This window comes from Thalia democratica, chromosome 3, assembly GCF_965202585.1.
Source record: "Thalia democratica chromosome 3, ktThaDemo2.hap1.1, whole genome shotgun sequence".
Taxonomy (NCBI): domain Eukaryota; kingdom Metazoa; phylum Chordata; class Thaliacea; order Salpida; family Salpidae; genus Thalia; species Thalia democratica.
In genome coordinates this window covers 81242359-81386537 of record NC_139167.1, presented here as the reverse complement: position 1 = coordinate 81386537, position 144179 = coordinate 81242359, and the positions used below count along the sequence as shown (strand labels likewise).

Here is a 144179-nt window from a genome sequence, read left to right as displayed (position 1 = left end):
AAAAATATAGAAACGTAAAAGAATTGTAAAAAATTTCTTTTAAGTAAGTATATAGACTAGATTTGAATTTATAGGTTATTTAGTTTTTAACCTAAGAAAGTATTAAACACTGACACCAGTTAGCTTAATTTTATTAAAGTAATTTAAATTAAAAGTTTTTTTTTATTTAAGTTGACTTACAGAACGTGTGAATTTAAGTATTGACTTAAAGTATAATTGAAATAATCATTTATAGAAACGAATGTTTTTTTACTAATCTTAAAATCTATATATTTGTGTTAAAACTCATTTGAATTGTATAATAAGTATTCTGAAGTTGCTGTACATTACAAAATTAGGTCTTATATTTATATGTACTATTTATTTAACTACCGCCTTAAGGCATAATTACCATAATGGCTTCAAACCAAGTAGATCTCACATTTGATAATTTTCTAAATATAAAAATATTAAAACTATAATTTTTCTACCTCAAGGCATGTTAATTGAAATATAAAAAGAGTTTAAGGCCGTATTTAAACTTAGTTGAAAATAAGATTGTTAGAAGAGCAACCTTTTTACTTACAATTGCATTTTTTCAATATTTTTTTACTTTTTTCACTAAAATAAAAGTGTTAGTTTTATAAAACAACTGCTTCTAGTTCTTTAAAAAAACTATAAACTTATGTTTTAAATTTTTTATGTTTTTCTTGTTAGGAGATTTGATGGTTTACAAATTTTTCTAAACTTTGTTCAAATTAAAAGGTTACCGGTGAAATATTGGTTTACAGAGTGTGATTCAGATCATACTTTAAAGTTATCAGCTGCTTGTTTGTATTAAAGTATTGTCACATAAAAGTATATTTCCTTTTTCCATTAAATGTAAGTTAAACTACTTCATTGTTTCTATAATATTAAAGCTTGATATTTTAAACATTTTGAAAGTAGTTCAATTACTTACACTTACTTTCAAATGATGCAATTGTAAACTAGTTTTATTTTATTATGTGAAGTTTACCTATTGAACAATTTAGAGCCTTAAATACATTTTAGTTGTTTATAATAGATTTATAAAGTGATACTTTATTGAATTTTATGCATCGTCTGAACTAAAGAACAATTAATTGAATTACCTTTCAAGCTTATTTATCAATATTAATATTTATTCTAAAAAAGAGCTTTTAAGGTACTAAAAGACTACAGATCCTATTCGGTTGAAAAGTCGCTCTTTTAATAAAGTAATGTAAAAACTATTAGGTATTAAATAAAATTTTAGGTACGAAATATGCATTTAAGTATGGGGTTGTATTTTATATTTGATAAATAAGTATTAAAATGTTGTTTAACTTAAAATAAATATTTTACCGTAGTCTGCAATAACTATGTTATATCAGCTTATAATTGTGTTACTAAACATGTGTCTATTTAATTAGTAAACTAAGTGTTATGCTAAACAGTTTAGATTATTTTTATTATTTTTAGTGGCTTTAAATACAGTTTTCAAAGTATTGAAGTTATAAATATTGATACTCATTTATTACAATATCATTTCAAAAATAACTAGTTAGGACAGGTAAAAAAACTTTAAACCCAAAAATGTGTGTTGTTATTGGAATATGAGAAAAAATCTTTATAAGTGCTTACAATGATAATTTGTTAATTTTTGTTGTTGAAATATGAGAGAAAGTTCTTAACAAATAGTGCTTACTAAGCTAATTTGTTGATCATATATAAATACAAAACCTTTGGTTGCAATAAAAACACTTAAAGTGTTTTAAGTGTTACATCTAGATACCATTTAATAAGTTTGTATTTCTAGATAAATGAAATGCTGACATAAACACATGATTGATAAGTCCTGATAATGCTATTAAAGTATTAATGGTTAACATACTATATTTATTTAAAATAATTAAAAATATACATTTGTTTTAAATATTTATATATTTATATAAAAACTATAATTTAAACAGCTGTTTCACACATTGAAATGTAAAGTTTCATGTGATCGTCTATAAGTTACAGTTTATTACAACTGTTTTAAACCTTTAATATGTTTTAAATATATACAAGCATTCTGTATGTGAACATTAAAGCTTTTTAATTAGTGCTATTCTTTTATCTTGAGTTTTATTTATACTATGATACCTAAGTTGTTATCAATCTTCATGCATTATCTTATATATCAGTGTCAACTTCATTCTTACCACTACTATTGTTTTTTCTTTAATTATTGTTTTAATATCATTTGGAGTACTTTAGGGTTTACGGCTCTTTCAGGAACTGTGGTCAATAAGCTTTAATTAAAACTATTTTAAAGTGAATTTACGTGGAAAAGGCTTTCTTTCTTGACATGCTGTTTTTACTTAAACGTTATTATAGCTTTATAAATAGTCAACAAAGTATAACTAAATAGTCAGAAATTAAAATGTTTTGTTAACAAAGTCTATTGTTTTGTTTTTGTTTGTATTTTCTATAAAAAATGCATGTTTAAAAATTTTTTGCTAGGTAAAGAAATAGTCAGATTTAAAAGTATCTTCTTTTGATTATTGCACATATTTGATTGACTTATACTTTTGCCAATTTTATAGAATTTTGGTAAAAAGTACTAAACATGGTTTTCTATTTATAGTAAGATAGAACATTTGTGCTTTTGTTTAAGTTGTTTATGATTTTGCGCTGTTTTTTACGTGAGTTTATGTTACTGTTCAAATTCTCAAAACACGCGAGCATAAAAGAAGTTAGTTAACTAGAATAATTATAAAAATAAACTTGGCTTATTTTTGATTAGAAATATTTTTAAAATCTTTTAAACTTCTAAAAAATATATAAGCGTAAAAAAAATTCTTTAAAATTATAATATTATAATAGTTATAATTATAATATAGTTTGAAGTTTACTTTCCAGCCCTAACAATATATTTTTAAGTTATTATAAACAATGCTTATACAATTTCGTTTTAATTTAGTTTTTTTTTTTTGGGTTATTGCTATAGGGCATTATTTTCACTATGGCTCGAAGTGTTAAGCCAAACATTTTATATTTTTTATCATTGCTTAAGTATAAACATATTTAAGCTTAAACTACTTAGTCTCCAGTCATCTTAACTGAAAATAAGAAAAGGATTAAGGTTGTATTTCTACTGAGTTTATTACAATATTGCAAGGGGAGAAACCTTTTTCCTAAAATTTTTTTTTTCCAATATTTTTTTACTTAATAAAAATGAAAGTGTTATAAAAATAGTATTAGTCTTTAAATATCCATAAACTTGTGTTTTAAATTTTAGATGTTTTTTTCTTAAGGAGATTTCATTGTTATAAATGTTTGGCTAAATTATGTTCAAGGTGTATTATTTACCGATGAAAAGATAGTTATAACGTCTGATTCAGTATCAGATTTTAAACTTTTAGCTGATTGGTTGTACTATAGTTTCGTAAAATAAAAGTACAACAACTTGTTAATTCAATTTGTGTTAAGCTACTTAACTTTTTGTTCTTCGTATCCATCGTATACGATTGTGATAATTTGAATTTTTTAAAGGTAGTTCAATTATTTACGGTCAGTTTCAGATGCTGCAATTGTAAGATAGTTTTATTTTATGATGTTAAACTTACTCATTGAAAAATTTAGAGTTTTAAATATATTTTAGTTGTTTATGATAAACTTATTGAGTGATTATTCATTGAAAACTAAACAATATAATAAAGTTATCTAACTCTTTTTTATGCATCACCTGGTTTCAAGCTTACATAATTGGATTATCTTTTAAAGCTCAAATTTCAAAGTATTTTATTTATTATGAGAAAAACGATTTTGGCTTACTAAAATATTAATAGGCCTACTAACTTAAAATAAATCATTTTCACTGAAAACCTGTTGGTTGTAGTTATGTCTTGTAAAAATTATCAGTTGTCAAACTAAATTTTAGCTGTACATTGTAACTTAAAACGTGAGGTTTTGTTTAAATTTATACTTATGTATCAAAATGTAGCTTAAGCTAATTGTTATTTAATATTGTTTTGTACCCTAGTTGACAATAACTATGTTGTATCAAAAGTATTATTAACTAACTAAATATCTGGTTATCATACTAGTAAACCAAGTATCATACTACCTTATACATAATAGTTTATATTACAGTTTTTTTAGTAGAGGTTTCAAATATATTTTAAAGGTTTCAAAACTGAAATTATTTATGCTTAGTTGTTAGTATATTGCTTGAAAAAGTAGTTAGAAAATTAAAATAAAACCTTAAAATCCAAAAATGTGAGTTGCTTTGGATTATGCGACAAAACTTCTCAGTAGATAATGCTTACAAAGCATTTATTCATTCTATTTTTATGTAAAACCTAGTGTTGTAATAAAAAAAACTTTAGTGTTTCAAGTTTTATTTTAGAGATCGTTTTATAAGCTTTTATTTATTTATAAATGAATGATGCCATAGCGAAATTAATAAACTCTGAGTCCTTTCTAAAACGACCATGATGTTTTTACTGGTATATTTTAAGATATTAACAAAATGGTAGTTTATAAATAAATTATAAGAATTTTATTATGTTTTTCAACAGTTGTTATTTTATAATTTTGCTTAACATTAGGTTTAATAAAATAAAAAAAATTAATTATTTTATTTTTCTATGTTTTTATACAACAACTTCAATTTCATAGTTGCATTAATGTTTACTTTATTTTGATTACTTTTATTTCAATAACATTTGGGACATTTTGGGCTTACAGCTAATTTTGGAACTGTGGTCAATGAGTTTTAGTTACACAATTTTGTACTAAATTTGAGTAAAAAAGGCTTTTTTTTGACACTCTTTTTTACTCAAATGCATTATTTGCTTCATAAATAACAAACAAAGTCTAACTTACGAATTATAAATAGATGATTACAAAGTTTTTTTTGTATTTTTTGTAGAAACTACTAATTTGACAAGGTTTAATAGGTAAATAAAAAGTCATACCTATAAAGCACGTATTTTTGATGACTACACTTGTATGAGTTTAAGTTTTATACTTTTACCAGTTGTTCAAAACTTTAATTTAAAAAAAATTTTCAATTAAAATAAAAAGATTACGTTTGTTATTTTTGTTTAGTATTTTTAATTTAGACTTTCCAAAAATATTTTAATAAGAAAAACATTGTTTTTAACCTCAAAAAAGATACGTAAATAAAAGAGTTTTCTTATTAGAAAAATTATTCATGATGAATCTTAACAGTCATTAATTTTGTTTATATTTTATGAAAATCTCTTTTTATACCTTCAACTTCTAATAAGAAAATTGATATAAGCGTAAATAGAAAGGTCTATTCAATTATCATATTCTAAATAATGCTTAGATAAAATTTACTTTTCAGTTTTTACAAACTAAAAAGTATTCATCTATTATACTAGTATATTTTTTGAAGTTTTATAAATGCGATTTTTTGATTCAAGCACTTTTGCGTTTTGCTTTACAGGAAGGACTTTAAAAAAATTGTGAGCTAAAATACTTTTTGCAACAGAACTTTAGGTAACCAAACATTTACAGAAAGTTATGTCAGGTTACAACAATTCAAGAAATCGTAGGTCACGAGGTAATAAAAGGTCAAGACCACAAAGTCGTACGAGATTTAGGTCACCGAGTTATAAAAGATCTAAATTACTTATTAGAAGTGTCGATCATGGGTCAAATCTGTATAAAAGTAAAGCACGGCAATTCGGAGATATGTTAGTTTTTCTAATTTTTTATTTTACACTGGGTTTTAGTTCATATCTTGCTATAATATAATTTTATTGATACAAGTTATTAAATTCAAAGTAAAAAACTGTCAAAGACTTTTAAAAGACTCCTTAACTATCATATTATCACTTTTTAATTATAACTTTTATTAACATTATTAATGACTAATACTACCGAGTACTTAATTAATAAACCAAATGAATAATGTTCAAAACCTAATTTTCAAATACATTGCAAATGTAGTATAAAAAGTTAAAAAATATCTAGAATTCCAAATGCAAACAGAGGAATAAAGCCAAGCTACGACAAGAGATCAAAGAATCGTATGAGGTTTGTTTAAAAAATAAACAACTATTGCTACTTGTTAATTAGCTAAATTGTATGGATCTAAGTTTTTTAGTACTTTAATGAAAATAAAAGAAAGCTTAAAGCTTCTACATATAGTTTAACTAGACTTTTTGTAATGTTGTAAGTAGTATTCTGCTTAATTTTAGACAGTTTAATTCATTAAGAACACATAGATAGTTTCATTTATACCTTTGTGATAAGCAAATTATTAGAAGAAAATTAAAATAAAGTCGTTCATAAGACATAGCCTACAGCTGAGAGTTCAAAACTTTGTAAAACTGGGTATCTTTAGTGAAAATAATTATTAAAATTGCCTCCTTAATAATAATATAATTTTTCATTTTATGAAGTAAAGAAACATAACTACCGTTTAATTTCAAAAAGAGCAAAACATATTTTGAGATAGAATTACTTAAATATCGGGAAAAAAACTTCAAACAAAACAAAACTATTCACAGATCAAATTCTTCTCAAAGCAGTTCAAGGGGTCGCAAGTCAAAATACCAAACTAACTCAAGATCCAAGTACCGCAGAAAATCGAGATCAAGAAGCCGTAAGAGGTCGAGAAGCCATAGTAGATCGAGATCAAGAAACTATGGTAGATTGAGATCAAGAAAAAACAGTAGATCGGGATCAAGAATCAGTAAGAGGTCGAACAGACAAAGTAGATCTAGATCAAGAAACAATGGTAGATCGAGATTAAGAAGCTATGGTAGTTCGAGATCAAGAAGCCATAGTAGTTCGAGATCAAGAAGAAACGGTAGATCGAGGTCAAGAAACAATAGAAGATCGAGATCAAGAAGCTATAGTAGTTCGAGATCAAGAAACAATAGCAGATCTAGATCAAGAAACTATAGGAGATCGAGATCAAGAAGCCATAGTAGGTCAAGATCAAGAAACAATAGCAGATCTAGATCAAGAAACTATAGGAGATCGAGATCAAGAAGCCATAGTAGGTCAAGATCAAGAAGCTATGGTAGATCGAGATTAAGAAGCTATGGTAGATCGAGATCAAGAAGCTATGGTAGATCGAGATCAAGAAGCTATTGTAGATCGAGATCAAGAAGCTATAGTATTTTGAGATCAAGAAGCTATGGTAGATCGAGATCAAGAAGCTATAGTATTTTGAGATCAAGAAGCCATAGTAGTTCGAGATCAAGAAGCTATGGTAGATCGAGATCAAGAAGCTATAGTATTTTGAGATCAAGAAGCTATGGGAGATCGAGATCAAGAAGCTATGGTAGATCGAGATCAAGAAACAATAGCAGATCTAGATCAAGAAGTTATGGTAGATCGAGATCAAGAAGCTATGGTAGATCGAGATTAAGAAGCTATGGTAGTGCAAAACGTAATAGATATTCGTAAGTTTTTTGGCTTTACAAAGTTTTTGTTTTTATTATATCATGTTTAAAATATAACTGGCATGTAAATTGCAATATATTATTAATTGTTTTATATTATTAAGAAATAACTAGTGGTTTTATTTTTATTCTAATGTAAAGTTATTTTTCCCTAGCAAAATAACAAGTATCATGTTTAAGACACCAATGTTAGGTGGCCATTTTAATAAACCTTTTATTTAGAAACAAAGCTAAGTAAAACAGTTTTAAAACGAATACAACGTAAACAAAACTCAATATTTTCTTTGTTGTCAAACTATAATAGTAGTCAAACAAAACCATTTACAGAACATACTCTCCTAAAATCTACTCAAGAGATCGCAAGCCAATAAAACGTACCAGCTCAAGATCAAGGAAACACAACAGGTCAAAATCAAGAAGCTGCAGTAGGTACAGCTGTCACAGCACTTCAAGATTAAGAAACACTGGAGTTTCGTAAGTGCTTTGGTTTTACAAGTTGTTTTTATATACTTTTTTTTAAGGTTTTTGATAACTTTATATTTTAGTTTTAATATATTCAATATTTCTTAAAACCACATAAAAGGCGAAAATAAGTTTTAACTAGTAGAATATTATTTTTAGTTTTCAAGATTATTTAGTTTAGACGTTACTTTGTATGTAATTTTTTTCAATACACACTTGATATTTTTTTGAAATAATAAAAACTATTTATTAACATGAACGAGTCTAATCTTAAACTTTACATATATTGTACAGCACACAAGTTACAGGTCAGTTTCTTAAATTTAATTCCCAAAGGCAATTAACGGGGAGAACAAATTGTCACAATTAGTCAGAGGAATAGTTTTATTCAATGACGTAGTTAAATTGTTCTGTAAAGCACTTAAAAATAACGTTTAAAATAATTGTCAATAAAATAAAATTTGTCTTTAATTTCAGATCTCGAGCAATATTAAGTAGAATTGCTGAACACTTTCCTATTAACCCTCAACCTGCAGTGAATGGTTTGTTTAAACAATTTGACTATTTTAACTAACCTATTCAAACTATTAATTATTTTTAACTGTTTTTTACTGCTAGTTTAAAAACCGACGTGTAAAAAAATAAATTAAAATACCAGTTCTTGTCGTATATGTCAATATTTGAAATCTTAAACAGTTTTTTTATGCAGTTGTTAAAATTATACTTAAAACAAACCTCATTACCAAATAAAATCAATGAAATTGTTTTAAAAACTTATAAGTTAATGTTTTTTTAATTAAAAATGTTGTTTTTACTTAAAAAAATTTATTTGTTACAAAACTTAAAAACACATTAATTTATTTTAAAGCACATTCTAATATATTTGACATTGAATATACAGATTTGTTTCAGTACAACATTTTTATCTCTAGTATATATACATATATATATAAACGAAATTTGTTTCCTTTATTTAAAAAATTTTTCGTTTGCAGCTAACCTCAGAACGATAAGAGAAAATGAAAACGGCAGGTAAGACTAAATTTTCATTTACTAAAAATTAATTTATATTTCAATTCTATTATACTAATTTTAGCAAATTTTATTATAAATAAACAATCGAACTATATAAGCCATTAATAATGCTTTGTTGTAACTGATATTAAAACAATATTCTCAGTGAAAGTTGTCTGAAACAAATTAGTGACTACGCGCTGAGTAAACGGCAAATTAGCATCAAAATGGTGAACCAATTGGAAATGCGTCAAAATGTTAGAGATATTATAAAAAAAAAATACGAGCACATCATTCCTGATGAGCACGTTGAACTGCAGGATTCTAATGGAAGTCAATACAGAATCATCTTCTTAACCCTGCCAACTAAAGAACAGGTTTATTTCTAATTATTTTAAGACCGGAATGTTAGGGCACATACACTAAAAAGAGGAAGACATGAAAAAAAAGTAGGCTAAACTACTCTTTAGTTTAAAAAACTTAATAGTAACAGATTTTAAGCATACAAAAATATTTCATAACTATAAGATTTAATACATTTTCTGTTTACAATTGTCATCTAAAAGATCGTACCTTAAAAACAAACTATGAAAACTTTCATAGTATACTTTATGTTTTACATATTTTCTTCTTAAATCAAGCTATTAAGTACTAAAGTACAAGCAATTAAATTACAACAGGTTGTCAAAATTCTCCAAGACAGAAACGAGAAACATTTCAAGAGTTTCCGAGCCGACAACACGGGTTGGATAATCGATCTTCCCAACTCCAGCTTCGTAAACAAGCAGGTGGCCTCGGTGGCAGAAATTCTCGACAGCGTCACGTACGAAGACAAGTCCTGTCTGTTGTACCTGAGGAAGGGTCATTACAACATCAGCCGCTACCAGATAAAGAAGGCTTTAGAAGAAAGGTTTAGAGATCCTTTTCGAAAAAACTTCGAACGTCTGAACTTTTTAATGAAAACTTCAAAGTTGTTGTATGAGGTTCCAGGAATGCGTGAGCGGGTGAAAATTAAGTTCATATTTGTAAAAGTGACCTTTAAGTCGGCTGAATATGCGAAAGTTTTTCATAAGCTACCTAGACTGGAGACATTTGAAGTTGCTGGACCTATAGGAATGTGCATTAAAGATTAATAAACGACTTTTTAAAAACTTTTCAGACTTTAATTTCAATAATTAGTCGTTTCAAAAGTCACTTTTTCATAATGATGTCCTGGACAAGACTCTAAACTGTATCTAAGCTGTGTTCGATTCGATAATCGAAAGGTTTTTTCGTACACCAGGTCCTAGAATTAATTGTTTTGAGCGTTTTTTTGTCGTTCAATAAACAATGTACAAAAAATATACATTTTGATGTTTAAAAACTTTTCAATAATGTTTTATGAATTACACAACTGAAAAAAAAGTTGTTTCTTCAAGTATTGTAAATAGTTATGTGGTAAAAATAAAACAACCAACACTGTTTATTTTTTACACTTTCATAAGTTGATAACGTTTCCTGATTTAGAAAGTTAAAAGTATATAAACGAAGACTAATAATAAATTACAATAAGCTTGCGCTACCATCGTAGTTTTCAAAAATACAAATTTGTAAATACAAAAAAGCATTAGAACTATAAAAGCATTACACTTTGACTTATAACTTTTTTCACTTTATTAGGGTATGTGATCGAGCAGTTTTTTAAGATAATATTTTTTAGTCTGCATGCAATAAAAACAAGTTTAGGTTTGTATCAATTTTTGTGAATAAATACCAAATTAAGTTCAAAAAATACGCTGATCTTGTTAGTTTAAGAACTTATGAATTTTAAAAAGTTTGTTTTAGAACAGGGGTCGGCAGGCAGTTGGTGCTCACGGGCCAAATTTCAAGTTTCCAAATTATTCGCGGGTCGCAGTTTTAGTTTACGTGACATTTGAATAATCTATTGATTTTAGTTTTAGTCACATATAAAAAAAGTTTTAATTCTATTCAATTTATTAATTTAATGATATTTAGCTACACATAAAATGCCTATTTTTATTATAAATATTTATTAGAGTAAAATTTACATTTACAAATGTACCTAAGTCTTATTTAACTGTGTACTTTTTTAACATAGTTAATGCTCTAATATTCTAATAAAGTACCTTATTAGTAATTAATTAGCTTTTAACATGATTTCCACTTTAAAAAAGTGCAAAAACTTGCAATTAATTATTCTTAGATACCTAACTATAATATCATCAGTATAAAAAGTACACAATGTATAAGTAGACCAAAAAAATATTACAATTAGTAAACTACACTACAGTCTTAAAAACTATTCTGAAATTTCGAAGATTTATTTAAAGTGTTTGAAATATAAGTTTACCAAAGTTTCTTTTTTATGTCTTAACAGGTTTAACCTGGTTTGAATTTTTTAAACTAGACTGTGTGTTTGGCAACCCTTTTTAAGATCAATTTACATAATAAAGAAATAACGAAGTTTATTAACAGTGAAATAAATATACAGCAAAAATAATACCATAAGTCAGCTTAAATGGACAATTACGTTTCTTAAACACTTTAAAAAAAATTTAAGCATTTAATAAAGTAAAAAAGTTAATTTATTATTGAACATTATAGCAATTTTTTATCTGCAATAATGTTGTTGTACTTAAAGAGTAAATGTGAAATATAAGACGAGCTATAAAAAGTAAAAAAAAAACGTTAGTTAGCAGTTATTGCGTGAAACAAAAAAAAAACAAATAGCTGTAGTCAGTTTCAACAAAACAAATGATTATATTTAGTAACTACAGACTGATCAGAAAAAAACTGTTAATGTAAGTTATAAAGTAGCAAAAATAATTACTAAAAAGAAGATACCTTTTTGAATTAAAAACTTTTTTAAGAATTTATGTTGGCGGTAGTAAAATATTTTGTTTATTTCTTCAATGACAACAACAAATTGTGTTTAGTAAATCTTTGAAGATTATAAAGCAGCATAAATCAAATAAGAACTTTAAACAATCTGTTAAGATAAGAGAACTTGTACAACAAATATTGCTCATCTGAATATTTTTATTAGAGTTGTTTTTACTGACTTTGATTTTTTAGAAAAGTTTGTAGGTTTAGTTCCAATGCACAACAATAGGTAAAGGCGTTTTAAAAGCAAAGATGCAATGTACTTGCATAAAGTTTTTGAAAGTATAATTTTCTGCTTCTTTTTTTAGTATAAAATTAAACTACATATAATAAAAAAAACTGTCTTTAGTAATATAGCAATACTAAATAGATACTGTTAGACTACTTTTACTGTGTTTAAAAAAAATATCTATATAGTAAATTTTTTGTGTCAAATCGAAATTTCATTACTTTACACGTAAAAATTGTTAAAAATTTTAATTTTTTCAACAAGTTCTCAAATTCAAGGTTTTTCGAGAATTTTTAAGCATAAATTTTCAAACTCCAAGCTTTTCCGGGTATCAAGTTTTTTAGCAACACTAATTGTTCACACCTATATGTATACAATTATTTTAATAACATTTCAAATTTTATCAGCTGCAAGACTAAAGTTTAACATACACTATAATTCAAACTAACACTCTTAATTTAACAAAACATAAATTAAATTTGCCGCTCATAAAGCAAAAAAGCCAACCTAAATGAACAAAAACTAGTCTAATATTTTAGTATACAAATATTTATTCAAAACAAAAACTGAAAAATGACTAAATTGAATTGAGATATGAAATCTACAGATAGTCATAGTTTAAGTGTGTGGCAATGTTTAGTTTTTTTTATTTTTCTTGAATTTGAACTATTTTGATTAACAATTTACAAACCTTATAAACTTACCATTCCTAAATTTAGTTTGTATTAAATAGGTAGTTCAAAAAAACAGTAACTGTGTATATTAAAGCATAAAAATTAACTTGGTTTGTCAAAAAACATTGTTTGAAAGATGAAAATGCATACCTGTCAAAAAATATTTTAATTTATATCACGTTTTAAATGTGTCTTTGCACACCTAGATACTACATGTATAAAAATTTTAGAAAATTATGAGTTAAGTAAACTTAATCTAATTTAAGTAATAAAAAAACGTGGTTTAAAATGGGAACTGCTAATTTCCTAACCGCATTCATTTCCCACCTGATGAAATCCGAAAACCGCTCACCAACTAAAGGTTAGGGGTAACAGTGATAGTACAACACAAATTAATAATAAATAAAACTAAATAAAATTATTAGAAAATAAAGGAATAAACAAAGAAATCTAAAAATATTTTCAAGTGGGAATTGTGCGCGGGTGGGATTTGATCGGGTAAGAAATGATCCTAGTGGGAATTGTCAGTATGCCGATTAAAATATGAGCATCTTTGTACATTTGTGTGCATAGGAATTAATTAAAAGTGCTAAAAAAAACTTATAAAAAAAATCAAAATGTGTGAAAATCAAAATAAAATAAACCTTTATTCTTACCAGTCTGTTATTTCAAATGTTTATGTGCACACTCAAATATAACTTTTAGTAATAAAACATCTACAAAAGAAACTTAGTTTTTAAAATCATGTAAAAAATACCTAAACTTGCTGTTGTAAGAAAAAAGTTATGATGAAACTGAGAAAAAACATAGTGGAATGCTAATCTGTCTTTTTTACATTTTTAAGCTGATACTGTAAAGTTTTTTAATTGTTTTAAAATGTTAGACAGCGAATAAAAACGAAATTAATAAAATTAAACAAAAACCAAAATAAATTTAACTTAAAATCTTTTTTTTTGTTTAGCGGGCCATATTTACATGCTCGCGGGCCACAAAATTTTCTTCTGCGGGCCGCATTCCATTCAAAAAATAAACGTGCTCGCGGGCCGCAGATTTACCCTTCGAGGGCTGCATTTGGCCCGCGGGCCGCAGTTTGCCGACCCCTGTTTTAGAAGAATGTTTTAAATTGTATTAGAATAATGTTTTTAACTTTTCGTGTTGGCGGCTTAATTTTAATTTAATTTAATATCTAGTTAGTTTTAGTTGAACTTAAAAAGTATTTTTGGTAATGGATGCATATGTTTTGTCTTTCGCTTTTTCTTGTTTAGTGTTATGTTATTGTCTGATTTATCAATTACTATTTTTTCGAAGTTACTCTCTGAAGAGCCTAATTATGTGTATGTATAAGTTAGCTAATTTTGTTTTGTTAGACAACAGCGTTTTAAATGATTATAATTAGACAGTCGGTTGATAATCATCACATTAAAGTTTTACGCGTATTACTTATGAAAAAAACTTTAGAAAATTTATATTTAACTCTCTAGCGCTGAAAGTACGAAGCAGACTGTTTTAAGTAGCAAAGAATTCTAAAATGCTTCATTCAAATGCTAAAATATAATACTTTATGGTCATCAAATACGTTTTTTTTTATGATTTTTTGGATTAAGCGTCATATTGGATACTGCAATAAAATAATGTTGCTCATTATTTAGTATACTTTACTCAATATTATACACTTCGATCCAAACTTTTTTCAGGCAAAATAAAGTTTTGAACTTAGTAGTTCAACGGATTTTAACTTATACTGCGTCAAATTTTGATTGGACATTACATACAAACAAAACCTGAAGCCTGCAAAAAAAAATAAAGTGCATATATTTTTTTATTGTAAATTGAATTTCTAAAACGAACAACTGACATTTAAAGCAAACTTACTAATTATCAGTATTTTAGATTGTTATAATTTAGCTCAGATAATATATTTTTTGAGCAGAAGCATACTGTTTGTAAATCCAACAGCGTTACAATTCCGTACGAAAAATACTCGAGCGAAACTGGTTCAAAAGAAACAAACGTAAGTTAAGTGTTTAACTGTCATATCAGTGTTAGCATTTTGACAACCTTGGTTTAAAGTAAAGTTTCCTTCATGCAAATACAGTGTAAGGCAAGCTGTTTCGTATACTATAGTTTCTTATACACTTAAATTTTCCAGCGTCTAGTTTTGACTAACTGAGTTGAGAAATAACCAAAAAAGTTAGAAACAATAGTGTATACATATATATATTTATACTATTTGTCTCTCCTTAGTGGAAACATATTTAAACGAAAATGACGGAACGGATTGATTTAAACTTGATAAGCTCAAAACATATTTGTTCAAGTCGCGTAGTGTGTTAGGTTGAGTTTGGTTAGGGGTAAGGTTATAAATAAAAAAAGCTTCGAAAGTTTTAATGACTCAGCTTTTGTTCATTAATTTTCAGCTCAAACTGACTTATAAATATACAAAATATACATTATTTAGATAAAGCTTGTTTGTTATCTATTACAAAAATTGTTTATTAGTAATTCAAAGTCTAAAATAGACTTTAGTTAATCTTTATTGATAACACTGCAAGTAAAGAATTAGTTTCTATAGAGAAAAGCAAGAAGATTTAAATAAACCAACTTTTTCTACATCAATTTAATCAACTAGAATTGTCATTTATATACTTTAAATGTAAGCTGCTTTTATTTTTGTTTAATTTAATGAAATAAAGCTCATAATATTTAGTCATATTTTGTATGTTTACTTTTGCAAAAGCACTCATCAAATTCGTTCACACATTTTTTATTACAATTACTTCTACTTACACACCGTCAAGCAACTAGGTGTAAAATTAACTGCAGCTGAAATTAAGTAAAAACATTTCATTTACAATATTAGTTTACTCAAGGTTTTTAATAAAGCAATAGTACTTAAAAGCAAAACGTGACTAGAATTGCTGTTTGATGCCACTTTTGTTGAGGCGTTTTTAACTATATTAAAGTGTGGGCAGCATTGACTAATAAAACTTGTTTGCTGCCGAGTAGAGTTATTGTCTTGTGATCGTGTTTGTCTTTTTTTTATCGAAAAAAGTGTTCACTTAAATTATTCATATGAATTACAAAAACTAAAAGCTATTTTATTTTCATCATCAACTTGAGGCAAAAGATCATGAGTCTCGAAATTTTCTTTTTAGGTTTTCAGGGTTCAGCACTTTAGACTATTTCTTATTTGTAAAAAATAGCAAGAAGTACTTTGAAATACTCAAAAGCCAATAAAAAACAATTTTCCTTAAATTTAAAAATGTTTAGTTTTCTTTGCTTTTACCTCTATATTTTGCCTTTCAAATTTTTAAAGAATTATTTTTGATTTTAGAAAATGATTATTATGTATATAGTTCTACTGCACAAGTAGAATTTAGTTTATTTTTTGATCTTGGTTTGCATTATTAGTCCTTTTGAACTTTCAAATTATATAAAACTATTTAAAAGTTTATGCTAAGTAGATTTGAATGACTACAAATAATAAAGATTTTTGTTCAGCTGTTTAAAAGGTTATCTTTTCTAATTGCTGAAATTAGTTATAATTTTTAAAATTAAAGAAAATTCATACTTTTAGAATAATCTTCTTGAGTGCTTTACGTATCATTGCAACTTTTTAATTTTAGTTTTGAGAATTATTTTGAAGATAATAAAATAAAGACAAATTTTAGCATTTTACTTAATAAAAGTTAAATTAAGTGTTAGCTGTCTTTGTTGTTGTCTTATTTTGTAATAAAATTAATCATGTTTAGTTATTGTTATCGTTTTTTTTTGTGTAATAACACTAGTCATATTTAGTCATTGTTATCTAGCTGCTTTTATTTTCATTTGCTGCAAGTTATACACAGTTAAGTAACTACAACTAAATTTTAGCAAAAAAGTTTATTTTGAAGACTAGCTAATTCAAGTAAAAATACTAGTGAAATCTTATTCAACCTGCATTACATTTGTTAAGTTATTTTATTAAACTCTTTTTTTAATAACTTATTATGAACAGCTAATATCTTATATCAAGAAACTGTTTTACAATTACAAAAGATTAGCACAGTATGGTAGGTATAGTAATTAGCTAGTGTCATTTTGAACTAACTATTTCAAATAACTTTAAAAAGAATCTTTGATTGATTTTGTATTTTATTTTCCGGTTTGGGAACTGACACTTTTAGTACCTTGCTTTCTATCAACAGTTTATTTTTAACCAAAATAAACGCCAGCATGCGGATGATTCAAAGCCGGAAAAAGTTGAAGACAGCCGTGTGCGTGATGTTGGTCTTGCAGTTCAGCGTTGTTGCCGAGGAAATGCTCACGTGCAAGGTTGGCAGCATATTAGGGGATGGAGACGCTTCTTTCAGTCAACCTTGTCCAGCCAATTTTTCGTGCTTGCGTGTTGAAATTGACGAAATCGAAGCCACAAACGGAGATAAAGGTCAGTTCAGTTCTCAGTTGTCCTTTTAAAATTTTTACGAGTTTCATGAAAACTTTTCGACGTAATACTGCATGTGCAATGTTCAACCTCAAGTTCACAATTGTGTTTTGAAACATTTGTTCATTCACGTGTGTTATAAATAAAAAGTGAGTAAAATCGGCCAAAAGTTGTAATATTTTACATTCATGTTTGAATAAAATTATTTTTTTTTGTAAAAGAAACTGGCTTATACAATGTTAGAACTAATAAGCACACTTGACATTGTTTCGATAAAAATATTGATTCACATATTAAAATAAAGAAGATAAAACCATTACGAACACGTCACGTAAACCATCCTTCCATATAAAAGTAAATGCTTATCGTATCATATGTTCAAAAAAGTTTTTGTAATAATTTTAAAAACTCTGCAGAAAAAAACTATGTGGGAGTGTTATGTCAAGATGACTGTAGAACCAAGTTTGAGAAAGCTTCCCAAGATCAATTAAAGAATGAAACTTTCAAAGCCATTTCCGCTATAGATCGTATTTTTAAAAACGATATGACGTAAGTTTAACGTAGTTTTAAAGCACACTAGTTGGACTTAATTGTAAATTTTTACACTTTTTAATAATAAGAAAAAAAATTAACAACAAATACCATTAAAATCAAATTATTTGAATTAAAGTAACGAATATAATTTTTTTTTAATTACCTACGTAACAAGTATATAGCACTCTCTAAAGTTTTTTGAGACAATTAAATGTATTTTTCTCTTCTTAAGTTCGCAAACTAACAGTAGAACACTTTTATGTTTAACTCTACTTTTAGTTTCTAAATAAGAGTAGAGAAGTTTGAGTTAAACTATAACAAAAAACTTTAGAGAGTGTTATTTACCTGTCATGTATCTTATTAGAAGCAAAGACTTATGTTTGAAGTTCATCTAAAAAAAAAACAAACTAAAAATCTTTAAAATCGCTTATTAAACTCTACTCGTTTTTTTTAACAGAGGAGTAAAGGCAAGATGCTGCAACTATGACAACTGCAATTCTCAGCCAATACCGAAGCCGGAAATGAGCGGTGGCAGCAAAGCTTCTTTTAGTTTGTTGTTTGTCTTTGTTGCGGCTTTCTATAACCAGCTTTGATGCGTGGGCCAAATTAAAATTCGTTTTTTTTTTTGCTGCTTAACAAAGTTAAGTAACTTAGTTAAGCTTCTTTTTTTTTTTGAATTATTAAAAAACCTTAACGAGAAAGTTTGACTAAAAGCTTTCATTTAGATGAAAAAATTAAAAATTTTAAATTTCAAATTTTTTAATTTTTTTTATTTATGAAGTAATTCCATTTTGAAGAGTTTACCGAGTTTTAAAAATATTTTCTAAGTTTCATTAAGTTGGTTATTTTTAATTTTTCAACTTGTTTTGTTTCAACGTAAAAGTTAAAAGTAAATAAAATGCTTACTTGTTTGTGATTTTTGTTAAAAAAATTAAAAAAAAGTAATAGATAAAGTAACTAAAACAAAATATGGAAAAGTTAGTTATACATAATAACAATCAGTTATAATAATATTAAACGACGTGAATTATGAGAGAAAACAAAAATAGTTTTAATCTACCTAAAGTAAAGCTTGTTAAGTATATTTTGTTATTTAGATTGTCATAGATTATCAAGTTTAGTTTAAAGTGATGTAACAGTAAAACGTAACGCTTTAGTAAAATGCTTACCGTTGAATTACGAGTTGTTGTAGTTTTACCCCATGGCAAGTATGGTACCTGCTACTTAAAGTTTAACCTCATACGCTTGTAATGAAAAACTGTATCACAGTTCATTAAACAGTTAGTAAAAGTATATTAAATAACTCAAATCAGCTTTTTTTTAAAGTTTAAATACCAATTTAATGTTACTAAAATGAATGAAGTTTTGTAACAAAACTGTTTTGTTTGATAATATGTTAAAAACTATCTTCATGTTTATTTGATAAACTGAATAGTTTGTACTATTTACCTTTTGCATTTCAAAGTACATGGAATTTTGACTTATTATGACGTATGCTGTGACAAAAGGAAACACTGACGTCAAAATTATTCATTGTAAAAATATCAATTATATTTTAATAATTTTTTATTTGCAGTAAATGTATTATTTTTAAAGTTATGCATACCAAAAGTTTTGAAGTAAAATATTATGAAATAAGACTAAATTTAATAAGTTTATAACCAAGGTACATTGAGTAGTTTTAAAAGTAAGGAACTTTTTCAAAAAAGGTGTAGTGTTATTGTTTAATGCTTTATAAAGTTAAATCTTGTAAAATAAAAAATTTAATAAAAAGTTAATAACTGTTTAATATCCGTTTGTTACTCATACATATTCCGTTTGGTTTTGTAAGCTATAAAAAAATAAAATCATTTGTTTAATTTACATTAAGTTATCTAATACATTGTTAATGTTAAAAAGTTATTCTCACAATTTTAAACCGTGTTATACCACCCTTTAAAATAAAACACTTTTCTAAATTATGTTCAAAGTTTTGTACGTTTTTATCTTATTAAAAGTTATAAATATTATCTGTTTGAAAATTTGAAAAGCGTTTTAATGCAACTATTTTTAAGAATGTTACTCACATCTTAATAAATGTAAGCTTTTCTGCTCAAATTTTAGTAGACATTAGCGTGTAGGTCTATACGGTGTGCATCTATAAACGATAAAGTAGTGTACATAGAAACTATTCCAATCTGCACAGAAAATTCATTTAATTTTAAGAAACGGGTATTTTGCATTTTAAATAAAATATTCCAATATTTTTAAAGCACTTTATTCTAATGAGCATATTCAAAGTAAGTGGTTTCAATTAAGCCAGAAACTTGAAAAAAGCGACTAAAGACGGGTTATTCACAAAGCAATGAAACTTGTGTTGTTTAGGTTCTAGTTTGTTTACACCCAACATACTATTTGCGGACTGGATCCGACCTTCACCATAGTTTTAAAAGCTGTTTAACATTAACAAACAAACTTAAATAATAACATAAAAACATGATACAACTTAAATTTTGAGTTAACTTTGCTTGTAATGTCATGATTATATTGTTATAATTTGTTGGATAGAAAAACCCAAAGTTCAAATTACAAAAATTAAAATAAAACTTTGCATTAACAAATCAGCCCGCTAAAGTCTACGTTTAATAAATCCGGCCCGTTATGTATAAACGGCTGCAGCATCTAATCCAGGGGTCGGCAAACTGCGGCACGCGGGCCAAATGCGGCCCTTGAAGGATAAATCTGCGGCCCGCGAGCACTTTTTTTTTGAATGGAATGCGGCCGTCGAAAGAAAATGTTGCAGCCCGCGAGCATGTAAATGTGGCCCGCTGAGAAAAAGTATACTTTAAGATTTTTTTGTTAATTGGTGTAATTTGTTTAATCTCGTTTTAGCCCCTGTATAACATTTTAAAGGAACTAAAAAACTTTATTACTTTAGCTTAAAAATGTTAAAAAGACAGATTAGCACTCCATCAGGGTTTTTTCTCAGTTTTATAATAACTTTCTTCTTACTACTGCAAGTTATTATCTGAAAAAACAGTTCTAAAAGTGCTTGGTTTTAGTAAGTTACTTATATAATATGTATTTAGTAAATAAACTACATGCAAATGTTCTCCATTTTGTACGAAAGTAATGAACAGTAATTAACTACTATGTCATTTATTTACAGTTTAGGTATTTTTTTCAAGTATTTTATTCATAGGTCTATTTTTCAGATATTTTTTTACTAAATGTTATATATTAGAGAGTATAAAAATATTTAAAAATACATAGTTTTAAGAAATATAGTTAATTTTTTTTTGATTTTGACACGTTTGAATTTTTTAGAAGTTTTCTGTGCACTTTCATATTTCAAACCACTTTTTATTAAATTACTAAGTTAGATTAAGTTTATTATATGCATAACTTTCTAAGATTGTTGTTTCTACATGTAATATATAGTTGTGTACAACCACATCATAAACAATATATAAGTCATAAATTAAAATAGTTTTTTCCTGGTGTATATTTTTATTTTACAAAAATTTTTTTTGCAAATTAAGTTAACTTTTATGCGTTGCATACTGATATACACAGTTGCTGTTTCTTGGAAATAGCTATTTAACACAAACTAGATATGGGTATGGTAAATTTAATAAGTTTGTATATTGTTAATCAAAATAGTTCAATTATCAAGCAAATAAACGACTAAACATTGCAAAACACTTAGACTATGACTATCTATGACTATTTGAAGACTACAAATCTCAAACCAATTTAGTAATTTTTTCAGTTTTGGATTGAATTGCCTTTTTATACTAAAGAATCAGGCTAGTTTTTTGTCATTTAAGCTGGCTTTTTTGCTTATAAGAGTGGCAAATTAAACTAATGGTGTATGTTTTGTTCGATCTACAGTGTTCGTTTTCATTATAATATATGTTAAACTTAAAATCTTGCGGGTGATATTATTTGAAATATTAATTAATTAATTGTATACACATAAGTTTGAACAATCAGTGTCGCTAAAAAACTTGAAACCCGGAAAAGCTTTGAATTAGACAATTTAGTCTTTAAAATATCTAGAAATACATTGAATTTGAGAATTTTTTGAAAAAACTTTGAATTTTAAACGTTTTATACATGTAAAGTAGTGAAATTTCGTTTTGAAACATAAAATCTACCATACAAATATTTTTTTATTAAAAAACACATTTAAAGTAACTTAACAGTATTTTTAAATTTTGTTATGTTATTTATGTTTATTTTATACTGATAATAGAAGCAAAAAATTGTGCTTTTAAAAACTGTACATTGGTGCATCGCACCTTTGCTTTTAAAACATCTTTGTCTATTGTTGTGCTTTGCATTGAACTAAACCTAGAAAACTTTCTAAAATATTAAAGTTTGTAAAAACACCTTTAGTAGAACGTAGGTATTTTAGTATAATCTAAAATTAAATGAAAAATTTTATTGTATCAGTTCTCTCATCTTAACAGAATTATTTAAGTCTTTATTTGTTTTATGCGGCTTTATAATCTTAAGACATTTCCTAAACACAACTTCTGGTTGTCATTAAAGAAATAACAAAAGTATTTTGCTACAGTCAACACAAGATTTTTTTAAAAGTTTAACATTTTAAAGTGTAACTTCTTTTTAATAGTTAATTTTGCTACTTTATAATTTGCCTTAAAAAATTTTACTGATAAGTAAATAGTTACTGAAAATAATCATGTGCTTTGTTGGAACTGACTTAAGCGACTTTTTTTTCTCCGAAAACTCATAATTAATGTTTAAAATTCTTGTAGCTAGCCTTATATTTCACATTTTTTCTTTTTAAATGCAATATTTTTACTGCAGATAAAGATTGATATAATGCTTAATAATTTTTTTATACTTTATTAATAGCTTAATAGAATTTTATATTTTTGTTAAAAATATTAAAGTAACTTAATTGTCCATTTAAGCTGACTTATAATGATCTTTTTAGCAATCTTTTTAACTTACTGTTAATCAACTTTGTTATTTCTTTATTTTCTGAATTTTATCTTAAATAGCGTTGCCAAACACACAGGCTAGTTTAAAAATTTGAAAAACTCAGACTATTTTAAACCTATTCAAGATAATTTTAACAACCCAGGTGTCTGTTAAGCATCTATTTTAAACTTTTTGAATAAATCTTCGAAATCTCAGAGTAGTTTTATATCTGTAGTGTAGCTCACTAATGTTTTTTTTTTTTTTGTCTTTTTAAATATTGTGTATTTCTTTAATGATGATATTTTAGTTAGGTATTTAACCTAGATTAGAAACAGATTTTTAAATTTTTTAATTTTAATAAATTTAAGCTGCTTTGATATAACTCAGACATTTTTTGCTTTTAATGTGGCAACCATGAACATAACTAACTAATTACTAATAATGTATTTTATTTAAGTATTTGACCATTAATTATGTTAAAGAATTTGTTTTAGCTTTTCTATAAAAAATAGGTATTAGTTTTATTTAGTTAAATAACTACTACTTTTTTATAAAACTGAAAACGATAAAACTTAGACGCAAAAAAATATTTTCAAATGTTAATACTTTTAAAATATGAAAAAGTGGTTGATAGTATAAAAACTGTATAAAAGTGTCCCAAGAATGTTTTCCAAGCTCAGTTATTATAGATAGTTAGTTTGTAAGTAAGATAAAAAAAACATTAAGTTTAGGTTATAAAGTGTTTAAGAAAGTTAGTATTTTATTAAAACTTAAGTATATTATTCAATATTATATGTTTTGGTTAAAAAAAAAACAAATAGAGAGATCTCAACTGCTGGAGGAGACGTAATATATTTATTCTTTCGAAAATTTATTTTGCAAACTAAGTTTCGGTCAAAGACCTCGTCAGTGCTTAAATAAATCTAAAAAAAGATATGTGACAGTCATGGAAAATGGCATTTAAACAATTAAATTAAAAACAAATTGTTACTGAAAATTTTAACTTAAGAAACTAAACAAATCAAACTTTAATATTAAGACTGAGTTTTAGTAGACGTTACCACATCAACAGCAATAAAATTCCATGAAATTAAAGCTTCAAATCAGTCGATTCCGAAAATAAAATAGTTTACTCTGTGTTTAAGATTGACAGAGATACAAACAATGAAATTAAAAACAAGTAAAATACGTTTTATTATCATTTCTAACCCGTTCATTTCTAACCTGATAATTTTTAACCCGATCATTTCTAACCTGATCATTTCTAAGCCGTTTATTTTTAAGTCGATCGTTTATTACCTAATAAGTAAAGTTTTGTTGTTTTTTAGATTGTTTTAATCAGTATTTATAAAATAACTTATCTTAATTGATTAATCTGAACGAAATTTATCTTGTATTAGAATTTAGTTTACTTGATCTTAATAAAATTTAATGTTTATATAGCTTTAATTAAAATTAATTCTTAATAACTGTTTTGTTACTGTTTTCTTTATTTTGAAATGTTTCATCATGTCAACTTATCTCTAACATATCATGCTTAAATTGAACTTTTTATATCTGGTGCAGTAAGATTTACTAAACTACTTAATCAATTATTTACCTATTGCTTTGTTGAAATCTTCAAGTAAGCTGTTTTTAGTTCATTCAAGTTATACATTCTTGTCGATTAGGTAACTAGAATATATTTTAACACAAGTTTTTATATTAGACTTTTACAGTTGTATTATAAAGATTCAAAAATCTTCAGTACATAGATCTTTATTACAAAGCTATGATATGAGTCTAGCGCAAGCGTTAGACTATTAAATTCTTATTGCAGTTAACTTATTCAGCTTAGATCCAAGGTTTCCATATTAGTGTCAATTTACCTGTGTAGGAGTCTAATACGCACGATGACACTTTTTCACGGCGTCACTTTTGCACAGGTTGATTTTTTTTTGTTAACTTGATTTTTAACTATCACTTTAACCCCCAACCCTCGGTCGGTAACTTTTTTCTCTTTTTACTATTTTAATTTTTACTTTCACTATTAGCCCTAACCCTTACCCTCGGTCAGTAACTTTTTTACTAATTAATCTTTTTTTGCTTGTCATGTTTTACATTTTGTTTTATATAATTTATTTTTTATTTTATATAATAAATTTTGTTAGGTATATTTAATTTTAGTATCGCTGTTAACCCTAATTTTTACCTTCGCTCAGTACCTTTTTTTTTCCAACTTTATTTCGTTTTATATTTTTTATTCTCATGCAAGAGTGACGCCTCGTGCAAAAATGGCTTAGTGCATATTATACCCGTTCCTAATTTACCTTAATTAAAAACTAAACAAAGCATTTAATATCAAGTTAGTATTTTAAAACTAGTCAATTTACTTATTACTACAAAGTACTATGTTTAAAAACTTTAACAACACGAAATCATTAGAAAGATTTATTCAGTAACATCGAGAAAAACTGTCGTAATTTGATCTGCAAAACGAAAATTCAAGCAATCAACTCATTTAACTTCAGAGCAAAACGTAAAATAATTTAGTTAGTACTGCAATCATGATAAAGCACTTCAACAGAAACTGATATTCGAAACAAAATCAACACGATCAAATATTTGGTGCTTGTGGTAACATGTGTGTTCTGTATAATATGTACAAGTGGTGAAAGATGTCTATATATTTGAAAGTTTAGAAATGTTTTGTGCTTTCTTTCTGCAGTCAAGTATTGAAAGAATGGAAACTTATAATGTAGTGATAAGAGAAGTGTGATAAATGGTTTGGAACCATTACTAAATAATACTGGTTGGAACCATTACTAAATGGTACTGGTTGGAACCATTACTAAATGGTACTGGTTGAAACCATTACTAAATGGTACTGGTTGGAACCATTACTAAATGGTACTGGTTGGAACCATTACTAAATGGTACTGGTTGGAACCATTACTAAATGGTACTGGTTGGAACCATTACTAAATGGTACTGGTTGGAACCATTACTAAATGGTACTGGTTGAAACCATTACTAAATGGTACTGGTTGGAACCATTACTAAATAATACTGGTTGGAACCATTACTAAACAGTACTGGTTGGAACCATTACTAAATGGTACTGGTTGGAACCATTACTAAATGGTACTGGTTGGAACCATTACTAAATGGTACTGGTTGTTTAATGGTTGTTAACCATTTTAACCGAACATGGTGTTTTGCTGGTTGTTCTGGTTGTTCGTTTCCTCGAAAAACATGAAATCCTGTAAAAAACAAAAACTTTGTAAAAAAAAATAACCAAATTTTATAAAACTATTAAAATCAAAACTAAAATGACTTTTATTTGATGAAACAACATTTAACATTTTAATAAATTCGATTGTTAAGGAAATAATAAATGTATTACTGAAATTTTTATTTGCAGTTTCTGTTTAAAAACTTTTAACTAATCAAACTAATTTAACTTAATAAGAGAAATTTTGTGAAAATATTAAATTCAAAACTAAAAATTTTAAACTTTTTATTTTATTTATTAACTCAGTTGTCAAGCAAATAACTAAAATTTTCACAAAAAAAAATTTTTGCAGTTGCTAAACGAGTAAAACTCACTTAACTTAACGAGAGGTATTTAAACGTTCAGAAGCAACTTTTTAGTTGTTATTTAAATTATACTTTTTCCCAAGTGATTTTTAAGTCTTTTTGAAAAACAATTGTAAATTTAAAATACCACAAACTCATTTCAACTTTTCTAAAGAAAACAAATTAAGGTTAACAAGATGTAGAAAGTTTAACTTTTAATTAACCAAATAAACAACCAGTAAAAAATTTACAGACCAACTAAAAATCATTAAAAAACAAAAAAAATCATTAAAATTAACCAAGTATCGTCATACAAAATTTAAAATACTCTTTCAGCAGACCAACCAACTCGAAATTGAACTCTACATCAAATAAATATTTTTTTTGTAAAATTTATGCACATGTAAAATAAAACATTCTAACATAACCACAATACATTATTTAAAACAACTAATATATTAAAACATACTAACATAACCACAACACATTATTTAAATCAAACTAACGATGAGCAAGCAAGCGCCGAGGAGACAAGCCTTGGCCTTGACATCGAGGTCCATGGGAAACTGGATGCCGAAGTTGTCGGCGTCGGTGAACATTTCCTTCGCCAGACCGCTCCACTGTTTGCTTATCTTCCCTATCTCCTTGTCGTCCTTGCTTAGAACCTGAAATTTATTTTCTATCAGACAACTTTGCTAACGGCAAGGTTGCCACTCATTTTTTCAAAAGTTTTTCAAGGTTTTTCAAATTTCTTCCAGATTTTCAAAAGTACACATTTTCGGGTCTATTTTTAGTTTAAAGTTAAGTTTAAGGTAAGAAATTGTGTTGAATAATATTAAAACATTGAAAAGATGCTTTAATACTATTTTAAATGTGTTTTTAATAGAAATACTTTTGATGATGTAAAAAAAAGTTTGTTTATATGATAGATTCTTAGAGTCAAATCGAAATTTTACAACTTAACATGTTAAAATTGTTCAAAACTTCAGGTTTTTCAAGGTTTCCAGGAAAAGTGGCAACCCTGTAATGGCCTGCTAAGTAATACACTTTGTACACGCATTTTTATAATATGTTATTTAGTTTAAGATAAACGAAATTTTTTTTTTCTTTGTAGCTTAATACTTGCTTTGATTAATTAAGCTTTTAGCTTATTTGGTTATTAAAATTTCACTTAGAATTTTGTTCACGTGTTAAACTCATATTATTTATTTATATCTTAACGTTAATTCCTATTAAGAGTCTTTTTAGTGGTAAACAATATATCTCTGTTCAACATTACTAAGAGTAAAAAAAATACATTTTTTGTAATAATACATTTCTGTTCAACATTACTAAGAATAAGTGTGTTGTTTACGTGTATAAGTCATATAAAATATTTGCTTGTTTAACTCTTTTATCCCCCTGTCGTCTTACTAAGAGCTTTTTAGGTGATAAAAAATAAAAATGTAACTTTTTTATAGTTGTGTGAAAATGATGATATTTTATATGGGCACAATGGTTTGAGCACAAACTTTTGATACACTTTTTTATAAGAATTCTTGCACACACTGTTGTTATTGGTTTAAATACTTGGGTATTTACAAAAGATTAAACTTTTATTACTTTTTGTATTCTATTTTTAACATTTTATAAAAACATATTTCTTAAGTATTGATGTAAAATTTACACAACTCATACTTAAATCTTAAATGTGAAGCTACTAAATACAAAACTTCACTTTAACTTTTGTGTAAAACTACAACAAACCATCCAATTTATATTATTACGTTATATAAAAAATATTTGATGGGATTTTTTAGAATAAATATAAATAAGATATATAGATAGAAAACGTGTTTCTTTTCTTTAACTACGAATAAATTACAAATTTGTTTTATTTTTTCACTTCATGTCTTTAATTTTTATCTAACTCAAACAACTTGAAAAAATGAAAGTAATTGACAAATAAAAGTCTTTGTTTTAGTTGGTCAGTTAGATAGTTATACAGAACAATAAATTGTAGTAACCAATTTTCAAAGTTTAATAAATCTTAACTATCATTTAACACTAAAAAATGATCACTATTTTAAATTTATAAACTTTATAAAAAATCGTGTTTCAAATATTATACGACTATTTTGTATATTGTTGTTGTTTTAGCTTATTAAAGTCAATTAAAATTCAACTAACCAAAACCTAGTTTTATAGCAAATAACTTAATGTTTTTTTTAAAAAGTGATAATGTTTAGTATTCTGCTTGTATGAACGCAATTTTACAACAATGAAAGTTTTAGTAAAATCCGAAATTCTATTTATGTTGCCAATTCAAATAAAAACAACATTAACATAACAGTTTGTTTTTGTAAGGAGAGAAAATGCTTGACGTGAAGTTTAAACAAGCAACTTTGTTTGATTTTGTTCAAAAAAAAATTTCTGGTTACTGTTAAGTTGCAGTGGTAGCCAGTACAAGGGAGTTTTCAATCAAAAATATGTTAACGATTAACAATGGAACTATTGTGACGTCACAATACATTCCCAAACTTGAAGTGTTCAAGTGTTGCTTGAGACAAATATTTGTTCAATGCAAATCAATAATGGAAATAGAATTAAAATGAAAATAAATTGTGTTTAGGCTAATAGCACTTAATACTACTGATATAAGTAGTTATTTAAAAAAGATAATAATAAACATACTGTCTACATCATTGATTACTACAATTACTACCAAAAAACTTATAAACTAAACACAAAGATAATTTATATTTGCATACAAACAATTTTCTTACTTCCTTACTACTTAATTATACAATAAACAGTTTATAAATCGATTAACAAAACTACAAACTTTTGTAAATTAAAAATAAGTTTTTTAAGTAATAGAGTTACATAACACAAAAAAACTTTCCTAATAATTATGATCTTAATCTTAATCGTTTCTTACTTTATTTTGTGTCAAGAATCAGCCAATACAAGTAACAATTTACTGCATTTCATTACATGTTTTAATATGTTTTTCGCTTCTTAATATATATAAGAAAACATCTACCATTTTAACTAACACGAAATTTTAGTTTTTGTTACAAAATCTAAAAAAAAAAAACTGTGACAATACATTTTAACTAAATGCTGATTATTTTACAGAAAAAAGTTACATCGTAAAATTAAAACATTCAAGTAAGTAACTAATCAATTGTCAATAAAAAATTTTTAGCTATCTAATTATAAGTTATATTTCCACAGATAAAAAACATTTAAAATTTAAATAAATACTTACGCATTTTTTGTTTTTTAAATCATATTTACTATATAAGTATCAAAAATCAATAAGTAAAATAAAAAAAAAACTTTAAATTTACAGTAATTTCTAAGTTTTATTTAGTTAAAAAAAATAACCATTAATTATTATTTCCAATTGAAAAAATTCACGCAATAAGCAGAAAAATGTGTAAAAACAAATAAATATTATGTTTAAAATTGTAAGTTTTATAAAAAAAACAACTGTTTATTACTTAAAAACTAACAAAAAAATAAATAAAAACTAAAAACAAATATTAGCTCACGGTGTTAGCGTGTTAAAGCAAATAAGGAAACCGTTTATCAATAATTAATTATTTTGGAATTTTTAACAGCTGAAAAAAAAAATCAGTTTTTGCAATCTTTTTTAAGTATATTAAGTTTTGGAATTTAAATACTTTTTTAAATTAACTAACTTTAAAAAGTAAAAAAAAAGACTGGCATAACTAAAATAAATTATATTATTAATTACCAGTATGTTCTTCTATAAAAAACCTGTTTTTGTTTCTGTTTTCAACAAAAAACATAAAACCATAAAAACTAAAAGTTGAGACTAAATAACTAAATATTGGCAAATTTACTTTTTGACCGACTCAAAATTTAGTTTTCAGTTACCATTTTAGTGATCAATTTGAATTTGACTGTGTATGAGTACAACAAATTGAGGTGAATTTAGATTGATACATTTACAAAACATCCACTTATATAAGAAAACTTTTTACTAAAGTATTATAAGTAACTTAATTTAAAAATATAATTATTTAATACATATCTAGCATGATGAACTTAATATTAACTGATAAGTTTACAATATTAAACTAATTCACTTTTTACTGATTAGGAAGTTTATATAAACTTAGTATTTTGTATATAATTATTTATTAGGTTATTTTCAAATTAAAAAGAAAATATCTGACTTTTAATCAACATGACAGGGTTGCCAGATGTTTTTGGAAAATTTTCTCCAAGGTTTCAAAATTTCCTTTAGGTTTTTAAAAGTAAAAAACTTTGGGTCTGTTTATAGTTTAAAGTAAAGTTTAAGGTAAGAAACTGTATTAAATATTATAAAAAACATTGAAAAGATATTGTAAATACTGTGAAGCTACTTTAAATGTGTTTTTTAATAAAAAAAATTTTATGATGACAATTTTTTTTATCTTTATGATAAGTTTTTTGTGTCAAGTCTAAATTTTACTACTGAACAAAGTTTCCTTTAGGTTTTTAAAAGTAAAAAACTTTGGGTCTGTTTATAGTTTAAAGTAAAGTTTAAGGTAAGAAACTGTATTAAATAATATAAAAAACATTGAAAAGATATTGTAAATACTGTGAAGCTACTTTAAATATGTTTTTTAATAAAAAAAAATTTGATGATGACAATTTTTTTTATCTTTATGATAAGTTTTTTTGTGTCAAATCTAAATTTTACTACTGAACATGTTAAGTTGTTAAAAATTCCAGGATTTTTTAGTGATTTTTCAAAATTTCAGGTTTTCCAAGTTGTTTTTTCAAAATTCCTTAAACTCCAGGTTTTTAATCCTAAATTGACAAATTCCAGGTTTTTCCAGGTTTCCAGGCAACCCTGACACGAAGAAAAACTACATTTGAGTTTTGAGTATTTGCTTTTAATTTTTAATTATTTAATATAAGTAATGCAACATTTATATAAAACTAAATATGCTTCAATATCTATTTTTGATCATGACTCCGTGCAAGCATACTGTAAATTGACACGATAATCAAATTAAAGTTTGATGGTTGTTTTCTTTTGATAACATAAAACGATTTAGAACTATGAAAAATTTGAAAATAAATAAACTTTTTACCCACAAAAATGCAAGCCCAAAAATTGCTTATTGAAAAATTTTAAATGTAAAAAATTATTAGGTATACTAAAATAAACTAAGGAGTTAGTAAAAATAAAAAACATTGAGGATTTCAAATTTCTCTTCATAGTTTTAGGAAAATTTATTACAGCTATTGCAACAAAAGCCATACTTTTTATCAACTAGCTGAATTGAAATAACCTAGAAAACTCCTTATTTTAAACCGGACAATTCAGAAAAAATAAAATTGTAGTATTAAATTAACCAATCAAGCTAATACATGCCTACCACAACTATTTCATCACAAAATCTATGCTTTTCATTGACGATATGTTTTTAAAGAATATTGTGGCCTACAGCGAAAAATTGATTATCTACTCGAACACATGTAAATGAGACATGTACACATAATAGAATAAGTAGACTGATATACTCTCAATGCAAAAATCTAAATTCCTTTTATTTTTACAAAAAAGTGAATTTTTCTGTTTAAAAATACAAAAAACTGAAATTTTTAGTTATTTTAAACAAGCATTTGTTAAACAAATTTTCATGCGGTTGTACAAGTTAATAAAATACATTTAAAGTACATATATATATTTTAACTCAACATAAACTAATTTATAGAGTTTACGTTTTTGGTACAAATTAAAAACATCATACAAGCTTGGGAAAGTGTAAATTAAGGGTATAGGGAAGTTTAAAGCACTTTTTTAACATTTTGATCTTATTTTAAAGACTTTTACTTTAGCTAACAGTTGCATTTCAACGTATTTTATGCTGAAAACTATTTTTTGAGATATAAGAAGACAAAGTCGAATAGTTCAATAGTCCTTATATAATGAAAGGCGAAGTGAAAAAAGGTAAAAAAAAGGACTACTTCATTAAAAATGTATCTACTACCACAGTTTTTAAGCAGTCTTTCTCAAATTTACTCAGTTAATCATAATTTAGTAGTGAACAATCCTTTTGCAAGAATTATATATAATTTGAGTACTTTTTGTTTAATAAAATATACAAGGTTTTTTTTTGACACAAATTTTTAATTTGTATAATTTTTTAATTTTAATAACAGAAATTTTTCTCGTAATGCAAGAAAACTTCCTATAAATTTGGTTTCCTCAGTACAAAAATGAAGAAGATATACTTTTTTGTGAATTGGTTAGTATTATTGAAAATCGGCGATATAAAAATCTTCGTCTATATGTTTGTAAGAAAAAGTTATTATAGAAAATATAATATCTTATTTGAATTTATATGAAAAAATCTTTTGACTCCCATGTCCAAATACTTATCATTAAAAAATAATTGAAGACAAAAGTGTCACTTTAGCACGTACTAGTACTCATAAAATATTTTAAACCAAATATTTTTATAAAAAACATTTAATATAGTTATTTTTTTGTTTAGATAAAAGACTAAAATTAGAAACAAGCATAGTATGGAAAAAATTTACAATGCAAAACAAGTTTTTATTATAAACTAACAACACTTTTAACAAACAACTTTTTATAAAAACCATGCTTAACAAATACGTGAATGTGTGAGTCATTATGATAGCATAAGCTTCTAACAACGCTTCTATTATTAAAAAAAATTACTAAGTAATTTTAGTAGATTTAATAAAATATTTTGTATTTAATGCGCATACCTGATAAACCATTATATCAAAAATTTATTTATGTGCTAGTTTTAAATTATTTATCAAAAAGATTTGTAAGCATTTAGTTTAATAGAAAAAAAAAAGTGTCTGCTAAATTCTAAACCTTTTGTTTTAAAACTAATCAAAATAAATGTTTTATGTGTTAATTATTTCTCTTAAATAATATGCTAATCTATTGTTTGAATAATTTGGTTAGCTATTTCGAATGATAAACAGAAGCAACTAATAAAAATCATGAATATATGTTACTATACCAAAATAAATAATATCACACAGTATTAAATGTATCTTTTTATTATAATTAATAAATCAATATGTCAAAAAACAGCCCGATAATACTTTAAAAAAAAAATTTAAGGTGTACATTCAAAACTGATTGATAACCTACATTTGGAAACTAAAACTATTTAAAATCAAAGTAGTTAAGGCGTGGCAATTTGCTGCTTGAGTAATTATGTGGTAAATGAAAATTGTGTACATTGTTTAATTGGAATTTGTAGTATCTACTAATTATTACAAACAGTAGTTTTCTGCTTGATCATTATGCGTAATAATGAAATAGGTTGACTTATAATTTGTTTTAAAGAATTTATACATAACAAAACTAACATTCTTTTACCTTTATAGCTTAAACTTAAATAAAACTTAACTACCTGTGATGAAAGGTTTTAAAACTTGTTTAAAATTTATAAATTTTTTAAAACAACTTCATTAAAATAACATAACAAGTTGTATAGTAAAAGCAAATCATACTTATACGCAATTGAATTAGTCAGTACAACAATACAAAGTATTTATGTAAAAAACAATGTTACGTTATGTGAGCAAATAATGCTTTCAAAAATGCTTGAACGACAGTTAATACTTTTTAATCCACCAAAAGTATGTATGTACCACAAATTCATGATATATTTTGAAGTAGAATTATAATGACACATGAAAATTGGATATCGAATATTTTTAACCACAATAGAAGACTGTTTTATTTATTATCAAAGTTTAACTTTTGACTTGTTTTTTTTTTAATTATTTAGGCACATAATACATACTTAAACATTTTAATTTACTAAATACAACAAAATATTAAGTTAGTAAACTTTCAAATTCATTGTTTTAATTTGACTTTAAAAAATATAAACTTTACTTCCTTGACATTTCTATTTAAATAATTCTATATTTAAATGTTTACATTTAGTTCCTTGTAATACGTTGCAATTTTATCAAGTATTTAAATTATAAACTAAGTGGTCAGATATTATAATTTTACAACAAAAGTTTCCTTTACAGATTTTTTTATTTATTTTATGTTTTTTTAAAAACTAATTAAAAATTCTATACACATGATAATTGTTTTCAAAACAACTATAAATATTTTTAACTTCAATTATCTCGTTCAATACCTTTTATTACAAATACATCAAAAATAAAAACAAGTATTTTAAGTTTTAAACCAAAAAAATGCAAACAAATTTTAAAAAACTTTTTAGTAAAGAAAAATATGTACACTGTTCTAACTATTTTGACAAAACTTAAAAACTTAATACATACTGATAACTTGGAAAATTAACTTATTTTTATATTTACTTTGATCTCTTTTATTTAGCTGAAACTTAGGTTTACCTTTCTTCTTACATAACTTAGTTCAGTAGAGTTGGTATTGGAATGCTTAGCACTAAGTCCGTAGCTATATAAATTAAGGCAAATATTTTGAACTAACTTTAACAATCATATTATCTATTACAACAAAAACTAAGGGTAGTCAATGCTGATATCAAAAAAATTTGGATTTACTTAGCAGTTCCCATAACAGCATGAAATGTGTTTAATTTTCTGAAACAAGGTTCTTTGTAAGTTGTAATGGATTTTTTACTTGACTCGCATTAGTAGCATTCTTAATACAATCTACAAAAAATAACTCTGACATAAGCTCAGCGTAAACTTATACTTGAGTAAATTTAGGTTACAAATTACATTCAAACTTTTATAAAATATATATGTAATATACAAAACTAAAACATATACACGAGAATTTAATTTGTAAACAACAAATTACAAGAAATACATATTTTTCATAAATTTTTATACATTTAAAGTTTTTTGTTAACTTTTTTCCGCTATGTCTCTACAAACCAACATATAAAACCAAAAAAATCAAATTTATCACCACCAAATCGTGTTGCTAACAGAATAATGTTTCATCATACCAGAATGCGTTCATTTAACCAGAAAACATAAAAACAACGTGACAAATGTCATAAAACATAATGCCAGAGTAAAATGGTTTCTCTGTTTACACGACAATCTCACAAACCAAAACCTTACAATGTAACGCATTTTTAATATATCAATTTACAACTTTGATGAATTTTAAACAACACAATTTGAAATACTCGTGCTTTTATATATCAAACAAATCAAACCTTGAACTTCTCATCAATTTGAACGTCAAATACTTCTTAATTTATCTTTTATAACAACAAAACCTTGAACTCAAACTCTGAACTCCACTTATTATTGAAATATATTAAGCTTCAAGTTCGACAATTTTTAAATGATCATATATATTTCAAAATACTCATGTTTTCACCAACTAAACAAACACTGTTCAAACCTTGAACTCGACATCACCGAATCCGCACGTGCAGAACGGTCCGTCAATCTTGAGTATGGTGTGGTCGTCGTCGTCCTCTATTTCGAACTTGGGAAAGAACGGGTCCCATTTCTGCTTGATCTTGCCGATCTTGTTGCCCGGCGGCGAGGAGATCTCCATCTGTATTTGAAGATTATTGTAATTTACAGTTTATTTGTGATTTATTTTAGCGAAATGATTAATGCTTGTGCACCAATTTGTAGTTTCCAGCAAAAGGAATTTTTCGTATACGTAACATTTCGTATCCTTAATATTAATTTAAGTTGCTGTTTGTTACTGTTCTTTATTTTTCTGCCTTAGTTGTTGATTGGTAAAGCTTTGTGTTTCACAGTTTGTGTGAGTTATACTGGCAAACCAAATTTCTAGAATGGCGTAATGATATAAATAATTTTATCTTTTTATTAAAAATTGTATGAAAAACTAATACTTGTAATTTACAGTTTGTTTGTGGTTTCTATCAATATTAGCGAAACGTTTAATGTTTATGAATCAATTTTTTGTTTCAAGCAAGAGATCGCGTAACACTCCGTTTCATTTATTTTTATTAAAGTTGTTGTTTATTACTGTTCTTCATTTTTATGCATTGGTTGTTAATTTTTAAAATAATTTCTAAAGGAGTCATGCAGAAAAGAAGATGAACGTTTAAAAATATCTTTTTAATTGGTCTAGTGGCTTTAGTGATTTGAAGAAGGTCGCAAGAACCTATGATATTAGTTGTGAGTGTATGAATATAATTAGTAATTGTATGAAAGCAAAATTTACAATTATTTTTATGTTTTAGAAACAGCAGTCTTTAGTTGTGAAGTAGTTGTATCTACTTTGAGATATTCTAAAAACTACCTAATTCTAGGTTTAAAAAACCTAACTCTATTACTGTGCTTAAACAATTATATTGTAAATATATATATTGTAAATGTAATAACTTAATTGAAAATATAAACAAAAAATTGAAGAATTTTAAATTTTCATAAACTGTATTTTAAAACCAGGTAAATAAAGTTTATAAAATTTACTCAAAAAAGTACTTTATAACGGTAAATAAAAGCAAAAAAACTGAAAGCAAATGCGTAGGTAGTGCTATAATCACAAAGCTAGAAAAGCCGCTTAAACTTTTCATTGTACTTTTGATTAAATTTTCACGCATGTATTTTTCACACATGTATTTTTCAAACATTTATTAAAAAACTTGTTGTTAGCCTAGTTTTTGATTAAAAAAAGTGATCGTGCATAACCAACATGGTCAGTTTAGTTAAAGAAAATGAAAAGACATTATTGGAAACCAGCTAACAGTTTTATATGACATAAAAATAGTAAAAAAGTAAAACTTTTATTTCATAAAACTTCTAGTCAAGAAATGTACTAAAATGATTGATTTATTCCGATTTTGTGTGTCAAAATGCAATTTGCAACAATTTCAAAATCAACAAAAAGTTTAATATCTAAATTTCGTTTTAAATTCTAGAAACTATGTATTGTTTGTGAACAGTTGCTAAGTGCAAACTTTATTATTTTAAAATATATATCGTCAGCCACGCCTATTGTATTGTTTGTGAAAAGTATTACCCTTAGTACACACATTGAAAATTTTACAATTGTTAAGTTAGAAAAATCTTAATACTGTAAAATTATTGACTCAAAAGATAAGTATAATGTTTTTATAGACTTGTTATCAATTTAAGTAAATTTAAATTCATTCAATTTCTAAATATTTTGTTTAATAAATAATAAAATATCCTATTGTTTTCATATGCGGACATAAAATTAATGTTTTTTTAAACTTTTACAACAAGAAAAAACTGAACACAACAGTAAACAAAACAAGGAAATACAGGAAACTGTAAACACAAGAGAATTTACTCCCCAAATTTCACAATGAAAATTTTTTGATGTAAATAATTTATCTATTATGCATTTAAAATCGTACAATTGCCCAAGGCTGTCAAACTGTTCTTGTCATAAAATACCGTTGAACTAATACTTAAAACACCTTTACATTTATGTATTTTACTCAGAAAAAAGAACACAAAAGTTGGCACTTATTTGGTAGAAAGTCGCAGTTAAAAACAAGTTGACAAAACATTGTTAAAACAGCACATAAAATCAACAATAAAAGCTAAATAAATAAATAAATTGTTTGAACAGTTTACGATGTTCAAAGTATCATTGAAACAGTTCGACTTATAATAAAAAAAGTTCTAAATTTTAAATGTTATAAAATAAATTTGTTTCAACTTATTATAAAACATTAAGAATTAACATACTGAGAACTTCAATTGATAACAAAATAAGTTCTACTTTATCAACACAGTTTTAATAAAATGCTATTTTATAAAGCATGATTTTGTAAAAAGAAAATCCAGCACATATTATTTACGAAGCTTTTAGAGAAGCTTCTACAAAAGCTCTCATTGGACTAGTTTTATCTTTAATGATATAAAAACAAAACTTTTGATAAATAACTTTTTTACGGAAAACTTAAAAGCCCAGAAATCTATAAATTCATACTTGCACTTAACTTTATTAGGCCAGCATATTGATTTTGGATTGTGTAACTTAAAACATCACTTCTTTCAAAATTAAATCAATATAAAATGGGTTGGTATCACTTTAAGACGCTTAATAAAATTCGCATGAAATAGCTAATGTTAAAATAAAGCTAATTTGGTTTTGATCAAAGGATAGCTTAATTATTTCTAAAAATAATACCATGTAAAAATATTGACTGTTTAAAATATAATTTCACTAAAATCACATGTGATTAATAAATTGTTTTTTTTTTTGCACTAGCTTGAAAAAAAAATAAACTTCATCAAAATACATTTTAAACTATCAACCCAATAGTTGTAAGTAAAAATTTAATTTCTTTTACAACTAAATATAATAAAAGTAATTAAAACGTTTAAAGTGATGGTTCAAATATTATTGGTATTCAAATTTTGGTGGGCATAGTTAACTTTCAGATGTCAATTAAGTTAAAATATACTAACAGCTGCATTATAAACTTTACGCTAGTACATACTACCGTATGTAAGTATTTCTTAAGTCTATGTTACTGTTACATTATTTTGAAAAATTAAAAGTTTGTTCTTACACAAAAATAATATACTAAACATCGCCTGTTTTTAAAAAATTTTAGCAAGCATGGGAGTATACTTAGTTTTAGACAAAATAAATCGATTTTAAAATATTGGCCTGTAAGGTGCTAGTATAAACTAGAATTTCTAGGGTTTGTAATAAGGGCATGGAGTTTTAAAAAGGGGTGAGATTATGAAAAACAGTTTAGGACTTTACCACCCAAACAAACTTATTACATTTGAAAGAGTCTAACAAGTAACATTATAAAACTTGCATTAGTTGTAAAAAATCAACCTCTTGCAAACAGACACCTTTTGTAATAAGTATAAACTTACATAATTGTATTTTATTATAACACGCAATGCAACGAACCTCCTGCAAGCAGCACGGGAACCAGCACGAGGTGCACCTGAAAGGCCGTTCCAGATGAATGACTTCCTGCTGGTTGTTGTCCAGTATCTTCATGTCGAACGCTCTGATTGGCCCGCAGCACTGCCTGCGAACGTTTGATTGGTTATTTGCTAGTTGTGTTGCGGTGAGATTTAAAAAATTACGTGCAACATATTTTTGTAAAAATTCGAAAGAAGCTGAATACACATATGAAATGAGGAATGTACATTACATCAGTACACATATTTAACCTGGATAAAGTAAATAACATAACATGTTTCATATAAAGCTAGTCACACAAAACTTGATTGTTTTTAAGGATGTTGTTACAAAATTTAATATTTTATACCATTAACTAAAGTTTAATATAATTATTGTTGTACTACATTCGAAACAGAGAAGAAAATCATATTGAATAAAACCTGTGATTACATGTTTTTGTTCTTCAAAGATATAGCAACGAATATTTTAACTGAATATTTGTACCGAAGTTTAAGAAAAATTAAATAACAAGTTAAAATAAAGCTAGTTATAACAAAACTAAACAGTTTTTAGGGAGATCGTTACTTCATGTTGATCTTCATAGCATTCAGTTAATATTTTAATTTTATACAAATTTTATTGTAAAACATTTGAAAAAAGTAAGAATATGTATACTACTTTGTAGACTTGTTCTTAATAAATAATAATCTACTAAACTATATTTGAAAATAACTTGTAAACTTCAAAAGTAGATTTATAATTCTGATAAAATATATGATTTTTTTAAAAGTTTAAACTATTTACTTAAAAACGAATCATTGTAATTCTTGAGCAATTGAAGTTGACAGCTAAATGAATAAATTATATAAGTTATTTTATTTTATTAAACTAAAACTAGTACCTTTAAAACTGTTTTTATAAAACCATTTACAATTTCATTTTTAAAACTTGAGAATCATATTTTTTCAGTAACAAAATGTTTTTTTTTAATTTTATTATTTTTGTTTTAAAAGACATTTACAACTTAACCGTGTTTTAAAGAAAAAATATTATTCAACTAGAAAATATCATAAATTACTTTAATACTGATTAAACGTTCACTTCTTTATAGCAAAAAAATAAACTTAGTTTTGCAAGACAAAGAAACATTAATTTTACAGAATTATCATTTTATTTAATAGTTAACAAAACTCAACAAAAGTATTTTTTTTTCTCAAATTTCAGGTTTCTTTATCATAAGTTGTCAAACTCCAGGTTTTTCCAGGATTTTTGGCAACCCAGCTCACTTAGTATGAAGTGAAGTAAATATTACTAAGCACAAAATATCTATGTTTAACTTAACCATAAATTAAATAAAGATAACTGCCCATTAAAAGGTAATTGTTTAATTAAAATGTAATTTATAAAGTTAAAGTTGAAAGTAAGGGCCAAGATAAAATTTTTATCGGAAGTACAGAAGGTAGTTTCAAGGATAGATATGCTAACCATAAACATACTTTTAAAAATATAAATAAAAAACAAAGCACGCGTTTATCGGATTATGTCTGGAGATTTTTTCACAGGTACGGTAAAAGGCCGAACATGGAGTGGAGTATTGTTTCAAAAATCAAACATGCATCCAACGGAGTAAGTAGAATTTGCCCAACTTGCAATACAGAAAGAGCAGTAATTGCAGCAGAAGATAAAGACCTACTTCTGAATAAGCGGCAAGATTTATCGAATATTTGTCCCCACAACCGACGATTCTACTTTAAATAACTCTGTCTACTTTTGTACTAATTTATTTCGCAACACTCACATTACAATCACATACACTTGCAAGTTTAATACTTCATGTTTTTAAGCTCTATAAATTATTGACCAATTTGTTAAATTTATTATGACGTAACATTTCTGCACAACTCAATTTAATTTTCATTTTAAAAACTTGCCTATTCTCAGAGCTTTTTGAGGTTAGTGCCTACTTTCATTAATTTTGTATTTTGTGTAGACCATTTTATAATTTTATGTTTTTATCCAAAACTTTGTTTTTAAACCATAAAGTTCATTTATAGTTACTACCTACATAAACACTATACATAATTATACATGCCTTTTCTGCTTTTTTCTAATGTGTGTTAATATTTTATAGACTTCGTAGATCTGTTCTTAAATTTATTTGAGAGCAGTGAAACGCCGTTAGTTGAAATAAAGTTTTAGCACAAGAACATCTGTGGTATATATTCCGATAAGCTTAGCTTATCAGGATCTCCAGGATTTAACGCCTTTTAAAGTTACATCTTATGTTTAACTTAATGTAGTTCGTTATTTTAATTGAAAGTTTCGTTAAAAAAGGCAAACATACCTCGTGCAGCAGTCAGTGTCTTCAACAGCGAAGTAAACGTTCTGACCGAGAGAGTTCTTTATCTGGTACTTGTTGGCAGTTTCGAAACCCGTAAAAGCTGCGAATTGTGAGTTGGTCGGTGTTTTTAAAATTTAATTAATCATGGATTTAACGAATTAAAGGAAACTATTTGCTTATTCTTATTGCATTACATAGTAATCTAAAATTTTGTTTAAAAATTAAAAATGTGCGTTCGTAAATGCGTCAAAATCTTATTTAATTTATCAAAAAAGTAAGACTTTGACGTATTTTTATCCCATGTGTAGCTTAATTGTTAAAATGCATTAATTTTATCACTACAACAATAATATTATAATCTTAAAAATAAAATATCAAATAATCATCGTTTTTAATTTAGTACTTTTAACAAAGTAAAAGTTTTAATAAAAAATATATCAAATTAACTTTTATGTAAGAAACATTTTTCATTGACAGCTATTGATGTGAGTCATCAAAACTTGGCCTGAGTCATATACAAGTAAAGCTACTTTATAAACTAACATTAGTTAGCTTAACTTTATAAGCTAGGAATACTAATTAGTAAGTTAGTTTCTTAATTATAACTTTGTTGTCATAAAAGCACTAATATAGCTGTAACTGTCCACATGATTATTATTTTTACATGCTGTTTATACACTGTAGTTTAACTAACAACTAGGTTAAGTATTTTTTATAATAATAAACTAATAAATTGAAAATCTTCCATTGAATTGTATAAGAGTAAAAATAGTTGTTGCCTTGATGCTTTTAAATATAATAGTTTTACAGAATTTGATAAACGTACAAAAAAATTTTACAGCAGACTTGACACTTTTACATACTAAGCTTCATCTATATCAATTCTCAACAGTTGGCAAACTTCTAAAACTTAGTAAATAATTCATTTAATTTCACCTAGGTTACATAAACTTTGCCTTACTTTGGAACTCAAAACATCTAAGACATCAGTATCTGGTATAAAGAATTATAAATAAAACTGTTAAAATGTTACATATTTTCTTAATTTCAAATTGAAACTTTTAAATTGAAGGAGTTGTAAAACTGATGTTTGATATTAGGTTTATAAACTACTACTGTGTTTGATTGTAGCTGATCAAAAAAAAGTCTACTTTGACATGTAATTTTTACAAATTTATTCTTAAGGAGCTAATCTGTTAGAAGAAAAAAAAACACTAGTAAAACACTAATAAAAAAGACTTTTTATAGAGTTAAAGTGTATTCTATAAAAGGCAATGTGCTAAGTATTTATAAAAAATATAGTTGTTTTAATGTAATTTTTTAATTAATATACTTTTAATAAGTTAAAAAATTAATTAATGCATAAATAGAGGTGTAAACGAATGTATTTTTTATCTGAAATTGTTAATGGTTTATTAAAGTAAAGAAAATATAATTTAAAAAAAAATGTTACCTTCCAAAAGTTCAACTTTTTGCTGCACCAAGAGCTGATCAATCTGAAAAAAAAAAAACATTAATTTTAACAGTTGTTTGAATTAAACAAGTTTTTAAATAAAATAGCCTATTATTTTTTTAAAGCACTTATTTTTTTACATAAAATGATTTATTTAAATATGGTTGTAAAAATCAATGTTTGTTTTTACTTTGTATTTCAAAAATGTTTCTATCTTTAGCAATTTTATAGTTTGGATAAAAACTTACAAAGTGAAGTCAATTTAAATAAAAGAAATAATCCCCTTAATATTGATACTATAAAAAGAAATCAACTTGTAAATAGATTTGTTAAAGACTGTTTTAAATTATTAAAACTTTGTATTTAACAACTAAAGTTAAAATGGCTTAATATAAAAAGTTTAATCTATATCCTATGTCTAAACATCTTAATCTATGTACTTTTGACAAAATGATGTAAAGCAATTGTATCCTAATTTTAGAAGTTAATAAAATGGAATAGCAAATAAATAACTTTAATTTTTTATCAGTATCATATGATATTTTGAGAGGTTTATGTATAAACATTCATACACCCAACAAACAACTGAAAATAAGATGTAAACAGATAAGATATATGTATATATATATATATATATATATATATACAAAACTCTTCAAAAAACTTAAAGAACATAAGATAAGTAAATAAGTGTCCTTAAGTGTATTCTAGCAACAAGTTGGCTACCTGAGTGAGGTACTCAAGACCAGGTGGACAACCGGGTATGGTTGTCGGGGCCGGCATCCACTGGGCTTGTTGAGGGGCAGGCGCGTAACCCGGGGCTGGTTGGTAACCAGGTTGAGGCTGCGGGTAACCTGGAAACATAATTGATTGTTTCAAACTATTATTGTGTAAACAATTCTCAGTTATTGGAAACTATTACAAATTTACTGAAATAGAAAGTAAAAATATCAAAATTGTAGTAACAAAACACAGACCTTAAAATCAATCACCACAACTCATTATACTAAGTAATAACCTTAATATTATCTTAAACAACAAAAGTGAGATATTTTCTGTTAGTAACAACTCAACTTATTAAACTTTTATAATTTCAATATCTTTAATGTAAAAAGTTATTTATATAATTTTTCTTAATTTCAAAACCTTGTTGCGGTGGTGGGTATGCCCCTTGCGGCGGAGGATAAGCGCCTCCTGGTGGCGGTGGTGGGTACGCACCAGCCTGTTGTGGGGGAGGGTAATACCCCGGTTGTTGTGGTGGCGGGTAGTAACCAGCGGGTGGCGCCCCAGCAGCAGGTTGCATTGGAGGTGGTGCCCCAGCTTGAGGCGGTGGTGCTATAATTTTTTGTATAGTAATTATAAAAAATTCAAAATTACTTTGCTTTAATGACATTATCAAGTCAATATGAACATCTAAATGCTAGCTGGTTAATTAGGAGGAAAGTATTTTAATTTTTAGTTTTGATGGATTTTAAAACGTCACATTCAAATTTTGCTTATATACTTTTAACCTTCAAGTCCTGATGTATGTTATATAGAATATTTCATTTTTAAAACATTGAAATAGTGTTGCTTCTATATCACTATAAAGCTAATACAGAGTTATCATTCTTTGAGCCAAAAAAAAATGTACTGAGTTATTCTGAGTATACGGCAACCCTTTTAACATGAACATTTAAATGCCAGCTGGTTAAATAGGTGGGTTTTTTTTTTGGAGGATTTTAAAATGTATCATTTTAATTTTTTTTATACACTTGTAAACTTAAAATAATTCAAATTTAAAAGTAAGTTTTAATTCATTAGAAAACATACACAAAAAGTAACTTAAGTTTTTTGATTATAAAATGTATATTTATATAAACTATTTGCACTAATTTATTTTACTAGTTGATACATACAAAAAAAAAGCTTAACCTATCCATTATTTTTTTACTTAAATAACATGTTATGTTTTTTTTTTTTACTTTAAAAATTCTACCAAATATTGCTTTAGTATGTATTTTATTTAAACTTTGGATTTTCTTACACTAGTTTAGAAGTTTTTATGAAACAAAAAAATATATATATAACAACAAAAAATTTCATAAATCAAAAACTTACGTTTTTCAGCCATTCTTGCTCCAGATACAAGTAAGTTTATTCTACCTAAATGTAGTTAAATACACTGAAAATTGTTAAGTGTTTAAAATTTAATATTATTTTTTTACTAACTACTCAACTTTCAAATATATTAGTTTTCCTTCAGATTTAAAAACTTAACTATAACATTTACACAATTAATTAAAACAAAAAAGTTCAAACAATTTTTTTTATTAGAATTCCAGCTCAAAAAAAGTGTTCTGTCTGATTTAATTGCCATATCCAGTCAAAACTTCCCAAGATCTGAATCCAACCAGGTTAAAAAAAAAGTTAGTAAGTTATTTCCAGATCAGGGGGGATCCAGATATTGGAACTGTAGAACACTGGTTCAAAGATTTGTGGCTTTGACCAGACACAACAGACATAAATACCAACAAATTTGTACTTGACAAAATAAATAATTGTAAAAAAATATAAAACAAATACCTTACTTTACAAAACAAACATACACTACAGAAGCAGAATGTACAAATGATGACTCAGTTTATCAACAAAGTGATTACATAGTTGAGTAAATTTGTTTAGAATTAAATAATTGAGTGATTTCCTCAAACCAATTTTAGCACAATTAAATTATTTAAACTTAGTCAAACTTTAATTATTTAGTTTTGCTCAACTAGTTCATATTAAAACAAACTAAAAATTAAATACATAACTTAAGAAATCTATTTTTTATTAAGTTTTTATGAGTTTTTATGAAGTCCAATGCTAAAACATACTCTTGTAATCATACAAACTGATTTTTATTTAGTAATTGAGAAAACTGCTGGATCATAAAAATTATGAATGTAATAAATGCACTTTTAAATGAACTACTCTTGTATGTTGTTTTAAACTGAAAAAGTACAGTTTTAGCAAACTTGTTAACAACATTTTTCTAAAACTTAACATTTCAAAATATTTACTTATAGAACCAATACCAACTAATGGTTTTCTTAAAATATTTTTACTTCTTATGTATTCTTACTTATGTTATTAATTGTTTTTATAATGATGTATTTCCTAAAATCATTAAATCAGTTGTAATTTAAGTACACAGTACAACAAAATGTGTAAAATTATGTTTTTATACAAATACTACACAAAATTTTTAAATAGTAAAATGATAATGCTTTTTTTAGTAAACAAAGTATTCATGTACTAAGATGTGTTAAAATATGAAAAGAGCACACTTACTGATATTAAGTAAAACACTTATTTAATTATTAATCAAAACTACTTATTTATCTTTTTAAAATAGTATAATCTACAGTAACTTTCTTGAATATCTTAAACAAGTTTCTAATTAATACATCTTTGTAAACAAATTATAATAATTTGTGCGACAATATATATATATATATAAGAAACACACATAGATTTAGATTGTACTCAAAATTTTCTTCAAGCCATTTTTAATATTTCTGTTTATAATGCATTTGTCAACTATAGTTGTTTTTAAATATTTATTTAGAAAATATGTTGTAATTACTTTATTTTAATTAAACTGTGGAAAGGCTGACATTTAATTACTTGTACTACCTATGAACTCTATAGCTTTTAAATTTCTCCTTAAATGTTTAACAGGTGTTTTTTAACTACATTAAACAAGTTTTAAGTCTTCTAGAAGATAAATAATATAACTAAACATAAAACTAAAATGTTAGCACAATTACTACAACATGTATAATACAAAATTTTTACAGTACAAAGAATACTAAACATCAAAAAAAAGGTTTTACCTTTAAAAAAAACTTTTGTAACTGTACTCAAAGGGTACAACTGAACAAAGTTATACAACCACTTGAAAAATTATCAATACAGAAAGAAAATGGGTACAAAAAAACTAAAATTTTGACAATTTATTTCTTAATATAACAATTTTTTATTAAATAATCTTTTACTTAAGATAAGGCTAAAAAGTGTCAAAACTTACAAATGTACTGATTTAATTAGTAATTATGACATATTCTTTTTGTATACATTTCTTAATTTCTTGCCACTTTTAGATTAGACCTTCAGGTACAATTTTTATATTTTAAATTTTGAGTTACTTTTTGAGATGTGACCAATTAAAAAACTTTAAAAATAATTTGTTTTGTTGTGTAACAAAGAAAATGTTGCTACTCACCTTTTAAAAGTAGCTTAGTTATATACAATAAAAACATTAGTTTAGTTTCAAGTAAAAGTTTTAGCCTTTAGAAGGGTATCCATAGGTGTTTTTTGAATGTTTGAGTTTTTTTAATATTGTTCCAGACTTGAACTCCTTTCAGAACTTATTATTTTATGGATCAACTTATTTTCAAGTATAAGTTTTATCTTCTTTTCATTGTAAGTTTATGGCATTTACAGATGTAAAGATGCTTAACAGTTTATTTCAATGTATTCAATGAAATTATTATGTTACCTATTTTATTTAAACTCATATTAATTTTGTTTTAATTCAAGCAAGTATTATTCAAAAGTTTTTCAAAGGCTTATTTTCAGTATTATTAAATATGCCTGGCTCCGACGTAAATTTAATTTTGAATTCTCTGATTTTAAATGTAAGCTCTTAGGAATCTTTTTGTTAATGCATGTTATTGCATATATTTTTTAACAAATCATATTGGGCAAGTAACAGCTAGAAACAAAATATTAAAATTTTACCAAAAATATTCTACAAATAAGCTGTATGATAGCTCTAGTGTTCAGTAAATATATTAGATATTTACAGCTAATGTAGTCAGTTAGATAGAAATCAATAAATAACAGTCTTTAAAAATTTTATATGTTATTGTTTGCTCCTATTTGTTTTTTTTTTTCAAATCTTTAAACTGAAAAAATACCAACTTGAGGTTTAGTTGAAATATAATTTAATTTAAATGTTTTTTAGAAGCTTAAAAGATAACATAGAATCAATAACACAAATTTAATTCAAAAAATCCTTTTTTATTAAAAAATTTACTTATGTAACTTTTGAAAACCAAAAAATATGCAGTATTTATGCTTTTAGTTGTAACTAAAATTTCCAATGTTAAGCCCTTAAAAAATGTTCTACTACAGTAGAACTACTACAGTAAATATATAATAAATAAAGATGTTCTAATTAAATATTTTATTCACAACCAAATTTCAGTGATAATAACCTCTTCAAGTTAATTAAAATACTAGACAGCACATAACATATTTTGTCAGCAAAACCTGGTTGTAAATAAAATATTTGTAAATTAAATTATATTAATAAATATTGTAAATTAAAAGCAATTAAGTATATAAGTTTCTTAGTTATGATATATAAGTTTGATTTTATTTATTTATTTATAAAAAGTAATTTTTTAGCCTAAAATTATGATTAAATAACATATCAAATATATTATAATTTCAGCTTGATATGTGCTCACCTAAAGTTAACCATAACCAAGTATTTAATAAGCACATCTTTATTTAAATAAACTCTTTACATTTCAGTAAACTGAGCAATCTTTTTAAGTAAGACAAACAAATATATATTACAGTACAACAAAATAATAGTTATCACTCTCTACATTATTGGTTTTTGCTCTGTTAATAACCTTGTAAAACCCCCTTAAGCCTCAAAAACAAAATTATTTTAGTTTTCAAGATTTACAAGTAGTTTTACATAAAAATTGAGCTAAATACCTTTACATTTTATAATACCTAGATTCATTGAAACTACATTGATCTATTTTAAAATACTCCATGATTTTTATTATATATATTTGTGAACTAATAATCAACTTACTACGACTCTTTGGTGAACTTAGCGGATTGTTTTTTATTTGTGTAAAAATGATAACTTATTCTGGATGTTGAAAATTTGTTTGGTTATTTCTGTTGATTTTATGACAAAATGCTAAACATATAGTAGTGTAGCATTGGATTGTGGTAGTACTAACTTATTAGTACTCCCCATCATAATTAAATAATACCTTATTTAATTACTATCTAATAAATACTAAATTCTATTTGAGACTACTTAATATTTTTTTTAGATTTATTTAAGCACTGACTAGGTCTTTGACCGAAACTTAGTTTGTAAAATAAATTCTTGAAAGAATAAATTCATTATGGAATTCATTTCTAAGCAATATTTTTATGATTGATGAACTTTATTTACAGACTTCTAGCTACCATTCATTTTAACTATATAAATTTTACTTAAAATTCTTCAGTAATAGTGTAGTAAAACAACCAATAGTCGAACTTTTTTTCATACAAGACTTTGATAGCTTTTATAATTTATGGTACACATCTTAATTATTTTACAATAAGGTTTTTTAAATTAAGATTGACCATTTTCTTAAATAAGGTACTTTTTTTATCCTAAATTCAGTCTTTTCAACTTTATTTTTATTCAATCAGTCAAAACCATTTTTATCTTCAGGGGTCATAATCTATAAAAGGTAAAGCCTGTTTTACTTTTATAATGAATTCAAACTTATTTCCTGTTTTCCAAAGGAGAGCTTTTACTGAAATGCTTTAAGTTTTCTTTTGAAAATGCTTAAATAACTTATAAATTAGATTTTGCATTTTTTTTCATAAAGTAAAGTTAAACTTTACTTTAAAGGTATTCAATGTTAATAAATTAAGTTAAACTACACTTTGTTGGCCATAAAAAAATACGTTTAGCAAACTTTTTTATTCATTTTAGTTGTATTAAAACTGAAAACTTGATTATACTAAAACAGTTTCTCCAAATCTTTTATAATGAGTTTTATTTTTATATTTTCTACTTGAGTTAACTTTTAAAGTTTTGACCATGTCATTAATATGAAGACATTTCAAGTTTTTCTTTAAAACTTTAATTTTCTAAATATTGTTTATGTTTCTTTAATATTAATTTTTTTACTTAAGTTTTATGCTTAATTTTTAGTTCTTTTATAGTTGTTTTCCAACTTTTATAAATTAAATAATAGTGATTTAAATATTTTTTCTAATTAAGATAAAATTTTTAGATATGAAAGAGTTAAAGTTCTAATTTCTTAGAAATATCTTAAAGGAAATCATAATTATTTAATTTACATTATTATTCAAGTTATAAACAATTGTTACAGCTTTAGCTAGAATTTGAAATAAGTGGCTAATATTTTCATACAACAAGTTGGTTGTCATAATGTCAGTTTCATTTGAAGGAATAAAAACTTTTTTTTAAATTCTTATTTTTATAGAATGCTTTCTATAACTAATTTAAAAGAAAGGCCACTTAAAATGTTTCTAAATCAATTTATTTTCAATCAAAAAAATTATCAATAAAATTTATAAACTTTTATTTATATTTAACTTTACGAAGTTTATTACATAATAACAGTTGTAATGAAACTAACATTTAATTTTAGTATTTTAAAGCTTGTGAATAAATATGAAATTTTTTGTAACAATAAAAGCTTTTCCAAAACATTTTTCCTTATTTTCAAAACAAGCTTTTCCAAAACAATTTTTATAACTCTTAAAACGATTTTCTAAAACAAATAAAGGAGTTACATTTATTTCAGTGCTTATAAAACGGAATTTTACTTGCATTTACTTGCAGTAGCACTGTAGCAGTATCAGGTGTTTGGTAAAGCTCGAAATGTTGTATTATAAAATGTTTAAGTTCAAGTCTGAAATACTCCGTTTTCTTTAGTTTAAGAAACTTCTTGTTACTTGTGTTCAATTGTAGTTTTAGTTAGTGTGTCGTGTGACTATTTTATATTTGTAAATAAACTTTTTTGACTTTTAAGTATCTTAGATGTATTTATCTTATCTAAAAATATCTATCCCCATTTAATTACCCCTAGCAATTTCGATTGGTTACAATAGACACCACGTCGGGTACTTTTATCGAGACACAGTCACTTACTTCAAGTTTAAAGTATTTTATTCAAAACTAATTTATAAAAAACTAATGAACAAAAGAAAAAAGGTGTCCTTTTTGAAAAATCCAAGTCACTCGCCTGAATTGAGCTGTACAAAACTAAGTCCTTAAAACTTGTTTTAGTTAGTTTTTGGAAAATAAACTTCTTCATTTTGTTTGCTATCATTTCAATGTAAGTAATTCCTTTGATAAATAGCTATCACTTAATTTTAAAGAGTTCTGTTTAATATAATGAAGTTTTTTTTATAAGGTTAAAAGTATAAAAATGTTAAATTTTTCTAAAGAAACCACTTGAAATATACAGTTATATATATATTTTTTATTTTTATCACATAAAAACAGATTATAATCATTTAACTTTTTTTACTGTGTTATATTTGATTAAAATACAAATTTTTTTTAGCAATGATTTCAAATTAAAAACTAGGTAAAAACGTTTAAAAATAAACTGAGTTTTAGCTGTTTAAAATATAAACTCAAAGCTGTTTTTGATTACTAATAACTAAATGTAGTCATTAAAGCTTTTTGAATTAATTTAATTTAAAACTGCAATTCACTTAGCTTAGATGAAATTCCTTAAAAGCTTTGAAACACACTCAAGTTTTTTTAAAGTTTCAAAGATTGATTTAAACCAGGTTTCCGAAAAAGGGCGATATCGGCATTTTTTGAGCGTTTTCAATAAATAGGGTGGTAATAACTAACTAGTGAGGTTTAGAAAGATAGAATTTTTTTGGCATTTGCAGAATTTAAAAAAATGCCAAACTACGCCAGATTTTTAGAGTTTGTAAAAAGCAGTAGTAAAATTTAAGATAGTAATATTATGAGAAGTTTGAAACTTACACTAAGTATTTCGGAGTTTTTATAGAAGGGAGATTTTAATGTTCTGTAAATGTATTTGTATAGGTTTTGTATTGTAACAGGAATCAGGATATCAAATTGCATTTGTTAACTTTTTGAATTAAAGTTTTTTAAAAATTTTCAGTTAAATTTCGTGTCTATCTAAGCGTTTATGAGAAAGCTCGCAAGACTTTCGTGTTACACTGATGCAGGTCTAGATAAGGAGAAAATAAAGAGCTGACATGAGTTTATTAATTAAAGTTTACATTCCTATATTACATCCATATATATTAACTCTGAACAGTTGGAGTAGAAAAGCATTCTAGCCACAGCTTGCTGCAGTTAAATGTTGTTAAGAATAGACTTTAATATTGTTTTCTTGTGTTATATAAAGTATTTTTTTGGTATTGTCACTTTTTGAATGAATTTTTATTTATATTTTAAGTAGTTAAACTTTATTTTATTTTATAAACAATTTTTTTTTGTTAGATTAAATATTGGTAAAAGTTTTGACCACATAAAAGGAATTTTCTAAAATGTGATGTTTCTTATATATTTGTTAGTGTTTGCAATTGTTTTTTAATACAATAAGTTTATTGATGTTATGCCTAGTTTTACATAGAGTAGCCCTAAGTAACAATTAATAACAGCATTTAGTACATTCAGTTAAAACTTAACTATGGATTTTAGTGTGGTTGTACACTACATTAGAAACCTACATGGGGTCCTCGGGTAAAGAATAACTACTGTTTTAGGTAACAGTCACAAATAACCAAGACAGTATTTTACCCTGAAGAACTCTACTATTAACTATCTCGAAGGTAGTTTTTATCACATATTTATCTTAAAATATTATATTTTTGTAATTTTTATTATATATTGTACTTTATTGAATTGTAGATTTAGAGAATTTTTACAATAAAGCTTGCATTTAATTTTTAAAAAGCAATACTTACATTTACTATCTACATTATTTACATTCAAAAGCCTTTGAGTTTTTACTTATATCAGAATGAATAGAGGTTTTAAAGAACCAATAGACAATAGGGGTAATATTGAACAAAGTAGTATATTGGGTTTAGGTAAGAAGTAATAAGGTTATTAAACAAAATTTAAGTTTTTATAAGTGACAGAAAATTAGTGACATTGCTTAAATCAAAATGAGCCACAAACATTATTTACGTAATTTAAGTCCTGATAAATCACAGAAAGTTTGTGTCAATGTTTTAGTCAAAATAAACAACAAAGGGTATTGACACAATTTAATTCCTAATAAGTCACAAAAATTTGTGAAATAAGTCAAAATAAGTCACAAAGAGTTTTAGTACTATTTAAGTCCTTATAAATTACAGAATGTTGGTGACAATGTTAAAGTTAAAGCAAACCACCAAAAGCACAGAGACACAATTTAAGTCCTTAAGTCACAGAAAGTTGGTGACAATAAGTCAAAGTCACAAAGGATATTACCCCAGTTTTAGTCCACAAACTAACAATAGATCTGACAAAGCTTAGTGAAAAAAGTCAAAGAATATATGAAAAAATTTTTAGTCTACACAGTCAAAAAAGAACTGACAAATTTCAAGTCCACAAAGTCAAAGTAAAACTGACAAAGTTTATTCCACACACTAAGTAAATCTATCAAAATTTATCTTAAAAAGTCAAAACAGAGCTGACACAGTTTAGTCAACAAAGTAAAAGTAGAACTATACCAAGTCACAGTAGAACTGACAAAGTATTAGTATAAAAAAGCCATAAATAAAAAGTTTGTGATCAATTTTAAAGAACAGTGAGTCATGTTAAACTTCATGTAAGGCTCTTAAAACCATTATAGAAAAAGACAATATTTATTTTTTAATAAGGCAGAAAAAACCAGTAAAATTCTGAAATATATTAGGAATTTGTATCATAGGGATTTGTATAGGTATGACATTTAAGTGATATTTTTTTGTGTTTTTATAGTTTATCTTTTTTCAAATGCTGCAATCTTTATTGTAGGTTGTAATGTTTAACATTTTTCTTGAAATTTAAGTGAATTGTTAATGTTGTAGTAAACAAATAATAAACAGTGATTAACAAAACACAAGTTTAAAAACTCCATGACCATTTGTTAAAAAAGTGTTTATTATTTATTTAAATTTTCTTTGATAAAAAATATTTTTAGTTTTAAAGCATTTGAAATTTTAATATATGTATTCTTTTTTTTTTTTTTTAATTATGAAGGGAGGCTTTACCTTCAAACAAAAAGGCAAAGGAGAAGTAAAGTGAACATTGTCTTTCAAAATAAAAAGAAGAGGAAGTGTGACCTGATATCAATGTGCATTTGATAACTATTTAAGTTTTGAGAAAGTTTTAAGTTAAATTGTTTGTTCATCTAAACGTTTATGAGAAAGCTTGCAAGATTACGTGTTAACTGATGTAAGTTTATATAAGGAGAAAATAAAGAGCAGTCATGAGTTTACTGATGCAAGTTTACATTAAAATATTACAGCCATATTTATTAACAACAGTTGGAGCAGGAAGACATTCTAGCCACAGCTTGCTGCAGTTAACATGTTGTTCAAGTTGAGAACCTAATATTGTTTTCTTGTGTTATGTTAAGTACTTTTTTGGTAATGACACTTTTTGAAAGTATTTTTTATTTATGTTTTAAGTAGTTAAACCTTATTTTATAAATTAAAAAAAATTCTGTTAGATTAAATGGTGTGTAAAAGTTTTGACCACATCAAAAGTATTCTCTAAAGTGTGATGTTTTTTATATATTTCTTAGTGTTTGCAATTGTTTTTTAGTACAATTAGTTCATAATGTCATGCCTAGTTTTACATAGAGTAGCCCTAAAAATTAATTAATAACAATATTTAGTACATTTAGTTAAAACTTACTATGGTTTTTAGTGTGGTTGTACACTACATTAGAACCCTACATGTGGTCCTCGGGAAAGAATAACTATTATTTTAGGTAACAGTTAAATAAAACCAAGACAGCATTTTACCTTTAAGAATTTTACTATTAAACTATCTTTTTTTTGAAGGTAGTTTTTATCTCACATTATTATATTTTTGTCATTTTTATTATATAGTGTATTTTATTTAAATGTAGGTTAAGAAAAACTGTACAATAAAGCTTGCATTTAACTGTTAAGAAGCAATACTTACATTTACTATCTACCCATTCAAAAGCCTTTGAGTTTTTAACCTTACCAGAATGAATTGGGGTTTTGGAAAACCAATAGACAATAGGGGTAATACTAAACAAAGAAATATACGGGGTTTAGGTAAGATGTAATAAGGGTATTAAACAAAATTTAAGTTTCAATAAGTCACAGAAAGTTGGTGAGAATGCTGAAATCAAAGTCAGCCACAAACATTATTGACGTTATTTAAGTGCTGATAAATCACAGAGAGTTGGTGACAATGTTAAAGTCAAAGCAATCCACCAAAAATACAATGACACAATTTAAGTCCTTAAATAACAAAAGATCAGTGACAATAAGTCAAAGTCACAAAGGGTATAGTCCCAGTTTTAGTCCACAAAGTCACAATAGATCTGACAAAGTTTAGTCAAAAAAGTCAAAGTAGAACTGACAAAATTTAGTCTTATATGTAAAAGAAGATATGACAAAAATTTTAGTCTACAAAGTCAAAATAGAACTGAGAAAATTTAGTCCAAAAAGTCAAAGTAAGTCTGACAAAGTATATTCCACAAGTCAAAAAAGATCTATCAAAATTTAGTTCAAAAAGTCAAAATAGAACTGACAAATTCTAAGTCCACAAAGTAAAAGTAGAACTATAAAAATTTGGTCCACCAAGTCACAGTAAAACTGACAAAGTATTAGTATGAATAAGTCATAAATAAAAAGTTAGTGATCAATTTTAAGGAACAGTGAGTCATATTAAACTTCATGTAAGGCTCTTAAAACCACAATAGAAAAAGACAACATTTATTTTTAAATAATGCAAAAAAAAAACAAGTAAAATTCTAAAAAAATTAAAAAACTGTATCATAGGGTTTTGTACAGGCATGACATTTGAGTGATTATTTTTGAGTTTTTATAGTTTATCTGTTTCCAAATGCTGCAATCTTTATTGTAGGTTGTAATGATTAAGTTTTTTTTTGATATTTAAGTGCATTTTCATAGTTTTAGTAAACAAAATAAAAAACAGTGATTATTAAAACACAAATTTTAAAAACTAAAATACCATTTGTTAAAAATTGTTTAGTATTTTTTTAAATTTTTTTAAAAACATTTTCTTAAATAAACAACATTAATAGTTTTAAACCAGTTAAAATTTTGGTATAATTAATTAATTTACTTTATCTTGATTATGAAGGGAGGGTTTATCTTCAAACAAAAAGGCAAAGGAGAAGTAAAGTGAACATTGTCTTTTAAAAGATGAAGAAGAGAAAGTGTAACCTGATATCAAACTGCATTTCATAACTACTTAAGTTTTGAGAAAGTTTTGAGTTAACTTGTATGTTCATCTAAGCGCTTATGAGAAAGCTTGCAAGATTACGTGTTAACTGATATAAGTTTATATAAGGAGAAAATAAAGAGCAGTCATGAGTTTACTGATGCAAGTTTACATTAATATATTACAGCCATATATATTAACAACAGTTAGAGCAGGAAGGAATTCTAGCCACAGCCTGCTGCAGTTAACATGTTATTCAAGAAAATTCATTTCTATTGTTTCTTGTGTTATATAATGTATTTTTTAAGTTATATTGCTTTTTATATGTACTTTTTATTTACATTCTAAGTAGTTAAAACTTATTTTATACATTTGTAAAATTAATTTCTGGTAGATTAAATCTTGTGTAAAAGTTTAGACCACATAAAAGGTATTCTCTAAAGTGTGATGTTTTTTTATATTTTTTTTCAGTGTTTGCAATTGTTCTTTAATACAATATGTTCATTCATGTCTAACTATTGTTTAATATCAGTATTTAGTTAAAATTTTAAATTTGGTTTTGAGTGTGGTTGTACACTAGTTTAGAACACAAAATATTTTTAAACTTTTAATTTGTTTTATCTATATGCTTCAAGTTTTGAATATTAAAGTAGTTATCTTTTTTATGGTGTTTAAAGTTTATACACTTGTTATTCATATAATTGTTTGTTTTAACTAAAAAAGTCTATTTTTATATTTTGATATTTATATATATACAAATGTTATTCTTCAATTTAACTACATTTATACAAATGCTTTATCAATTTTTGCACAGGGTTTTAATTATTTTTTTAGAATCACAGTCTAACTATCTATTCTTGGGTAAAACTAAGCAAGTGCCTGATTTTGTATTAAGTCGATTTCCTAATATATAAATGCTCAATTTAGTTTGATTTTATTTAATCTATTTTAACCATTTGTTCAATAAACCCTACTAACATAAGGTTTTAAAATGGGAAATATACTTTTATTTTTCTTTCAAGGAAGATATTATTTAAGTAAACAGATTTCATGTATTATTAGCCGAGAAATTTACCATTTAAAGTTATTTTTTTTTTGATGATTTTTTTTTACTTACTCAAATCAGTAAACTAAACCATTCAAGGTTTTAATGTTGCATGCTTTTAAATTTACCTATTAATACAGATTACAGTAACCTCTCGCATCTTTACGCACTTGTGGCGTTACGCACTCTCGTTTAGTTACGCATTTTAGAATTCTTAAAACTCAAAAAAATATTTTATTAATTTTTTTTTAGTATTGCTCAAATTAAGTTTATTGTATATTTTTAATTTAAAATGTGTTTTTAAATGCTAACTCACCTCTCTATATCTTTAGACTTTGTTAACTTATGTTCCTTGACTAGTAGATAAACCTTTAGTTATACCTCAGTATATCAGAAGTTTTGTTAACAATAAGAGATTAAATTTAAGTTTATCCTTATGTTGTCAAAGGTCAAATTAAAAAAGGTTGTTGTAACATAAACAATTTTTATTAAAAATATTTCTTATATCTTATATATTTTTGTTCAAAAGAAGAAACCTATTACAGCACGGAAATGCATATTATTTTAAAAGACTATAGAAACAGGTTTTAATATAGACATCACACCATCTTAATTGTAAACAAATGCTTAATTATAAATTGAATTTGCTAAATACAATAGAATATAAATGTTAAGTATCAAAAAAGTCACATATAAATAAAGATTAAAATAAAGTCTACTTATAATTAAAATTATTAAAATTTTTGTACAGGTATTTAAACTTTATATAAATTTAAATCCTTTTTTTTAATAGATGTATAGTTTTATATTTTGTTTTAATATTTATAAATAAAGAAAAACAAATTATTAAAAGTGGAAAAGTCTCCTGTCTGCTTTAACTAGAAGCAATATCGAAAAACAGTCATTAGAGTAAGTATATTTGGTACCTCTCGTATCTTTACGATCTCTCATATCTTTACGCACTTTTTCTGAGGACACAAAGTGCGTAAATAAGCGAGAGGTTACTGTATTTATTTAACAAAATAGTTAGCAAGGAGCGTGAACTTAGCTTATAAGATTTTTTTAGGAATTTTGTAAAAATGTCCAAACTTAAGACCAAATTATGTCCTTATCTTAATAGCTAATTAAAAACTTTTTTTATTCTAAAGCACGGTCCTTTGTCTTTAATTAAAAAATAAATCCATTGAATTGGGGTTTGACTTTTGAATAGGGTCCCTTTAAAATTTTTGTATTTTTTCTAGTTTTTTATTTGTAGAACTTTTTCTTCAAAAATCATTATTTTTTTAATTTTTTTTCTTAAACAAAACGAGTTTAATGATGTTATAATATAAAAAAAAAATTTTCAATTTTCTTTTTTATATCATAAATCTATATTTAGCTTGTAAAACCTTTTCTTACAAAACAATTATTTTTTTCAATTTTTTTTTTATATACATACTTATTAAAATGAGTTTAATGATGTTATATATTAAAAAAAAAATATTTTTTTTTCAACTTTTTTTATACTTAAGCCATAAACTTTTCAGAAAATTTCCATTTTTGCACGATTTTCGTTTTTCAGATATACAACCTTTTACGCAAAAATAATAAATTTTTTTAGTAATTTTTATTTTTAACAGACTTGTATAGTTATGTTTTTTGATATTGTGATATATTTTTCCCAGTTTATTATTGCTTTTAAAATATATTACCTATACAAGTTTTACCTAAATTATTAGCAACGCTGTTTAAGGGATTTCTTGCTGAAAGTGCTAAGAGTTTAGGTAAATCTTGTATGGGTCATATCTTTTAAAAGCAATAATAAACTAGAAAAAGATATCACAATATCATAAAACATAACTATACAAGTCTCAAGGACCGTTCTTAAAAAAAAACTAATTAGCTATTAAGATAAGGACATAATTGGGTTTTAAGTTTGGATATTTTACAAAATTCCTAAAAAACGCTCTCAAGCTTAGTTCATGCTCGTTAGTTAGCATCGATTGGAAGTACACTGATATTTGTAAAGCAAGAAGTAAATAATGACTATAGCGATGTTCAAAACAATTCTAAATAATCATTTTTTTTATATATTTTATAATTTATTTTTATTGTATTTTATAAAATAATTTTTAAATGCTTTTGAAACTTAATACAAAAAACTTTGGTACTTAATTGTTTTATAAAGTATTGTCTAATATTTAAACTAGTATTTATTTTATATTGATCTCTTTTGCAATTTTTAAATTATTTTTTGAAAAAAAAAACAATAAATTTGTATAATAAATATAATAAATTAATTCAGTTAAACCTGAGTCTTTAAAAAATTTAATCATAATAATTACAGGTTTATAAAATAACTATGAATACTCTAAACCAAATGCAAATTTCTTCAAAACTTGGAAACCTAAGTGGTTATCACAAAACGGAAAAAGATAATCATTTTTGCAATCTGTGCAAAGAAAACACTAAAAAACGCGTTGATGTTCTGAAAACAGGTATGATATAGTTATAACATTAATATATGTTTTTATATTTTTATATTATAATATATGTTTGTTTATATGTATTTCAGTGTCATAAAATTTATATATGTTTGTATGTCAGTGGCGTCGCGTGAAACATTGGAGCAGAGGCTCGACTTTAAATAAAATTATTATTAAGTATTGTAAAAAAGTTTCTACTATTTTGCTATAAATCTGTTAAAACTATTATTTTTTAATTTAAGTTTTTTTCACAAACGATATGTTGTTATTACAGTAGTTTTGTTCTACTAAGTTAGGTTTCAAACATGTTAAACTAAGGGGTTTTTAGAAAAACTTGTGAGTTTCCCCTAACAAAAATACCACGCGTCGCTACAAGTATACATAACAATTTATATTCTAAACAATTTATTAACTAGTATTATCAAACTGTAATTAATGTTAAACAATTTTTAGCATTTTCTTAATTTTTATTACGCAACGTTATGGACCCGAGCATCAAAGCAAAAACAAGTTTAAGAGGAGAGGCAATAAAAAAATATGTAACGAAATAACTAACACATGCTAATCTATTATAAAATTATATTTGCAAACATCAGCAGAGCAATAATTTAAAAATAAACATTAAAACTATTGATTTTCATTATATGATAGTAAAAAAAAGTACTTGTTAAACGACGTGGAGATTTATGTTCAAAAAACAGATTTTGTTTACAAGTCGTATTTTATTTACACTAGAAACAGTTTTGACAAAAGTTGTGTTTTTATATTTTTTAAACTAAAAACATTTTTAACCTAAACCTATGTAAAACATAATATGGTTACAATTAAAAAAAATGAGCTTTATCGTTCACTACATTTTCAACTTCTATAAATGATAATGAAAGATAAATTCTTTTAATTTTTGATAATAGCAGTTTATCTGATTTAAGTTTAACAAATATAATATTGGCTTAATTTACTTGTTTCAAAAAAAGCAGTTTATAATAGTGTTAAAACATGTCTAAAATGCTAAAATTTGATAAAATTACTTTTATATATAGTAGAAACGTACTTTAACTATAAGTATTCGTAAAAAGTATTTCTACCTTGCATTTCTAAATGTATGTGTACTTTATTATTATCAAAAATCATAATTTGAAATGTCTTCTATCTTAAGTCGTTTCGTAAGTCTTAATGAACTATTTAAAAATGCATATTCACAGAAAATATCAAGTCTGACGTTGAAAAATCTGCAGTGTCCATAAAAACAAGCAAAATTTTCTTGGATGAAGATGAAGAAAACGAAAGTTGCGATCAATTAGAAAAGTGTATTCAAGTCGAGAATGCTACTATGTTATACTCCTTCTCACACTACTTCAACATCCCCAAGTTGTCTGAGACATCTCTGCGTTGCATCGAGCGGCATTTCCAAACCGTTGCTGACTCTCCTGACTTTTTAGAGCTGCAACCGCTGGCTGTCAAGAAAATACTAGCGAGCTCCAAGCTGTGCGCGGACTCGGAACTTGAGACGGTCAACGCGGCAAACGGCTGGTTGCGTCACGATCCCGCTGAACGCGGCGAGCATGCCAAAGACCTTTTGACCAGGGTGCGCCTCTCGCTACTGTCGGCACCTGCGCTGAACCACGTACTGAGCGAAGCAACGCCGATGGGCATGGACGGCAGGTGCCGCGAAATTATCAAAGCCCTTGGAACGAACGGCGAGGATTGCCGGGAAAGAACCACAAGCAGGTACTGCAGTAAAGGCAATTTTAAAATAATGATTGTCGGTGGTGAACACAGAAATCGTGCAGTCAGAAATGTTTTTACCATCGATGCTGATAATCTTTCCGACGTAAAAACTTTGCCTTCATTAAATCATGGAAGAATGTTTGCTAGCACTGTTTGTGTAAAAGGCGAAGTTTACGTTTTCGGTGGCGTTGATTATAACTCAAACCCAGTGATGTCTGTGGAAAGATATTCAACTGCTACCAATGCTTGGAATGTTATAGCTCAAATGTATGACGATCGTATAGGTTTTTGTGCATGTTCGTTTTTAAACAAAGTCTACTGTATAGGAGGGTTCGATTCCTCAAAAGTTGAAACTGACTTCTGTGTTGAGTTTGACACGACAAGCAAAACGTGGAAAGAAGTGGCTGGAATGCGCCAAGAAAGGCGCCACGCGTCGTGTGCTGTCTTTGAAGGAAAAATTGTCGTTACGGGTGGGTCCAACAATGGGCCGTTGTTGAACACTGTTGAGGCATACGATCCTATTGACGGTTCATGGGCAAGCATGCCCAACATGATTAAAAGAAGAATGAAACACAAGTCAGCTGTTGTCCGGAACAAATTGTTTTTACTTTTGGGTGCCGATGAAGATGCCGTTGAAGTGTTTGACTCACATTGCAACCGATTTGCTCTTGTAAGACCTCATCCTAAAGGTCATTACGCCCGCTCTATTAGAAATCAATTATTTTTTAGCAAAGACGCCATTTTAGTGGGCAGAAAAATCCTGTTTTTTAGGAAATTCGTACAATTTGTTGTACAATATGACGTTCAAAATGACGAATGGTCATACAAAGATTATGAGAAGCCACCATACTTGTTCTATTCCTGCGTTAAAGTATAAAGGCCAAGTTATAAGTTCTTGAGGAAAGATTGGCGTAGTGTGTCATCTCATGTGTTTAAAAAAAACTTTATCAGTTTGATCTTCACACTTTGCAAAATTTTTATGTTTCGGTATTAGTGAAAACTTTTCATTCTTAATATAAGTTCTACTATAGTATGGTATTATTATTAAACTTGCTGTGTTTTTTAACTTAGGTAGGTTGTTAAATAATTTTCAAGATGTTTAGAAAAAAAAATTAAACACCACAGTTTATTTATTATTGATAATTGTACCAGTTTATTAAATTTTAAACAAAAAAAAGTTAATGTTTCTTATTTAATTACAACGTATATTACTTTTTTTTTGTTATTGAAGTATTTTTCAATAAACTTAAGTTTCTTTTAGTTTAATAATTTTTCTGGTTATCTTATTCTACTAAGTAAAATATAGATAGAAAATAATATCAGATACTAGTAAAATAGCTAAATATTTTGACTAAAACTTACAGTTACAAACCCACAAATAAAAGTTTTCATTTTGCATAGATCTTATATAATATTCATACTCATTTAAAGTGATAGAACTTGAATAAAAACGTTATTTGTTTAAAACAATCTTTCGATTATTAGAATAACAATACGAATATTAATTAGTTTCACCTTAAATACATTTTTTGTCATAATTATTTTCTGTGTTAACTAGATTTTTATTTATAAAAATGTTACATCAAATACAGAAAACAAAAATACCTTATATTTCCTACATATATAACTAATACGTTCTTATGCTCTTGTTTTATGCTCAGTAGTTGCTAATGCTTATAGTTGGCAAGTTTAGTCGTTGCTTGAAGATTCAATCACAGCTCCGGAGGTGTTTGTTCTGCGGATAATGTTCCGTTACCAACGTTCAAACTTTAAAATCTCAAATTTGTACCAGCATAATAACTATGAGTAATTGTGTTTGAGCTGTTACGTCACTATAATTTTTTGTTACAGCTGCAATCGTAGCTTGAATGGTAAACAAGTTTTTCTGCAACGGTAAACAGGTCACATATCCACATCAGCTTACTATCTGTTTAGTTTTCATAGAAGTTATTTCTCAGTTTATTTATACTTCTTTAAACTAATACAATTTCTTTTTTAACCTAGCAGGTTCTATTACAAAACATTATTTATATAATTAGTTCTCAACCGATCAATACACCAAAAATTGAAATCAATTTACACCCGATCCGATAGTTTAAATGCAGCTATCTTTTTTATTTAAAATTTGAAATTAAATAAAGAAATTATATGATAGTTATAGGCCAGCTATCGTCCTAAATCGACTGTGCATATTACGTTTTAAAGCAACTAATTATGTAATCGAAACAAAAACAAAGTTTACAAACTTATTGATACCACAAAAAAAGTGTAATAATAAAAAACTAACAAAAATAAGTTAATTTAGATACTCATTTCATCTTCTACTTCCGTATCTTAAAGTGTTGTTTTTACCTATCTTTATTTCTTCTGTTTATATAGAATACAACCACTTTTCATGGTTATTTGCTCTTCTAACTCATCAGTGCTGACACTCAGAACTTCAGGTCGCGCTGTATGACGTCATTAACACGCAGTGGTTTACCGTGGTTTAACAACGACCGACTTGATATGCACCAAATGTGATTCGCTCTTCACCAGCCTACTCCTGCGCCAGCTGAGAGTAGAGTGCACGGTGGTGAGAACGTCTAAACCCTCCTCGTATCTGAACTTTTCTCGTCATCCGACTCTGAAGACACGACGGAGGCATTTTAGGTGTTTATTTTCTTCCCCCTTCCTTGTTTCGTTCCAAACGCTTGACGTTTGGTTGTCCCAGACGAACAAACCTGACGACTTACCAGTTCGACTATTGAGTTCCGTGTCCAATCATACACTTTACGCAACATTTAAGCAATGGCATACCAATTTTTTTCACATTTTAAATACCATTGTCATTGATCTTGATTACTGGTAACAATAACTATACATCGTTAAAATAGAAACAGGTTACATGAAACATAATTAATTAAAAAAAAAATTTATTCAGTTTAGTTTGATGTAAAGTTATTTTAGACTTTATTTTGTGTAAAACTGGCAAAATAGGAATTGAAAATTCTTTGTATAAATTACATTGAAATTACCAAAAATTGAATAAAGTAAACTTTTAGCCGTTGATATATAAACAATATTACTGTTTGAAAATAGAAGTACGGTTTACTTTTGACGAGCGTAATTTCCGCAACTTTTGCTTTTATTGGACCTGTTTTTTTTTATAAGTACTTCAAAAATTTTGTATATTTTTTACTTAAAATGTTTTTGTTAAGACGTTTTTTTTACTATTTGTTTGTTAGTAAAACAGCAAATATATAGTATTTATTTGTAAACCTATTTTTTCTTTAAATATTAAAGTTTAAAATTTTCTAATTATTTTTAATAAAAATGCTTCATACCTTATTCTAGCAATCGTATATACTTATGTAACTTTTAGGAAAAAAAATCGCTTTTCTTTGAGCATATTTGACTATTCTTATAACACTATACTAAAAGATAGTTCTTCTCTTTAGAAACATATAGTAGTGTCTAAATTTACTTATTTGATAAGATGTTCAAACAAATTCAATTAAAACTATTATTGAACTAAATCTTTCTATTTATAAATTTATAAGTTTAAGTTGAAATTGTTTTTTTGAATACAACATAATTTCTTTAAAAAAGCCTAGATAAAAAAGCCTAGTTGAAAAATAATACTTTTAGAGTACCTAAGCTTTATTTTTGTTATCCGCTACGTGGTGTTAGCAAGCGTTTTAGCAAGCAACGAGCTATGAAGCGTAGCAAACCGCTCAAAACGTTCGTTCGTAGTAAAGCTACCAAACCACGTTTTTACTCTCTCCTCTATATGACTGGTGATGATAAGGCAAGATATAAAAAAGAGAAATTTCAGCTAGCACTGCTGATGATAAAAAGTTCAACAATAACTCGGCAGTTCAAGTTTGCCACCTCGTGATTATATTTTAGACGCATTTATTATTACAAATTGTTAGTTTTAAAGTTTTGAAAACAAGTTAAATTGTTCATTTACAATATTATTTTTTTTTTCATTTAAATCTGTTTTAAACAGTGTTCTACAACTTTAATACTGCTAACACAATTTAAAGTTACTATTTTATTTAAAAAACATTTTCATAGTTAAGTTTGTTAATTTGCTACTTAAAAACCACAAGTAACTTTTTTGGCTTTAAACTTAAAACAATTTTTACAAGTTTTGAAATCATGCCAGCTCTTACATTATTTATATTAAGAATAAAAGCAATGTTTTTATATTTAAAACTAAAGATTAAAATGAACGAGTTTGAGTTCATTTGTTAGTTTGAGTTCATTCGACCTTTTAACTGAAAAAGCAACTTATCTGGAATATAAGTAAAGAGATAAAAAAAAATTCCACTTAAAATTTTTAGCGACAACAAATTTAATATTGAGAAGTTTTTAGTAGGAATTATTTGATACTCGGTTGTACTATGACTTAAATGATGAGAAAACTAGCGTGGCGAAACTTGGTTTAACTGACATGGTTAAAGCTTAAACAATTTTTTCAAAGTTTTTTATTGTTGAACTTAAAAATAAAGTTTTATTTTTAATATTTTGCAATAAAAAAATTTTACGGGATATTTTGAATCAGATACCTATTAAGGTTCTATTTATTGATAATAAAAAGGTAATCATTTTTTGTTTAATAAATGTAGTAAGTTTATTCTAATCAGATATAAAATGTATTGCTGCTTTGTTAATACTTTATAACTTATCGTTAAAGCTTATCTTTAATTGCAATACATTAAAAAAAAAATTTAAAAAAGATAAAAGTCTAAAAGAATCAAGACAGGAATTAAATATACCGTGAGACAAACCCAAGTTAATAAAAAGTTTTGATCATACATTAGTCTAGTTTCAAATGTGATATACTTGATATTTTGATTTATAATTTACAAATTTCTCTTTATTTTTACAACTAATACAATTAACTTAGCTAAACTTGACTAAAACTTTATGTTTCGCGTAAAGGCTATCAATAAAATATAATTTTACAAAGTTTAGATTAAGGTTTTGTAATACACGTTTTTCAAAATAACTAGCAATGTATTTTACCAAACAGCGTAAACTAGTAAACTTTACTTTTAACAGATAGTATTAATTAATAGCTGTACGTTTTATCAACACACCTTATAACTATTTACTTTACAAACACTACTACAAACGCTTTCCAAATAGCTTAAGTTCGTAAAGTTTACTGTAGATCAAGAACTTAGATAACTTAAGCTTACACGACTGTAAGTTTTAAGCAGCATTTTAAATAACAAAAATGTTTTATTCTACTTTTATACTGTTTAAATAGCACGAACAGAGAACTAAAACTATTCTATTTCAGTTCAGGCTTTTTTTAGTTTTGATTCATTTTTATACGTTAGTTTGTTATGTAGATATTTCAATTTTAACTTAACAAATCTGAAACATATTTTCTATTTTTAAAGATGTTGCAGTATGTTTTAAGATATATATTTAGAAGCAACTTTTTTTTCAACCTGTAAATGTACAACGATTTAGCTATACTTAACAAGATTTCCGTTTAATAAAATTATTTTCCGTTGAAAAAATCTATCTTATCTTTCAAAAATAATCGTTAAAACTGTATTACACTTTTATAACAACGACAGTTTTTCAAAAAAAAAAAAAAAAACAAACAAACGCTTATTTAAGAAACAAAAATAAAAGATAAAAAATTAATTTCTATTTAACTAATCATTAAACTAGTGAAGATGATATTTTTTCAAGATTATTTGTAATTTAGCTTTGAAAAACCTCTTAAGATATTCTTTTACACTTCTATGATTTCATATACTTTCTGCATCTATATTTAAACGTTTTGCTTGTCGATTAAATTTAATATATTTTATAATATTTTTGCTTTAAAGTATTTTTTTTAACTATCGACTATCGTTTTATGTATATGTTCCAGCAGTTATGAGCTTTATTAAATCATAAAACAAGCTTGAACATCATCAAGTAATATTTTTCTACTTAAAATAATTTTTTTTAATATGAAAAATATTATATATTTAAATACTTTGACAAAAACTAGTTATTTTTACTGGTGTTTAAAACACAGAGTTTACAAAAAAAAACTTTTATTCAGGAACTTGATTCAATAAACCTTAAAACAATTATCTTCCAAAAAAAAAAGTACAAACTGTCGACTCTGAAAAAAAAAAGTAATCTTTTGAAAAGTAAAATAAAAAAAGTAACAACAGTAAGTAAATTGATGGTTTTAGTACGTTTAACTTAATCTAACAAAATGTTTTAATCTAATACCCAAATTTAAAACTAAGCAAACCATATATTAGTTCAAAATAACTTTATGTTTTGTCTACGTCGCAATTACAAAAAAATTATCTGTTAATTTTGTTTATACTTACAAAAAAAATGTTGTTTAGAAATGCGTTAAAAGCAGTGAACAACCGTTAACAGTTCAAGCATATTTTTAAAACAAAATATTTTTCACCGCGTGTTGGCAGCAAAGCGCAGCAACGCCGCCTCGGGAGCGAAAGAGCAGTCGAGTGGTCGAACGAGAGAAAATTTATTAGTTATTCGTGCCAATGCACTTAAACAGTTAACAAGTTATTCGCAATGTATTCAGCTACTTGCGCTCTTCGCGAAATTTCAACTTGAAATTTAAAAAGCAGCTCTTGAGTTATTTGTTATCCGTAAATTATTTTCAAGTTTTTTACTTAATTGTTTTTAAATATACTTTTATTTTTCTAATTAGCTCAGTTTGTAAAGTAGTTAGTAAAAAGAGGAGCTGCCGCTTTTTTGCCTGAAATTAAAGGTGTGTGTTTAGTGGCTTGCTGTTGTTTAAACAACCAGCTACCTAGCTTGGTTAGTAGTTGGTTAATAGAAATAGAGAAGAAGCAACTTATAAACAGATATGTTAGTTAAAGATATCAAAGTAGGTTTTTCTTCAAGTCAGTCAGTTTTGTTAAATTCAATGCCTTTGTGTTGAATTAAACACCTTTATGTTTAAGAGGAATAGTTTTATCTCTTAATGTAGCTTTTCAAAGCTGCCATGCAAGTACAACAGAGGTATGACTTTGCACTATCACTATATATTTAAATTACATAAAGCAGGTTTTTAAAAAAAAGTTGTACCTTTTTTAATTAAGCTAGAGTAGCATTTTTATTTTGCAAAAAATTAGTGTTAAATATGATAGTTTAGTCCTTAATAAATTTTTTTTGTTCAATTTATTACTTATTATCATTGTTGTTGTTATCTCTTTATAATGTATTGAATAATAAGTGTAAAATTGTTTTTCTTTAGTTTGGCACTTATTGTTGCAAAGTAAGATTTTTGACCATTATTATGTAATAAAAACTTCTGGAATTATACAATAAACACTGGTTTATTGTTTATTGTATAATTATAATACAGTAAACCAGATGTGCTAAATATAAAACAAACATTGAAATTTTTTACATATATATATATATATATATATACACAGAAATTTTTTTGTAAATAAACGTTACAAAAAAACACCAAATAATTAGTAGTAGTCAGTTTTACAAAAAAGTGCCTAACAACTTATCATTAAATACACAAACAACAGTTTTACCACTATTTAAAACAAGTTTTATCAAAAACAAAGCATTTACTCGTTTAATTAAGAAAAGCTAATTGCTTCAAATGGTTGTAAGATTCTAATAATGTATTATTATAACTTATTAGTGGGCGAACAAGTCACACACAATACACAAGAGAATCTTTTGTTTGCCTTACTATACGACTTGCTGTGTAAACATCACAATGTTTCTTGTGGGCTGCCTAACAAAACATTTGGTTTTGTGGTGATCGCTAGGTAATTATTTTAAGCAATTATAACTAAACTATAAACCAAAGTTTTTAACCTCAGCTTACTTTATAGTACTACTATAAAAATTTGTCCTTTTTACTAGTAGTGTAAACTAATGTCAAATAATAATTATTTAAAGATATATGAGATTTTTTTTTCAGTCTACCTCAGTTTATTAAATAATCAATAACTACGTATTTTTAAATACATTAAGAAGATACCTCAAAGAAGCAAAACACTGACTAATAATCAAAATGAACAGAAAAAGTGCAACAAAGTATTTTGTTACAATACTTTTCATGCTGATGTTTTTATCGAAAAGTGGTTAGTTAACTAATAGGGTATTGTTAGATGAATGTTTAAGGATATATTTTAAAATATTTTGTAATGTAATTATTTAATGAGAAAAGTTAAATTAAATACAAGCAGTTTAGTGCTTAAATTATACCTTCTAAGAAGAAATTCAAGTTAAAATACCTAGCAAAAGTTGAACTGTTGTTTCTTAATTTGTTACAAATGATACTGTTTTCAAAAAATTCATAATAAAATAAGTATTTTGTAGTACTAAACACTTTGTTTTATTTTTTTTTAAACTTAAGACAACTTAAAAAAATAAAACAAAACAATTATTTTTTTATAAAATTCATTTAATGTTTAATCATACAAGTTTGACCACAGTATGGTCTAATGATCAAGTGTGTAATCAAAGCTTTATCTTAACTGAGTTTGGCACAAGAAAGCTTTGGCTTCCGCCGGTTTTTTTATAAGATTAAATCAAAAATTTCAACTAGATATTACCATGCATCCAATAGTTCTTTAACTTTGTTAAATAACTATATAAGTTTTTTTGTACAAACTTTTGATAACCAATTTCTCACTTCAGCTGCCGGGGATGAAAAATTTGTGAGAAGCTCGACGAGGCCCCCCAACATCCGGTTCAAAAAACAACCTGCAAACGACCACGTCACCAGAAGCGATGACGTCATTGAACTCGTGTGCGCGGGGGAAAGCGACGATGACGTCACGCTTCGCCCGGAGTGGTTCGTCAAGCCGCTGCTGCTGGACCCGGGGGAGGCGGGAGGAAAGGAGCGGGACTACAAGCTCTTCGACGGGTGGGCGCGGAACGAGTTCGTGGGAGTCGAGAAGTTTCGGGAGTTCTTAAACGGGAGCCTGACGGTTGCCGTGGCAACAGGCGACGGGGAGAATGTGACGGTGAGGCACGGTGATGACGTCAGCTTCGCCGTCAGGTGCTCCGTTGGTCGGGGCGGTCACGTGATTGTGAGCGAAGAGTTTCGGTTCACGCCTCGAGGTTAGAAAGTTTATATGTTAGTATACGGTGAATAAAAATATATAAAAACAATTTATTTGTTTAGCAATTTGAAGGTTTAACTGATGGTTTTTTTTAAGAACAGTTGGTTAATGCATGTTGTATGTTATTGTGTTATTGAACAGTCAAGTATAATAAAGTACTATAACTATTTTCGTCATTTGAATTGTTTAGTAATGATAGATAATTAAAAAAGACAATAGCAACAAAAAATATTTATAAACCTAGTTTAATGTATTCTGTCTAATTTAAGTTGAAAAACTGGATTAGACCTGAGAAAAGTAACTTAAATATATTTAATGTTTGATTAGTTTACATAATCGACCACTTTGCTTGAAATTTGCATAGATAAAAAAATATTTAATTTTTTTTGTTAGTTTTAAAAATTAATTAAATGTTTACGGCTTATGTCAAAACAAGCCTATAGTCAAAAAAATTATCAACCACTTTTTATTTACATTAGTGATTGTAGTTGAAGTTTTTTCCTTACTGTATTTATATAGTAAAACATTCATAAAACAATAAAAAACTAAAACAATAAAAACAAATAAAAAAGTGAAGATAAATATTGGTAAAAGTAAAAATAACTGTCAAAATAAATGTTATGTAAATCAAATACCGTAGTTATACTCAGTTAATTTGTATTAAAATATCAATTACCGGAAGTGAATGAAAATAAAAAATATGTTTAATGTTTTTATACTATGTATTATAACAAAATAAACACAAAAAAAAAATTCTCATTAAGCCAGCTGACATTTGGAAGCAAAATAATGCTTAATTTAAGATTGAAAACGTTAAAACAGTAAGCGCTACAAAAAAAATCATTAAAATCCACCTTATTGTAATTTTGTATACACAAACAAAAGCAAGCTAAAACCTTGTCGCAACGAATTAAACTTGAATTCACAAAAAAAAAATCCGCGAAATTTCAAAACTGCTTCACGTTGCGACGTGCGCGCGTAACAGCAAACAAATAAATAATTCATTTGCAGCTGGCCGAGGAAGAGCAGTGATAATTTCCCAGCCGAAAGACCAAGTCGACCCTCCGCGAGGTGGCGCGTTCTTCCTGGTCGAAGTGGCGGAAAGCGGGGGTTGCGAGTTTCAGTGGATGAAAAATGAAAAACCCGTGAAAAAGTTAGTTTTATTTGTTTTTATAAGTACCTTTTCCCAAACACCCAAACTGCGCTAATAAAGCATAATGGTTGTTTTGTAATAGCGTCATAAAGCCGAAAGTTCACTTTGGTTGGTTAAAGTACGAAACTAATGTTTTGCTTATACGTCACTGTCAGGTGACCTTAAATGATTTTTGCCTTATTCTTTAGGAGTTTATTGTCCGTTGAATTTAACTACCTTTCACTACAGTTTATTTTTGATAAAGAAAACTGTAACAAGATAGTTGTAAAGTAATATAAATTTAAAGGTGTGATTTATGTTTAAATGCCAAAACAATCGGATTTTTATGAACTTTTGTCTATTAGGAAAAAAAATAAACTATTGTAACAAATATGGGAAAATTATTAGCTAAGTTTTATTATTAAAACAACTAGAAGTAAATGAACTAACTCTTTTATAAAAAAAACCAAATTTACCAAATTTAATTAAAAAACAAAAACATACTTGTCAAATTGTAACATCAAAGCAATTGAACTCCAATCAGTTTAATTTTTTTTTCGAGGGAGTTGAATAACACTAAATTAATTAATTTTCTTATTAAAAAAACATTCAATAAACAAAGCACATAAATGTCAAAAAGGTTAAATAATGCTGTTTATTGAAGCTTTTAAATAGAGTTGAAAAAAAGGTCTGGGGCAGTAAAGTACAACTTCATCCTCATAATAGTATTTTTTTAATAGAACTTTAAGTTTACTTTAAGTGCAAAATAAGATCAAAAGGTTATGTTAAATGTTGGTGTTATATAACTAATGCTCTTTATTTAATGTAGACTAGTGGAACTGACGGGCTTAGAAAATAATTAATCATTCTAATTTGAATTTTTCTAATAAATAAATCGGCCGACCCTAAGGGCAGGTAAAATTTTTATACTTTTTAAATAACTTCATATGATTATATAACAATCAGCTAAAGTTTGAAAAGTTTGTTATAGTTACTTTCGATCTGATGTTAAAGCAAGACTTTATTCAAACATAAAAATATAGAGCTGTTAGGTAGATTAACACAATCTTGAAAAAAAAATTCTGAAAGATTTCAAAACAGAGCATGGCTAGAAAAAATACGCAGACTTTTAATTGTAAAATAAGTACTTAACACGTTAAAAATTAAAAGTGTGAAGTGGTGGCTTTTCAACAAATAAAACCGCAATTTGTGCAGAGGATGTGTATTACTGCGTTAAGTTCCTTTGTATGCTTGTGGGCAGCATAAATTTTCTCCTATCTATACGGTGATGTGTCTGTAAAAAGGCAAAGTTCTTTTACGCGTTTTAAGTTTGTAAAATATTTATTTTATAGACCAAGTTTGTTATATTTTTCACGATTTAAAAATTGACAAAATTAGTTTAATCTCCAAATATTTTGTTTTATATTTAATATTTAAAATATTGAATTTTATAGACTAGTTTTGTTGTACTTTTCAACGGTAATATTTAGTTTAAGCTCCAAAAGTTTAATTGATAACGCATTGAAATAACTAGTTAAACTGTTTATCGTACATGTTGATTGAATGTTTACTAACTTTACTGCAATGTTTATATTTTGAACTTTCTATGAAGATAAAATTTGAAATGCTCGTTCTTTTTATTTAAGTTTGAAAATAATCTGTAAAACTATTTCGAAATTTCATTATTGTGTTTAATTTAATAGGTGTTTTGTATGCAAGTTAAACTAAACAGATTAAGTCGTTTGTAAGTTATTACAAACGTCATAATCGTCATAAAGGTATCTTTTTAAAATTTCAATACTGTACTAAAAGGTAAATAACTATACTAAGTTACTTTTCGTTGCAAATATACAGTAAAAACAATAACTTATCGTAAAAGTATACATCAAATTAAAAAAAACAATTCGCAGACAGAAATTTGACTATCAAAAATGTAATTTATCTTTAAGATATATTTATAAATATATTGCAAAATCATGAAAAATTTAAAAGCAAATTGTCCAAGCGTTAACTTTATTCTAAGCTTTTTGAAGTTCATTTAACCATTTCTTAAAATTAAAACGAGATTTTTTTCAAGCTATAGAATAGAGTACTTTGCGGAAGCTTTTATTGTTTATACCCGCACAAAAGATACTAAGCTAACGGGGGTTAGCAAAAATAAGATTATTCAATTGTGGTTGAATTATTTCATTCTCGAAGTTTGTTACTAACTTTTTATTATTTGATATATGAACAAGTGTTGTTAAAGAATGATTAATAAGGACAAAACATAACTAACACAAATACTTTAAGGCTTTAAAAAATCCTATACGCAATAGCCATAAAAATATCATTTTCTAAGATATTACAACAACTGCAAACTTTTTAGCTGTTTAATTTTTCAAGCTTATATTCATATATATAACTGTATATGTTTTTTTACTACTGTTAAAAGACATATAAACCATAGGAAAACTTTATAGATTTAATAAAGAGGTGTGTTAATTATATAATTTTATTTGCTAAATACTTCTAATCAAACTAAAAATCTAGTCTGTGTAGCAATTAACGTGCTAGTGCTACAAGTTTAGATAACAATTTAGAAGGTTGAAAAAACATTAGTTGTTAAAATATGCACTGCATGTCCTTAGATAGTTATGATGCTGTGAGTTAGGCTGTAATTTAAATTTAAAATTTATATCATATTTTTTAATTACCATAAAAAAATACAGTTTCCTAAAACAAAAAACTTTTTTTCTGTTGTCTGTGCAACGCTTTAAATAATTAAATTTTGTGTTAAACAAAGCCTCTATACCTAAAGTTTAAAAATTAAACAAAGTTAAAAATTTAAAAAAATAAAATCACACAAATTTTTCAAAATCAAATTACCAATTCCTGATATAAATCCTAAATTAATTTCTTATTTATCTTAATTTAAAGTTTTCAAACCGCTATTAAAAGTAATTTCTGAGACTTTGTTTAAATTCTGTAACAAGCTGAGCTGCTACAATATAAACACCTTAAAGTGTGAGAATGTAACTTTTTCAACATAAACTTATATTTAGTTTTGATGACGGTGGACTGAGGAGAATATTGGGAGCAACTTCAAGCTTCCTGCAAATATATCATCCGTCAGATGGCGACATTGGTAATTATTCGTGTCACGTGACAAACAAACACGGAGTCGTCCAATCACAAACCGCTGTTCTCACCATTGGAAATAAAAGTTTGATTATCTAAGCTAACTAAATGTATTTAAAGCTTGCGTAATAAGCACTTTGTTTTTTGCTTGAATGTGTTGGCTTTTTTGTCAGGCAGTAAGGTAAAACGAGAACTTCGTAAAACACTAAAAACTAAATTTTATTTTTCATTTGATTGAGAAACAATAAAACTTCTTACATTTATCTATTAAGACTTACAACATCATTTCAAAAGAAGATTTGTCTGTTGTTAAGAAAAAAATATTAAGTTACCGATCAAACTAAAGTTGAATATAATTGTATTGTATTGAATATTTTAATCGTTTTAAAGTTTTATTTTTAATCGCTGTATATTTTGTTGTATAAAGCGGAAGTGAAGGTCATTAAATAAAGATTAATTTTTACGAGAATAGTTAATTAGTTTTATTACCAGTTTTACGATCATATACAGTTACTGTGTATTTATTAATACACTGAGGTATATCTGCTACGTTTCTGAAAGCTAAGCTTTTAAAGTACCGGTTTAAAATTAAGTATTAAATTTAAAGATATGATCACATCTTAGATAAGTAAATATGAGATTATATCAATTTTTTATGTTTGTTTAACTTTAAAATAAAAGTATATGACAGCCCAGTTTAAAATGTTTTAAAGTAGCTGTCAAATGTCTACACTATCTATTCTTTATAAAATGGATGATTAAATTTAAAAAGATAATGTTTAAACATGCTTTATTTTTGTTCCCAAAACCTGTAAATGCCGAATTTTGACTGAAAAATGATAAAAACTACGCCTTTCAAGTTTTGATGTCAACACAAAAAAAGATTTTACTTTAATTAACTTAATTCTTTCAAAAAGTAACCAACCTTTTGAAATAAAAACAAATCATTGATTAATTATTTTTTAAATCAAAACGTCTGATAAACTTAAAATGAAACGTCAGACCAACAAATCAATTATGACGTCACAGGTTCCACAGCTAGCAAGAACGCATGGGTACGGAATCCTGACAAGCAGGTTTTGATTGTGCCGTCACAAAACGCGATTGAAGTAGCCGTCATGTTTTCCTACCTGAGATCGCAAACAAAATATAAGTTGGTTCAGACAGTTGAGAAGCACTACTGTGAGTTTGTTTTGTTATTAGTTTGAATATAATAATTTTAGATATTTATCAGTTTAGGTAATTAAATGGAGTAAATTTTGTAAATTATATTATAATAAAGTTTAAGTGTAAAAAATTGAATACTCGGTTATTAACAAATTTGAAAAAGCACAGTTTTAACAAAGCTACCTTTTGAAACTTCTATAAAAATGCAAAACCAATCAAATTATAATGCTTTTCTAAATCAATCTATATATTTTAAGTTTTTTTAAGACTATTGTATTTATTTCAACAGTTCATATTTAAATTAAAAGTTGCTATGTAATATAAAAAACATAGATTGAAATTTTACAAAAGAAAATGGTAATTTAGTCTCATTAAATTAAACAATTTAAAATTTTACATAAGGAAGAACTCAATAAAAAACCTGTTTTATTTTACCAGCCACAAATAAATAAACCGTAAATAATTTAAAGATATAAAAACTGTTCGCGTGTTCAGTAAACTTTCAAAGTGTTCAAACAACTTAATGCTTGTTGTGGCAACTGTGGTTTGAGTGTAGAAAGATAAAAACAAACTCATTTGCATATAATTCTTTTTATAAAAGTTATTAATAAAAACTCGTAGTGTTCAAAGCATCATACTAAAGGGTGATTTTTGTTTTGAAAATTATAAAAGAGTCAAATTAGTATTATGAATGAGTCGAATATATAATAACGAGATGGTAAACTTGAACTGCCGAGTTATTGTTGAACTTTTTATCATCAGCAGTGCTAGCTGAAATTTCTCTTTTTTATATCTTGCCTTATCATCACCAGTCACATAGAGGAGAGAGTAAAAACGTGGTTTGGTAGCTTTACTACGAACGAGCGTTTTGAGCGGTTTGCTACGCTTCATAGCTCGTTGCTTGCTGAAACGCTTGCTAGCACCACGTAGCGGATAGTTTGTAAAGAAATAAAACCTATCAAAATTTAATGTTGTTTACATAGTTTTTATCAGGTACTATATAGTTTTGTTAAAGATCTTTAAACCAAAAAGAAATCTAGTTTACAAATCATTGATTGTCTTTTAACTTAATAAGGAAATGTTTTTCATAAAATATATGCACTTAGTAGTGCATATAATATGTATAATTAGTTTGATTTAAGATTTTAATTTAAATATTATACTATTTAAGTAAAATTTTAAAAACTATAAAATTTATTGAAAGTTAAAAACTTCTAGTTTAAAAAGTAAGCAAAATATATCGGCTCAAGTAAAGTAATTTTATTTTTATTTTTAAGTGAACCTGTGTCTTATATTTTCATTATTTCGTGGACAGTGTTAAAAAAAATATGCAAAACAGTTGGTCCTGACCAGATTTTCTTAAACTCATTTTCATAATCGTCCCCTTTGCAGAAATTTGAACAAAATTCGTTCTCACTTATTAAACATCACCCATTTAATAGTTAATTATTTCACCAATATAGCCATAACATAAAAAAAAGGTATTTTTTCACTTTTACAAATCTTAGAATGTATAAAATGGCAACAGTAGTTTTATATTAAGATGTAGTTAAAGAAAACACACTAAGCACTTATTTTAATTAATTATATCTTATTTTTGTTTAAATCTCACCGACAAAGTAAAAGTAGCAAGCTATACAATAACGAGCTAAAAATAAAAGATAAAGCTATAACCATCGAACATTTCAAAAATACCTCCCCCAGATTTTTACCCCTTTGTCAATTATTGTCCTTAGTTTTACTACAACTGCACAAACTCCGAGTATTGTATTTTTTAGAAAACGCTAACCTAAACGATAACAAACGTAATTAAAAAAATTTCCTTTCACGTTCGCTTATGTCAGGTCACCCGGTATGCCCTCCTCAGGACGGCAAGAAAGCTGAAAACTGCGGTAAGAGCTCTCACGACAGCGGGTTGTTCCGGTTGAGCGCTGCGGAGCTCGTTCGAAACAACGAGGACATCTACGAGTTCGAGCGGGGGGAGGAGTGGATGAAGAAGAAGGTCGTGTTGGGAGTGCGACCCGTTGAAGAGTGGGACTCGGAGTGCGACGCTTGCAAGGATTGCTCCGAAGCGAAAGCAACGGTGGAAGTTGTGGTGTACGGTGAGTTGCTTGTATGTGCTTGAGTCGCACGTAATGTTGTGTTGTTTGTTTTAATGGGGAACGTGTTGTGAGGAATGCATCTGTGCTTTTTGTTTTGTTTATAATACTTAATTTTTTTACAATATTAAACTAGGTTAACTAACAAAACTTAAAACTAAATTCTATACTTACAAAATAAACAACTTAGGATAACTTAGAAATCGTTTTAGCTCTTTTTATCCAAGACAATTTTGAAAACATTTTATGATAATAATACCATAGGCCAAGAAAAAATATGTTATAAGCTAAAAAACAAAATAAGTAGTTGAAGAAAATGTTTAAACTAAACTTATGTTTTAAACTTCTTTGCTCTTAAACGGAAACTTTATGAGTCAAACTTTTAAAAAATCACAAAGTGTGGAAAAAATGTGTTTATTACAAGAGTTTTTCCTAAACTGACTATTTTAAATGCACAAAAACAGTTTCATGAAACTTTAGTTTGTTGATAAAAAAATTGCTTTTAACTATACTTAAATCTGTTCAAAACTATAAAAAAAATTACGGGTAATTTACAGAAAAATCAATATTACAACTTCTACATAAAAATATTAAAGGAACATAAATTTTTATTTTACAGTTTTAATCTTATAACTTTTGTACAAAAAAATAAAGCTGACCAAAAACCAATTACTACAGACAAGCCGAAGCTTTCAATAGAAATGTTCGATCCCGACACTGGTGAGTTGGTACAGCAAGGATCAACACTCGAGTACAAGATGTACAACAACAATGAGGAACTGCACTTGCAATGCGCCAGCGATCAGCACACCAGTCTGAACCGAGACATTTTCCCTGTGTGGTACAAAGATGGTAAAGCTGTCGGTATGTTTGTTTAAAGTGTGATAAAAGAAAAATAAAACATGTTATAAAAGGTTTGAAAGGTTGAATACAGTGTAGTTTTATTTAACACATAACTTATTTAATACTTATAAACAGTTAACTTTATTTTACGCATATTACATATGTTATAACAGCTACTATCTTTAATATGTAGTACTACATTTTGATTTTTTTAGACAAAACTTGCCCTTAAACTTTAAAATTATTTGCCTCACAGTGTGCAGGTGCATAATATATATCTGAAATATAGTTTTTGAAAGTAATTATAGTATCATTTATTTATAGTGTTACAATTTTAAAGTGCTTGTTGAACACCCTATAGCATTTGTAGCCCACTTGTGTTTCATGAAATTAACTTAATTAAAAAAAAGGCACATCCGACTCATCGAGTGTGTACCAGAAGAAAACGAAGAGGTCGGGTTGGAGGACGTACTTGTTCGTGCTGGAGCCGTCCGAAAAAGATCAGGGGTTCTACGAGTGCAGGCAGAACGGAATCGTCGGTGAGAGCGTCGCCAGGATAAAACTGGAAATGAAAAAAAGTTTGTGTTTGGAAAACATAATCTGATCGAATGTCTTTTTTAGACAAATACATGTTTTTTGAAGAATGTAAATACGAATGTGAATACCAACATTTAAATTATATATGAAAATAAACCAATAATAATAATAAACAGACAAAATAATAAAAAAAGTTAAATTGAAAGAATTGTACGAGAAAAAATGTTTTTATCTTTTATTTTCAAAAGTTAAAGAAAAATTAATAAAAAGAAAGAAGAATACAACTTATAGTTCTAATTTATTAATAATTTTAATTTGTTTTAACTTAAAAATTAAATGTATTACGTATTTTGTTTTATAAGAACTAAGTTTAATAATGTTAGCTATCTTATAAAATACATCTTTTGCAAAGTTTAAGTAAAACTTTGCAACCTTGTAATGTTGTGCTTGAAGAAAAGAAATGTTTTTTATAAACAAACAAATACTCAATTCAGCTTCATTTCTTCGACCAATAAAAAGCTTCGAAGCATTTCCCAGTGAACAAAATGACAACAGCATACAAGTTGAATGGGAAAATAATCATTATTCAACAAATGGCACAAAGTATTTCAAAGTTGTTGCCACCAGATCTAAACCTTCATATAATTCAGGTATACAAATTCTCATTATCATTTTAGATTTACGATTACGTATTAAAATTTATTGTACTTAAGTACTTAAAGTTATTATTTATATTTTTGAAATCAAACATGGAATTAAAACAAGGACCTTTTTTTAGAACTTTTCATTAGTTTGCTTTTATTAATGTTACTTAATTTTTATATCACATAATTTACATATGTAGCTTTATATTAACTCAAAACAAAACTTTACTAACTAGAGCAATTTTTACTTTTTAATGCCTACATTTTACTTAAAGTGTACGGAGACAATGTAAATTAATATGACTAGAAAAATTTGGTTTTAAGTTAATATTTTAAACATATTTTATGCAAGTAGCATATAACTTTAAGTTGTGTACAACTACAGTAACCAAAAACAGTTTCACCCCATTATATAAAAAATTGTTTTAAAAACTTTCTTGTATTAATTCACAGACCCGAGGTCACAAACCTTCGAATGCAGTAATTCATTTTGTCGTGTATCGTTGAATGACGTTGAGCCTTTTGTTGATTATGACGTCACTATACAAGTTATGATGACTGAAGACGGTGAAAGATATTTCTCGGATGTGAGCTCAAGCAAGATGGTGAAAACTGGAGGCTGTAGTAAGTTTTAGTTTTGATAATTTTCAATAACCAGTTTTTAAAATTAAGTAAAAAATAGTTTTAATAGGTAATAATATTATTTTTTGAAACAAACGGCAATAACAAAAAAATTATGTCATGGGTACTAAAGTAAATGATATACAAATGTGAAAACTATTATTAAATAGTAAAAAGATACAAAAAACTAATAAATCCAAAAGTAAAAAAATAAAAGCTTCTACAAAATATTAATAATCTGTCCTTAAAAAGACGTTAAAAGGCATCCATGGTGTGCGACATCATAACCAAAAGGTTGTTCGTGCATCTGGTCTTAAAGTTAAATATTTTGAGCGTTTTTTTTTTGTCATTTATTAAAGTTTAACAAATAAAAATTAAAGAAATTAAATTCACTAGTTATTTTTATAGTCGTAATCCTGATTAATTATCAGTTAAGTACTGTAAATAACCGAACTGAAAACAAACTACATTTAAACAAACCAACCAACAGCAATAAGTAAATGAGCAGTCAAGCCTGTAATTCGTTAATCTCCAAACAAAAAGTTGGCATTTAAACAGCTCAATTGCTTTCTCAGTTTATTTAAACTCGACTTTGCGAGCTTAATTGCTTTCTAACTGCTCGTGTAATTCGCAGAGCCAGACGTAGTTGCTAACGAGCACCGGTCGCCGGGCAAAGGAAGGTTTGCAGACAGCTACCAGCTGGACAACCACAGACTTTTGGTGGCTTTCAGTTTCGACGGAGACGAGGACATGATGTGTGGAGAAATTACCCATTATCATGTTGGTTAATTAGAAATTTAGTTAATAATATAAAAGTTTTAGAATTAAAACTGACACTAAATTTAAAACAACATGCAGAGAGTGTTGTTATAAATTTTGGTTTGCATTAATAGTGTTTACCCCTAAGTTGAGCAAAAAAATTTAAAAACATTGTATTAAAATTGTGTTAAGCTGCTTTATTAAATTTGTAATCTGAGTTTTCGTGTGTTTACTTACCTGTTTTAAACATAGCTTAAGTCTAATATATTTTATTTTTTATTTAATTTTTTTTCTTATTTAAGGTTTACGACAAGGAAAAGTAGTAGAAATATTTAATTTCTAGCAACAAATTTTTTTAGTAGTTTTTTACTAAAACTGAAAATAAAACAAATAGAGTTCTTTATGATATTCATGGCATATAACAGATACAAAATTAATATATTTTTGAAAGTTATGTCAACACTCAACACTAAGTTGTGCTTCAATATCAAGGCAACTTAGTATCTTGTTTTTAAATACGTGCAATTATATTTTTATATTTATAACATATTTACGTTTTAAATTATTTAAACTAGTCTTAAATGTATTTAAATCGTTTAGCAAATAACTATTAATTATAATTTATCATACAACTACTTTTATGTTACTAAAAACAAAAACAACTTTTCTGTATATTCAATTTGAAGCACTACACACTTCATTTAAATACAAACAAACATGCCCTCACTCTAACTCACTTTACATTGTGACGTAACTTCTGTGTAAGGCAAAGTTTATGTCGGTTTAACTGGCAGTGGTTATCTGCTGCCGACCACTAGAAAGCCGCAAAATGTTTGCTTGGCGGGACGAAGCAATGTGTATCAACCAATCACATTGCATGTAATTTTGTTTAAACATTTCTCTTTGTTTTGTGTATATGTAAATTTTTATAAATAACAGAATATAAATTTTGGATGAGCTGCCTACTTTGAAAGTTTAATTTTGTCAATCAGGTATACGTTTGCGCCATAAAATTAACTATATAGGATTTAATGCTTAAACGTTACAGTTGTTAATACTGTCAAAATTATTGCTAGAAAAAAATGGTTTTATTATACAAACTTATAATGTTATTTCAAAGTCACTAAAAGCAAACCCAATAAAACGGCAAATAAAATTCTAATTACTGACAGTTTTCAAGTTACAAATAAAAGCACCTTATGATGTTTATTATATAAACATAATTTGTAAACATACTTGTAATTTTATAGTACTAATTTGTTTATTTTAAAGTTTAATATAAATTTACATTGTAACAATCTACTAAAAAAGTTAACTTATTCGATTAGACCACTTTAAAAGAGCTAAAGTATTAAAGTAGATGTATGTATGATTGCATTTATTAAAAAATTAAACTTGGCTAATATAAAAAATTATGTATTATCATGTAAATTTTTTATTTAAAAACCTAAATTGTTATAAACAGTTTCAGTTTTAGTTTAAATTGTTAAGAAACTAGTATATATAAGATATTTAATTTCTGCTTGTTTACAATAAAGGAAATGTTTAGTTTAGCGTAATAAGTATTTTAAAGTTTTATAAATAACTTGTAAACAAAAAACTAAGATAATATACAAAGAAAGTTTAAACCAAAATAATTTTTTCCAGTTCATAAGTGGTCACGGGGTGAGGGGCGGCATGGAAACGCACCGGACCATCCGCGCGTTTCCATTGGACACCGCGGGTCACGTGTCCGATCCCACGGCAACCAGGTTCCACGTGTTCGAAGGGTTGAAGCGGGACGAGCAGTTCTGGTACGCGGTCAGGCCCGAAACTGGGCACGGGTACGAAAAGTACGCGGCTTACGAGCACCCGTCGCAGAGTTACCACCACAAACACGTGTTTGACGTGGTAGACAGGAAGGAGAGGGGGAAAAGTTGCAGTGTTGAAAGTAAGTTGTAATTTTACATATTATCAAAAATAAACTGTAGTTTAGGGATTTAGAAAATTTGCTTTGTACTACATTGCTTTTATCTAAAATTTAAAAAAGTGTTTTTTTTTTCTGTTTTGTAAAGACGAAACAGCCATAGATATTTTTATAACAGATTTTTTTTTATTACACTTACAAAAAAAAGGTTACAGGCTTTCGGTTATTAAATATATTACTTTAAAGTTTTAGTTTACCATGATTTTTAACTAAAATGGATCAAAAACTATTTAAGACCATTAAATAACATCTAGAAAAAGACGAAATCTTCCACACAAGATTTCACAACAAGCACTTGGAAATCAGCTGGAACGCATCGGGATTTCTCGAGCAAACAAAATCTCTTCACTTTTTCGTCAAGAGCTTCAAAAACCACTCGTCAAACTTGCACTTTGAAGTTCAAAGCGGGCAACAAAGTTTACAAGTTCCAATAAAAGGTTTGTGAAAACATTTCCGAGAAACGAGTTAATCGTTGGAAATTAGTCAGCACTACTGTCATGTGAACTATGTTTTTTCTGCTTTAAAATACCTGATGAATTAACTTAAACATTTAAATATTTATAAGAAAAAAAAAAACATAAAAAATCAAAAATAACATTTTTTTTTAAAGCTTTATTTCTAAATAAAACTCTGTCGTTCATACTAAAGAAGAACAATTAAAAAAACTTAATCTAATCTAAAGTAAGACTAAAATAAACTTTTAAGAACAAAAGAAAAATGTTTGCCTTGCAAAAAGTTGCTATTGCAACAAAATAAACAACAAACACATTAATGTATATGTGAATATACCCATATTGATTAGGCTGTTCTATTGTAATGCATGTACTTTCAACAACTATTTTAAGTTTAAATTTACAGATATTTATGATGCGTACTACTTTACTGTTCGGGCATTAGACGAAAGTGAATGCGTAATTGTAAGAAATCAAGTTCACTTTTTAGGAAGTTTGTTGCTCATAACTTGTCATAAACAAATATAGTTTAAGTAACTTACATTTTTTTTTATTAGATAGCTTTGTCTAAAACTTTTGTCAGTTTTATTTTGTTTATATAGTTACTTAAGAACAATTGAAAATAAACAATTCAGTTTTTTGTCTTTTAGTGAATTAAATTTATTTTTACAACAATATTTTTTTATTTAACAGTGAACCAGCCGAATGTGGGAGAAGAGGTAACTTGGAAGGCGGCAGAGGTGAAGGCGACTTCAATCAACGTTACTTGGGAGTACAAGCCAGCAGCGGGAGAGGAAAATAAAACCGTCGACACTTTCCAAGTTTGCCACCAAATGTCGAGCGAATACCACCGAAACTGCTCTTCTACGTTTGAACTTTTGAATTTGCATACAATTTAAACGTTTGAAAACAATAAGAAAGGCTATATAGCTCAGAAATAACTGTCAAATGAAATATAAACCAAATTATTTATTCTCAAAGCTTTTATTACTTATTTGAATATATCAATGTAATAAACTGCTTTAAGATTAAACTGTGTGTTTGAAAACAATACTAAATTAGCTAGCTAGTAATCTAAAGGTTTTATTTTTTATTGTAAAAGTTTTTAACAGATTTTAAAAAGTAAGTACTAAATCAAATAAACTTATAACTTAACTTTTTTAGAAAAAACAATTGGTTGGTTGTTGAAAACTTGTACCCAAACACACCATACAACTTTCGATTGAGAGCAAACTTTAGAAACTCTAAAAACGAAAAAGAGCTTTCGCTACCTGTGTTTTCCGTGAAAACGACTTGTCCAAGTTTGTTCAAGCGTTTTATGATGCTGACCATAAAACTAATTGAAGTTAAACAGCTAAACTTTTTTACAGTTCATTTGTTTTAAGAAAATATAAAAATATCGACTTTTAAGTGGCTTTAATTAAAAAACACCTAAAGTTTTGAATAAGTGTTTCTTTCTAGTTTTAATAACAAAACATGATAATACATTTTAGTATTTTTATATTATGCCTGTTTAAAGAATAAAATTTTCCTATTCATCCTTAATAAACAGTTGAAAGTTAACTCAGTTACAAAAATAAATGTTAAAAAATGCCTGTCTTTAAAAAAAAATATAAAAACATCGACTTTGAAAGTACCTTATTTTAAAAAGATTCTAAATTTTCAAACAGAATTTTTCTTTGTTTAATTTTAAATTAACAGAAAAAATATTAGACACCTTTTCTTGTTATACACATGTCTTTTTAAAGTATAAACTTTCAGAATCTCCCTTCTTGGCTTCAGCGAACTTGCGCATATCAGAAGAAGACAACAGGACAGTGGCAAGATGGTCGGAACCGAACTTCACTGACAAGCAGAATGATTTCGTGTATTACGACGTTGTGTTGAAAGACGAGGCTAACCAGAGACAGTTTTTCTCTAAGACGTTTAAATCCGGTTCGTGACGTAGTGTGGAATGTTTTACGATCATTTAGTAATTAGAAAAAGTTAAGAAATCCATTTAAGCAATTTTCCGAACCAATAATACTGAACTATCGAAAACTTTTTAAAGTTTTATATCTTTTTAACAAAATGTAACAATATTATTAAAACGACAAAAATTTCAACAAATTAATATATTAAATTCTAAACTCGAATAACCCTAAGCACCTAAACTATTTATTAGCTCATAGATAACTAACTAGACGCTAAGCGTTTCTATTGAAAGTATAAAACATGTGCACTTTTCAACTCTTCATTGTATCATGCGCAGGCGACGCCAGCTCAAAACCTGAGTTCAACAAAACAGTGGCGTTCAACTGCTTGCACGAGGGTGCGTGGCGGGTTGTGTTGAACGCGCATTCTGAAGGGTGTGAACTTTTCAAGCTCGGTGGTAACGCGGCTGACTTCCACGTGAAGGGCAACTCTGCTTGCAGTGAGTTTCCGCCAAAAGTTAACTTGGGTGAGTGTTGAAGTGTTTTTATACAAGAACTTCATACTTGTCTGTAAAACTTTTATTTATAAGTGTGTTTTAATGTGTGTATATACCGGTTTTTGAATTTACATTTTGACATGAAACATTTTTTAATTTATACAACTTTGTTACGGTAGTAAAAGTATAGTTTTTATGTTGTAATATTGTTTCTCTTTTATATAGTCATTGAAAATTAATAAAAAAACGCTCACTTGTTTAGTCTTTTTTTTGTTAAAATAATCAAGTATACTACATAAATACTTTAATTAATGTAATACTTTCGTATGACGAAGTGTTTCAAAATTCCTGTTTAAATCATATCGAAAAGTTCTCAAAACCAGCTTAATATATAAATTTATATAGAAAATACATAAAAACAAACTAATTAGTAGTTCTATTTCATCAAATACAGTCTGACAACTTAAGGTGAACATGGTTTGTTCTTTATTTTACTATGAATAGTTTATAAAGTATATAAACTCAGTAACTACTGGCTTATACCAAACTAACCGCAAATTATATATAAAACAATCATTTTTCTAAACTTTTCGATTACTTTAAAAAATTTTAGCATTATTCTTAATGTATTGTTTTTAAATTGTGAAGAGAACGCTAATAAAGTGATAAAAAACAAATTACAGGCATGTCAACCAACACCTCCAAATGGTTGTTTATGACGGAAAGATCTGGTTCAAATGAGATAACCAATGCACCAGCAGGCAACTTTGCAACCATTTTGCAAATAATGGTTCCCGTAATGGTTTCCGTTTTCATCATCACCCTTTTCGCTCTGCTGATGTGGAAAGTTGTAAAAAACGGAAACAGGTCGGGACTAGTAACTTTTGTTTAATACACATCAAAGTGAAAAAAAAATATTACTTTTCTGATAAAAATCAAAGTGAAATAAAAACATTAATTTTCTATAAAAGTTTAATAAAAAGTTTTTTAATGACTATGTACACAGCGTTTCTATAAAAAATAATCGATTAAATTCTAGGGCTGTTCTTTGTAACCAATATTCCCGTTAAATGAAATTGTATTCCTTAATAGAATAATGTATGTAAAAAAATAGGACTAGTATGACCATTAGCGTTCGTATAAAAGTTGCTTGAATTTATTTAACTAAATAAAACGATTATTAAGTGACCAGTTACTTAGTTTTTATAAAATTAATCTAAATAATATAACAAAGAGAAATGTCAATTATTAAAAGTCTAAAATTCCTTTATTCTACTTATATAAACTCACCAACTTGAATTTCAGAGAGTATTGATTGTATATGTCTTAAAATACGATCATCATTTTTAATCAAAACAGTTTACCAATGATTCAACTATTTAATTTGTAGTTATATACAAAAATTATTTATACATTCTTGAATAGTCTTTTATCAATTTTTTATTCCAAACTTATTTGTTTTACCAAAATATGCATGTATTTTAATATGTTAATTAATCTCTATAAATTGCAGAAACTACTTTCACAAGTCAATATTTTGTTTCAATTGTATGGAAAAGAGAAATGAGGCTCAATTAGAAATGTCTGAAATCGAAACAACCTACAAAAGCAGGTTGATAAATTAAACTCTTAAACTAATAATGTTGATGACATATATCTTTAACAAAAAAACAAAATTATATAAAAACAATTAAAAAAAGATTGCGTACATAAAATTTTAGTTAATTATCGCTTGTTACGATATGTATAACAAATAAGTGTAACCCTAAAAGTTTTAAGGAAGTAATTATTTTTTGATTCACAGTAAAACGTCAAGTTCAGATTTACAAACCGAAGATAAAGTTGAAGTAAATTTTCGGCAGCCGTTTGTGAACATTGATAACAACCAAAACAATTTTTTACTCCAAAAAGAAAATGTAAGTTTTTTTGTGCAAAAATCTAGGGATTTTATGTACCAATTTATTGCTACTAATAAATTTTCATGTAAACAGTTTATTGAGCAATGCTTTCAAATTTTAACTTATTTCCTTTTCAAAACAAAATAATTCTAAGGATTTTGTTCTTAACTTTCGTGTAACTTACACAGAAGGACTACAAAATCAGTTTTGTCGAAGAAAAACTACACAAACATGAAAGCTCACCAAAGTTTAGGTTAGTTTCCTGTTTTTTCCTATTCCACCAAAGTTTAAAGTTAAATATATTTTAACTATATTCAAACCGTAAATGAAAACGTGATGTTTATGCATGATGAAGAAAACGTGAATTGAGTAGAGATACAAATGCTTGGCGTTAAAGGCAAAAGTTTAGTATCGCTTTTTAGTACGACAACATTGTAAACAAACTTAGCTTTTCTTTTATACGTTAAAAAATTATCTTTTATTTTAATCTTCTTAAAGAATAAACGAGTCACGAACTGACCAGGTCCGGCAACAACTCAGTCTCGCCCCAGAAAAGCATCAAAGAAAGGATGAGGTCGGTATTCGGCGGAAACCAACCACTGGAGTGCGCTGTTGACCAGGTAAGATGACAATTTAATACTTCATTACAACGTAAGTTTTAACAAAATAACTTCTAATTAATAAATTCATACTTCGTTTAGAATGGAGCCGACGAAGTTTTGCTGTCTTACCCGATTCCAAAACATAGTTTTAAACACACGGAGAATTTGAGTGAGTAGTTTGTACCGGTTCAAAATGTTCAACAAAAATATTTAGAAAACAATCTTTTGAAAGATAAAAATTTGACTTTTTAGTTTTAAGGAACACTTATATCTTTATTTGAAAAGATAAGTTCAATTAAAATTTTTAACCTAGTTTATTCTACAGCTGGAGATATCGCTACATTTGAAGAAGGAACGAAAGTAACAGAGGCGTAGATAGTAACAAGTCCAAAAAAAAATTAAAAAACTTAAAATTATGATCATAGTTTAACGTTTAGTTCAAAACAACTTTCTTGATTTTTTATTTCCGAGTTTGATTCTTCGAAGACCGCTTTGTTCCTACCAAACGACGAAAAGTCAACAAAAAAATTGAAAACAAGTTCGATTCTACCTCAAAACTGACGATTTAAACGGCTTGTCGAGGCACTTTTCAACTGCTTTAATTTATTTCGAGCATTGGTGTACGAAAACACACACTTTGTTGTGGCGGCAAAAACGAAATCGGCCATTCTAGGTACTAACGCTTCTGACACACTTTTTTGTAAAAATCTACCTCTCTCTCTACGTGATATTTCAAAGCACAGATTCCTCTTTCCACGTTTACGGCTCTTTTGCAAGCTCGCTTGTGCTCGCCCGACTACTTTATACAAGAACCTCGCAGCTGAACTTTTCGCTTTTTACTCATTAAAAAGTTTACGCTTTGAACTTTGTGAAATTTATCGATTTCAAAGCAGACGAAAGATAGTGCTCTCGTCATCAAACGAGATTTGTCTTCTGTTAGTTGTCAACACGAACCGTTCTGAACACTCAGCCTCAAACTACCTTCCGCATTGTAACCGCCGCTGGCTTACGTTTGTTGTGCATACGTCATAATGCTGTTGATACGTATGAAGATTCCCTCACGTTTCACACGATTCCCCGCTTTGCTAACAACGATTTGCATTTTTTGCTCTTTTAAATTTTGTTGAATTTTAAAAGTTTATACGAACAATTAATTACAAACAACCTTAAAAACTGTATACAAGCTTCAACTGTTGTTATTTGAAAAAAAATCTTTAAATATTTTAACGTGATTCATTACCACGTTTTTGTTTTGAAGCTGCACTAAGAAAGTGTTTACTATTGTAATTATATATATGTATATTTCAAGTCTACTTCATACGTAATTATTTAAAATTGTCGTTAAAACGAGTGTCTGTATAAATCATCATGACTAATAAACTTTTCATTTTGCGTACTGTTATTTTTTATTTGTACCTAACTATGCTTCGTTCATCTTGAAAACATTTAGTGTAAACGTTTAGATCTTAAAAGATTTTATTTAAATTAAATTTACATAAAAGTGTTCTCTTTTACACCAATTAAGGTAGAAATATTTGCTACCCCTAAATTTGAAAGTTAAGTTGTTTTGAATATAATTTTGAATATTTGACAATATCGTTTTTAAGGTTTAAGTATCTGAAAAACGTGTGTGATAAGTTCTAACGAGTATATATTTCTAACGATTACTAAATTTTGTTTATTATCAAAAAAAACATACTAGTATTTTACAATTTAGTAGTTAGCTTTAAACTTAATAAAATTTTAAAGCTAAGTGTAGAGGCTAATAAGTGTATAAAAGTATTTATTAAAAAAGTTCAAAATTTTGCTAAAAACATACCTGAGTATTATAAAGTGGAAATTCTAATTAAAATATTAATAAGAACGAACGTTGCGTCATTTGTTAAAATTTTTATGCAATTAAAAACGTGTAAACTAAGTAAAGTTTAAAGTAATATTTAAATGTTTGAATAATTAATTATTTTTATGTTTTTATTTTTTAATGTATAATAAATACAAAGTTTTGATACACCTTGTGTATAAATAATAATATTATTCGATAAAAATTTAAAGTATAGGTTTTACAGGTTGATTTCGAAAAAATCGTCGGCTAAAACTCTTCAAAAAAATTAAAGTTCTTCTTTTCTGCATTATTTTTCCATAAATAAATAACTACTAATATTATTTGATAAACATTTAAGTACACGTTTTATAGGCAAAAAATTCATCAGCTATAACTGTCCAAAAAAATTAAAAATTCTTATTTTTTGCACTATTTTTCCATAAGAAAAGGTTTATAACTTTATAGAGTTTATATAATCTCTCGTTTATATACATATACAGTTAATCTACACACATACATTGTTAAAAGAGTATGAAAATCATCATTATCTTTAAAGGTGTATGACGAAAGAAAAAAAAAAAGCAAAAATTACGTGTTTTTGTTTTGTGTAAAAAAAAAACTACTGACTAATCTTGCTATTTAAAACTCAGTGTTTTTGCTATTTAAAAGTTTTATTTCAACCATGTAAAAACGAAATAAAATAATTTTATCTGAAAGTCTATTTTTTCGTTGACTGTTGGTGTATTTTAAATGACATCAAAAGTTTATCTAAGCAAAACTTGCATAATTTATGTTAAAGACTGAAACTGTAAACCTTCGTGTGCTAGAGTTTAAGCTTTACTGCCACTAAATTCAAAATGAATATTTTAAAACTATTTTTCCACTTTCAGTTTCGGGGTTTACTGCTTGGTGAGATTCGTTGAAGTCACTTACACTTGTGACGTAATCACGCATCTTAGTGATTTTTATCGGAAATTAGTAACATGCTTTGAAAGCCACTGTTGTCCATATATGCAACCTTGAATGTTCGCTAGTAAATGAAACTTTGTTAAAGTATGACATTTTTTATTAAGACTGTTAACTTTAGATACAAAAAACAAGCCTTAGACTAATTAGTATAAATAGTAAAAATTAATCCAAAAAAAAAAGATAAATGTATTTTTTATAAGAGTTTAAATTACAAATTAACAAATTTAGTTAACCTAATTTCATCTAAAAGTTTTCTTCTTAAGTGTTTATACTAAAAGAATTCGATGTCAATGAATTTTACTTTTTTGTAATATAAAACATAAAACTTAGTTAATATTCTTGTTAAGTGTTTATAAATCCAAATTTTATCCTATATCGATAGATTACTTAGCTTTTAAAAAAGCTTTAGAGAATGCTGGTACTAAGATCAACTTAAAAATAGTACGTTAGCTTCAATATGCAGATGATATTTAAACAACTTTTTGAGCTTTCTATTAACTAATTGTTATTATTAATTAAAACTTAAACTAAACAAGGGCTTAAACTTAATCAGATCAAATCTGATTACTCTTATGTGTTATTTTAGTCAAAATTCAAAATGAAAAAGTTCTACTTGGACTTTAGAAAATGATGTAAAGTTATATATAGTAGTTGTCAGGGACGTTTCATGGGGTGGCACACTGGAACTGTTGTTTTACCTAGTCAAAAATAAAAGAAGAAAAAAGAAGTCTTCTAATATTTTAAGATTATTGCTATTTTTTGTTAAATTTGATGATAAATTTGTTTATCTTAAGTTTTACACTCTACCTTCAAATATCCAGTAAATTGTAGGTGCAAGCTTAATCTGTGTCGGTTGCATTTTGAAAATATACAAAATTTTTATACAAAAAGATTGTAAAACTATTATAAAATAAAAAACTAATTAAGTATTTTTTTGCTAAAATTTTTCTTAAATACTTTCTTTTAAATTGAAACAAAATCAATAATTAAGTTAATGTATAAAGTGCTATGTAGGTAAATCAAGTATTTAAAATTGTACATTTAAAGTGAAAAACTTAAAAAACATATATACTTCTACTCAAAGTTGATTAAGATTTCTAATTATTCTATTATCACCAAAGCTAACACGTTTAAAAGATATTTAAAGTTTTTCTATTCAACTTACTAATATAAATATATTCAAAGTTAGTAAATAGTATTTTAAATCAAAGTAACTCTTTTTAAAATACTGTTTCATTAACAACTGTTAACTTTTACTGTTATATTATTATATATACAGTTTAGACTTTTTAAGTGAGACACTTCTTACAAAAATTATAATATTAAGTAGTAATATTTTTTGTCAGATTAAAAACGTGCATAAAATGACATAAAATTAAGTCTTGTTTGTAGTAGTTCAATAAACATTTAGTTGTAAAATGTTCAAGCTTAGACTGTAAGGATAAAAAAAAGATAAGTTTTTAGAACATTCGATGAGCAAAAATAAAAATTAATAATAGCTACTTCAGAACTTTAAATTCTCACACAGTACTTAACAGTACTGCTTGTTAACAATGTTTTACAAATTGAAAATCAAAAATACTTTAAGATGATATTAACTACTGATGTTAGAACAAATTGTTTTTAGAACAATAATTAAGCTAAAAACTATACAAATATATAGTTTAATTAAAAAAAAATTGTATACTCTATGTATTCATGAATTTGATTTTCTATGTTACATGTTTAGTGTTTTAAAACTTTAAAAAAGCAAGTTTTGTTCTTATAGATTTAAATTGTTATAACTATGTAAAAATACAATAATGTAATAGTTCAAGCAAATTATGTTCAAACAGATTACATGACTATTCAAATTCGGTCAAATTAATTTCGACAATTCAAATTAAGAAAAAAACTACCACAATGTTTTATATATTTTGTAAAACTTTGTACATAAAAATTAAACTCTATATAATCTTGTTTTCACAGGAAATTAAATTTGATAAAATTTTGATTACCGCCTCAATTTGATAAAAACAAAAAACATTTTCCAATGTAAAAACAACTAAATAGAAGGGATGTAAGTAATCATTTTCGTTTAAGAAAAAAATTATTTTACAAGTTTAAACTTTTAGCTTACTTGTTTTATTACAAAACGCGTTTTTGTTAAAACTATGTAAAGCCCAATTTAATTAAAAAGAGTTTAGTTTTAGGAATTTTTTAAAAGCTTAAACTACTGTAGCCATGTTATTAGAAAACTAAGCTATAGATAAATTGATATAAGTAAAAATATTGATGAAATTATTTTTACATTATTTACGCGAAGTACGTAAATTTACACTAAGTTAGAAGTTAGAAAACATAAATATTTTTTTTGTTACTACTTAGTTCACTTTTATAGAATATTATACGTTTTTTCTTACGTTTTATGTGGTGGATTTTAAGCAAAAAATTACATGAAACATTATAAACAAAATCATAAGTAGCAACTTTAATTTAAAACATGACAATTTGTCAGGTTACAAAAGCTTTTCTGCCTTTTCTATGAAAAACTTAGTTCTACTTATATTTACTTTTAATGATACTCTAATTACTACGTTAGTTTTACTTATATGGATTAAAATAAGCTTATAAAGTTTTGAACTAAACGTAATAGCTCAAAGTTGTACTTCAAAAATGAGCAGACAAAAATCAATAATTATTTTTTCTTCATTCTTAAATAAAATTTCAAGTTTAATCAGCACCAGCACACCACAGCAAATTTACATGTTATAAGCTAAATATTTTATACATTAGAATGTGCTAAATCAGTTATATTTTTCACAATTTATCTTGCATTAGTTTCATAGCAGGCCTGAAGAAAACGACAACTGTTGTCCTTCGAAACAGCTGTAGTTGACAGAACAAACTTTTGCACTTTAATCTGATGTAGTTTCTTAGCATTATACTAAGTTTCAACATTAAGTGAGAAACAAAGTTTTGTAACCAATCAGCTCACTGAATTCTGTTGTTTGAGTTCATAAGTTGTTAAAAGCTTCTAATAGATTTGCAATGAATATTTTCGTTATAATTTTCGTGGCAAGGCTCGCAGTAGCTACAAATTACGCTGACAACTCTTGCTATCCGAGAAATTACAACGAATTGTGCAGCAAACAAGACTCTCTGTTGTTTTCGTCTGAAAACCCAAAACCCTTTCCTTCTACTAAGCAGTCTTGCTACTGGAAGCTGTACTCTTATTTGATCTATTACGAGTACATAAATTACAACACATCGAAACAAACTCTACGTTGCACAGAAACCATAAAAGATAGATGCGGGTTAGCAGTAAACGACATTGTTACATGGATGAACAGACAAGAAGCAGCCACTAGAAAGTGTATTGAAGCTTTTTTTCGAGGAGTATAATGATCGCTGTTATGAAGAATCTTGTAAATATGCGTTTCACGCCTCAAGAGCTGCTGTGTACGTTTTACCTTTCTGTTCTCAGATTATTTTATTTACGTTTCAAACTCATCAAGCAACTTTAGTTTTTCGATGCCAAAAAAAGTTAGAAATACATAAGTTTTTAGTGTGTAGTGTACAGTATTTAAACTAAAAGTACTTATTGGTTATATCGAGCCAAAAGCTTTTATTGTACTAGTGTTTTATACATAATAGTAACAAGTTATACAGTATCCTTTTTTATTACTCAGATTAAGTGATTATTGAACATTATTAACACACTGTTTTTGAAAAAATATACTAATAAAACTTCATTTAATTATATACAAATAATATACTATATATACCAATAAAACAGATTAAAAATAATAGTCTGATAGTATAAACATACGAAATGTAGTCATTGTCAAGAAGTTAAGGATCGAATCACGGTAACAGGACTAACACCTGAGTTCTAGTTTTATTCTATTTTATTATAAATAAGTGCTTTATAAGTCTATTTATCTTGATAAGTTTTTATTTAAGAAAATTTCTTTTAAAAATTATTATAATAACTTAAACGAATATGTAAATGAAGGTCTTTTTGAAATTTTTGTTGTTTAAGTTATTTTTCTAGTTTTTATCAAACAATCATTGTTTTAATGCGTATTGATTTATATGTAGTTAAAAGCATAATAAACAATTTTTAGAGTAGATATGAAGCTGATAACATAATTTGTATCAGCATACTATAAATCAGCAGTATAAAAATAGTTTAACTAATTAAGACAAAAAAAAAAGTATTTAAGTAAGAGACACATGAAAATAAAACGTGTTTTGAAGTTAGCACAAAAACGACAATATAGCTACTAACTATAGAAACTACTTTCAAATTTTTTAAACAAATGTTTAAACCTTGATAAAACTTACTAAAAGTTTTGTGTCTAAGATAAATTAAAAATAAGAAGTGAGAGCATAAGTTTTAAAGGTATCTAGTTATAGAGGTATTTCACTTATCTAGTTTTATAGTTGGGCAAATTTATATTATTTTGTTGGAAAATATAAGTATTTCTACATTACTTTTCAAAAAATTTAATTTTTTCTTTCTAATTTTTTCACAGTTCTTATTTTCTTGCTAAAATCGTACAGTGTGCAGGTTTTGTTTTTATTTCAAAACTTACTGATTGTATACTTTTGTGTTTATTTTTAATTGAAATAAAAAGGTAAAGTAAACTAATAAAAATTAATAACGAATTAGAATAGGGTTCAGCAACTTCTCGAGTCTATGGATTAGATGCTGCAGCCGTTTATACATAACGGGCCGGATTTATTAAACGTAGACTTTAGCGGGCTGGTTAGTTGATGCAAAGTTTTATTTTAATTTTTTTACCTTTTGAATTTTGGGTTTTTCCATATAAGAAATTATAACAATGTAATCATGACCTTACAACCAAAGTTAACTCAAAATTTAAGTTGTCTCATGTTTTTATGTCATTTTTTAAGTTTCTTTGTTAATGTTAACAGCTTAAAACTATTTTGAATGTCGTATCCAGTCCGCAAATAGTATGTTGGGTGTAAGCAAACTAGAACCTAAACAACACAAGTTTCATTGCTTTGTGAATAACCCGTCTTTATTTGGATTAGTTTAGTTAGTTCAGTTTAATATTAGCATATTTTATTTGAAAATACAAAGTACCCGTTTCTTTAAATTAAATGAATTTTCTGTGCAGATTTGAATAGTATCTATGCACACTACTATATTGTTCATAGATGCACACCGTATAGACCTACACGCTAATGTCTACTAAAATTTGAGCAGAAAAGCTTACATTTATTAAGATGTGAGTAACATTCTTAAAAATAATTGCATTAAAACGCTTTTCAAATTTTCAAACAGATAATAGTTTTAACTTTAATTAAGATTTTTAAAGTAAAACTTTGAAGATAATTTAGAAAAGTATTTTATCTTAAAGGGTGGTATAACACGGATTAAAATTGTGAGAATAACTTTTTAACATTAACAATGTATTAGATAACTTAATGTAAATTTAAGAAATGATTTTTTTTTTATAGCATACAAAACCAAACGGAATATTTATGGGCAACAAACGGATATTAAATAGTTATTAACTTTTTATTAAAATTTATATTTTGCAAGAGTTAAATTTATAAATCATTAAACAATAATACTATACCTTTTTTGAAAAAAGTTCCTCACTTTTAAAACTATTCAATGTACCTTGGTGATAAACTTATTAAATTTAGTCTTATTTTATAATATTTTACATCAAAACTTTTGGTATGTATAACTTTAAAAATAGTACATCTACTGCAAACCAAAAATTATTAAAATATAATTGATATCTTTACAATGAATAATTTTGACGTCAGTGTTTCTTTTGTCACAGCATACGTCATAATTAGTCAAAATTCCATGTGCTTTGAAGTACAAAAGGTGAATAGTACAAACTATTCAGTTTATCAAGTAAATACGAGATAATTTTTAACATATTATCGTTCATAACAGTTTTGTTACAAAACTACATTCAATTTAAGTAACATTAATTTGGTATTTAAACTTTCAAAACAAACTGATTTGATTTATTTAATATACTTTTTACGAACTGTTTAATGAACTGTGATACAGTTTTTCATTACAAGCGTATGAGGTTAAACTTTAAGTAGCAGGTACCATACTTGCCATGGGGTAAAACTACAACAACTCGTAATTCAACGGTAAGCATTTTACTAAAGCGTTACGTTTTACTGTTACAGCATTTTAAACTAAACTTGATAATCTATGACAATCTAAATAACAAAATATACTTAACAAGCTTTACTTTAGGTAGATTAAAACTATTTTTGTTTTCTCTCATAATTCACGTCGTTTAATATTATTATAACTGATTGTTATTATGTATAACTAACTTTTCCATATTTTGTTTTAGTTATTTTATCTATTACTTTTTTTAATTTTTTTAACAAAAATCACAAACAAGTAAGCATTTTATTTACTTTTAACTTTTACGTTGAAACAAAACAGGTTGAAAAATTAAAAATAACCAACTTAATGAAACTTAGAAAATATTTTTAAAACTCGGTAAATTCTTCAAAATGGAATTACTTCATAATTAAAAACTTTAAAAAATTTGAAATTTAAAATTTTTAATTTTTTCATCTAAATGAAAGCTTTTAGTCAAACTTTCTCTTTAAGGTTTTTTAATAATTCAAAAAAAAAAAGAAGCTTAACTAAGTTACTTAACTTTGTTAAGCAGCAAAAAAAAAAACGAATTTTAATTTGGCGCACGCATCAAAGCTGGTTATAGAAAGCCGCAACAAAGACAAACAACAAACTAAAAGAAGCTTTGCTGCCACCGCTCATTTCCGGCTTCGGTATTGGCTCAGAATTGCAGTCATCGTAGTTGCAGCATCTTGCCTTTACTCCTCTTTAAAACAAACGAGTAGAGTTTAAAAAGCGATTTTAAAGATTTTTAGTTTGTTTTTTTTTAGTTGAACTTCAAACATAACTCTTTGCTTCTAATTAGATACATGACAGGTAAATAACACTCTCTAAAGTTCTTTGTTATAGTTTAACTCAAACTTCTCTACTCTTATTTAGAAACTAAAAGTAGAGTTAAACATAAAAGTGTTCTACTGTTAGTTTGCGAACTTAAGAAGAGAAAAATACATTTAATTGTCTCAAAAAACTTTAGAGAGTGCTATATACTTGTTACGTAGGTAATTAAAAAAAAATTATATTCGTTACTTTAATTCAAATAATTTGATTTAAATGGTTTTTATGGTTAATTTTTTTTCTTATTATTAAAAAGTGTAAAAATTTACAATTAGGTCCAACTAGTGTGCTTTAAAACTACGTTAAACTTACGTCATATCGTTTTTAACATTACGATTTATAGCGGAAATGGCTTTGAAAGTTTCATTCTTTAATTGATCTTGGGGAGCGTTCTCAAACTTGGTTCTACAGTCATCTTGACATGACATTCCCACATAGTTTTTTACTGCAGAGTTTTTAAAATTATTACAAAAACTTTTTTGAACATGTGGTACGATAAGCATTTACTTTTATATGGAAGGATGGTTGACGTGACGTGTTCGTAATGGTTTTATCCTTTTATTTTAGTATGTGAACCAATATTTTTATCGAAACAATGTCAAGTGTGCTTATTAGTTCTAACATAGTAAAGCCAGTTTCTTTTACAAAAAAAAATAATTTTATTCAAACATGAATGTAAAATATTACAACTTTTGGCCGATTTTACTCACTTTTTATTTATAACATACGTGAATGAACAAATGTTTCAAAACACAATTGTGAACTTGAGGTTGAACATTGCACATGCAGTATTACGTCGAAAAGTTTTCATGAAACTCGTAAAAATTTTAAAAGGACAACTGAGAAAGAACTGAACTGACCTTTATCTCCGTTTGTGGCTTCGATTTCGTCAATTTCAACACGCAAGCATGAAAAATTGGCTGGACAAGGTAGACTGTAAGAACCGGTGGCACCCCCTAATATGCTGCCAACCTTGCACGTGAGCATTTCCTCGGCAATAACGCTGAGCCGCAACATCAACATCACGCACACTGCTGCCTTCAAGTTTTTGCGGCTTTGAATCATTCGCATGCTGGCGTTTATTTTGGTTAAATATAAACTGTCGATAGAAAGCAAGGTACTAAAAGTGTCAGTTCCCAAACCGGAAAATAAAATACAAAATCAATCAAAGATTCTTTTTAAAGTTATTTGAAATGGTTAGTTCAAAATGACACTAAATAATTACTATACCTACCATACTGTGCTAATATTTTGTAATTGTAAAACAGTTTCTTGATATAAGATATTAGCTGTTCATAATAAGTTATTAAAAAAAGAGTTTAATAAAATAACTTAACAAATGTAATGCAGGTTGAATAAGATTTCACTAGTATATTTACTTGAATTAGCTAGTCTTCAAAATAAACTTTTTTGCTAAAATTTAGTTGTAGTTACTTAACTGTGTATAACTTGCAGCAAATGAAAATAAAAGCAGCTAGATAACAATGACTAAATATGACTAGTGTTATTACAGAAAAAAAAAACGATAACAATGACTAAACATGATGAATTTTATTACAAAATAAGACAACAACAAAGACAGCTAACACTTAATTTAAAATTTATTAAGTAAAATGCTAAAATTTGTCTTTATTTTATTATTTTCAAAATAATTTTCAAAACTAAATTTAAAAAGTTGCAATGATACGTAAAGCACTCAAGAAGATTATTCTAAAAGTATGAATTTTCTTTAATTTTAAAAATTATAACTAATTTCAGTAATTAGAAAAGATAACCTTTTAAACAGCTGAACAAAAATCTTTATTATTTGTAGTCATTCAAATCTACTTAGCATAAACTTTTAAATAGTTTTATATAATTTGAAAGTTCAAAAGAACTAATAATGCAAACCAAGATCAAAAAATAAACTAAATTCTACTTGTGCAGTAGAACTAATACATAATAATCATTTTCTAAAATCAAAAACAATTCTTTAAAAATTTGAAAGGCAAAATATAGAGGTAAAAGCAAAGAAAACTAAACATTTTTAAATTTAAGGAAATTTTTCTTTTGGCTTTTGAGTATTTCAAAATATTTCTTTCTATTTTTTACAAATAAGAAATAGTCTAAAATGCTGAACCCTGAAAACCAAATAGGAAAATTTCGAGACTCATGATCTTTTGCCTCAAGTTGATGATGAAAATAAAACAGCTTTTAGTTTTTGTAATTCATATGAACAATTTAAGTGAACACTTTTTTTGATAAAAAAAAGACAAACACGATCACAAATTACAAGATATCTGATATCTGTTTCTCATCTTAATTAAAACTTTTTATTTATGCTTTGCTAAAACACGTCTATAGAAATTTTATAAAAACAAGCTAGTTGAGCTAACTCTACTCGGCAGCAAACAAGTTTTATTAAATAATGCTGCCCACACTTTAATTTAGTTAAAAACGCCTCAACAAAAGTGGCATTAAACAGCAATTCTAGTCACGTTTTGCTTTTAAGTACTATTGCTTTATTAAAAACCTCGAGTAAACTAGTATTGTAAATGAAATGTTTTTTCTTAATTTCAGCTGCAGTTAATTTTACACCTAGTTGCTTGACGGTGTGTAAGTAGAAGTAATTGTAATAAAAAATGTGTGAACGAATTTGATGAGTGCTTTTGCAAAAGTAAACATACAATATATGACTAAATATTATGAGCTTTGTTTTATTAAATTAAGCAAAAAAAAAAAGGCAGCTTACATTTAAAATATATAAATGAAAACTCTAGTTAATTAACATAGATATAAAATAAAAGTTTTATTTAAATCTTCTTGCTTTTCTCTATAGAAACTAATTCTTTACTTGCAGTGTTATCAATAAAGATTAACTAAAGTCTATTTTAGACTTTAAATTACTAATAAACTATTTTTGTAATAGATAACAAACAAGCTTTATCTAAATAATGTATTATGTTGATCATAACCTTAAAGTTTTTGTATACTTATAAGTCAGTCTTAGCTGAAAATTAATGAACAAAAGCTGAGTCATTAAAATTTTCGAAGTCTTTTTTATTTATAACCTTATCCCTAACCAAACTCAACCTAACCCACTACGCAACTTGAACAAATATATTTTAAGCCAATCAAGTTTAAATCAATCCGTTCCGTCATTTTCGCTTAAATATGTTTCCACTAAGGAGAGACAAATAGTATAAATATATATATGTATACACTATTGTTTCTAACTTTTTTGGTTATTTCTCAACTCAGTTAGTCAAAACTAGACGCTGGAAAATTTAAGTGTAAAAGAAACTATAGTATACGAAACCGCTTGCCTTACACTGTATTTGCATGAAGGAAACTTTACTTTAAACCAAGGTTGTCAAAATGCTAACATTGATATGACAGTTGAACACTTAACTTACGTTTGTTTCTTTTGAACCAGTTTCGCTCGAGTATTTTTCGTACGGAATTGTAACACTGTTGGATTTACAAACAGTTCTGCTCAAAAAATATATATTATCTGAGCTAAATTATAACAATCTAAAATACTGATAATTAGTAAGTTTGCTTTAAATGTCGGTTGTTCGTTTTAGAAATTCAATAAACAATAAAAAATATATGCACTTTATTTTTTTTGCAGGCTTCAGGTTTTGTTTGTATGTAATGTCTAGTCAAAATTTGACGCAGTATAAGTTAAAATCCGTTGAACTACTAAGTTCAAAACTTTATTTTACCTGCAAAAAGTTTGGATCGAAGTGTATAATATTGAGTAAAATATACTAAATAATGAGCAACATTATTTTATTGCAGAATCCAATATGACGCTTAAACCAAAAAATAATAGAAAAAACGTATTTGATGACCATAAAGTATTATTTTTTAGCATTTGAATGAAGCATTTTAGAATTCTTTGCTACTTAAAACAGTCTGCTTCGTACTTTCAGCGCTAGAGAGTTAAATATAAATTTTCTAAAGTTTTTTTCATAAGTATTATGCGTAAAACTTTAATGTGATGATTATCAACCGACTGTCTTATTATAATCATTTAAAACGCTGTTGACTAACAAAACAAAATTAGCTAATTTATACATACACATAATGAGGCCCTTCAAAGAGTAACTTCGAAAAGATAGTAATTGATAAATCAGACAATAACATAACACTAAACAAGAAAAGCGAAAGACAAAATATATGCATCCATTACCAAAAATACTTTTTAAGTTTAACTAAAACTAACTAGATATTAAATAAAAGTAAAATTTAGCCGCCAACACGAAAAGTTAAAAACATTTTTCTAATACAATTTAAAACAATCATCTAATACAATCTTTCCAAACTTTTAAAAATGCATAAACTCATAAACTAACAAGATCAGCGTATTTTTTGAACTTAATTTGGTATTTATTCACAAAAAATGATACAAATCTAAACTTGTTTTTGTTGCATGCAGACTTAAGAATATTATCTTAAAAAACTGTTCGAACACATACAGAAAGTCATAAATCAAAGTTTAATATTTTTTTAGTTCTAGTGCTTTTTTGTATTTTTGAAAACGACAATGATAGCGCAAGCCTATTGTAATTAGTTAATAGTCTTCGTTTATATACTTTTAGCTTTGCTTTCTAAATCACAAAACGTTATCAAACTCTAAAGTAAAAATAAAACAATCGTTTGTTTATTTTATGTTACCACATAACTATTTGGAATATTTGAAAAAACTTTTTTTCAGTTGTGTAGTTCATAAAACTTTATTGAAAAATTTTAAACATAGGAAAGTATATTTTTTGTACATTGTTTATTGAACGACAAAAAAAGCGCTCAAAACAATTAATTCTATATCTGGTGTACGAAAAAACCTTTCGGTTTTCGAATCGAACACAATTTAGACACAGTTTAATGTCTTGTCCAGGACTTACTATGAAAAAGTGACCTTTGAGACGGCTGATTATTAAAATTAAAGTCTAAAAAGTTTTGTAAAAGTCGTATATTAATCTTTAATGCACATTCCCACAGGTCCCGCAACTTCAAATGTCTGCAGTCTGGGTAGCTTATGAAAAACTTTCGCATATTCAGCCGACTTAAAGGTCACTTTTACAAATATGAACTTAATTTTCACCCGCTCACGCATTCCTGGAACCTCATACAACAACTTTGAAGTTTTCATTAACAAGTTCAGACGTTCAAAGTACTTTTTAAAAGAATCTCCGAACCTCTCTTCCAAATCCTTCTTCATCTGGTAGCGGCTGATGTTGTAATGACCCTTCTTCAGGTACAGCAGACAGGACTTTTCTTCGTACGTGACGCTGTCGAGAATTTCTGCCACCGAGGCCACCTGCTTGTTAACGAAGCTGGAGTTGGGAAGATCGATTATCCAACCCGTGTTGTCGGCTCGGAAACTCTTGAAATGTTTCTCGTTTCTGTCTTGGAGAATTTTGACAACCTGTTGTAATTTAATTGCTTGTACTTTAGTACTTAATAGCTTGATTTAAGAAGAAAATATGTAAAACATAAAGTATACTATGAAAGTTTTCATAGTTTGTTTTTAAGGTACGATCTTTTAGATGACAATTGTAAACAGAAAATGTATTAAATCTTATAGTTATGAAATATTTTTGTATGCTTAAAATCTGTTACTATTAAGTTTTTTAAACTAAAGAGTAGTTTAGCCTACTTTTTTTTCATGTCTTCCTCTTTTTAATGTATGTGCCCTAACATTCCGGTCTTAAAATAATTTGAAATAAACCTGTTCTTTAGTTGGCAGGGTTAAGAAGATGATTCTGTATTGACTTCCATTAGAATCCTGCAGTTCAACGTGCTCATCAGGAATGATGTGCTCGTATTTTTTTTTTATAATATCTCTAACATTTTGACGCATTTCCAATTGGTTCACCATTTTGATGCTAATTTGCCGTTTACTCAGCGCGTAGTCACTAATTTGTTTCAGACAACTTTCACTGAGAATATTGTTTTAATATCAGTTACAACAAAGCATTATTAATGGCTTATATAGTTCGATTGTTTATTTATAATAAAATTTGCTAAAATTAGTAGAATAGAATTGAAATATAAAATAATTTTTAGTAAATGAAAATTTAGTCTTACCTGCCGTTTTCATTTTCTCTTATCGTTCTGAGGTTAGCTGCAAACGAAAAATTTTTAAAATAAAGGAAACAAATTTCGTTTATATATATATGTATATATACTAGAGATAAAAATGTTGTACTGAAACAAATCTGTATATTCAATGTCAAATATATTAGAATGTGCTTTAAAATAAATTAATGTGTTTTTAAGTTTTGTAACAAATAAATTTTTTTAAGTAAAAACAACATTTTTAATTAAAAAAACATTAACTTATAAGTTTTTAAAACAATTTCATTGATTTTATTTGGTAATGAGGTTTGTTTTAAGTATAATTTTAACAACTGCATAAAAAAACTGTTTAAGATTTCAAATATTGACATATACGACAAGAACTGGTATTTTAATTTATTTTTTTACACGTCGGTTTTTAAACTAGCAGTAAAAAACAGTTAAAAATAACTAATAGTTTGAATAGGTTAGTTAAAATAGTCAAATTGTTTAAACAAACCATTCACTGCAGGTTGAGGGTTAATAGGAAAGTGTTCAGCAATTCTACTTAATATTGCTCGAGATCTGAAATTAAAGACAAATTTTATTTTATTGAAACTTATTTTAAACGTTATTTTTAAGTGCTTTACAGAACAATTTAACTACGTCATTGAATAAAACTATTCCTCTGACTAATTGTGACAATTTGTTCTCCCCGTTAATTGCCTTTGGGAATTAAATTAAAGAAACTGACCTGTAACTTGTGTGCTGTACAATATATGTAAAGGTTATGATTAGACTCGTTCATGTTAATAAATAGTTTTTATTATTTCAAAAAAATGTCAAGTGTATATTGAAAAAAATTATATACAAAGTAATGTCTAAACTAAACAATCATGAAAACTAAAAATAATATTTTACTAGTTAAAACTTATTTTCGCCTTTTATGTGGTTTTAAGAAATATTGAATATATTAAAACTAAAATATAAAGTTATCAAAAACCTTTAAAAAAAATATATAAAAACAACTTGTAAAACCAAAGCACTTACGAAATTCCAGTGTTTCTTAATCTTGCACTACTGTGACATCTGTACCTACTGCAGGTTCTTGATTTTGATCTGTTGTGTTTCTTTGATCTTGAGCTGTTGTGTTTTATTGGCTTGCGATCCCTTGAGTAAATTTTAGGAGAGTATTTTCTGTAAATGGTTTTGTTTGACTACTGAAATATTTTGACAACAAAGAAAATATTGAGTTTTGTTTACGTTGTATTCGTTTTATAACTGTTTTACTTAGCTTTGTTTCTATATAAAAGGTTTATTAAAATGGCCACCTAACATTGGTGTCTTGAACATGATACTTGTTATTTTGCTAGGGAAAAATAACTTTACATTAGAATAAAAATAAAACCACTAGTTATTTCTTAATAATATAAAACAATTAATAATATATTGCAATTTACATGCCAGTTATATTTTAAACATGATATAATAAAACCAAAAACTTTGTAAAGCCAAAAAACTTACGAATATCTATTACGTTTTGCACTACCATAGCTTCTTGATCTCGATCTCCTATAGCTTCTTGATCTCGATCTACTATAGCTTCTTGATCTCGATCTACCATAGCTTCTTGATCTCGATCTATCATAGCTTCTTGATCTCGAAATACTATAGCTTCTTGATCTCGATCTACCATAGCTTCTTGATCTTGATCTACTATGGCTTCTTGATCTCGATCTCCTATAGTTTCTTGATCTAGATCTGCTATTGTTTCTTGATCTCGAACTACTATAGCTTCTTGATCTCGATCTTCTATTGCTTCTTGATCTCGATCTTCTATTGTTTCTTGATCTCGAACTACCATAGCTTCTTGATCTCGATCTTCCATTGTTTCTTGATCTAGATCTACTATGTCTTTTCGACCTCTTACTGATTCTTGATCCCGATCTACTGTTTTTTCTTGATCTCAATCTACCATAGTTTCTTGATCTCGATCTACTATGGCTTCTCGACCTCTTACGGCTTCTTGATCTCGATTTTCTGCGGTACTCGGGTCTTGAGTTAGTTTGGTATTTTGACTTGCGACCTCTTGAATAGCTTTGAGAAGAACTTGATCTGCGAATAGTTTCGTTTTGTTTCAAGTTTTTTTCCAATATTTAAGTAATTCTATCTCCAAATATGTTTTGTTCTTTTCGAAAATAAACGGTAGTTATGTTTCTTTACTTCATAAAAAGAAAAATTATATTATTATTTAACTTATTATTAAGGAGGCAATTTTAATAAATATTTTCACTAAAGATGCCCAGTTTTACAAAGTTTTAAACTCTCAGCTGTAGGCTATGTCTTATGAACGACTCTATTTAATTTTCCTCTAATAATTTGCTGATCACAAAGGTATAAATGTAACTATCTATGTTTTCTTAATAAATTAAACTGTCAAAAATAAAGCAGAATACTACTTACAACATTACAAAAAGTCTAGTTAAAATATATGTAGAAGTTTTAAGCTTTCTTTTATATTCATTAAAGGACTAAAAAACTTAGATCCATACAATTTAGCTAATTAACAAGTAGCAATAGTTGTTTATTTTTTAAACAAACCTCATACGATTCTTTGATCTCTTGTCGTAGCTTGGCTTTATTCCTCTGTTTGCATTTGGAATTCTAAATATTTTTCAACTTTTTATACTACATTTGCAATATATTTGAAAATTAGGTTTTGACCATTATTCATTTGGTTTATTAATTAAGTACTCGGTAGTATTAGTCATTAATAATGTTAAGAAAAGTTATAATTAAAATGTGATGAAATGATAGTTGAGAAGTTTTTAAAAAGTCTTTGCACAGGTTTTTTACTTTGAGTTTAATAACTTTTATCAATAAAGTTATATTATAGCAAGATATGAACTAAAACCCAATGTAAAATAAAAATTAGAAAAACTAACATATCCCCAAACTGCCGTGCCTTACTTTTATACAGATTTGACCCATGATCGAAACTTCTAATTGGTAATTTAGATCTTTTATAACTCGCCGACCTAGATCTCGTACGACTTGGTGATCTTAACCTTTTATTACCTCGTGACCTACAACTTCCTGAGTTGTTGTAACCTGACATAACTTTCTGTAAATGTTTGGTTAACTTAAGTTCTGTTACAAGAAATATGTTAGATCACAATTTTTTTAAAGTCCTTCCTGTAAAGCAAAACGTAAAAATGCTTATATCAAAAAATCGCATTTATAAAACTTCAAAAAATGTACAAGTATAGTAGATGAATACTTTTTACTTTGTAAAAACTGAAAAGTAAATTTTATCTAAGTATTTTTTAGGATATGATAATTGAAGAGACCTTTCTATTGACGCTCATATCAATTTTCTTATTAGAAGTTGAAGGTATAAAAAGAGATTTTTAAAAAATATAAATAAAGATCTTATTAAGATTAATCATAGATATTTTTTCTAAAAGAAAACATTTTTAAATACGTATCTTTTTTGACGTTTAAAAACAATATTTTTTTTCATAAAAATATTTTTGAAAAATGAAAAATAAAAGTACTAGACAAAAGTAACAAACGTATTCTTTTTACTTTAATTGAAGAACTTTTTAAATTAAAGCTTTGAACAACTGGCAAAAGTATAAAACTAAAACTCGTACAACTGTAATCATCAAAAACACGTGCTTTATAGGTCTGACTTTTTATTTACCTATTAAACTTTGTCAAATTAGTAGTTTCTACAGAAAATAAAAAAAAAAACTTTGTAATCATCTATTTATAACTCGTAAGTTAGACTTTGTTTGTTATTCATGAAGCAAATATATGCATTTGAGTAAAAAAGAATGTCAAAAAAAAAGCCTTATTTACTCAAATTTAGTTCAAAATGGTTTAACTAAAACTCATTGACCACAGTTCCCAAATCAGCCGTGAGACAAAAATGTCCCAAAAACAAAAATAATCAAAATAAAGTAAACATTATTGCAACTATGAAATTGAAATTGTTGTATAAAAACATACAAAAGTATAATAATTTAGGTTTTTAAATTATACCAAACTCAAGGTAAGCAAAAGTACTAAAGACCAAGTATTGATAAACAGATATAAAATACATTTAATTTATTTTAAAAAGAACCATTTTGTTAATATTTTAAAATTATATTTTAAAATATAATTAAATATTAAATATTAAAATATTATTAACATCATAGGCGTTTAAGAAAAGACTCAGAGTTTATTAATTTTGCTATTGCATCATTCATTTATTTATAAATAAAAGCTAATAAAACAATCTCTTAAATAAAACTTGAAAAACTTAAAAACTTTTTTTAACGCAATACTAATGAATATTGAATGAATATTGAATGAATATTAAATGAATATTGAATGAATAACTTTAATGAATTTGTAAGCATTATCTACTGAGAAGTAGTTCTTATAATACAAAACAACTCACATTTTTGTGTTTAAAGTATTTTTACATGCCTTAATTACTTTATGGAGTGTTATATTTATAACTAAGCAGAAATATTTGCAGTTTTGAAACTTTTAAAATATATTTAAACCTCTACTAAAAAAACTGTAATATAAACTATAATGTATAAGGTAGTATGATACTTGATTTACTAGTATGATAACCAGATATTTAGTTAGTTAATAATACTTTTGATACAACATAGTTATTGTCAACTAGGGTACAAAATGATATTAAATAACAATTAACTTAAACTACATTTTGATACATAAGTATTAATTTAAACAAAACCTAACTTTTTAAGTTACAATGCATAGCTAAAATCAAGTTTGACAACTGATAATTTTTACAAGACATCACTGCATCCAATAGGTTTTTAGTGAAAATGATTTATTTTAAGTTAGTAGGCATATTAGTATTTTAGTAATTCAAAATCGTATTTCTCATAATAAATAAAATACTTAAAAATTTGAGCTTTAAAAGATAATCCAATTGTATAAGCTTAAAACTAGATGATGCATAAAAAAGAGTTAGATAACGTTATTTTGTTGTTTAGTATTCCATGAATAATCACTTAATGAGTTTATCATAAACAGCTAAAATGTATTTAAAACTCTAAATTGTTTAATGGGTAAGTTTAGCATCATAAAATAAAACTATCTTACAGTTGCAGCATCTGAAACTGACCATAAACAATTGAATTACCTTTAAAAAGTTCAAATTATTACAATCACATACGATGGATAAGAAGAACAAAAAATAAGTAGCTTAACACAAATTGAATTAACAAGTTGTTATACTTTTGTACAACCAAACAGCTGAAAATTTAAAATCTGATACTGAATCACACTTTATAACTAACTTTTCACCGGTAAATAATACACCTTGAACATAATTTAGCCAAACATTTTAAACAATGAAATTTCCTTAAGAAAAAAAAAACATTTAAAATTTAAAACACAAGTTTATGGTTATTCAAAGACTAATACTATTTTTATAACACTTTCATTTTTATTAAGTAAAAAAATGTTGGAAAAGTTTTTTTTTTAGAAAAAAGGTTTCTTCCCTTGCAATTTTGAAATATACTCAGTAGAAATACAACCTTAATCCTTTTCTTATCTTCAGTTAAGATGACTGGAGACTAAGTAGTTAGAGCTTATATATGTTTATACTTAAACAATAATAAAAAATATGAAATCTTTGACAAAACACTTCGAGCCATAGTGGAAGTAATGCCCTATAGCAGGGGTCGGCAAATTGCGGCCCGCGGGCCAATTGCGGCCCGCGAAGGGTAAATCTGCGGCCCGCGAGCACGTTATTTTTTTGAATGGAATGCGGCCCGCGAAAGAAAATTTTGTGGCCCGCGAGCATGTAAAAGTGGCCCGCTGAGCAAAAATATATTTTAAGTAAAATTTTTTTCGATAATTCGATTTAATTTGATTAGTTTGGTTTCAAGTCTCTGTTTAACATTTAAAAACAATTAGAAGAAGTTAATACTTTAGTTTAAAAATGTGAAAAAGACAGATTAGCATTCTAACAGGATATTTTTCTGAGTTTCATAATAACTTCTATTTTACAACAGCAAGTAACTATCTGAAAAAAGAGTGTAAAGAGTGCTTGAAATTAATAAGTTAGTTATATTATACCTATTTATTAAATAAACTAAATGCAAACGTTTTCCATTTTGTACAAAAGTAATGCACAGTAGTTAACTAAAGTGTCATTTCTTTATAGCTTAGATATTCTTTTCAATGTTTTTTATACCTAAGTTTCTTTTATATATTTTTTATTTGTAAATGTTATGTTTTAGTGTAAAAACATTCAAAATAACATAGTAATAAGAAAAAAAGGTTTATTTAAGTTTTGTTTTAACACATTTTAATTTTTTAGAAGTTTTCTTTGCACTTAAATTAATTTATATGCACACCAACTTAAAAAGATGCTCATATTTTGAACCACTTTTTATAAAATACTTTAGTTAGCTTGAGTTTAGTTTATGTATAATTTTCTAAGTTTGTTTTTTCTACATGTAATATCTAAATTTGTACAGACACATTTAAAACAATATATATGACATAAACTAATATAGTTTTTGTTAGGTATACATTTTCATTTTTCAAACTTTGATTTTGTCAAACTAAGTTAACTTTTATGCTTTGCATATCAATACACACATTTGCTGGTTTTTGGAGCTACCTATTTAATATAAACTAGACTTAGGGATGGTTTATAAACATTGACACACACTCAGACTATTGCTATTTGAAGACTTCAAATCTCAGGCCAACTAAGTAATTTTATAAGTTTTTGGCTAGAATTGTTTTATGTATACAAAAATATTAGGAATGTTTTTGTTAATTCAGGCTGGCTTTTTTGTTTGAAAGAGTGGCAAATAAAACTTATGATGTAAGTTTTGCTCAACTAAAAGTGTTAGTTTCAGTTATAATATATATTAAATTTTAAGACTTGCAGCTGATATAATTCAGAAAATTATTTATATTATTGTGTACATTTAACTGTGAACAATCAGTGTTACCAAAAAACATGAATCTCGGAAAAGCTTTGAACTTGAAAATTCATGCTTAAAAATTTTGGAAAAAAACTTTAGTTTGAGAATTTTTGAAAAAGCCTGAAGTTTCAAACAATTTTTACATGTAAAGTAGTAAAATTTCGATTAGACACAAAAAATTTAGCAAAAAAACATTTCTTTATTAAAAAATATATTAAAGTAGCTTAACAGTGTTTTTTAATAATGATAAACTTTATAAGACACTTTTAAAACTTTAATTAAATATTATACTAAAAATAAAAGAAGAAATTGTATTTCTAAAAACTTTTGGTGAATTGCACCTTTACTTGTAAAATTTCACCAATTGTTGTGCTTCGTGGTTGAACTAAACCAAGAAATTATACTAAAGTGTCAAAGTTTAATAAACATCTCTAATAAAGATTCTCAGATGAGCAATAGTTTTTCTATCAGTGCTCTCATGTTAACATATTGATTAAAGTCATAATTTGATTTATGCGACTTTATAACATTAATGCATTTCCTAAATAGGACTTTTTGTTGTCATTGAAGAAATAAACGAAAGTTTTTCATTACAGCCAACAAAAATTCTTTAAAAAAAATTTCGATTATAAACGGTATCTCATTTTAAATAATAAATTTTGCTACTTTATAACTTGCCTTAACAACTTTTTTCTGATAATTCTGTAGTTACTGAAGATAATCATGTGCTTTGTTGGAACTGGCTTTGGTGATTTGTTTTTCTATCGTTTTTCGCAATAACTCCCAACTAACATTTTTTTTTTTTTGTTGCTCGTTTTTTATTTTACAACTAATATTTTTAAATGCAATATTCTTATTGCAGATAAAGAATTGCTGTAATGCTTAATAAAAAATAAGTTTTTCCCTTCGCTAATGACTCAATAAAGTTTTATACTTTTCTTAAAAATGTTTAAGAAAGTTAATTGTCCATTCCAGCTGACTTATATTTTTTTTACATGTAATTTGTTTACTGTTAATAAGTTTCGTTATTTCTTTTTGTTGTGAACTTTGCTTTAACTAGGTTGCTACACAACCAGGCTATTTTAAAAGCTTGAAAACTCAGATGTGTGTGAAACTTTTATTTCAAACACTTTAAAGAAATCTTAGAATTCCCAGAATAGTTTTTATGACTGTAGTGTAGTTTACTAATTGTACTTTTTTCTTGTTTTTTTTTACACTTTGTGTACTTTTTAATGATGATGATATTTTTACTAGGTACTTAAGCTTAATTTACAATGATTTATAGGCTTTTTAAACTTTTAATGAACTTAGGCTGGTTTGATACAACTCAGACATTTTTGCTTTTTAAGTGACAACCATGTAAAAGACTAGTTACTAATAAAATACCTTATCAAAGTACTCGAGAATTAACTATGTTAAAGAATTTGTTCTAGCTTTCTTTAATACAAACAGGTATTAATTTTATTAAATTAAGTAATTACTAAATTTTTTTAATGAATGTAAACTATTTAACACGCAAAAACTTTTTTTTGAAGTTAATATTCTTAGAAATATGAAAAAAGGGGTAGATAATATAACAAATATATAAAAGTAACTAATAAATTGTCTTTCAAGTTTGGTTTTTATAGAGAGTTAAATTGTATGTAAAATTACAAAAGTATTTAATTTAACTTATTAAGTGCATATGAAAGTACATAGTTTATTAACACTTAAGTATATTAGTCAATGTAAATTAAATTCTAATTTTATTTTATTTAAATAGTCATTCTATGTATAGCTAAAAGTCATTTAAAATGATAAGGTGAATAAAAATAACACTTTTCTCTAGTGTGACTAAAACTAAAACCAAAAGATTATTCAAATGTCACTAAAACTAAAACTGCGGCCCGCGAAGACTTTGTAAACTTAAAATTTGGCCCGCGACCACCAACTGCCTGCCGACCCCTGCCCTATAGCAATAACCGCTGAAAAATAACTAGATTTTAAACGAAAATGTATAAGCATTGTTTATAATAATTTCAAAGTATATTTTTAAGGCTGAAACATAAACTTCGTTTAAAAATTTTAAGGAAATAAGAATTTTAAAGAAATTTTTTTTACGCCTTTATACTTTTTAGAGTTTAAGAGGTTTTATAAAATGTCTTTAAACAAAACTAAGTTAAGTTGATTCTTATGAATATTCCAGTTAAACTACTATTTTTATGCTCGCGTCTTTTGAGAAGTAATAGTAATATAAAGCTGGTCTCACGTAAACAACAGTGCAAAATCATAAACAACTTAAACCGAAGCACAAATGTTCTATCTTACTTTTAATAATAAACCCCTGTTTAATGCTTGTTATCAAAATTCCATAAAACTGACATAAGTATAAGTTGAACAAATAAGTGCAATATTCAAAAGTAATGTTTTTTTTTTATCTGACTTTTTCTTTACCTAGCAAAATTTTCAAAACATGCAGTTTCTATACAAAATACAAACAAAAACAAAACAATGACTTTGTAAACAAAACATCTTAATCTAAAATTTCTTAGTTACACAATGTTAACTATTTATAAAGCTATAATAACGTTTAAGTAAAATCAGCATGTCAAGAAAGAAAGCCTTTTCCACGTAAATTCACTTTAAAATAGTTTTAATTAAAACTTATTGACCACAGTTCCTGAAAGAGCCGTAAACCCTAAAGTACTCCAAATGATATTAAATACTTAGAAGTTTGAGCTTTTAAAGATAATCCAATTATTAAAGCTTAAACCAGGTGATGCATAAAAAAGAGTCAGATAACTTTATTATATTGTTTAGCTTTCAATAAATTTTCACTCAATAAGTTTATCATAAACAGCTAAAATGTATTTAAAACTCTAAATTTTTCAATGGGTAACTTTAACATCCTAAAACAAAACTATCTTACAACTTTGTCATCTGAAACTGAGCATAAACAATTGAATTACCTTTAATAGATTCAAACTATCACAATCGTATACGATAAATAAGAAGATCAAAAGTTTAAGTAGCTTAACTAAAATTTTTTAAAATAATAATAATAAACAAGTCTTTATATATTTAAGTTACTATTTCAAAAAATTATATACAACCAAGCAGCTGAAAGTTTTATATTTGATACTGAATCAAATTTTATAATTAATTTTTAACGGTAAACAATATAACTTGAACATAATTTAGTAAAATTTATTAAACAATGAAATCTCCATACGAGAAAAATATTTAAAATTTAAACCACAAGTTTATGGTTTTTTAAAGACTGATACTGTTTTTGTTACACGTTTATTTTTATTTAAGTAAAAAATGAATTGAAAAATGCAATTGTGAAAAGGTTACTCCCATAACAATCTTATAATAAACTCAGTGTGTATAAAGTCTTAATGTTTCCTTATTTTTCAGTTGAGATGACTGGAGGTTAAGTAGTTAGAGTTTAAATCTGTTTTTACTTAAAATAATAATTAAAAATATGAAAGATTTGGCTTAATGCTTAGAGCTATTGTGCAATGCCCTAAAAAATAACCGGAAAAATTCTTGATCTTTAATAAAAAATGTATAACTATTGTTTATAACAACTTAAAGTAAGCTTTTAAGACTGAAAAATAAATATTATTTCAAATAATTTAAGGATATAATAATTTTAAAGGCCTGTTTATTTATGCCTTTAAATTTTTTTAGATGTTTAAGATGTTTTATAAAAGGTCTTTAAACAAAAAAAAGTTAAGTTGATTCTTATCAATATTCTAGTTAACTAACTACTTTTATGTTCGCGTCTTTTGAGAAGTTGAAATGTAATATAAAGCTGGTCTCACGTAAACAACAGTACAAAATCATAAAAACTCAAACAAGTGCAAAAATGTTAATCTAACATTAATAAAAAAAACATATTTTTTTATTTTTTATTAAGACTCTATAAAACTGGCATAAGTATAAGGTAAACATATAAGTGCAATAATCAAAAGAAGATGTTTTTTTAACTCTGACTTTTTCTTTACCTAACAAAATTTTAAAAATATGCAGTTTTTATAGAAAATACAAACAAAAACAAAACAATGACTTTGTAAACAAAACATTTTAACCTATAATTTCTTAGTTACACTTTGTTAACTATTTATAAAGCTGTAATAACGTTTTATTAAAAAAAAATGTCATGAAAAAACGCCTTTTCCACGTAAATTCACTTGAAAATAGTTTTTATTAAAACTTATTGAATACAGTTCCTGATAGAGCCGTAAACCCTAAAGTACTCCAAATGACATTTAAACAATAATTAAAGAAAAAACAATAATAGCGTCAAGAATGAAGTTGACACTGTTATATAAGATAATACATGAATATTGATAACAACTTAATTGTCATAGTATAAATCTAACTCAAGGTGAAAAAATTGCACTAATGAAAAAAGCCTTATGTTCACATGCGGAATGCGTTGATATATTTAAAACATATATATATATATATATATATATATATTTAATTATTTAATTATTCTAAATATTTATAGTATATTAACCATTGTATTTCTAAAAATATTATCAGGACTTATCCATAATGTGTTTATGTAAGCATTTCATTTATCTAGAAACACAAACTTATTAATGGTATCTAGATGTAACACTTAAAACACTTAAAGTGCTTTTATTGCAATCAAAGGTTTTGCATTTATATATAATTAACAAATTAGCTTAGTAAGCACTATTTCTTAAGAACTTTCTCTCATATTTCTATAACAACACACATTTTTGGGTTTAAAGTTTTTTTTACTTGTCCTAACTAGTTATTTTTGAAATGATAAAATAATAATTGAGTATCAATATTTATAACTTTAAATACTTTAAAAACTGTATTTATAGCCACTAAAAAAAACAAAAATAATCTAAACTATTTAGCACAACACTTAGTTTACTAATTAAATAGTCACATGTTTAGTAATACAATTATAAGCTGATATAACATAGTTATTGAAGACTACGGTTAAAATATTTATGTTAAGTTAAACACCATTTTAATACACAACTATCAAATATAAAATATAACCCTATCTTTCAATTCATTATGCTTGGCTTAACTATTATTTAATAACTGATATTTTTTACAAGACTTTACTAAAAGAGCGACTTTTCAATTGAATAGGATCTGTAGTCTTTTAGTACCTTAAAAGCTCTTTTTTATAATAAATACAGACTTTGATATATAAGCTTGAAAGGTAATTCAATTAATTGTTCTCAGTTCAGATGATGCATAAAACTCAATAAAATATCACTTTATAAATCTATTATATACAACTAAAATGTATTTAAGACCCTAAATTGTTTGATAGGTAAACTTCACATCATAAAGTAAAACTACTTTACAATTGCATCATCTGAAAGTAAGTGTAAGTAATTGAATTTCTTTCAAAATGTTAAGCATATCAAGTTTATATATAATAGAAAACAATGAAGTAGTTAAACACAAATTCTATTAATAAATAACTATACTTTTATGTAACAATGGTTTAATACAAAATACTAAAATACAAAAAAAAGCGGCCGATAGCTATAAAGTATGATCTAAATCACACTTTATAACTAACTTTTCAAAAATCTTTTAATTTGAATAAAATTTAGCAAAATTTATAAACCATGAACTCTCTTAACGAGAAAAACAAAAAAAAATTAAAACACAAGTTTATAGTGTTTTTAATGAACTAGAAGCATTTGCTTTATAAAACTAAAATTTTTATTTCAGTGAAAAATGTAAAAACATATTGGAAAAAATGCAATTTTAAGTAAAAAGGTTGCTCTTCTAACAATTTTATTTTCAACTAAGTTTAAATACGGCCTTGATTCTCTTTTTATATTTCAACTAACATGCCTTGGGGGCAGAGTAATTATAGTTTATATATTTTATACTTAGAAAAGTTATCAAATGTAAGAACTATTTGGTTTATAGCCATTATGGAAGTTATGCCTTAAGGCAGTAGTCAAATAAAAAAGTACCTATAAAAATAAGACCTAATTTTGTAAATTACAGAAACTTCAGAATACTTATTATACAATTCTATAAAATTTAATACAAAAATATAGTTTTTAAGATAGGTAGAAAAACAGTCGTTCCTATAAATGATTATTTCAATTATACTTTAGATCAATACTTAAATTCACACGTTCTGTAAAGCAACTTAAATAAAAAAAAACTTTTAGTTTAAACTAGTTTAATAAAATCAAGCTAACTGGTGTCAGTGTTTAATACTTTTTTAGGTTTAAAACTAAAAAATCCTATAAATTCAAATATAGTTTATATACTTACTTAAAAGAAATATCAAGTTTTTTTTACAATGTTCCGCTGAAAAAAGTAAGCACTTTTTTAAAGACCTTTGTTCTTAGGTTTATAGAAAACTATTTGAATGTTAAAGTTGTTTGAAAGATATTATAAACTGCTGACTAAGACTAACAATCTCAATATTATGTTGGCTTCCATCTAAGAAGCAAATAAAATGCTCACCTGGTGTAAAAATAAACTGTCTTGTTCTCTAAAATAAAATGTACATATTCAGCTTTAAATATGAATAATTTAGTTGGATATCATATTTACAATTAAACTTTTTAGAACTCTTTTTTAAGGAACATATTAGCAGCCGAGTGAAAAATGTATTAAATTAAATCTTTTAACATTAAACAAAGAAATACATTATCAAATAAAATCTTACGATGTTTTCAAGTTTTACATTTATGTTTTGAGCCATGAAAAAACAACAAGTTAAACAACAAAAGCTTTATAAAAGATTAGCACTACCATTATAAATACTGTTTAGATACTAATGAAATTGTTAGACAAAATACAAAGTATTTTTAGAAACAAACTAATTTTGTAGCAGAGACTTATTAACAAATAAAATAAACTGAAAATTATAAACAAACTGAGAGTTTTATTTTAATTTAACAAATTAATATAAAAATGTCTCAGTCTGTGTAACATTCCTTACAAAGTCTGTTTCTGTTTTCTAATCTTGCTTTATGTTACTTTGTTTTTTACACCTCAGTTAACAAGTTAATACAATTAAATCTGTTGATTTAATAAAGGTTATCTACAAAAGCATACAAATTTAATAAGTTATTATTCAACAATAACAGTAAGTTTTTAAAATACATCATATTACATATTTATTAATATGTCTAAGTCTATGTAACATTTTTTAGTAAGTGTTTTTCTTTTTTTTTCATCACGCTTTATATTACTTTGTTTTTCCATGCCACTTAACAAGTTAATATGCTTAAATCTGTAAATATAGTTATGTTTTGTATACAAAATCATACAACTTTACAATATGATCATTCATCGATGAAAGAATTATTCAACAATAGGAACAAGTTCTTAAACTGTATTATATTACATGTATATTAATATGTCTTAGTTCATATAACACTCTTTACAAAGTGTTTTTTTTTTCTTTTTTAATCAAGCTTTATATTACTTTGTTTTTTCCTGACCACTTAATAAGTTAGTATGCATAAGTCTTTTAATTTAAAAAGTTTTTTTAGAAGAACATACGACTTTATTAAATGGTTAGTTATTAATGTAAAATATATTCGACAACAAAAGTAAGTTCTTAAAAACTAATGATTTTACAAAAGATCAAAAAATTCTATCAGATTCTTAAATCAACCGATTTTGAAGCTCAAATTTTTTTAGAAGTAAGCATTTGGTTAAAACAATATTTCCTTATTTAAAATAACTATAAAAATTTAAACTTGAAGTAATAATTTAAAACAAGTAAAGATCAGTTGAATATATTTTTTTTTTTTTTGCAAATCAGGGTCGAAAAATGTGTAAGATTTCTTAATAACAGGCATAAATAGTAAATGGGTCATAATTCTAATTTACACTAGATATTCCGGAGTTGATGATGAAGAGAAAAAAGGATTCAGACGCATTAAGGGTAGTTTCGCAACATACATTAGATATTATGGAAAAATTTCAAACATACACTGGACCAGGGCTTACATAAATGGGTTATTTTAAAAAGTTAGGGGACCATAAGCTTCAAAGCGGGGGGGGGGGGGCGTCATTTGAAACTTACTCTAGATGTTTTGGAGTTAGTGACAGAGAGCAACAAAATATGCTAGCGTAAGTTTTCTAAGAACTGTATTAGGAAGGCTTATTATAAATTATACAAAAAGGGCCTTAAGAATAAAAGTTTGGGAAAACTTTTAATACATATTCTTAGGATTTTGGTGCAAGAAAATGTTTCTGATGTTAAAAACGGTTCAGAATAATTATAAAAAAAATAAAATGATGCAGGAAGAGAAACATTTTAGGAAAATTTTTCAGAAATTTTGAGCTTCGTATGCACATAATTTTTTATTTCAGTTTATTGCGCACGAATTTAAGATACATTACCGGCCACTAGACAGAATTTAGAAAAATTATAATTATTTTTGTTTGTTATTACTTATATTTATATTGTAATATTACTTTTATTGTACTTGATTATAGTTAATGTTTTCCTAGACACAAACTGTTTTACATTTAGTTATTTTAACATTAACTAATATTAACAAATTAGTAAAAAAACTAATATAGAATTACTTATGATACGTCATAGAAAATTCTTATATCTATTAACATTTTTTTTCTTCTTAAAAAAGTAAGTTTATTAGTTAAGTATTCGTATATTTTTGTTTATCTTTTATATTAATTTAAAACTTATTGAACTGAATTCCAATTTTTTTTTTTAAACTTTGAAATGCATAACATTTTTATTAAAAATGATACTACAATTAAATAAATGAATGACGAGGTACTCTTTTTGATCAGAAACTTCAATTTTACTTCAAAAATGCACATAGTAAACAATGAAAGTTATACTTTACTTAAAAAATAAAACGTGTGAAGCACACTTTTACTAACTTTATTATATAACATTTTAAATTTGTTCATACTAATGCAGATTGCCGATTTTGTTTTACAATATTTTTTTATACTGATGTGTAGTTATATTTTTCTAGTTTTGATTCTTATAGTTTACAAAAAACTAACTATATTCTTTGAAATAATCGACCGTAAAACTAATATTTTGAAATTTTATTTATTACTATATTTAATAAGAACTGTTTATGTGTTCTTTATCCATAAAGTGTGCTTTACTTTTGGTACTTCAGTCTAATCCTAAAATCAATATCTTCTTTACAGCTACATTAAACTTTTTACTAATAAATACTAAAAACTCTACAATTTGATCAAGAAATAATATTATAGTGTAAGTAAGTTAGAACTTAAGTTTAAATGAAAAATGAAAAGACACCGTAGAAATACCTGAGTTGTTGAAAACAAAATTTTAATTTATAAGAACTTCTTACAATTTCAACTATAGTTTTTTTATGCAAAAGCTTCCGTTTTACACAGTAAGTTTGTTATCATAATGTCTGTATAAGTAATAAATAAGTTTAAAACCTTGTAAAGAAAGAAAAGAACTTTAACTAAAAACAGAAATGAGTGGAAACTCTAAATATTAATATTTAAAAATATTGATATTACTGAAGAAAAAAACGTTCATAAAAGTCAAGTTTTTAGAAATTTATTATAGAAGTACATACTTTTACATTACAATAAACTAATGTTACAAAGTAAATGTAGACACTTGGTTTGTTTTCATGATTATTTTGTTCAAAAATGTTTGTTATACAACAAATAAAAAACTTGCTACTCTATTTATAAAAGGCTAGACACACCTCTGGTTTTAATAAAGCTAATCTAGGTTAACTGTCTGTTTCAACTCTGATAAGTGATAATCAACTAAAAACTCTGAAAACTAATAAACTTAAGTAATTAAGTCATCTGAAATTTCCAAGCATATATAAAATTCGTATTAAGATATTGTGATTGGTTTTTGATAACTATTGATAATTGTTTAACTTGAGCTTTTTTTAGTTAATATTACATTAAACTTATTAGATGAAAAAGTTATATAACTTAGTAAATGGTTAAGAACAAACGTGTTTTAATAGAGCCATTCACAAATACGTACTTCAAAAATCCAGGCTTAATTTAAACGCTTTTATTTTAATTTTTTATCTACTCTTTTTTTTACGCATAAAGGTTTTCTGAAAGACTCTTTTTAAATTATTAAGATTTAGTATAAAATATTTTCATAGTGTTTTTAGGGCAACCTAAAACAATAAAAGCTTTAAATAAAAGATAAAAAAACAACTTTAAATTATAAGAGTAACAGTTTAAGTAAATATAGTTTTTAAATTTTCTCAAATTTAGAACAATGATCAATGAATTTAAACGAAATCTTCAAAATGAGTAACTTTAAAGTTTTTTGAAGAAACTAGTTTGACAAATCTTTTAATAACGATGGAAATTGGCATAGCGGAAGATAACTAAATAATTTTAGTGCAAATATAATTTTTTTTTTTGCAAAAATAATGAACAATCAAACTCTCCACACGATCAACAACAACAGTATCCGAGACAACCTACGACTAGCTTTGTCCTTTTTAGGACTCATCAGGCAGACATAGTCGCGTCAAACCGCTGATGAGATCTAAATCAAGCGGGGTTGAATGCGAAAACACTGAAGCGGCCGTTTCTGTCTAAACTCTGATGAAATGACGCAGCCAAATCATTCACAGCCCAACGCTTTAGACATTGACAGCTTAATACGAGATTTAAGTCTCTACGCTCGCTTTAATCAGTTTTCTTATAAAAAACAGCTGTTTCTGGGGACTAACCCTGTCTGATGAGACCTAACCGGGACAAAGTTCGTCGTAGGTTGTAGGTTTGCAAAGCCCCCAAAATGGCTTCAGTAGAGGACTGGTTGGAGAAAAAATGTAACATAATGTCTGTTTTGTTGACCACCAGGAGGCGATAGACGATTGTTTGTCAAATCAAATAGTAAAACCTTTACAATTTATGTTTTTACGCTCAGTTTAGCCATCGTTGTGCAAGAAGCACATCACAACTTAAGACTTTGTATTATTAGTAAGTACTTTCCCAGTTTTATTCGACTGATGTATTAGGTGCTTTATCACTTTTTTAATAAACTATACTCATTAAAGAAATATAATACAGTACGTATATTACATATTTATTTGTTACTAAGTTAAACCTAATGAGTCAGGTAAATTCAGTAAAAACCTTAAAAGTTTAACGCTCAAACCGTTTAACACAAAATAGAACCCCCCCTGTAGATAGTAACAGTAGCTTCCATCTGCCCCTTTTGACTACAACTCTAATGTATACAGTAAGCTTAATGATTTTTAAAATTAGGTAGTAATTAAAAAAAACAATAAAAAGTTTTATAAATTACGTCCAAATCGTTTAAACAATGAATCAGTTTAAATTTACATTTAAAAATTATCTGGACTCAACTGATTTTTGTTTTACTGTAACTCCGTACTACAGTAAAACCTAATATACTTTGTACAGTATATAAAATTATACACGCTTGGTCAATTGAATAACTCTTTCAATGCTTTAAAAGCATAAATCAATACCTTTATCAGTTGTAAGAAATTGAAGAATCAGTAGCTTCTTTTAATAGTACATATACATACTCTATATTTTATTGCTATTTCATTTTAGGAAAATTAAGTTTATTTAAATTATAATTTTTTTAGTATCGTTAGTTAATTATAAATCTTTTCTTATTTAAAGTTTTTTTTCCAGCTTTTCCCGAAACTTAATCACAAGCTATTTTAACAGTTGAGATTCTTCAATGAATGTTTTTAAAATGTAATGCAGCTAACGTAAAAAGTTTTAAAATTATTAATAGTTTTATCGTAAATATTCTAGGTAGGTCTTCAAAGGGGTTCTTTTTTGGGTATTCTAGTTGCAGCGACAAAAACGTTTTTTTATTGTGACATCATTAAAATCAAGTAGACTTGTCATTTTATAAATCAGGACCAAAACTAAGTGATTTAAGTTAACAATTATTTTATTAACAAGTTTTTTGTTAAACTAATTAGGCTATTAATATAATTATAGTAATATTTTTTAAAGACCGACCCAACTTACATTTGAAAATATTAAACTTTAGATTGGTAATAAACTCAATAAAAACCTTACTTACTTTTGGAAGTCAGTAAAACAATTGCATTAAAAATTTAGTGATTTACCTAAACTATTTACATATTTACGGAAATAAATAAATCAAAAATTGTCTACAACTTCTTGAAATGTATTATCAGGTGTTTGAATAAATAAACAAAAGAAATTCAAAGTCAAATACATATACCAAAATAGAACACATAAAAGAAATATTTATTTATAAAATTCGTTGGAGTTCATCAAAAAGCGATTATGTTTAAAAAGCATAAACTCACCAACATAAATAAATCTGCTTTCACAACAACAACTATGAGTGGTTCTTTGTAAAAATTTAAATTTTTCTTATATAAGATTTTAAAAAATTAACTCTAATTCGGAGCTTTTGTTTTAAGCACAGTTAATTAGAGCGACAAAACAACTTCAACAGAAATACATTTATACTAATCAAAAGTTTTAAAATCTAACTAACATAAGTAATGTAGATTACGTTACAGAATAAAATCAACTGTTAAAATGTTTTTTTAATAATATTATCAGGTTACATAACTTATTTTCAAAGTTGTGAACAACCTAAAAATACTTATTTTGTTAAGATAGCAACAAGTTTTAAACTCTCACAGTATTGTTGAAAAATATATTGTTCACTGTGAGTACTTATACTACTATGAAAAAATATTGAATCTTGTTCTTAATACATATACTGAGACATAGAAATGAATATTAAGCTAGTTTTAACTCTCATTAGTTCTTATCATGAACACGATCCCAAATTTCGACTCTTGTGTCCTCAACACCGTAGACCGGTCCCATAAGATCGCATTCGTTCACGTTTTGGTGATAATTTGTTGGCGTCCAGTTACAACTGACCGGGCGGTTATAATATTCCTCGTTGAGAGCCATCTTTGCGTTCACATTCTCAGAATCCTCATAATTCTCCTCATCATGATTGTTTTCATCATTTTCATCTTCTTCATCAATAGCTTGTTTTCTGTAAAAAGTAAAAAAATATATAGTGCGAGGAGGTTTGTAGTTTATATGGAGACTAAAAAAAAAAGTAGGACTTATAGTAGCAACTAAAAAAAATTAAGTAAACTATAAAGTGCTAGTTATTCTATTTAAATACAAAATTTGAATTAATTATAAAATAGCATTTAAAACTTTACTAGAGTAATTTAGTTTTAGTTTTTCAGCTTATTTGTATTTTGATAAATTTTAGTATGGAGAACAATTATGGTTTTTAAAGATTAAAAGAAAACATTGCCAGCGTGCAAATTTAAATAAAAAATTGTTATAATTTTTACTTTAAAGTTTTATAGGATTTATTTTTATGTTAGTTTATAATGCAAATTCAGATATAATTGAAATTATAATTACCTTTTTGTTTCTAAAAATTCAAGAACCGAATTGCTTTAATGGAGTGTTACTTTAAAATTTTTAAATCTATATTAAAAAGCTAAACAAACCGTTTTTGTTTCTGTGTTTCTAAGATAAAACATGCTAAAATTAACTTACAAAAGCTAAAATGTATTTTTAATCATTGATAGGTATAACATAAAACATTGTAGTATTCTAGTTTAGAAAATTTTGTAAAAAATTACCTTTTATTCGACCGACGTGTTAGAAAACAATAGAATAAAATCATCGCTAAAATTCCTCCCGCAGCAGCCAAGATATACTCCCATTGAAAAACTTGGTTCACAAAAGAATCTGCAAAAACAAGTTGTTGAGAATATAAACACAGAGTTTTAAAAATTTGTAAATAATGAGAGAATTCTTCGGCAGATACGTAAAATGTTTAACAAATTAACTTTTTTTGAAAAAATAATTTAATTATACTCACACACAATGTACAGTAAAATATGAATTAAAATGTTTTTTTAATACAAGAAATGATGATTTTGTTTTGAACATTTTCTGTTTTCAATTCAAAATAGATTTTGCTAATACTGCTCGTATATTTTTATTTTAGTTATTGTAATTTGTTTCAAACCCAAAAAAATGCCTAGCTATTTTAGGCTTACGAAAAATAAAATTAAAACTCACTTTTATCCCCCGCAACTCCACCGTTTCCTTCAGTACCTGTGTATGTGTTTTTTAACGTTATTTTTTTAGCTTACTATTTAAATTATAAAGCATGGTGTGCTAAATACCTAAATTACCTAAAACAGAATGTTTTCTGTTCCTGTTCTACTTTACTGTGTGAAACTAAACTATTTATATCAAAGTTTTGTGTGGTGTTTAAGTGTTTTTTATTTTAAAACTTAGTTTTACGGCAAGTTTGTTTGAATTTTTTAATCATACACGCATTAAGTAGTGTTTTTCATGATAACAAAAAAAAAATCATTTAAACATTTTTTATTTCTTTAAACTAATGAATAAAAACCACTAAATAAATAGTTGTATTTATAGACTTTTAGACTGTATTGCGTTTTAAAAACTACAAAAAAACAAACGTACTGTTAAAAGACTCTTTTTGACACATAAAGACGTCTTTATAATTTTTCTCAAAATTTTTTGAGTAGAATCTGTTTTTAACACACTTGTTTGGCTCTACGCAGCTATTACATTCATTATCTGTTTGTTAAACAATGCATAAATTACAAAATACCAATATGCTGTTGGACCCTTCAAAGACGCTTGGAATTTTTTAAATCTTTTTTTCAAGCTTTTAAATATGTTTTTTGTGTTCTTTACTACTAATTAACTTTTGAGGTCAATGTTTTTTTAAAGTTCCAACAAAAAAAAATTTTAAAATCAGAAATATCAGAAAAAGGTGAAGTATATATGATTAACCTATACCGAATTAAATTTTGTTATTTTATGTAAACTATAATGTTCTTCTTTAAAAAAATGGTATTGTAAATATTTTAAGTTCGTACAAGTCATAATAAAAATATATATGCTCATGATAATAATAAAGAAACACTTAAAAAACCATTTTTTGGTACTTTTATCTGTAGGTGCAAAAGCACTTGACTTACAATAAATAACATCTATGCAACAAAACTTAACACAAACTAACTCGGCAGTTCCTCCGTTTTGGTCGCAACGCATATGCCCTCAGTATAATTGTGGCTCAACCCGATCGTCAAGCAAGTTTTACGGTGATCACATTCGCCGCAAGACTCAGCGCCTGAGTAACCAGTTTTAATGTCGTGTAACTCATTTTAATGTTAGACAAAGCTTAAGTTAAATTAATATATATTTTTTAAAAACAAATTATACAGTAATCTTCCTTTATTCTACCAACATATGTTTCTGTGTGTTAACAAATCAACACACTTCAACTAGGTTGTTAATGGGAAAGATAACTGCATAGAATAAAGGAAGATTACTGTATAGTTTGTTTTTATTTATATTCCAGCGAAGTTATTCACTAGGATCTTTTCTTATCAAACAATTTAACTTATATTTGTACAGTTATATATTTTTTATAAACTTATGCATAAACTACAACTAAATGTTTCAAGAAGTAGCATTGCATATAAGTAAATCAGCTACTTAATCTAATACAAACCAGCTTTTTATATAAATAAACATGCTGTCTTTATAACAAATTTTAATCTGTAATAGATTGTATAAGATTCTTAGTGTTACAAAGAACTACTAAAACTAAAAACCGTAAGAAAGAATTTTAAGTTTGTGGCAATTGTAATGTCTCGATCTCTTCACGGGGTTTCCATTTAAGAAGCCCTTCTGACTGTTAAAATAACACTCCTTGTTGTAACGACACGAATTGCAACCTGTTTAAGTTTTGAACGTTTTATTTTTTGATGTTATTATTTTAGTGTGTTCAGATAAAAACTTGAAAACTGTTTTTTTTATAAACACTGTTTCTATAATTTTTTAATTAAATTACTTTTAATCAATTTTAGTAAATCTGATTTATTTTAATAAGAATACTTTATAGCTAAATAAAACTATTTTAGGTTGTTAAACAAACATGATGCTTTAAGAAGTTTTTTTTTTATAACTGTTTTAAACACAAGCAAAACTACTAACTTTTATAAACGTGAATCTTCATAGTCCTTAGTTTTTTAAATACTATTGTAAACTAATAAATAATGAACGATTTAAAAGTAACTTGTTAATATTTCATTAATGAGTTTGTGATTTTTCTTAATAAAACTGATTTAGCTAACAATATAAAAGTGGCCTGTTTGTTTTTGATTTAGTAAGTAATTTAGCAGTTAAAAAAAAACTGTTTTTTTTTTATTAATTTATTAAATAATTTAGTAAGTACTAGTTTTCGATTGTGTACAAAAAGTTTCTAAAAATATCAATTAATATAATTAATAAAATGATTATTTTTAATCTTTTTTGTTTGATTACTTTATCCTTACTTCATGAAAAGATACATACCATGTCGACAATATTTTCCTTTAAACCCCGGCTTGCAAATGCACATTGTTTGGTTCTTTACTATTCTGTTCTGCTTGTACAACAGACTTTTAACGTCAAAACTTTCTGTGGATTTCACAACTGCCCAGTCAATGCAAGTCGCATCATTTTTGCAAGGATTTTTTTTGCCTTCTTTACATTTTATCTTATCACCTAGTAGACAAAAATTAAAAAGTTTATTGATTTTGGTTTAACAATAATTAAGCCATTACGTCACGCTGAAATAAACTTTTAATACATATTTTTTGCTGAACTATAATTTAATGAAAAGGGACTTAGGTTAATCAGCTTATCAAAAAAAAATTACTGCAAAAATTTGACTCGTCAGTAATAACACATAAAACTAAAAGTTTTACGAACTTATTTCGCAAAACTGCCCACTAAATCCTTCTAAACAAACACATTTTCTTTTATCGTACACTCCATTATTTTTGCACACTGATAACTGTTCTTCTTCTTCATCATCTGTGTTAAATTTATATTTGCTTAAAAATTTATGTTTTCGTTTCAACACTTTTAGGATTTTATTAGTTAAAAAAAGTGTTCAAAATATTTGGAAATCCTCGTTTATCTAAATAACGTTTTTTTTAGTTGTTATGTATAAAGCCTTACAATTGGCTAGTTTAACTTGTACATATTTAATGTAAATATATCAACCTTATTTTATACTTTGAAATTTTTTTAAGACTGCAGAGTTTTTTTTTAAGAGCATAAAAATATTCAAATTTTTTATCTTTTTTTCTTATTAAAAGCATACATTTTACAGTATTTATCTTCATATATTATAAAAGTTAAGTTCAGTTGTTGTAAAAATCACTTCTATAAAATTCTTAAAAAGAATTTTCAATAGTTTTTTTTAACTATTCAAATGTAAAATTGCTTTTACTGTTCAAGTTAAATTATTAAAAAAAATAAATATTATCTTTTCAACATATATACTTATAAAAAAATATTATGTAAAAATAGTTTCAGCGTGTTACATTTTACTTTCTTTAAAGAAGTTGTTATCTATAATTCAAGTATTCTCACGTTTGTTATAAGTGTTGTTTATCTACTTTTTAAAGTCAACTTAAAGTGATATATAGATATTTAGTTCGTGTGTTACCAAACATGGTTCATAGTACATTACTAAACACAAAGTTCAGTTAACTTTCGTTTAGTTTTATTTTCTCTCTTTTTTTTTCGTTTTACTGATCGTTTATTATTAAAGATTTGAATATTTAAATTATAACAAAAAATATGTGTAATAGCTCGTAAAAAACTTTATAAGCATGTGGTGTACGACTCGATAACCTAAAGATTCCTTTGCACACCAGGTACTTAGACAAAATTTATCATGCGCTTTTTTTATCGGTCAATGAACAATAGTTAACAATAGTGAGAGTATTCATATTTGTATTTTTAAGTCGCACCTGCGGATGCATTTGAAGTTGCCTCACCACTGTCGCCACTTTCAGGATCACCGGAAGGTGAACTTCCAGCACCACCAGCGGGCTCCGGGTTTTCAGCTTCATCAGAGGGCTCCGGGTTTTCAACTTCATCAGAGGGCTCCGGGTTTTCAACTTCATCAGAGGGCTCCGGGTTTTCGACATCATCAGAGGGCTCCGGGTTTTCAGCATCATCAGCGGGTTGTGGGTTTTCAACTTCATCAGCGGGTTGTGGGTTTCCAGCATCACCATTGGAAGGTGAACCATTAGAACTTGATTCGTCTCCAGCACAAAGGAAAACCATCAAAATAAAAGTTATCCAGAAAAGCTTGTTCATTTTCTTTTAACTTAGAAACTAGTTTTCACTTAGTTGGCTAAAATATTGATAAGAACCTCAATACTATCACACGAAAAAAAAAATAGTGACATAATTTTATTTAATCATTTTAACCCGGTCTACAGGTACAAATTCACAAAAAATTTGAATAGTAAAACAACTCACTTATAATAAGTTTAAACTTTTTATAAAATTTGACTATATTGGTGTATTTTATAGCTAAAAATTAAGTTATTTAGTTAAGTTTTTTTACGAATTTTAAACATTATTATATATTTTAGTATACTAAAATTACATATAACACACACTTTAAGCGATGTTAATGAATATTGGAAAAGCTTCTAAATGTAGTTGAATAATATTTGAAATAAAATTCAAGCAAATATTATCTAGTAGAAGAACATCTCAGTATTGTATAACGTTTTGGTAAAGTCTCTATTTTTTCTGTTTTTCTGAATTTAAACAGTATAGCGCATACTTTAATAAATTTAAAGTACTTTAGAAACACTTAAGGAAGTTTTTCCTTGACATTTCATGCTAAAAAACTAATAAATATTTCAATTTATAATAACGATAGCGTCACCAAAATTATTGAAAAGAATACAGCGTTAGACCGTTTACTAATAAATCCAAGTTATTATATGACATAAACAATTTTAGTCTGTTTCGCTTAATTTTAAAAATAAAACGAAAGTGTACCGAAACTTAAAATTAAATTAAAAAAGATAATTGTATAAATAATTGCGTATTTCTCATATAACTGATACTACTTAGTTTATTTTAACACCTCTGATAGAGAAACATTTTTTATTTAACTTTTTTTACTAACTAATGACTATAAACAAAATCAAATTTAAACTTTGCGCTATAAACAACACAAAGCATTAAAATAATTGTTTATATAGTAAATAATTCCTTCACAGTTAATCTATTTTTATAATATCTTAAATTTGTTTATTATTTTAACAAGCAAAACTTAAGTTAAGATAGTACTTCTTATTTAAACAAATAACTTTTAATTAGTTAGGCTGTTTAAAGTTTATAAAAAAGTAAACTTTATTCTTGCCATTCATTAAAAATAAAGAGTTTTAAAAATGTTAACAAAATAAATACGTATCTGTTAGTTCAGAAATTTTATATGCATTTCTTTGACTTTAGCTTACAAACCGCTATACCACTAACAGTTTGTATAAAGTTTTCTTTTATAGACACAGATAGTACAAAGATTTTAAAATTAAAATAAACTGCTCTACAGTAGTATGTAATTTAAAAAGATTTAAGGAGTGATAACTGCAAGATTAAAATGTTTATCAAACTTAGAAATCTGTAAAATCGATTAAATTACACCAAACTTAATCTCCCTGTTCAAAGTTTAAAGTAGCTTTACAAGCAACAAAATTATATTAAATTTAAAAGCTTAATGATTTCAGTAATCAATAGGATTGTATAACTAATTCATAATTTTTCAAAATAGTATGTAATTACAAAAATAAAACTAATCAGTGAAAATTGCAATATTATACTTTTATCGAATTAATAATCTGAAAGCGATTTTGTAATACATCAAACTTTATATACTAACTTAAAATTTGAATTAACTTCACAATGCACCAAACTAATATAAAAATTAAATGCTTAAAGTGTTGTTTAGTTTTGTGTTTACTAATCATACTTACAATTTCAACTACTTAAGAACAATGGTTTTGTTAATTTTGTATAATTTATACACAAATAAGTTTATAATTCACTTTGGATATCACTAACTATGGAAATAAGTTTTTTGTAATGTAAAGTTATTTAAGATCGAAAAATTAAATTTGCAAGTTAATCTCCTAAAATGATGAATTAATATAAGTTGTGCAGCGAAACTTGGTTATTCAACAAAAATATACACAACAACATTTTGTCGTAAACGCCATTTACATCATCTTAAAAAATTAAGTGTATTGCATACTTTATCTAACTTTAAAACAAAAACTAAAAGTTTAAAAAATTTATAAAAAAATCCGAAAAAAACTACTTAAACACATTTTAAACAAAAATTCAAATCAAATAAAATTGTTTTTTCGTCCTTTTACTTGCATTAAAGCGTATAAGAAAGAAAAGTAAAGCATAAGAAATTTGAAACTCTGAATTATGTGTTTTCATTAAAATTTAATAAAAATTAATTAAAATTACACCAAAACTAACTTTATTAAACTGCTAGTAAAAGTAGCTAGTAAACAAAGTTTACAAAAAATTTTTCTTTAATATAAATTATAAAAATGAATTAACTTTTTTCAACGATAACCATAAAGTTTAAAACTACGCAGGAACGATAAAACATCTTAACATTATCACTTGGTCTAATTCAATTCCTTTTTATCACTCATTAAGCAAAGTAAACACTTTATTTAAAGTTATCAAGCGAAGCACTAAACTATATTTATATTATCTTTATTTGCAAAAAAAAAACGGCAATAAATTATAATTTCTACTAAATTTAACATAGAACATACTTAGTTTATTTTCTTTTATACTACGATAATACTTTATAAATGAGTATTTTTGTCCAATAAAAGTTTAGCAGACATTGACATTTTAAAATACAGAAGGTAAAAATTAACAGATTTTGACTTTTAAGTAATTTAAAGTTTATAATATTTAGTTTGTAATAGAATTTTTAAACATTAAGTTTGCTATAGTTTTGTTTATATAAATTTTAACTAAATATCTTAATTATAAAAAAAAATAATTATTTTTATTTAAGCTAAAAAAAAATTTTAAGTAATAAAAAAATTATTACAAAATGTTAAATAAGATTTAAATGATGTTAGAAAATCAAAACTCTACTTTTACTTAAACATTATTGTAAATAATATGTAACTAAATATAAAATCTTTTCTACGACATACTTACTATAAGTATTTTTCTAAAAGAATAAAGCTTTATCAATAAAGTTTTTAAAACTTATATATATATTTCTTCCTAAACTTAGTGTTCAAAAATATAATCAATGTATATAACACTCATACATATTTTATTGCAAAACTTTATACGACATTTTAACTTAAAAACATGAACAAAAATTAAACTTTTTAAAATCAATTTATGAACAATAATATTATAAATTACCAAATAGGAATGTGTGCATCAAAATTATGCAAAAAAATACCAATTTTTATTTAAAGTTGTATAGATCATTATAATCTAGAATAAAAAAAGTCAAAGCAGGTAAAAATTATTTTATGTCGCGTCAAAATGATTGCAAGATAGTTGGAAAAATATAAATGTTTCCACAAACAATACAATAAGCACGGAAGTTATATGAATAACATTTCAAGTTGTTGAAATACAAACTAAGTATTTACTTCAACAATTAGAAGCAAAAAAATAAGGTAATAATGATAATATTAAATAATAAATCAAGTATGTTCAGTAGTAAGTTAGAGTTACTGCACTACGAACACGAAAAAAGGTTTATTTAAAACATTTATTTTATGTTTGCGACACAATAACAACAATAAAACTAAAGCACAAACTAAAAGATAGTTTACTGCTAATTATTTGAAAAATTGGGTAAAATCAAAATGTTATGTTATGTTAAATTAATTAGAAAATTTTTAATGCGTATATTTATAAATAAAGCCTTTTTTTAATAAAAAGTAAAAAACAATAATTTTTGACTTGATTTTTGTTTTATTAAAAAAAAGTTTAAGTATTGGTTGCATATTATTTTAACGCTTTTACCAAACTGTTATATTTTAACTATTCAGATATTAACGTTTTGGTAAATCTAAAGCAAGTAAACATAAGTACATAAGTACAATCTGAACTAAAAAAAAATACTTTAAATGTTTAAGTGGTTGTTTGCAAATAATAATTAAATCATTTTTTAGTCGATAGACTTGTTATTTAACTAGTTTCATTATAGTTTACTGCATATGAATAAGACTTTTACCAGTTTTTAATTTATATTTAAGTTTATGCTCAAACTATGCTTAAACGTTTTATCTAAAATAACTTGCGAAAATAAACAAACTAAAATAATTTGTTATAAAAATTTTAAATTTAGGCAGTAAAAGTAGTACAAAAAGTAAATCAAGGCTTTAAATATGAATAAAAAATTACATTTAAAACATTGTCAAAAAAAAAAATTAACTTAAACTTAATAAGACTTTTATAAATTCGTTGTTTACCATAAACATGTATAAATATATAACTTAAAAGTAACAGCTTAAAGCATAAAGGTATTTTTTTAGTAAAACTACTTTCTTTACTAAAAACATTAAAGTATTACTTAAAAACGAATAGGAGTTTAAAATGCACGAAGATACACTTTGGCAAGAAGTTTCAACTATACACGAAGGTTAAATTTGCACGAAGACACTTTTGAACGGGTTAAAAAAATAGTTGTTGTTTTTTCGTTTTTAACGACTATTATTTTTCTTTTACTGTCACTATTACCCCTAACCCTTGCCCTCAATCGGTATTTTTTATTGTTTTTTTGTAATTGAATTATATATTTCATATTTTATTGTCTTTTTTTATTAATATTTTTTTAGGTTTTATTTTTATCACTGTTACCCCTAAGTCCTAACCCTTAATTTAGTGAGTACAACTTTTTTTTTTTTTAGTTAGTTTGTTTATTTTTTTCATTTAAAAAAAAATGGTCCTTGTGCAAAAATTTCTTCGTGCAAAAATGTCCCTTTTTGCAAAAAGTCTTCTTGCAAAAGTGTCCTTTCTTGCATATTAGACCTTTCATGCGAAAATTTCTTGGTGCATATTTGACCTGTTCCCTTTAAAAACATGTTTTTTCTTAAAGAGTTCTAGAATTAGAAAAATATTTTTTAATATTTATAGAAAAACAAGCGTACTTTGAAACAAAACCACTCATACGTTTTAATCTATATTTAAATTATTCTTACTCATACTTTCTAAAGAAAAACACTCTTAAATAACAACAGTCAAAGTTTTTTTTTAAAGAAATAAAGCGACCGTATTAAATAGGACAATCATATTAAATTTGTAATGAAAATACAGACGCAAACCGTCGGAAAAAAACAAATTAACTGTATTACCTTTTTTTGCAAGTTTCAAATTGATCATAAATCTAATGTTTGTGAGAATATACTTTTACTCTTGTTGCTGTAGAAGTATAATAAATGTCTAAAAAATGAGTAGCTTTTCAGTTCGAACTTTATTAGCATACTTAAATTTTACGAACATAATCATGTCAATTCGTTTTTTGTAATTTTTCTTTCGTACAACACCAATTTTTTCAACTAAATACAACTTCAATTCCGCATTTCGCTCTACTTCCGTCAAGTTGAAATGACAGCTTTTAAAATGTCATTGCGTCAAAATATTTAAATGGAACCACTAAACCAGCATTTCAGTCTACTCTCAACATAATTTAAGTCACATATCTAGATTTTTGTTCAAACATTTATCAGTGTTTTTGTTTAGTACATATTTTTACTTACAAAGATTTAATCACGTTACAGATCTTACCTGATCTAATTTCTTTGTATTTTGTTGTTAAAACGACAATTGAATTTGAAATCAATGCATTAAAAACAGTTTAAGTTGTTAGCAAAAATATAGTTGTAGTTTAGGGATGAGCAACGAAAACCGCCTTTTCAAAAAAAAATAATTATACTTTTGAAGATTTTTTTTTAAAACTACTAAAACAGTTAACTATTTTACAATAAAATTTTACTGAAACTACTTCAAGTCGTCCCTTTTGTATGTAAACAATTTTGAAGTAGTTAAAGTATTGTATACTATTTAGAGGAAAATATTAGCATATAACTGCAGCAGTTAACAAACAAAAGTTTAGCAAATTAATCAAAGTATCTTTAAAATTAAATGGAATGAAAATTTTGAATTATCTTTAAATCTGTGAAGTATAGTCTTTGATATGTTTAAAAAGAAGCAGGTTCTGCTGCCAGTAGTAACTAGATTCGGACTCCAAAACACTCCCAATGTTCAATGATCCGTGAAGTGATCGAGGTAAGTATTGGAGGGTCGTGTTCACTTCTAAACTGCGCAATTTTTCCACAACAAAAAACTGCGTAAATAAAAATTTATAGTACCCTTAACAAAATTAGTATGTTAACAGACAAACACAACCTTTTTTAGCTACTGAAAATGAAAAGACTAATATTTTATATTTTGTGTAACTTTTTTAAACTTTGATGGTTTTAATGTTATATTAATAATAAATTTAATATAATATAAGTTTAAATATAATATTAATAAAAAAATACTTAATTTTTTTTTATTACATTAAAAAAGTTTACCCCGTCGTCTCGGATCTGGTCGTATCCACAAACAAGGACGTGTGTCCTCGGAAGTTTCGACAAATTTTCATCAGTTTCCATCAAAGGACACATTCTCGGATCCAATACAAGTTTGCTCACTTTTGATTGAAACAATTTGATCTCATCTGATTCCGGCTTAACTTGCTTCTTTGCTGGTTTGTTTGCACTTTAAATACAAAATTTATTGAAATTAGCACACAAAAAAAAACATTACAATGAAAATATTTAGTAGGATAAATATTAAGAAATAAGCTTAAATGCTGTTTAGAAAGCTAATAAATTATTGTTAGTTTATATACTTTTTATGCTTTAAAAATTGATTAGTTATTTTTTAAACAAAAACGTGTATATTTTAATTTTAAACTTTTTTTATCAATAACATTGAATAATATTTTTTGACACTTTATGTAGCTGATTTATTATAATAGAAACATTTGGAAACCTTTAAAAGTCATCAAAACTGTCATTAGCTATAGAAAAACATGAATACTTTTCTTTTAGCTTCTCAACACTAATAAATATTTAGGTTAATAATTTAAACAAGTTGCTATAAAAATAGTTATTTAGTTATAAGACAATCAAGTTAGTGTAACAACTTGGAACTCAATTAGATTAGTTGAAACTAGTTAACACGTTTTGTTTGACAATTTTGAAATCTTCTTACTTTTTTTCAACGTAATGATTTTTTACCCATTTGAGCTTATCGGCAATATTTTTGTTCGTAGCATCAATATGTCTATTTTCATCAAGTAAGTCTCTTAGATGTGCCTCACTCTCTAGTCTACAACTTATATTCAGATTAATGTTGTAGTAACTTTAAACATATTTTTGACTTTTATATACAAAGTTATGCGTTTTTAGTATATATTAGGCCGCAACATCTTTATCTGAAAAACTAAATAATGCGGTAAAAAAGTAAGAAAAAAACAAAAAAATTAGATAAAAATAAAATCTCATCTAAAATACGATGCGTACTTAGTTTTGATAAATCATGCATTTTTATGCAAACAAACTAAATACTTATGTACTTTAATAGCATTCACAACCAACAAGCAATAAGTACTTAAATATGATTTTTTTCTTTTTTGTTTTTATTAAACTTACACTGGTCAATCCTTTACAGCTTTTAAGTTATAATAGCTCTATTAACACATAATGATTATAGTATTGATATTTACTAGTTGGTGGTTGTTTTGTAATCATATTAGTTTTTAGCGAAAAATATTAACATAAGCATAGTTATAATAACTAAATTTAATTCAAAAAGAAAAGCAAGTGGCTTTTTAAAGTAGTAAAGTAAAAAAAAAAGTTTATGTTTAGTGTACAATTTTTTGAGTTATGATATGTAATTTTAAATTGTGCGAAGTTATATACGCTATAATTGTTAACATGACAAGGTTAAAAATAAAAGTACTTTAAAGTAGTTTGTTTAAAAACGAAGCTATTATTAAAAATAAAAATATATAAGAAAAATGATGATAAAAAAAAACTACTGTACATGATGAGTACATAAAAAGTTCATTTAAAATATTCACACAGTCATATTATTGATGACGTCACAAATGTGCCAACTTGAAGTCATATAGAAACTGATATAATTTTAGAGTTGTGAAAAGTAGCTAATAACAAAAATACATTTAAAGCGATTAGAACACTATCATATCATTGTGACGTCATAAAACTGTAACTAACCCACATTATGACATCATGAAGCTGTAGAGAAGCCAGGTGGGCATCAAAGGGTTTCCGTCAATACCTCGCATCTTATGCTGTCCAGATCAAAGTTGACCATTTGAACTGAAGGGTAAATGAGGACTTGCATCACTGGTGATGTGATAGAAAGTTCATTGTTCTTCAATAAAGTGTTTGTAATAGACATGGCCAAGTTTCCTCCTTATATGTACTATGTTTACAATTCATGTACATTTTATTATCATTGAAAAAGCTACACTGTTCTAATACTGTCAAGATTAAGTTAAATAAAAAAAAGTTATGCTTTACTTTGAAATATTTCAAATAACTAGTTTATCAATGATTAAAAAAATCAGTTGAGCTTAGAAATATTTATTTACTAGACTGTTGTATTTTCTTTTTAATTATACGAACTTAAGACCTTTTTATTTTTTAATAAATTCATCACAACGTACATAGTTTACCTATAAATGTAAAATTTCAAGTTTATCTAACTAGCATATCTGCACTATCTCCCGCTAACACCACTTTGTTTACGTCACAATTATATTCTTTTTCGCACGATGAAAGAAATTCAACAGTTGATTTTAAACAATCTTCGTATGGAATTGGAAACGGATATTCTGGCGATAATCTGTAGCTCTTAATGGAGAAAAAATATTAATGTTTTTAACTTTAATTTTCATGATCACTTAACAAGCACTACTAGCTAAATTTTAATATATAATAAAACTTTTTTTTGAAACTTATTTTGTTAAATAAACTATGCTTTTTGTTCTCAATTTCCAAGTAAAAAATAAACAATTTATCTCTGTAAACTTCATCAAGTTTTAAATCAAATGAGTTAAGTAAAAAATTCGTTAATATTTATTCAACATGATTTAAACTTGTAAAAATGTCAAAACTTTAAAAAAAAAGTGATGTTCTAAAGAAAGTATATTTCAAAAAACTATATTGAGTTATACTTTAATGTCAAAAAAAACTTTTAGAAATAGATTTTGTACAACCATAAACATTAAAAAAAAAAGAAAAAGTCAAAACTATAATTTTTTTTGAATAATTTTTAACCAAACTTACTCAGGTGACATCACAATTGAATTGGTTTGAATTGCCATTTGCGCCAAAACCTTTTTGTAAGGTTCTGATAATAATAAACAAACTAATGTTATGTAATCGTGACAGAAATAAACCAACAAAACTGGATTTTAATGTTATGTTTGTTGTACCAGTTTGTACATAAAATAGATACTATACAAGACTGATTAAAGAAACATGTTATGTAACTTTAAAAATGTAAGAACTAGTATTTATAATTTTATTAAAATCAAACCAATGCTTCCAATAGTCCAGCCACCTCCGTGGTAATAAACAATTGTCGGTAGCTTTTCATCAGTGGTTTCTGTTATATAGTTTGAAATAATGTAGTTGATTTACAATAACTGTATTTCTGATAGCTGTATATAACTAATATAATAATAAGACAAGCTATATAATCATTTATTTATAAATCAGTCAAAAACTAAAAGTAAAATAAAGAGTAAATATATTTTTTTGAACATATTATATTAATGTTTTTTTTATAACTTTTAAAAATTTAATAACTTAAAGTGGTCGAATACAAGCAACAACTTTAAACTTAAATTTTAATAATGTTAATCGAGCTTTTGAAATATTGCACAAATAAGCTCATATATAGTTGTTAAGGTTTGAATCCAATATGAAAATGCTAACTTACTTTTTGGTTTAATGACGATAGATGGAACATCAGCATATTTGTTATAAAAAATTTCCAAATCACTACTTATGCTTCCTTGTATTAATAGCAGTTGAATATATTCAAACATAATAAATGGAGTCCATCTGTGAAGTCCCAAGTTTTTAAACCATTCTCCCTGATTAGAAATGGAAGTAAGTTTATAGAAAAAAGTTTAATAACTTTAAATTACTGGTAATAAATTAATTTATTTTTATTCAGTCGATTACTATTTATTTATCGTTTTTACCTAAATAGTATTGATAAAAATAATTTTCTAATATAAACCTGAGCTAAAAAACTATTTATACTGCAAACTTGTTATAGGTCATTTTATTTTTAACGCTTGTTTGTTATATTTTATGCGTAGTAGATAAGAATTTAAATAAAACATTTGAAATGAGTTATAAGTTATAATTAAGCTAATTTTTTGATTAAAAGGCTTATCAAAAGTTAAACTTTAATGATTTCAAAACCGTTTTAACTATCCAGCCATTTTAATAAAAAAAATTTAATTAAATAAAAAATTATTTTTTTATCTAAATAATAGATTTAATAAGAATTTTTTTCAATCTTCTTTATTTTTTCAAGTTTTTAAAAAACAAGATGAATATATTAATATAAAAATTAATATAAAATTTATTAAACGACAAATGTACCCTACTAGACCCCATTGTCAGTAAAAAAAAATCAAAATTTCTGAGTTTTTAATTCTTTTAATTTTCTATAAGCCGTGCTAAATAAATATTCTATAATTGTAAAACTTACTAATAATGCAAACGTGTGAAGAGTATCAGTAAATATTTGTGAAACCAAATAATCCTCACAGTCACATGGCACGGGATGGTGTATTTTGTATATGAACTGAGCAAGTATGACTACTCCGAACGAAATTATCTTTCTAACCATTTCTGAAAATTCATTATTTAAGCTGTATGCAGATTAAACTTGATCAGTTGCTAATGCTATTAAGAGAAATGTCATGATGTAAATAACTTATCATGCTTTTTAAGATATTTAATCAAAAAGTAACAGAATTCAGTGCTTCTTAGATAGACTAACTTTTGACAAATAACAATTTTCGAGATCGTTTAAAAACTCTAATAATTTAATAGTAATCAAACTGTTTTAAACGTTAAAAATTATGTCTTTTTTCATATATCAACCTAAAAACAACAAACTTATTAGTTTACAAAGTGTTTTGTATTGAAATGCACTAATCAAATTGATTTAATTTAATTTAATTTTAATATCTTTAAAAATATATATCTGAGAAAAAGTGCAGGTGGTTTAAAATAATATTCATTAAGCTAGTTAGATAAATTAGTTAGATAAAAATTTTAATCAAAATTTGTTGTATAAGCTGCTTGTGTTAAAAAAAAAAAAATTTACTCTAGCTTATACTTACTGCTAACATAAGTATTATGTCGATCCTTTTATTTAAATACTTTCAAACTCTTGTAAAACATTTAAAACATGATTTTTTTTTAAACAATCTACTGAAAAAATAAGTGTGGAAATAAAACTAAATGCATAGAACAACACTTGCTGTTCTGCTTGATACAAATCACTATTAATAAGATTTTACATTTAAAAATATTTTGATTAATTAAACTTTGATCTTCACTTCCTGCTTAAAACCTACGCAATTAAGCAGCTACAGTTTTAAAGTTTAATTTAAAGCAACTTTTCTTAATGTGTGTACAAACGTTTATACTTTTTATTTGTCACAATAAGCTTTTATAAAAAGCTATATAATCTTTATCATTAAACTATTTTCTTCAATTAGCAAAAGTTAAAAAAACTTTTTTTCTTTTATACAATGTAATAAAAGTAAAATAAAAAGTTTTATAAAATAATTTGATAAACTTCGTTTAGCACAATAGTTTATTCGGATTATTACGGTTGTTACCTTTATAAACTAATAAATACTGAATTCTACCGGTCGATCAACAACTACAGCATCCGAGACAACCTACCACAGGTTTCGTCCTAATTAGGATTCGTCAGGTAGAGTCGCGAGAACTAGTTATGAAACTAGGAATTTTTTCTATCAAGTGAACTTATTTAAAGACTTCAAAACTAAATTTATAACAGGTAAAACAATATAAGACGCGATATTAAATCAAATTTTATTTCTTTATCTAACATAAATGATAAGTAAGAATTTCAATTTTAAAACTAAATACTACCACAAATATCACAAAAACAGGTAAACATTTCTCTTTTTTTTTAAATTTTTGTTAAAACTTTATGTTCAAGTATGTTAATTTTAACTGTAAGAATTTATTTCAACAAAAATTTCTGATAAAGTTTGTTTTTTCTATCAAACAGAATCTAATTTAGTCTAAACATTGAGCTAAACATTTAAAGTCTAAAACTTTACGAAAGTAAAAGAAGAAACTTTTTAAGATTTAAATTAATAATGTTTTATCTGACTAATTGTTTTTATCTAAAAATATTAGTAAATAGATCGATAATTTTAAAACAATTTTTTTAACAGTAACCGTTTTGATTAAGCATAATATATTTTTAGCCTAAAAGTAAACTAAGATAAGAAAAATGTTTACTTACATGTAACTAAACTTTATTTTATAATCTATAATTTTTATATGATTTCCTATATGTCCAGCTTTCTTGACTTTAGGCAAACTAGAATTGAACAAATGTTAGGTACAGCTGTTTACTAGAAATACGCTGCTAAAAGCACTTAATAAGGAAAATATTGACACAATAGTTCATTGCTGCAAATCACTCCTTATTTGTAATAATTGTGCGTGGTCAAAGAAGGATATGGGTATTGGTTTTGATTTACCACAGGTAAGTTTTCATGGTGCAGAAATATGTAAACTAGAAGGGTTGCTCACACTGCATGAAGTTCAGAAGGAAAATATCTTAAAGCAGAACAAGTTTGGAATTTACAGAGATGGCTCAGCGATCGTGGTAAGTAAGTCAGATCTAATTCTAGAGCGACTTTCAAAAAGACTCGGAAAGGTGCTCATTATATTTGAGTCAAAAATAATTAAAGACTTGTGATAAGAAGGAATTTTTTAGATGTAGACTTTCTCAATTACACTTATGCACCATACAAAGAACCAAATTTCCAAGCAACATATGTCAATGTTCAATAAAACCACCCTCGATATGTTGTCAACCAACCATCTAAATCCATCGACAAAAATTTTTCAACAAAAGGTTCACGACAATATCCAAGGATGAGAGCTCTTTTAACAGAGCAAAAGAGCACTACCAGGAAGCGTTATGCTCGTTTCTTTGTGAGACAATTACTCTTGAAACTTCTGTGTTATCACTCAAACAAGGACTGTTGTCCATCACATGAAGTTCTGTGCTTGTAGATGTTTTTTGCTATGCGGTATTTTGCTCGCTACTTCGTTCACGAACTTTGTTTTTTTTTTATTGTTTTCGACTTTGATTTGTTTGCCAAATATTTTTGACGTCATAACTCGGTATAAAAACAGCGTGCTTTTGTTCGGCAGTCTTAGCGGCTAAATTGGCTTCTTATCCACGTATTCTTTGCCTTTTTTTGCAAATTTCCTAAGCTAAATTATTTTAATTTTGTCAAATTTTTCCCCTTGATAGGTTTTAATTGCACTGGTCGCCTAAGTTTATCATGAATTCTTGTATGTGTTACGTAAGAATAATTTATCAAAATTTCTGTGTTCAACACTAGTTAAACTAAAAAACCTTCACATATCTTTTGAAGGTAGTATAATAAATAATACGAAATTAAATAGTTTTCATTGGGTAAGCTCATTGTTATAGTTAAACCTACAGAAGTAATCAAAAATTTTAATTACAGCTTCAATGTTCGAGATTGTTTAGACAAGATCTAGGGTAAGACTCATTGTTATAGTTAAACCTACAGAAGTAATCAAAAATTTTAATTACAGCTTCAATGTTCGAGATTGTTTAGACAAGATCTAGGGTAAGACTCATTGTGTAATTTTTAGCTCTCTAAAGCAGGGGTCGGCAAACTGCGGCTCGCGGGCCAATTGCGGCCCTTGAAGGGTAAATCTGTGGCCCACGAGCACGATTTTTTTTTGAATGGAATGCGGCCCGTGAAAAAAATTTCTGCGGCCCGCGAGCATGTAAATGTGGCCCGCTGAGCAAAAATATATTCTAAATTTAATTTTTATGGTAAAAATGTTGCAGTTTATTTGAATTTTATTAGTTTCTTTTGAAGTCCTTGTATAACATTTTGAAACTATTAAAAGGCTTCACTGCTTTGGGTTAAATATGTAAAAAAGATAGATTAGCTTTCGAGCTGTGTTTTTTCTCAGCTTTATAATAACTTTCTTCTTACAATAACAAATTATAGTCTAAAAAAAACAGTCTTAAAAGTGATTAAAAGTTATTTATATAACACATATTAAATAAATGAACAAAATGCAAATGTTTTCCCTTGTATACAAAAGTAATGCAGCATAATTAACAAAAATGTAATTTTTTTCAGTTTATATATTTTGTTTAGTATGTAACTTACACCTAAGATATTTTATCACTACACTTGAGTGTACACAAAATCATTAAAAGTAACATAATATGGTTTGTTTTATTTAGATTTGAACACATTTTAAATATTGTATAAGTTTTCTGTGCACTTTAAATTAATTCCTATGCACACCAATGTACAAAATGTTCATTCTTAGACCACTTTTAAAACATTATTTAAGTTAGATTAAGTTGACCTTAAGCATAATTTGCGATTGTAATAGTTTTACATACAATGACTAAGAGTGTATCGACACATTTAAAACAGTTAATATGACATAACTAAATTAGCTTTTGTTCAGTATAAGTTTTAATTTTACAAACAAAACTTTTCGGCAATTTAAGTTAATTTCTTTGCATTTCATT

At 26.2% G+C, this 144179-nt stretch overlaps 3 protein-coding genes across 4 annotated transcripts; 2 read left to right on the top strand and 1 right to left on the bottom strand.

Annotated features, from left to right (window-relative positions):
• Nucleotides 1-24983: 24983 nt before the first annotated feature.
• Nucleotides 24984-44940, bottom strand: LOC145831579 (phospholipid scramblase 2-like). Its single transcript, XM_082938879.1, has 9 exons — nt 44875-44940; nt 43921-44109; nt 43501-43628; nt 42775-42817; nt 41325-41421; nt 38981-39104; nt 35495-35653; nt 26631-26789; nt 24984-25808 (listed from the first exon to the last, which is right to left on the bottom strand). The coding sequence occupies exons 1-9, from the start codon at nt 44885-44887 to the stop codon at nt 25746-25748; spliced, it is 975 nt and encodes a 324-aa protein (XP_082795005.1). The 5' UTR covers nt 44888-44940; the 3' UTR covers nt 24984-25745.
• Nucleotides 44941-59382: 14442 nt separating this feature from the next.
• Nucleotides 59383-62111, top strand: LOC145832611 (kelch-like protein 26). Its single transcript, XM_082939914.1, has 2 exons — nt 59383-59518; nt 60709-62111. The coding sequence occupies exons 1-2, from the start codon at nt 59383-59385 to the stop codon at nt 62109-62111; spliced, it is 1539 nt and encodes a 512-aa protein (XP_082796040.1).
• A 7062-nt stretch (nt 62112-69173) lies between these two features.
• LOC145831498 (uncharacterized) lies at nt 69174-89745 on the top strand. Of its 2 annotated transcripts, none has more exons than XR_014369677.1 (25): nt 69174-69330; nt 69890-70315; nt 71329-71470; nt 74494-74654; nt 75599-75751; nt 77581-77838; nt 78514-78699; nt 79089-79256; nt 79710-79865; nt 80313-80483; nt 81115-81260; nt 82887-83169; nt 83460-83642; nt 84064-84150; nt 84351-84525; nt 84822-84958; nt 85419-85592; nt 85909-86097; nt 86751-86934; nt 87581-87679; nt 87872-87983; nt 88154-88218; nt 88464-88585; nt 88667-88736; nt 88893-88956. XR_014369677.1 is itself a non-coding variant. In XM_082938774.1 (25 exons), the coding sequence occupies exons 1-25, from the start codon at nt 69261-69263 to the stop codon at nt 88940-88942; spliced, it is 3942 nt and encodes a 1313-aa protein (XP_082794900.1). In that variant the 5' UTR covers nt 69174-69260; the 3' UTR covers nt 88943-89745. The 2 variants fall into 2 exon arrangements, 1 of the variants encoding a protein (XP_082794900.1); XM_082938774.1 differs by having other exon boundaries at nt 88489-88585; nt 88893-89745.
• Nucleotides 89746-144179: the final 54434 nt, after the last annotated feature.

Coding starts and splice junctions, on each gene's coding strand:
- LOC145831579 (XM_082938879.1), bottom strand. Junction 42,818..43,500: donor GTCTTGAGTACCTCACTCAG/GTAGCCAACTTG, acceptor TTTTTTTTTCAG/ATTGATCAGCTCTTGGTGCA. Junction 39,105..41,324: donor GACACTGACTGCTGCACGAG/GTATGTTTGCCT, acceptor AAACGTTCGCAG/GCAGTGCTGCGGGCCAATCA.
- LOC145832611 (XM_082939914.1), top strand. CDS start 59,383: ATGAATACTCTAAACCAAATGCAAATTTCTTCAAAACTTGGAAACCTA. Junction 59,519..60,708: donor CGTTGATGTTCTGAAAACAG/GTATGATATAGT, acceptor GCATATTCACAG/AAAATATCAAGTCTGACGTT.
- LOC145831498 (XM_082938774.1), top strand. CDS start 69,261: ATGAACAGAAAAAGTGCAACAAAGTATTTTGTTACAATACTTTTCATG. Junction 83,643..84,063: donor TTTACAAGTTCCAATAAAAG/GTTTGTGAAAAC, acceptor TTAAATTTACAG/ATATTTATGATGCGTACTAC. Junction 87,680..87,871: donor GAAACAACCTACAAAAGCAG/GTTGATAAATTA, acceptor TTTGATTCACAG/TAAAACGTCAAGTTCAGATT.